The 144,179-nt window shown below is 37.8% G+C and overlaps 3 protein-coding genes and 2 long non-coding RNA genes across 9 annotated transcripts; 1 reads left to right on the top strand and 4 right to left on the bottom strand.

Moving 5' to 3' along the window:
* Positions 1 to 73,584: 73,584 nt before the first annotated feature.
* Positions 73,585 to 131,300, bottom strand: LOC6496701. Of its 5 annotated transcripts, none has more exons than XM_044716083.1 (5): positions 128,995 to 129,125; positions 127,074 to 127,471; positions 101,765 to 101,907; positions 84,371 to 86,304; positions 73,585 to 75,794 (listed from the first exon to the last, which is right to left on the bottom strand). In XM_044716083.1, the coding sequence occupies exons 4-5, from the start codon at positions 86,275 to 86,277 to the stop codon at positions 74,624 to 74,626; spliced, it is 3,078 nt and encodes a 1,025-aa protein (XP_044572018.1). In that variant the 5' UTR covers positions 86,278 to 86,304; positions 101,765 to 101,907; positions 127,074 to 127,471; positions 128,995 to 129,125; the 3' UTR covers positions 73,585 to 74,623. The 5 variants fall into 5 exon arrangements, with proteins under 5 accessions (XP_044572018.1, XP_044572019.1, XP_044572022.1 ...); XM_044716084.1 differs by having other exon boundaries at positions 127,074 to 127,466; XM_044716087.1 differs by lacking the exons at positions 101,765 to 101,907; positions 127,074 to 127,471; positions 128,995 to 129,125 and adding an exon at positions 131,191 to 131,300.
* LOC6496700 lies at positions 131,052 to 133,081 on the bottom strand. The gene is made up of 3 exons (XM_001967320.4): positions 132,816 to 133,081; positions 131,191 to 131,448; positions 131,052 to 131,134 (listed from the first exon to the last, which is right to left on the bottom strand). The coding sequence occupies exons 1-3, from the start codon at positions 132,977 to 132,979 to the stop codon at positions 131,110 to 131,112; spliced, it is 447 nt and encodes a 148-aa protein (XP_001967356.2). The 5' UTR covers positions 132,980 to 133,081; the 3' UTR covers positions 131,052 to 131,109.
* Positions 133,082 to 135,347: 2,266 nt separating this feature from the next.
* Positions 135,348 to 135,939, bottom strand: LOC26515486. Its single transcript, XM_014903793.2, has 2 exons — positions 135,787 to 135,939; positions 135,348 to 135,728 (listed from the first exon to the last, which is right to left on the bottom strand). Exons 1-2 carry the CDS (start codon positions 135,832 to 135,834, stop codon positions 135,384 to 135,386), a joined length of 393 nt encoding a protein of 130 aa, XP_014759279.1. The 5' UTR covers positions 135,835 to 135,939; the 3' UTR covers positions 135,348 to 135,383.
* Positions 135,940 to 136,501: 562 nt separating this feature from the next.
* On the bottom strand, positions 136,502 to 136,734 carry LOC116655434. The gene is made up of 2 exons (XR_004310521.2): positions 136,598 to 136,734; positions 136,502 to 136,538 (listed from the first exon to the last, which is right to left on the bottom strand). It is a non-coding gene; the product is annotated as an uncharacterized LOC116655434 (long non-coding RNA).
* Positions 136,735 to 137,234: 500 nt separating this feature from the next.
* Positions 137,235 to 137,467, top strand: LOC116655433. The gene is made up of 2 exons (XR_004310520.2): positions 137,235 to 137,371; positions 137,431 to 137,467. It is a non-coding gene; the product is annotated as an uncharacterized LOC116655433 (long non-coding RNA).
* The last annotated feature ends 6,712 nt before the right edge of the window (positions 137,468 to 144,179 follow it).

Here is a 144,179-nt window from a genome sequence, read left to right as displayed (position 1 = left end):
AATGTAATTAATTTATACGTAAATAAATAAATAATATAAAAAATAAATATATAATATAATGAATCCATCAAGAAGGTGCTGAGTAAAGATATAGTATCCACCCACAACGTGGATGGAGTAAGTGGAAAGGAAATGATGAAAAAATTATTAGATAATAGGATAATAATAATTAGAAATAATAATTAAGAAATAAATGAAATTATAATTAAGAAATACATTCCTTAAAAATAAAATAGAAAAAAAAATGAAATTAAAATGGGAATTATAGAAATCAAATTAAATTCAATGTAAAATAAGTGTGTTTTTAAATATATTTGGACGGTTCAAAAATTTGTTTGGGGATTTTTCCTTTTTTTTCTTAAGAAACCTCTTCAGGAGTTTCTCCAGAAATTCCTTAGGATTTACTTTAAAACTTTTGTAAAAAATTCTACAATGATCTCACAAACGATTTTTTTTTAAATTTCTTAAAGACCTTCTTTGGGATTTTTTTGCAAAATATGACCAAGGAGTTCTTTGAGTTCTTTGCTAAGAATACCAAACACCTTCCCTAGGATTTCTTTGCAGGAATTTCTGGGAAATTCCCTACCCAGTTAGGGAGAAAATTCCCCAGGTCACCGATGCATAGGACATCCCATACAAAAATTCTTTAACGAATTTCATATACCAGCACTGGGGAATTCCTCATGTATGGTGAGCAGGTATAGGGAGTTCCACAAGGAACTCCTCAACACTGGAACTGCAGGGTGGCTACAAAACGAAGTCTAACGCACACACATGAAACCGTGTTTGTGAATGTGTGAGCACGCATACATATAAAGATCAGTTTAACCGTGGAGCAACCTTCTTGATGATGGCCCTCTGAGCGACTGAACAACTAAAAACGTTCAGAGAGAATTTGAGCGTTAGAATGAGAGTAAGAATCTCTCTTGGGCCTCCGGGGGCCAGTCGCAAGGAATTTTTAAAAATTTTTAAGATATGTATTTAAAAAACGTTTTATTATCTTTCTTGATTATAAAGTTATAAATTTTTTAATTAACAAAGTTTTTTATTTTTAAACGTAAGCTTAAGTTATTTCAAAAAGTTGTAGAAAAATAGTTGCGTATATACAAACATCTCAAATTTTTTTTTCAGGATTTCCAAGAATAAAAATAGTGCAAACAGACAGCCAGACAAGCAGACCCACTGCACAGTGGTCCGGCTAGTGGGAAAAAGTGGTCATAAATCAGAAACTCAACTTAGAGAGTTCAAAATTTGTGCTCGGGGGTTTTGGGGGTCGCTGATTTCGAATATGAAGTCGAAATTTCAAAATTCAAAATGGCGCCTCCAATATGGCAGTTGTTACTTCCGTAATTAGCTGGTGAATATATTATCTCATTTTTCACGACCCCAGAGAGTACCACGTGGAGGTTTACGGTAAATTTAGACTCTCCTTTTTTTTTTTTTAATTTTTTTAAATTTTTTATAACTTTTTTTCAATTTTTTTAAAATTTGAAAAAAAAAATTTTTTTTTTTTAATTTTTTTTTTTTAATTTTTAAAGAAATTTTTTTTTTAACTAAAGAAATGTTAAAGAAAAATTTAACTGCAATAATTTGTAAAAATATTGGCTCACTAAGAATCACTATCTGAATCTGAGCAGACGTTCTGATCTAATGGCAGCCTCAAAAGTTCCATAACCTCTTTTGCTAGAGGCTTTGTTTGCTTTTGAGCGTATTTTGATTTTGAAAGTATTACTGGATCAGAAGAAATTAGCAAATTATGCATCAAATCCATCATGGTATCTTTTCTTGATATTTTTCGTGTATTATTTTCTCGAAATCTTTTTAAATCTTTATTACAGAATTAGCTTAGCAGTCTTAGCTTCAGAAGCCTTTAAGAAAAGGAATAAATCCCTCTTTGTGGGAGCAAAAGGCATGATTTTCGGAATTCCGTGTGCTATTCCATGTAAAATAATATAATCTTTCGAAAAAAGTAAAAAAAAATTATGTCAAATGCGTCTCGCATAAATAATTTAAAAACTCTGAAAAGGTGGTTTTGGAAAAAAAAATCTATTTTATTGTGGAAAAAATGCTCGCATTCGCATTTGCGCAACTTTGCGCAACAAATTTAAATTGGATATGGTAGTGCAGATGTATACTAATATTACCTATATAGTCTCTCGGTTGAAGTTGTTCGAAGGCTAAGAATATTCGATTTGGAAAAAATTATTTAAAAAAAAAAACGATTTTTCGCTAATTAAATGAGAATCCCATCAATAAAACAATACATATTGATAAAATTTTTTATTGATGATATAGTTTACAGTAATAATAAACTGTTACAAAAAAAATTTCATAGGAAAAATGTTCGTAAATAAAAAAAAAATTACATTATATTTTTATAGGATTTTCGCCACTTGTCACTTTTAAGGCTAAAAATTTGTATGTAAACGGAATTGAAACTAGGTAATACTTTGGGGAATTATAGTTCAAATATTCAAAAATTGATGTGCATTAGAAATTTTTAGATCCAGGACTATTGAAAAATTGGATTTATGGCAGGCATCCGGACCACTGTGCACTGGCTTCATTTTGAAAAAGCTGTAAAAATCGATTTAAAAATTTTTTTGAATAACTTCTGAAAGAAATTCCAAATACCAATTGACGCTTATTTAGGAGTAGAATGCAAAATTAGTGAATAATTTAAATGAATAGTAAAAATATTTTAGTGATTTAAAATTTTTTTACTTTCACCCTATTTTTTCCCAAACCAAACGGCTTAACATCAAATGAACGGGTACATAAATCCTCTCACTTCCTCTCTTTATCTCAAAACGGATTTTTTTTTGCGCACTGCGTTTTTATAAAATTTGCTTATTAGCTTTCCATAAACAATCAGTGTTTATTTCTATTCACATAAAAAAGAAAATAGACAAATTCCAATTTATAGATCCGTATCGCTTCGCTATCGCAACGAATCCGCCTTGGTATACAAGGCACCTTTTAAATTTAAAGAATAGTATGAGTAGACTTTTAAATAAACATAGATTATCTTGCAACACAGTTAGTTATTCAAGATGCTTAGTAGCTCGGTCCAATTTCACCGTGCATTATGCAGAATGTTATAGGAGTTATATTCGCCGCTGCAGGATTCAGTTTACTCAGGATCCGAAGCAGTTTTATAACTTTGTAAACACTAAGCATAAACAGCTACGAGAAGTTGGGTCGGGTAAAATGATATTTTTTGGAAAAAAAGGGTGCATTCGATTGTCCATCAAATGACCACAAATGACCATCAATATTTTGAAATGACCACCTCCCGTTTGGAAAATATTCAAAAATGAAAATTTTCGAAAAATTTTCGAAAATTTTAAAATTTGACTTTTTGATTTTTTTTTTTTTTTAATCGAAATAAACCAAAATGACCACCAATGGTCATCTTTTAGAATTTTGAAAAAACTTTTAGTTTTTGAAATATTTAAGTGTTCAGTTTATCTCATTTTTTTCACAGGTAAAACAAAATTTCAAAAAAAAAACTACTGAAATCGTTTTCCAATAGTGTGATAAACAATGACCATCAATATTTTCAAATGACCACCTACCGTTTTGAAATTATTTAAAATTGAACATAGTTAAAAATTTTTCAAAAATTTCAAAATCGACTTTTTGAATTTTTTTTTTTCAATATCGAAATAAACGCAATTGACCACAAATGGTCATCTTTTAGAATTTTGAAAAAACTTTCAGTTTTTAAAATATTTAAGTTTTTAGTTTTGGTCTTTTTTTGGCTAGGTAAAAAAAAAATTCAAAAACAAACTACTGAATTCGTTTTCCATTAGTGTGATAAACAATGACCATCTTTTAAAATTTTAAAATAACATTTACTTTTCGAGATACTTGATTCTCATAGTCTTAAAAATAAAGAAATTAAAAATCCAAAAGATGACCATCATGGCCCATAGCCTAAAACATATAAATTAAAAAAAAAAATTGATTTCCATCATTGCCCATCCCTTAAAACTTAAAAAATGAACAAAAAACTATATGCCCATCATGGCCCACATCTTAAAACTTAAAAATTTTACAAAAAAAACTATGCCCTTCATTGCCCATCCCTTAAAACTTACAAATTTTACATAAAAAACTATGCCCATCATTGCCTACATCTTAAAACTTACAAATTTTACATAAAAAATCATGCCCATCTTAGGGTAGCATGCCTGTAAAGCAGTGGTGGGCAAAACGCACACATTTATAACATTTGATTGTGTGCGTAAGCAGCGAAAAACAAAGAGAGCAACCCATTCACTGAGCGAAAAACTTTGTGTACTAATTCGTTCATCGGTAATTTTGTAAATATTGCACAAAATAATTCGAATTTCGCCTGAATCTTGACAATAATTCGAATGCGCACTATTATAGTGCCTTTCAATATTAAATAAAGCTTTCCTAGATAATATTCTTAAACAAATTAAGCATTGCGCTTCCCCATCCATATTTTCTATAAAGAAAAATTTTTCTTCCCAAATTTCAAGAAACATTTTTCTCAGTGATTTTTTTGTCGCAATGGTCGTGCTCCAGTGAGGTCCGATCATCGAATAAATTCATTTTCATTGGTAGAACAGAATATTTTTGGCGCTCAAATGAAATGAAATGAGAGAAAAATGCCAACTTTGGCCCTCTCACGAAAGCTAATGAGAGTGCTTCGGAGAGGAGCGAGCTCGCTCATACTGTGCGTGTGCCGGCAGCGCTGCAGCAGAATTTTTGGCCCTATGCTCGCGAGTTATGGGAAATGAGAGTTTGCCCACCACTGCTGTAAAGTTACAAAAATCAAAAATTTTAGCTGCAGCTAAAACCATGGTTTCAAAACGAAATCCAACGCACACATGAAACCGTGTGTGTGAATGTGTGAGCACGCATACATATAAAGATCGGTTTAACCGCAGAAGAACCTTCTTGATGATGCGCCTCTCTGCGACTGAACAAACAAAAAAATTAAATGATTACAAAAAAATGAACAAACAAAAAAATTAAAAATTAATCTTCTGATTAAGTCAGACACAAAAATTAAAACCAAGCTGTGCAGCATTTAAGGGTAGCTTTATATAATATATATGTAGCAGTTTATCTTGATCCGGTTGGGCTAATCAAAAAATTCAATTGCCATTAGCTTTTGGGTGCATCTTTGGAAAAGACGGTTTTTTTTCACAACTATTTTTAAATTTTCGCTTGTGGAAAAGTTTTTTGTTCGTACAGCTTCCTCGAAAAGTAATACCATAAAACGAAGGACAGTGGTATCGTCAGGCGAAATAAAAAGCGCCACATTAAGCAGGAGCTTTTTCTTCTTACGGAATCCCTTTTAATCCCATCACATCGAGGCCAATTTAAATATACCAAGTAAACGAGGTGTGATGAAAAAAAAAATAAAAATGAAGTTTCATTAGACCATTTTTACTAGAAGTGTCGGCCGTCAGCCAACGGGTACAACCGAGGGACCAACATGCGAGCATACGCGTACCGTAACTGTGCCCAACACTGGTAGTGCGATTAAGATCTAAGGTCATGTCTCTTCCGAAGAAGAAAATTCCCTGCCTCAAATCACTTCGATCCAAAGCGGAACAGCATATATGCCGAGATATGCGTGCCCAAGCGGTGCACAGTGGTTGATTCCATAGGCCAAAAATAAAAAAACGAAAGTCCGAAATTTTTCATTTTTTGCCTTAAAATTATTTCTTAACAGATCAATAAAACAAACGGTATTTTCATTTTCATGTCTCTTTCCCTCGCTGTATGAATAGCGGGAGAAGAGAGACAAACAAAACACGTGGTCGTTGCAGTGAACGCAGCTTAAAAATTAGCTCCTTCGAAAAAATTTAATTAAAATAGTAAAACGTGGTCAATCATAATCAAATAAAATGAATTATGAAAATAAAGGCATGTACTATAAAACGGAGTAATTTTTATGTCATTATGTGTCGTGTTATTGTTTTAAAGTTAGTGTTTCATTAGTGACCTGACGAGTGGCGAATTACACACAGTAATTCAGAGTGTATACATAGAATTAAGATAAAGAAAAAGTTGTGTTACCCGTCTCTCCCTTTAATGAAACTTATTTTTTAATAATAGTGAATGTTTTCTTAGTCTATGTTCTAAATTTGAGCTGCAACTTTTTGCAACCTTCTGACTTATTCCATTTTTTGTGTTCGAGCAAATTTTGTGTGTTTTGTTGTGTTCGTCTTATTCGTTTGTGCTTTGAAATCTTAATTGCGCAATTGTGATTTTTTAATTTAATTAACTTTGTTTTTATATACAGGCAATTCATATCAGTGCAAAATATCACGTTTAAATATTTTTGAGATGTGGTGCTCAGTAATAGGTTCATTTCCTGATAAAGCTAAAAAAGTATATGACGACCTACAACATAGATTTAATGGAAAACGATTCTTTCGAAGTGTTTTTGATTTGTTAGAATAATTTTATTGTTTATTTTATTTTGTATATTGATAATAAAATTTTTTGTTTTATATTTATTAAGTGAAGAATCTGTACATCAAATAAGTACCTTAACATCACATGAGGTGTATATACAATGTAAGCCTAACCAAAATATAATACATATATATGGATTTCTAATGTCTGATTTATGTTCTAATTAAGTGTCTTAGCAAAACCTAGACGTTTAAGACGCCTCAATGGTCTAGCTGGAAGTAAATTTCTAGCCAGTAGGCTGCGATGTCTTAGAAGTCTGTCGCTGTAACGGCTTGTGTGTCTATTTATCTGTTCTTCCACAGTATGTATGTTAAGGTCTCTATGAAGAGTGGAGCCACGCACGTACCAGGGACAGCCTGTTATGGTTCTCAGCATTCGGTTCTGCAACACCTGGATTCGCTTATAGTTCGATTTGGCGGCGATCCCCCAAATTTGTACACCATAAAGCCACATTGGCAGGATGCAATGAACATATACTGCCCTTTTGCACCTAAGCGGCATGGTACTTCTTTTGCTTATCATCCAACGCAGCTGCTGAACCCTCATATTACATTTTTTAGTTGTTGACTTCAGATGTGGCCCGAAAGTAAGTCGCTTGTCCAGAGTAATACCAAGATATTTTGCTTCGTTTTGCTGTTCTAGGGTAACTCCCTCAAGTTGGATTTGAGGGGTATTAATTATGAGCCTCTTCAGTGTAAAGCAGACGTTCGTTGTTTTCTACGGATTGATCTTCAGGTTCCATCTTTTGCACCAAGCTGCAAGAGTGAATAGGTACTCCTGTAATCCTTTGGAAGCTTCTCTGTGACATCTGTAGTTGTAAATGACTGCAATGTCATCTGCATAGGTCGCAATAAGTGCTTTAGAGGGGGCTACCATATGTTGGCTGCTCGGGATAGGTATATCTGCCGTATACAGTGAGTACAACAACGGTCCAAGCACACTTCCCTGTGGAACTCCTGCTCTCATCAAAAAGTTGTCCGAGTATGAATCTTTTACTTTCACCTTGAATTCTCGTCCTTCTAAATATGATCTAAACAGACCATAGTACGGCGCAGGTAAAAGATTTTTAATTTTGAGCAATAAGCCATCATGCCACACCTTATCAAAAGCTTGCTGCATATCGATAAAAACTGCGTTGGAATACTCCTGATCGTCAAAGGCCTGCAAGATATGTTGCACCAGTCTGTGAACCTGTTCCACGGTGCCGTGTCCTCCTCGAAAGCCAAATTGATGATCTGGCAAGATATTGTTTTCAGTCATAATCCTTTTAACTCGGTTTGCAATAAGTCTCTCCCACAGTTTAGACAAACAGGGTAGGAGACTAATTGGACGATATGACTCAGGATCAACCTCTGGTTTCCCTGGCTTATGGATCATCATAATCGCAGCCAATTTCCACTGTTTTGGGAACACTTGGATCCTAATTATTGCATGAAAAATTAATGCTATGAAAAGGATTGCTTTTGTAGGCAAGGCCTTTAACGTAGCGTGACAAACTCGATCAATACCCGGAGCTTTGTTTTTGGGCAAAGATTGTATGACATCAGATATTTCCTCGACTCTTATAGGCTTAATAGGCAGTGACATCTGCAATGGAGTCTCCAAACTCTGATAGGTCTCTCTAGTCTGTTCTACCGATGCAAAGTTAAAGGGAGTAAAGCGATCCTCTAGATGCTGGCCAAAAGCATTAGCCTGCTCCAATTCATTTTTTGCCAGTTCAGCATCAGGACATCGGACTGGAACTTGTCTAAAAGGTTGTCGTTTAAGCGATTTTGTGCACTTCCATAGTGAGTAGTTTGCGTCAACGGTATTGTCCATAGAGGATAACTTTTGCTCGAAACAATCGCTTCGGAGTTCATCTAAAACAGTTCGTAGTTGCCTCTCAGCCTGGTGCCATCTATTTCGGTCCAAAGGATCTTGAGAACGAATTGCTCTTCTTCGAAGGCGCCTTTTTCTCTTGATTAACTCTCTCGCCTCCCTTGTAAGAACAATGCCATAGCTTATAGGACGAAGAACAGGTTCTGGTGGCGTTGAAACAGTAGCAGCTCTATATATATTATCAGTAAGAATGTCAACTGCATTCTCGATGTCTTCTCTAGAGTTCAGAACAGAATTTAGTTGAAAGGAGGTCTCAAGATGTTGTTTGAAAGTATTGAGATCAGTTCGGCTTGTAATTAAACGAGGGCTTGGTCTGATCTGTACACCATTTGTTTGCAGATTAACAACGAGAGCTATGTGATCCGAGTCCAAATCCCAGTTTTGGCCTATACTTATTTGAGAATCCAGTATCCCATGGTATAATGCAAAGTCTATGCAAGAAGCTGTGTGGCCAGGTACATAAGGGTATCTAGTTGGTGAACCAGTGGCAAGAATTTTAGCCCCTGTTACTACAGTGGATTCAGCTAGCTCGCGTCCTCTTGGTGAATTGTAAGTGTCGCCCCACATCCAATGTCTAGCATTCCAGTCACCACCGACCAGATACCTCTGACCACAAGAAGCGAGTATGTCAGTGAAATGCCTTTCTTCAATTCTGTTTCTTGGAGGACAGTATATTGCGCATACTACCATGATACCCAAACCTGTGTCAACTTTGATAGAGGACATTTGAATGGTTTGTGTTTCAATAACACTTTGTGGAAAATGACTAAGAGAGCTCCTTACCAATACCGCCGCTCCTCCGGTGCCGTGATTGTGTCTTGCCGGTTTGTATGCTGGATAAAAGGAATATCCATAAATTTTGACAATTTCTCCTCGATTGAGCCTTAATTCACTTAGGAGTAGGATATCAACTTCGTTGGTGTGCGCGAAGAATTCAATTTCTCTGGCTTTACCTAAAATGCCATTGACGTTCCAAATAAGAATTTTGAGTGGGTTCATTGTGAGGCTGAAGCGTTGTTGGGAAGCTGAAGAAGTGATTTATCTCCAGTCCATTGCTTGATCGAGTTTGCCATTTCAAAAACCATATTTTAAAGACGTTCAAGTCGTTGACTGTTCAGCTTGTTTTGCATTTGTTGTTCTTGATGCTGCTGCCTTAGCCACATAAGGAATTGCTGCTGCTGCTTTTCTTGGAGTTGTTGTTGCCATTTCATAAATAGCTGTTGCTGTTGCTCTAAAATTGCCTGAACATCAGTCGCATATTGTTGTTGCACATTTTCCTTCGATTTGTGTACTTGTGACTTGGAGATCATGTAGACGGCGTTGAGCTGGTTCATTTCCATTTCTTACTATTGAAGCATAAGATAAACCTCCACTATTGGTTGCAGAAATATGTGGAGTATTTAGTTGTCGAGTTGACTGTTGTTGCTGATGACGTTGTTGTGGTTGTTGTCGCGTTGTTTGCTTCTTTGCAGAACCCATAGATCGCCTGAGGTAATTTTGATAGGACTGACAACCCTTGTAGCTTGCCGAATGATTGCCTCCACAGTGCATGCAGATTGGCGGTTGATCTTGGGGTCGAACACATGGTAAACACATGTAAAATGGTCTTCGCCACATCGAGCACAATTTGGGTGTCGACACAATGTTACTATATCATATATAGCATTAATTCTAGCGCAAGGCTTAATATTAATAAAAAATATGTTTAATTTTACATCATGGTTCGACCTTGATCTTGGGTTATGCACCTGAAGAGCATCGAAGCCAAATGTTTTAAAATTGGCAACAATTTCAGTAGTTAGTGTGCTATGATGAAGTCCTTTAACTACGATTCTGTGAGGCTTCTCTTCCTTCATTTGGTATGTATGGAATTCAATTTCCATTCTATCAAAATGGTCGACAATAGCTCTATAAGTTGTAGAGTCCTTGGGAAATATTCTAGCCGTAACTCCTTGATTGACTTTAACTGTTACGTTATCCAAGCTAGTGACCTCCGAAATGAGGTCAAATAGATCATTTAGGTTAGCAATGCTTAAAACTATTTGCGGTGGTTTTGCATTTTCTTTAGGATAATAATTTCTATTAGAATCATTCTGTTGGGATCTATTGCCTAAATCATCTGTGTCTACATTATCGTCAGATATATTTTCTTGAACAGCCATAGGAGATCTAGTAGGGCTTCCCTCTACATTGATTGTTCTTTCCTCAGCATGTGTGATACTGTTTAGGTCCACTTCCATGTCTAGTAAAGCAAATCTATTGCTGGAGCTTTCCTGGCTGATTGATACTGAGGGTGAATCAAACTTCAGTTCTCTATGCACCTTTTTAGAGTTCATAGTGGGTGATAGTGGTTTCTTCCTCTTTTTCAAAAGATTTCGTTGGCCAACCTTCAACTTGGTAGCAGCATCACTAAGTTATGTAGAAGAAATTGTGGCATACCCATCGAAAGTTGGAGAAGCAATCGACTCATGTCCATCGAAAGTTGGAGAAGCAATCGAGTCATGTCCACTGAATGTTGGAGAAGCAATGTCAGATGAGCATTGAATGGGATTATTATTATTTCCTATGGTCGCAGTAGGACGCACACTTCCCTGTGAGCGTTGAGCAATGATGATTTCTTCCCTGATCTCCGAGGGTGTTTTTCCAGCAACGTGGTACATCTTATCGTAATTAGTTTGCTTATTGCTAAGCTGAGAGTGAGAATAATGTCCATCCATTTACAATAGGCAAGAGTTTGCTTAGATCCTTTAAGGCTTCTTCTGCGCTGACTTTATTACCCCTCGTGTGCAGCCACGCGCCACGTGAGGGGTGATGTGTTGCCCAATGGGCAAGAATGCAGTTTTTTCGCACTGCAGTAAAGTGTTTTGTATTTTTCAGTTGCCGACACTGTGCAAGACAGCATCCAAACCAGTCAATGGTATTTTCGCAAGAGGATTGGTCTTGTTTTCCAAATAAATATAACACAAAAAATTATTTTGCTCACAATTCTTTGTGACAGGTTTGTCGGAGAGAAAACCCCAACTCGATCCCGATAATAAAATGAAATTAAAACATATTTAATAAATAAGGAATTTTCGAGCCTGAAAGTATGCAATTGAATTAAAGCTTTAAAATGTTATTTTGTATTTTTTTATGGCCTTAACGAATGGTTTTTGCCTTTGTTTAATAATGTTCTTCATAATATTGAGTCTATAAAGCAGCACAAAAATTTTGAGCTCCATATTCCAACTGGAACTATTTTTGGCCGCCTTCGCCATACATAATCAACCACTGTGCGGTGGGGATCGAGAGCGTAAGGTCGAACTCCAAACTAACCGACGGGGTCCCGTAGGAAAGCACCAGTCGGGTAGTGGCTCACTCGTGGATCAGTAGCCTTCATCCTCATGAGGGCGGTCACATCTGCGAAATTCTTCCTGGATCAAGCCGAGATTATAAGATGGGCAAGAGAGATCTCGCACAATGTGCAAAAGTTATTTTGCTACAGAGTGCAAAAGAGGTCAAGCAAAAAAGGTCAGACTTTGAGGAACCAACCGAAGAGGGACGCCACGAAGGAATGTCGTATGTAGAAGAGGACATCTTATAGTAGCAGGGTATACCTCAGAGGAATGTGTTTTGGCAAGGGCTCTGACAGGCGTCGGCATGGAGAAGAACTCGCTGCTGGGCTCTGATACCTAGGCGTATGTGACGGTGGTGGAGGATCACCAGGATATCCATGACATTCATGAAGATAAATCTCCACCACAGTATCAGGTGCCCTTCTTCTCAACCTCGCTGAGAGTGGAGCTGAAGTAGCCCTCATCCAGGAACCTAGGATCCATGAAGATAGGATTCTTGGTTTGGGGGTATCGGAGTTCAGGCTCTGTAAAGCTATTAAAGCAGGTACATTAAAAAAAAACCATTTCGTACTTAAACCAAGTACGAACACACTTCGACCAGGAACATACATACTTAGTTCACCTTACAATACGATTTTGAGACCAAAATTCTTGTTTTGAGCGTGAATCATCATTTTAGAAAACACTACTAGCGGCGAACTTTTATAGCGATCTTGATCTAACACTATTTAATTGAAATTTAAACTTACAGAATTTCGGTGTTTTTTTACAATGCACTTTTCACTTCTTCCTAAATATTACGCAGATACCTTAAGCTTGCATGGCTGTGGAAGCCTTTTATTTATTTATTTTTTTTTTTACACAGAATAGAGATTGACCTAATATATGATATAGGTTTCCGACCAGCAAAACATTACAACTTGATCTGTCAGCAACCAATCTCCGATTGAAATTCATAGAAACTGTTGAGCTTAGAGTTTTAAAGATCGTTTTTATTAAGGAAAGTTAATCTAGTTGGTCCAAGATTTATCAGTAAAGTGAGAGCTTAATTACAATCGATATGGATGAAGTCTAATTCACAATAACTTATTCTAATATTATATACTATACGGAATATCATATTGTAACGAACTGTTTTTGCTAACTTTTGCTCGCAACAGATGCCGCGGCTAGCTTCACAGAGTTTGGGGGATCGTTCCACCGAATTTATATATTCGACGTGATTGCCCGAGGCCAGAAATAACACACACAAATAACTTGCTCCTTGGAATCGACAAGGCGTACGCCAGGCCAATCCGTCGCTATTGCTATGACACCAGGATACCTGTCGTGTCCGGGAATAACCCATCGCGACTCGTTTTACCCTTGGGCTTCAGTTCCGCCGCGGATTCTTGATCCTTTTCCCACTTGCTCTTTGATTTCTACTCCTTGGCTGATTCGCGTACCGCCGCCGGACTTACCCACAGGGGGCCTTTAAGCTACTGAACGCTAAATCCCGCACTTAAGACTGTCGGACTTAGCCACGGGGGGTCCTTCAGCCTATACTCCTAATTTCTCCAAGGAAACTTTCCCGCTTGAATGTCAGACTTACCAACGGGGGTCTTTCACTCAACTCTTCCAGCTTCCCTAGAAGACTCGGCCTCGATTTGCTCCAGGGACCCTCTTTATATAGTGCCTGAGGCGCCCGTTAATCCTTGCAAATCTCGTTTCCTGTCGTTAATCCTTCGCTCCTCTGTTCTCGCCGTTAACTTTCTCCAATTCACGCCGCGTCCCAGTCGGACTTTTCGGTGCTAGCAGCGTTTCGGTGCATTCCGGCAGGCATCTTTCGTACCTTGTTCTCACCCACCCCGAGTTGAGAGAGGGAATTTGTTCTCTCAACATAGATTTTGCTCTCAAAAAACTGGACTTAGAAAATTTTCCTCTCGCTTGGGACTTAGAAAAATTTATGCGTGGGACTTTTAACTTAGAAAAAATTATTTCATGAAAAATTGAACGTATATTATTTAAGTTTACCAATTTATGTTCCATAATATTTTTATTGAAGTACAAAATTTGAACATAGCTCAATATTTAATGAAAAATATTATTTATATAAGGAATTTTTTTTTTACATTAAGTGATGGTAGCAAAAAAATAATCCCGCGTAATTAGTGTGCGTTTTGTGCAGCGTTTTTAAGCTAAATCAACCCAAATCGAAACGGTCACATAGGGTTGTTCATAGTGCGTCGCATTGGTTTATTATTGTGAAATGGTAAGTTTACTGCTCCGTTCATTCAATTATTTATATTTTATTGTGTTAATAATGATGAATAAACGTTATTTTATTAAACAAAAATTTTCAGTTCTGGCTGTACTAGAAATTTGGACGTCTCAATATTTTTATTTGTATGAATCTTAAATAATTTGTTTTTCTTTTTAATTTATTTTCAGCTTTTTGTTATTTTTTTTTTTAATCTTTTCAGTTTTATTTATTAAGATTAATAAATAATAAATATAATGAATAATAAATAAATATGACAAACAACGCACTTCGAATTTAGTAAAAATCAATGGGCATGGTTGGGAAAAACAAAAACAAAAATCAAAAGCAAAGCAAAAAGCAAGGGAAATTTTTTTTAAACAGAATTTCCCTGGGTGAGATTTCACGCCGATCTCCCCTAGCCGGTAAGCTTGCGGGTAGGGGAGAACAACCTTCTTTTTCCGATCGCCAAGCATATTGATACTCGCTCCGCTGGGTGAGAAAAGCGGCCACGCCAATGTAAATCGGAATGATGGTTTTCCGCAGATGGGAGTGCGCCGCGCACTCCTATTTCCTACCGCGGGATGCGCGTTTGGCGAGCGCCAGGCACGACTGGGAAGCGCATATGGTGAGAGAGGGACAGTGAACGGTGAGGGGGGTGGGGTACTCGCATTTTCGTGTCGATCCTGACTCGGTTTTACTCCGTCCCCGAAAATCCATTACGCGCCTAAAGAAGTTTCACTTCAAAAATCCGACGCTGCTAATTATAGAGGCATAACTCCGTGCCAGCATGGCTTCATGAAGCGCAGCTCCACCACTACCAACTTATTGGAGCTAACATATTTTATCACGGATGGCTTCCGGAATGGCTTACAAACAGACGTCATTTACACTGACTTCAGTAAAGCATTTGACTCTGTTAACCATTCGCTTCTTATAAGTAAACTCAGTCTTTTGGGATTCCCAACTGATCTTCTTATCTGGATTTCGAGCTACTTATCTGGGAGAACCCAACGTGTTTTCTTTAAAGATGTTACCTCGTGTTTAGTCCGCGCCACATCTGGGGTGCCTCAAGCAAGCCATCTTGGACCCCTACTTTTTACATTGTTTATTAACGACTTGCCCCTTGCCTTAACTAATTCACTTGTACTTATGTACGCTGATGACGTTAAGCTATGCCTTCAATATAAATTCACTAGCGCCCAGTCTAGACTTTAATCCGATTTGGACAAACTTCAAAATTGGTGTTTAGAAAATAACCTAAAGCTTAATGGATCGAAATGTAAACTCATGTCTTTTTACCGATCTAGTCCTCACCAGGGTATGTACTTATTCTATGGGAACGCCTTATAACGATTAACTCAGGTTAACGATCTAGGTGTCCTATTAGATTTGAGACTTAAATTTACCGACCATATACACTGCGTTTCATTTGAATAGCACACTTTTATATGAAATTTCAAATCTTGAAATCTTTTAACCAAAAAGAAAACTCTGATTTTTAAGTATCTATTAAAAGTGTAATCAATTTTAAATATAAGAAAAGTAACAAAACCTAAATTAAATTAACAATTAATAAATGTTAACAAAAAAACTTAAAAACTTAAAAAATTCCACAACAAATTGTTGTTTCACATAAATAGCACATCTTGTTTTTAAAGTATATTTAACGAACTTAAACATTAGGAAATGTGTTTTTATTTAATAGTGAGTATTCAAATATATATTTTTGTTATGGATTGAGCCCACCTTATTCAATATAACGTCGTAGATCCTGTTGGGCAGAGAATTGTATAGACTTTTTATATAGTCTAGGGATATTGTAGCCCAAGCCATCTGAATGGCTTCAATAAGATCTTCTTTGTTTTAAAATTGTTTGCCAGACTCATAAACCTTTCTGGCCAGCCATCCCCAAACATTTTCAATTATATTCAGATCCGGCGAGTATGGTGACCAATTCAGAGTATCAACATTTTTATCTTTTAAAAAAGATTTTACAACACGTGCAGTATAAATTGGGGCATTGTCGTGCTGGAATGTCTAGGGCAAATTATTAAAAACAAGAAAGGAAAGCTAACTTCGGGCAGAGCCGAAGTTGATATACCCTTGCAGTTGAGTCGCAGTCCGCTAGGTGGCGCCACGCATCTTACATTATTATTTATATAGCGGATCGTATATAGTCGGATGAAATTTCTTTATAGTCCTTATGAAATTTGGCATATTGAATTATTTTTCCCAAAGAGTAATCTGTACCAAGTCTCATCTTTCTAACTTTAAAAACACCAAAGTTCTGGCATTTCCGATCAATCAGTTATATGGCAGCTATAGGATATAGTCGACCGATCCCGGCCGTTCCGACTTATATACTACCTGCAAGAAAAAAAAGGCAAAGTTTCAACTCGATTGCTCCAAAACTGAGAGACTAGTTTGCGTAGAAACCGACAGACGGACAGACGAACATGCTCATATCGACTCAGGAGGTGATCCTGATCAAGAATATATATACTTCATAGGGTCGGAGATGTCTCCTTCACTGCGTTGCACACTTTTGACCAAAATTATAATACCCTCTGTAACGATATACAAATTTCCAATGGTGGAAAAGATTTTTCCAGGACGTTTAGGTACGCTTTTGCGTACATGTTTGAGGATAAGAATTGGAGTTCACAAATCCCATAGTAAGATATGGCTCCCCAAACCATAACTCCGCCTACTCGACTATGTAAAAGCTCCAATTGATGCGTCCCTTTCCTCAGATCATGAAAGTAATAATTGTAGCCATCTGGCCCCTCCAAATTGAACTTTTTTTCATCAGAAAAATCTACGCGCTTCCACTCGTTACACCATGACATATTGACGCGGCAAAAGGTCAACCGTGCTTCCTTTCGATTGCACAGTGGTCGCTGCCATAGGCCAAAAGAAAAAAAATGGATTTTGAGTTATTCTAGCGAAACGTGTTTTACTATCAGCTGATTGTTTGTCTGTCTACCAAATTTACGATGCAAAATAGTCTGCTTGGCATTTCTAACGGGACTTTCTAAAAATAGAATGACAAAAGCGAACTCATATTTATGCACTTTCAATTTGTCCGCAGTGGAGTGCACACGCAAATTTAAAAATTCTTAAATATATTATAAAACGATGTTAAACCAAAAACGATTGGAATGGATATTATAAATAATGGTATAAAGTTTATTTGTACAGATAAATATATAAATAATTTGTGCTGTGTTTCGTGTAAATCTTTGTTAAAAAAGTTCGTCTTTTTAGTTCGTATATGTACGTTGGGCGTTACAAGGTTTAAGTATTATAGGGTTTTAAGTATTTTCCCCCGGTTGCCCCCAAATGAAATATATAAGTTATTAATAGTATGTTGTTGGGGTGTAGTTTTTTATATTATTTAATTTATTGATTCATCTGTTTCACTCAAGCCCGTTAGGGTTAGTGCTACTGACAAAGAATATAACGCGAGCTAAGGCTGCGGAGTTCTGCTTAAAAACTAAATTAGAAACTACCCTGGCTGTACTTCGAAGCCTTCGTTGGGCTGCGGCGCAGTTGCCCAGTTGCAGTGTCAGCATTCCGTATCCGGCCAGCAACGATCACTTGTTGTGCAAGTGCCCGAGCCGGTCCGCGGACAGTTGCCCTTGGAATGCGTGGTCAGCACCTCTCTCCTCTTACGCGTGCAGGCCACCGTATCCGGTGTGCAATTTGGCACTTTTCCTAAATTCTGCCTGCGCGTGTTAACTTATATGCTGTTATTTACTAATATTTAAAGATTGCCATTACAAAATGAAACGTAACCTCATTTTGCAGTAGCTCTATCTTGGAGGGACAACCATTACTAGAGACAACCATTTCTTTACTAAATGAAACAATTTAACAATTACATATGTAGGAGTTTATGATTTTGTAATATTTTTCGTTTTCTACTTAAATATATTATTATTGTTTTGTTATCATAACTTTTTTGAGGAGGTTGGCGTGGGAGTGGAGTTGAGCAATCACTCCAATATTTTTGTATTATGTATACCTCTAAGTTTGTAAATAACTTACAGTAAAAATATAAGCCTGATCTGACAATTAGAAGTGCTTTTATAACTGCTCTCTCATGAAAACGTTACCACTGATGCAATCGTTCCTATGGAAGCTATTTTTTTTATAATATATTTATAATACTTTTCTAGATTTGTGGTGAAAGTTTCATAGCGATAGCACACCTAGAAGTATCTATGGCCGCGGTTCCATACAAGCCCGACCACTGTGGATTGGGGTTAATCGTTGGTTTTTTTTAGGTTTCAAACGCTTACGATGTTTAGGTCCGATGTTAGGATACATCACTGATCCGTCCGATTCGTCCGCAAAGGAAAGAAGGGTGTGTGCAAAGTTTCAACTCGATAGCTTTAAAACTGAGAGACTAGTTTGCGTAGAAACAGACAGACGGACAGACGGACATGCTCATATCGACTCAGGAGGTGATCCTGATCAAGAATATACATATATACTTTATAGGGTCGGAGATGTCTCCTTCACTGCGTTGCACACTTTTGACCAAAATTATAATACCCTCTGCAAGGGTATAAAAATTACAAAGAAATTACAATGACAATTTACCAATCATGTGCCATTTTCATTGTCAATTTCATGAATATCATTTCCTAATGTCGTGATAATTGGGTTATGGTAACTAAAGTGCGAGATATATACGTGAGCACTTAAATCCTTAATGAATCGTGCAAAAACTGCATCGATTGTTGTCCCGTGTCTAGTCGTGCTAGTGTTCCTATCATTAACAATATCCAAATTGAGTGTGTTTTTGAAAAAGTTCAATAACGCAGTTCGCTGGTGTCTGAGAGAGAGGAAAGAAGAGAAGAGAGACAACGTTCGTGAGCGGCTCTCCCACCTCAACAAGCGCATATGGTGAGAGAGGGACAGTGAACGGTGAGGGGGGTGGGGTACTCGCATTTTCGTGTCGATCCTGACTCGGTTTTACTCCGTCCCCGAAAATCCATTACGCGCCTAAAGAAGTTTCACTTCAAAAATCCGACGCTGCTAATTATAGAGGCATAACTCCGTGCCAGCATGGCTTCATGAAGCGCAGCTCCACCACTACCAACTTATTGGAGCTAACATATTTTATCACGGATGGCTTCCGGAATGGCTTACAAACAGACGTCATTTACACTGACTTCAGTAAAGCATTTGACTCTGTTAACCATTCGCTTCTTATAAGTAAACTCAGTCTTTTGGGATTCCCAACTGATCTTCTTATCTGGATTTCGAGCTACTTATCTGGGAGAACCCAACGTGTTTTCTTTAAAGATGTTACCTCGTGTTTAGTCCGCGCCACATCTGGGGTGCCTCAAGCAAGCCATCTTGGACCCCTACTTTTTACATTGTTTATTAACGACTTGCCCCTTGCCTTAACTAATTCACTTGTACTTATGTACGCTGATGACGTTAAGCTATGCCTTCAATATAAATTCACTAGCGCCCAGTCTAGACTTTAATCCGATTTGGACAAACTTCAAAATTGGTGTTTAGAAAATAACCTAAAGCTTAATGGATCGAAATGTAAACTCATGTCTTTTTACCGATCTAGTCCTCACCAGGGTATGTACTTATTCTATGGGAACGCCTTATAACGATTAACTCAGGTTAACGATCTAGGTGTCCTATTAGATTTGAGACTTAAATTTACCGACCATATACACTGCGTTTCATTTGAATAGCACACTTTTATATGAAATTTCAAATCTTGAAATCTTTTAACCAAAAAGAAAACTCTGATTTTTAAGTATCTATTAAAAGTGTAATCAATTTTAAATATAAGAAAAGTAACAAAACCTAAATTAAATTAACAATTAATAAATGTTAACAAAAAAACTTAAAAACTTAAAAAATTCCACAACAAATTGTTGTTTCACATAAATAGCACATCTTGTTTTTAAAGTATATTTAACGAACTTAAACATTAGGAAATGTGTTTTTATTTAATAGTGAGTATTCAAATATATATTTTTGTTATGGATTGAGCCCACCTTATTCAATATAACGTCGTAGATCCTGTTGGGCAGAGAATTGTATAGACTTTTTATATAGTCTAGGGATATTGTAGCCCAAGCCATCTGAATGGCTTCAATAAGATCTTCTTTGTTTTAAAATTGTTTGCCAGACTCATAAACCTTTCTGGCCAGCCATCCCCAAACATTTTCAATTATATTCAGATCCGGCGAGTATGGTGACCAATTCAGAGTATCAACATTTTTATCTTTTAAAAAAGATTTTACAACACGTGCAGTATAAATTGGGGCATTGTCGTGCTGGAATGTCTAGGGCAAATTATTAAAAACAAGAAAGGAAAGCTAACTTCGGGCAGAGCCGAAGTTGATATACCCTTGCAGTTGAGTCGCAGTCCGCTAGGTGGCGCCACGCATCTTACATTATTATTTATATAGCGGATCGTATATAGTCGGATGAAATTTCTTTATAGTCCTTATGAAATTTGGCATATTGAATTATTTTTCCCAAAGAGTAATCTGTACCAAGTCTCATCTTTCTAACTTTAAAAACACCAAAGTTCTGGCATTTCCGATCAATCAGTTATATGGCAGCTATAGGATATAGTCGACCGATCCCGGCCGTTCCGACTTATATACTACCTGCAAGAAAAAAAAGGCAAAGTTTCAACTCGATTGCTCCAAAACTGAGAGACTAGTTTGCGTAGAAACCGACAGACGGACAGACGAACATGCTCATATCGACTCAGGAGGTGATCCTGATCAAGAATATATATACTTCATAGGGTCGGAGATGTCTCCTTCACTGCGTTGCACACTTTTGACCAAAATTATAATACCCTCTGTAACGATATACAAATTTCCAATGGTGGAAAAGATTTTTCCAGGACGTTTAGGTACGCTTTTGCGTACATGTTTGAGGATAAGAATTGGAGTTCACAAATCCCATAGTAAGATATGGCTCCCCAAACCATAACTCCGCCTACTCGACTATGTAAAAGCTCCAATTGATGCGTCCCTTTCCTCAGATCATGAAAGTAATAATTGTAGCCATCTGGCCCCTCCAAATTGAACTTTTTTTCATCAGAAAAATCTACGCGCTTCCACTCGTTACACCATGACATATTGACGCGGCAAAAGGTCAACCGTGCTTCCTTTCGATTGCACAGTGGTCGCTGCCATAGGCCAAAAGAAAAAAAATGGATTTTGAGTTATTCTAGCGAAACGTGTTTTACTATCAGCTGATTGTTTGTCTGTCTACCAAATTTACGATGCAAAATAGTCTGCTTGGCATTTCTAACGGGACTTTCTAAAAATAGAATGACAAAAGCGAACTCATATTTATGCACTTTCAATTTGTCCGCAGTGGAGTGCACACGCAAATTTAAAAATTCTTAAATATATTATAAAACGATGTTAAACCAAAAACGATTGGAATGGATATTATAAATAATGGTATAAAGTTTATTTGTACAGATAAATATATAAATAATTTGTGCTGTGTTTCGTGTAAATCTTTGTTAAAAAAGTTCGTCTTTTTAGTTCGTATATGTACGTTGGGCGTTACAAGGTTTATGTATTATAGGGTTTTAAGTATTTTCCCCCGGTTGCCCCCAAATGAAATATATAAGTTATTAATAGTATGTTGTTGGGGTGTAGTTTTTTATATTATTTAATTTATTGATTCATCTGTTTCACTCAAGCCCGTTAGGGTTAGTGCTACTGACAAAGAATATAACGCGAGCTAAGGCTGCGGAGTTCTGCTTAAAAACTAAATTAGAAACTACCCTGGCTGTACTTCGAAGCCTTCGTTGGGCTGCGGCGCAGTTGCCCAGTTGCAGTGTCAGCATTCCGTATCCGGCCAGCAACGATCACTTGTTGTGCAAGTGCCCGAGCCGGTCCGCGGACAGTTGCCCTTGGAATGCGTGGTCAGCACCTCTCTCCTCTTACGCGTGCAGGCCACCGTATCCGGTGTGCAATTTGGCACTTTTCCTAAATTCTGCCTGCGCGTGTTAACTTATATGCTGTTATTTACTAATATTTAAAGATTGCCATTACAAAATGAAACGTAACCTCATTTTGCAGTAGCTCTATCTTGGAGGGACAACCATTACTAGAGACAACCATTTCTTTACTAAATGAAACAATTTAACAATTACATATGTAGGAGTTTATGATTTTGTAATATTTTTCGTTTTCTACTTAAATATATTATTATTGTTTTGTTATCATAACTTTTTTGAGGAGGTTGGCGTGGGAGTGGAGTTGAGCAATCACTCCAATATTTTTGTATTATAGCTCTAAGTTTGTAAATAACTTACAGTAAAAATATAAGCCTGATCTGACAATTAGAAGTGCTTTTATAACTGCTCTCTCATGAAAACGTTACCACTGATGCAATCGTTCCTATGGAAGCTATTTTTTTTATAATATATTTATAATACTTTTCTAGATTTGTGGTGAAAGTTTCATAGCGATAGCACACCTAGAAGTATCTATGGCCGCGGTTCCATACAAGCCCGACCACTGTGGATTGGGGTTAAGCGTTGGTTTTTTTTAGGTTTCAAACGCTTACGATGTTTAGGTCCGATGTTAGGATACATCACTGATCCGTCCGATTCTTGAGTATGGATCGTGTGTCTGGAGTCCTCAATATGGAGTACACCAAGATCACATTGAATTTGTACAAAAAACTTCCTTACTTTCGCTCTTAGGGGACTTAATTGGGATGCAAATCTTTACCTTCCCTCTTATCGTAGTAGACTTTTACTAATCAACTTACCATCATTAACAAACCGTAGAACGATGCTGGGTGTCATGTTTCTATATAATCTTATTTATAGAAATATAGACAGCCAGCATTTACTAACACGCGAAAATTTTAACGTTCCTAGTAGAAGGACTAGAAACGTTCGTCCTCTACTCCTCAGCCATTGTAGTTCGACATATCCCCAAAACGATGCGTTCAGGGTATTATGTTCGGACTACAATGGTCTCTACCACATCTTGGGACTTTGCTCTACTAACAATCTTAAATCGCTTATATTAACCGCCTTATCTGTGCAACACTCTTCCTCGTGATATCTTTCTCCTACTCTTCGCTTGACTATCTCGGATCTATTCCCGCGATTCGAGCCGTACGTTACGCGGCAGCGTCCCTCGGTCGGTTGGACGGGAGGTGGGCTGTACGTATGCAGTGGAAACCGCGCGATAATAATATAAGGATTGTGAAATTATAATATCTAAATTATAAATATTTTAATTTATTGTTTTGGCAAAACCTTACCGTTTGAGACGCCTCAATAGTCTGGCTGAAAGGATTTTTCTAGCAACTATTACGGATCATATTACGGATCAGGTAAAAGATTTTTAATTTTGAGCAATAAGCCATAATGCCACACACTATCAAAGGCTTGCCACAAATCAATAAAAACTGCGTTGGGATACTCCTGGTCGCAAGATATGTTGCACCAATCTCTGGAACTGTTCCACGGTGCCGTGTCCTCCTCGAAAGCCAAATTGTGGAACATCATAATCGCAGCCAATTTCCACTGCTTTGGGAATACTTGAATCCTCATAATAACATTAAAAATTAATGCTAAGAAAAAGATCGCTCTTGTAGGCAAGGCCTTTAACGTAACGTGACAAATTCTATCAATACCCCTTTGTTTTTGGGCAAAGATTGTATGACGTCAGATATTTCCTCAATTCTTATTGGCTTAATAAGCTTAAGTCCAAACTCTTATGGGTCTCTCTAGTTTGTTCTACCAAAGCAAAGTTTAGGGGAGTGAGGCGATCCAATGGTGTAGTCCATTGAGGACAATTTTTGCTCGAAAAAATCGCTTCAGAGTTCCTCTACAACAGTTCGTAGTTGTCTCACTGCATGGTGCCATCTATTTCGGTTCAAAAGATATTGAGAACGAAATGCTCTTCTTCGAAGGCGCCTTTTTCTCTTGATTAACTCTCTGTAATTCCTTTTTTATGGCGTTGAACCAGTAGCAGCTCTACATATATTATCAGTAAGAATGTCAACTGCATTCTCGTTGTCTTTTCTATAGTTCAGAACAGAATTTAGTTGGAAGGAGATCAAGGAGTTGTTTGATAGTATTGAGATCGGTACAACCTGTGATTAAGCTAGGGCTTGGTCTGTTTTGGACACCATTTGTTTGCAGATTGACAACGAGAGCTATGTGATCCGAGTCCAATATTTATTTGATACGTATCGATACGTATTATATTATACGTATGGGAATTGTAAGTGTCGCCCCACATCCAATGTCAAGCATTCCAGTTACCATCGACCAGATATTTCTGACCACAAAAAGCGAGTATGTCAGTGAAATGCCTTTTTTCGATTTTGTGCCTTGGAAAACCGTATTTTGCGCTTACTTCCATTAACCCAAATCCGTGGAAACTTTAATAGAGGACATTTAAATGGTTTGTGTTTCAATTTGTAGGAAATGACTGAGAGAGCTACAATACCAATACCGCTCCTCCATTTCCGTGACGTGCTGGTTTATTTGCTGGATAGAAGGAATATCCATAAATTTTGACAATTTCTCCTCTAATGAACCTTAATTCACTTAAGAGTAGGAATTCAATACCATTGATTTGCGCGAAGAGCTCAATTTCTCTGGCTTTACCTAAAATGCCATTGACATTCCAGATAAGAATTTTGAGTGTGTTCATTGTGAGGCTGAATCGTTGTTGTGAAGCTGGTGAAGTGATTTATCTCCAGTCCATTGCTTAATCGAGTTGGTCATTTCAAAAACCTCCGAAATGAGATAAAATAGATCATTAAGATTAGTAATGATTAAAACTATTTTCGGTGGTTTTGCAGTATCTTAAGGATTTTAATTGCTATTAGAATTATTCTGTTGAGATCTATTGCCTAAATTATTGTAATTTATATTATCGTCATATATATTTTCTTGAACAGCCATAGGAGAGCTAGAAGGGGCTTCCCTCTGCATTGTTTGTTCTTTCCAAAGCATGTATTTAGGTCCACTTTCATGTCTAGTAAGGCAAACCTATTGATGGAGCATTTCTGGCTGGTTGATTCTGAGGGTGATCCAAACTTCATTTCTCTGTGCACCTTTTACGAGTTGATAGTGGTTTCTTTCTCTTTTTAAAAAGATTTATTTGGCCACCCTTCAACTTGGTAGCCAGGCCCGGCGGATCATGCTCAGCCCGAGTGGGTAGTTGTAAAAAAAAAAAAAAAAAAAAAAAAGAAAAGGTTCACAGGAAAATATTCAAGTGGTTCTCTTCATTGTTTATTTCAGCTTATAAAAGATAATAAGTATATAAATATTATAAAAGATATAAGTATCATTTGCGCAACGCAAATACAGAGCTCCGTTTAGCATTTTTCGAAATGAATTCATTTAACAATTCATCCAAATCAAGTTTGTCGGTAGTTTCGCGATAAACATGTAAGATTGCTACGTTATTCAGTCGATATTGCGATATTGTTGATCTTAAATAAGTTTTCACCCTGCGAAGAACCGAAAAACTTCTTTCATTTGAACAGGATGACCCTGGTATTGTAATTAGCAGACGAACGAATCGCACAAACTCTGGAACAAGCCCTCTCATCCATTCGTATTTCTTCAAGAAATCTACAACTTCCCTCAGATTATTTGTGTTCATTCTGCCTTTTCACAAGTTGCAAAAACATATTTCTATCACTGAGTAACCTGTCCTTGTCAAAATCATTCTTATAATGCTTCACGATTTCATTGATATCTACTGGCTGACCTACTGCAAATCTTTCCAACATTTTAAAAAATCGCGCAGAATCATTTTCGAATCGATTATTTAGAGACGAAATCAATTGATCGAAAACTTCAAAGTAAGATTTTCTGAAAAACTCGATTGGTTTTTCTCGATTAGTCATAAAACCCTGACGCTTTTGCTGATACGGCGCTGTTGACTTCTTTATCCACTGAACGGTCATGGAAAAATTGCATCAATTGAGCGTAGTTTGCTTTGACAGTTTTCAAAGATTTTATTCTAACCACCCATCTATAAAATGAAAACAAACATGTATATAAACCTGAAAACATAATTGAATTAAGTTTTTTAAAGTATACCTGGTCGGGCAATAAGCTGCAAGAGAAGGTAAGTCGTTGCCTTGCTCTTTTCCCGCATCAATCTGCAAGTCCCTAAACTGTGCAACGCTACGTGTCGCTTTCTTACTAGCGCCTACTATTTGTATAAATTTACATGCCAGCTGATTTGCAAAACTTAAGCCACCGCGGCAGAAAAAAAAAATTTGGCGAGTGAGAAGGATTCCGAGTGGGTATTTTCCCCACTCGGAAATTTCCGAGTGGGTACAACTACCCACCATACCCATATTATCCGCCGGGCCTGTTGGTAGCAGCATCACTAAGTTGTTTAGAAGAAATTGTAGCATTTTTTCGTAATTAATTGCTTGTTTCTAAGCTGAGAGTTAAAATAATGATTTTCATCCCTTTACAATAAGCAACAGTTTTGCTTAGTTTCTTCATGGCTTCTTCTGCGCTGGATGTATTGCCAATCGTGTGCCGCTGCGCACAACGTGAGGGGATGAAATTGGGATGAAATGTCTTTATTTTGGTCATAACCGTAATTTTAAAGCGAGAAAGTTGAAACTTGGAGAAATTGACTCTTATATTATTTGTGAATTTTCAAGTTCGAATTTTCACATAATAGAACTGCAGTATACATAATTCATATTAAAGTTTTTATATTTTTTTCCTCAGATGCCTCAGATGCTTTTTCGGCCAAGAAATCAAAAAAAAGTACAGGTGATTTAATTATTTGTGGACCATGAACAAAAATTTTTTGGACCAAAGCTGTCATTGTATAACACGGATATTTATTAAAATGCAAAAGGAGCGTTTCTTCACAAAATTTCTTAAACTTATTTAAACAAACATCAAATTCGCATAATAGTTGTTGTCTTAATTATGAACTGTCAGGACTATTTATTGTTGTATTTCAAATGTGAGAAATATCTATAATTTTTGACTTTGTAGCAGAGAAGCAGCTGCTTCAATAAGCTTCGGAAGAAAATACTCTTTTATGCTGTAAACTTCCTTGGTCATAAGAGACCCAAGGTCGTCCACCACCAGATTTCGCTTAGAATCATCTTTTGAATAAAATATTAGCTCTGATGCAAGCCAGCTAGCACTTTTTTCTTTGAAGCGACGAATACTTCTGTGTGCTTTGTTCAGCAGTCTCTTAATTTGAACAATAAAGGTTTTTATTTTATTTTTAATCACGTTTATATAGATCACATACACTCATGGACAAAATAATAGGTGTGAATTTTTTTTTTTTGAGGATATCGATTTTAATTGATATAAACATAACATATTATGGGAAAACTATACTTTTTTATTATGATCACACTGTTACGATCAATTTTTGGTGAATTCCCGGAAGTCAGAAGCTCTCTAAAGAAAATTGTGGATATTTTATTGCTCAGACTGCAAATTCGCCTGGACAATAAAATAGGTGTGTCGAGCAAAACTTTATTCTAAAGCTAATTATGATAGTTGTTTGGTTGCAGAAGGTAAGGTATTACGATAATTTAACTAAATGGGGACTTAACAATAACTAAAATTGCATTAAATGGGCCGTGGGAGACATTGCAGTGCGGAAAAAAGGAAGCTCATTCGAGGACTCCGAGACGAAGGAAAAACATATAAATCGATTGCTGTTTTAATGAAACGATCTCAGAATTTTGTAACCAATGCGTTAAAACCGAAAAAAGTAGGTGAAACTCGGAGAACACCCAAAAAAACATTATCTAGGGCCGATGATCGCATGGTTCAGTTGGTTTTACGAAACCCGTTCAAGTCTTCCAGGACGATTTCCAACGAAATTGGAAATATTGTGTCATCACGGACCGTTCGGCGACGTTTGGCAATGTCAAACCTACCAGGTAGGATTGCCCGCAAAGTTTCTTTGCTTCGGCCGAAAAATAAAGAGATGAGGAAACAATTTGCTCTAGATCGTAAAGCCTGGTCAGGACCGGAGGGTGAGAAAAAATGGCATAACATTCTCTGAAGTGACGAAACCAAAATAAATTTATTTGGAAATGATGCTAAAAGGAATGTTCACCGTCCGAAAGGCAAAGAATTTGATCCAAAGTACACCTGTAAGACTGTAAAACATGGAGGTGGTAGCCTAATAGTATGGGGCTGCTTTTCATGCAATGGTGTTGGTCAGATTCATCGCATTGATGGAAAAATGGACAGATTCGTATACAGAGACTTATTGGAGGCAGTGATGCTGCCATATTCTAAGGATAATATGCCAATTTTATGGAAGTTCCAGCAGGATAACGACCCAAAACACGCCTCTCTACTAGTCAGGGAGTGGTTTCGTGAGCAAAATGTGGATGTTCTTGAATGGCCGAGTCAATCCCCTGACCTTAATCCCATCGAAAATCTCTGGGGTGAACTCAAAAGAGAGGTAGGAAAGTCTTCTTATCAAAATAAAAACCAACTTTGGGATATTGTCCAAAGAGCAGGGTACTCCATCCCAATTGGAACTTGTCGCAATCTGATATCATCCATGCCAAGACAAATGGAGAAAGTTCTCAAAAATAATGGCGAGTATACCGGCTACTAACTGCTACATACTCAACTTAATGTACAAAAAGATCAAAAATAGTGAAATATCCATTTTGCTTAAACGTTTAGTTCCTTACACCTATTATTGTGTCCAGCCAAAAATGTCCAATTTGGGAAAAAATCTACTTCTGTTGTTAATGAAAAGGTTTATAGTATTGTTTCTTTTTTTCTTTTAAAGACAATTAATATAAGTTTTAAAAAAACTTTGTTTCGAGCTGATTAGAGAAAGCATGACTTAGAAATAACAAGTTAAAAATGAAAAAATAAAAGGGTGTGTCAAGCCTACGCAAGACAGAAGTGAAACTTCTAGTATTCCTCTCTCTCTATTTTCATTTCATCATCTCTATTTTCTCTCTTAGGTTAGTTTGAAAATTAGAGGTTAAATAATTCAACGACGAAGCATGAATTTGCTTTTTCTAATATTTTCTTATAGATGAATGACGTTCGATTAATGTATAGTTCCAAAAATTTTCAATTTATTCACAAGTATACAATATTACATAAATAACAATATTACAATTAACAAGAAAGGAAAGCTAACTTCGGGCGGAGCCGAAGTTGATATACCCTTGCAGTTGAGTCGCAGTCCGCTAGGTGGCGCCACGCATCTTATATTATTAGATATATAGCGGATCGTATATAGTCGGCCGATCCTTATGAAATTTGGCATATCGAATTATTTTGCCAAAAGAGGAATCCATTGAAACTCCCATGCTTCTAACTTGAAAAACAACGTAGTTATAGCATTTCCGATCAATCAGTTATATGACAGCTATAGGATATAGTCGGCCGATCCTTTTGAAATTCGACAAATCAGATTGTTTTTCCCAAAATAGAATCTGTACCAAATCCCATCTTTCTAACTTAAAAAACAACAAAGTTATGCCAATTTCGATCGTTCTGTGACAGCTATAGGATATAGTCGGCCGATCCTTATGAAATTTTGTACACAAGATATTTTGGTCAAATATAACATGTGTGGAAAGTCCCAACCCTCTAACTTAAAAAACAACAAAGTTATGGCATTTCCGATCAATCAGTTATATGGCAGCTATAGGATATAGTCGACCGATCCCGGCTGTTCCGACTTATATACTGCCTGCAAAGGAAAGAAGGGTGTGTGCAAAGTTTCAACTCGATAGCTTTAAAACTGAGAGACTAGTTTGCGTAGAAACAGACAGACGGACAGACGGACATGCTCATATCGACTCAGGAGGTGATCCTGATCAAGAATATATATACTTTATAGGGTCGGAGATGTCTCCTTCACTGCGTTGCACACTTTTGACCAAAATTATAATACCCTCTGCAAGGGTATAAAAATTACAAAGAAATTACAATGACAATTTACCAATCATGTGCCATTTTCATTGTCAATTTCATGAATATCATTTCCTAATGTCGTGATAATTGGGTTATGGTAACTAAAGTGCGAGATATATACGTGAGCACTTAAATCCTTAATGAATCGTGCAAAAACTGCATCGATTGTTGTCCCGTGTCTAGTCGTGCTAGTGTTCCTATCATTAACAATATCCAAATTGAGTGTGTTTTTGAAAAAGTTCAATAACGCAGTTCGCTGGTGTCTGAGAGAGAGGAAAGAAGAGAAGAGAGACAACGTTCGTGAGCGGCTCTCCCACCTCAACAAGCGCATATGGTGAGAGAGGGACAGTGAACGGTGAGGGGGGTGGGGTACTCGCATTTTCGTGTCGATCCTGACTCGGTTTTACTCCGTCCCCGAAAATCCATTACGCGCCTAAAGAAGTTTCACTTCAAAAAAAACACACCTATTATTTTGTCCATGAGTGTAACTTTATCCAACACAACACATGGCTACATGACAACACCGGCTATTGCAACTATGAAAATCTACTTTTTCGGTTTTTTTTCAAATTTATTTTACCTGCCTCAATGAAACTTTCAACCTTCATCGATCGAAAATCCAATTTAAAATCAAATTTTCCTAGCCGACCGGCTATGGAGAGCTGAAGAAGTAAGAAAGAGCTCTCGACATAGCTTGAAGTGCAAATTAAATAAATTCGCAAAGTGGCAAGAAAAATGTAGTCCATGCACGTCACTAGATGCCCCCTTTAACAGCCCCTCTGCTACTTTTGGCCACTTAAGTTGCCTGGCGCTGATTGTCTGTGATTAATTTTAATCGTCTCAAGATTCACTAAACGATTCAACTTTAAAATTGGTTACCTTGCATTCTGTTTTTCGAATATACAAATTCCACGTTCACTGAGTGAATGTGTTGTTTTTATTTTTTTGTTGCCAAAACTTTTGGCATTGAGTGTTTGACTTTCGGCAGTTCGGGCTTATTCTATAAACAACATTTACAAGCTGTCCCGCAAGCTTAAAAGCTTAAGATACACATAATGGATTTCGGTTCGTCTACGGTTGCTTGTATTTGAAATTTTATTTAAAATTTTCAGATTTCCTAGAATAAATTCTTTACTCAATTTGAAGATTGAATTTTGAAAATACTTGAGTATTTAGTGTCTGTTAATTCTATCTTTATTGAGTGCCGTGTTTTCCTTTTTTTTAATAAAAATTTGTATTGATGTATGTAACCATTTTTTTTTATTTTCTTTTGTTCTTTAATTTTCCAATGTTAACCCTCTAGTGCCCAAGACCGCCTCTAGACGGGTAATGTTAAAAATACCGTTATTTTATTCTTTTCAATCCTTTTGACTCGGTTTTGCATTGTGTCTAATTTGGGAAAGTCCAAAAATTAAGTTTGTTGCCTTTGGAATACATACTAGAGCTTGCGCAAGCTGCTGTATTCATTTGAAGCAGAAAATTTGTGAAACTCGAATGAAGTAATTATTTTGTAAAAAGTGCAAAATGTAAATATTTTTTTTAAATATTATAAATAGTTTGCCGGTGAAATAAAAAATTGTACCGTGTTGTTGATAGTCTCAAGGACGCAAAATACGAAACCCACACTAAAAATAAGCTTTCGTTAGCTTTTTATTGCATTTATAAAATATCCCGTCTAGAGGCGGTCTTGGGACAATTCGGGAAAAAAAATTTATAAAGTGATTTTGAAAGGAAAGTAACTTATGACATATTTAAGTACGAATAACTGCTTGAATAATGAATTAATTGAATAATTTTAATAAGTTATCAGCTCTTTCCGACGTGGAGATTAAAAAATTATTAAATTCTATTGATTTTGGCATTGATACCATGACATTGGTTTATGTTGGGTGGAGAGATTTGTGTAACTTCAAGCGGAAGTCCTACTCCTTTTGCAAAATGGTTGTCACCCTCAAGTTCGATTGCGTCCAATTCACCTCAAGCATAGAAACGCAAACGTAAAGCGCCTGCTGATCATAATACTGCTCATGTTAAAGAAAGCACAATAGCTGAATGTGGATCTGTTTGGACTATGGATCCAAAAGCACCGCTTTTCAAAAAGATGTTGTGGTACCAAATGAACCTATTCATGGATATATCTGCAATATCCTTTAATGAGCCTGACCTCGGAGAACTTCAAAATCTGTATACGCCATTCAAGTGTTTTCAATTTTTATCCCCTTGCAGAGGGTATTATAATTTTGGTCAAAAGTGTGCAACGCAGTAAAGGAGACATCTCCGACCCTATAAAGTATATATATTCTTGATCAGAATCCCCCCCCTGATTCGATATAAGTATGTCCGTCTGTCTGTCGGTTTCTACGGAAACTAGTCCCTCAGTTTTAAAGCTATCCTTGAAACTTCGCACACATCCTTCTTTTCCTTGCAGGAAGTACATAAGTCCTATAGCTGCCATATAACTGAACGATCGAAAATGGCACAACTGCAAGGGTATATCAAGGGTTCGGCTCCGCCCGAAGTTAGCTTTCCTTTCTTTTTTTTTATTATACTATTATTGAACATATCACTTAGCAAACAAATTTGTATGCTGTCCAAAAGGATCCAATACTTCGTTTTCCACAAAAAATTTAGAAATTTGCATTTTAATGACAACAGTAAGTTGCCCTCCAAGGATTCTGCCGACCACGATCCTTTATACAAAATACGACCGCTCGCGACTCATTTCAATGACAAGTATCAATAAGTTCCGCTGCGCCAACGCTTATCTGTGGACGAACAAATGTGTGCAACAAAAGAATTGATTACCTAATTTTTTGTTGGCCTATCATCCCAAAGCCGCCTCTAGGCGGTCCAAGGATATAGTCATATAAAACTCGATCCGAGCAAAAATAAATTTTTTTTTAAAACAAACATTTAATTTTGATACATACTGAATCCAAAAATAATTTTTTTCTTGGAAAAGAAAATTTGGGCACTAGAGGGTTAATGCCCTTCAGTTGACACTTTTCAACGGGAAAGCATAAATTTAATTCGGGATTCTTAATTAAAGTGGACGATAGAAAATAAAGCTACCGCGAAGGTCCATCCAACCACAAAACGTCAAACAGAACCGAGATATGCAACTGAGTCGGGCTAATCCCTCAACAAAAAATGCCGAATGAGACAAAACCCGGCTCAAAAGTTGCGGGTCACAATTACTTTTTTTTTCTTTTTGAAGACGCAAACGAATCCAATACAATAAAGCGACACAAAACATGGGAAAACACGAGGAAAGCTAACTCCGAGCGGAGCCGAAGTTTATATACCCTTGCAGTTCAGTCGCAGTCCGCTAGGTGGCGCCACGCATCTTATATTATTAGATATGTAGCGGATCGTATATAGTCGGCCGATCCTTATGAAATTTAGCATATCGTATTATTTTGCCCAAAAAGTAATCTGTACCAAGTCCCATCTTTCTAACTTAAAAAACACCAAAGTTATGGCATTTCCGATCAATCAGTTATATGGCAGCTATAGGATATAGTCGACCGATCCCGGCCGTTCCGACTTATATACTGCCTGCAAAGGAAAGAAGGGTGTGTGCAAAGTTTCAACTCGATAGCTTTATAACTGAGAGACTAGTTTGCGTAGAAACGGACAGACGGACATGCTCATATCGACTCAGGAGGTGATCCCGATCAAGAATATATATACTTTATAGGGTCGGAGATGTCTCCTTCACTGCGTTGCACACTTTTGACCAAAATTATAATACCCTCTGCAAGGGTATAAAAATAGCTGGAAAAGATGCCCATTAGATTATCCTGTTTTTGCCAAACTAATTTTCAAGTGCACTGCAAGGCCATAATCCGCTCTTAATCTTTGGAAGCCAAAACCGCCGAAGCAACTAAAATTTTTCCCGCAAACCCAATCCCTTCGCTTCTTAAAAAAACCTGTACAGGCAAAACCGCTAAGCGCCCCTCCGAAGTTTTCATTAAAGTGGATCTCGGTTTTGGGCCTTTGTAATATGACGGCATTGAGGGATTGCCACTCTAAGAGCTTAGCATTTTTCGGCTTTCAAGAGGAGTGACAGTAAAAAAAAGGTGTGCCCTAAATTGGCGAAATGAAGAAGAAGCATATTAAAGGTCATCGTTGTGCGAATTGAATTGAAGTCAGTTTCGAGGTCTTTAGTTTCTATACTAAAATTATCTTTGACTTAAATTTAGATTAACACATTTTTCTTTACTTTCCTTTGGACCTCAGTTTTTCGGCACTTTGTTTTATGAATTACCAGTGCACTCATTACCAGCACTTAGTGGCAGTGACCCTGCAGCTTGAGCCAGTTCAATGTCGTCTTTGCTGGCCCATTCGCAGGCGCATTGAATTTCAAACGTACCGCCGTTCACCCGAAATTATTTTTCTTACTTCCTTAGTAATACCACTAACCATACAACATATAGACTTCTCATTTCATACAACGAAAATGGACGCAAAAATTTCTTGCGACAGGCCCCCGGAGGCCCCAGAGAGAATCTTACTCTCATTCTTACGCTCATTTTTACGCTCATAATCTCATTTAACTTTTTTGGTTGTTCAGTCGCAGAAAGGCGCATCATCAAGAAGGTTCTTCTGCGGTTAAACCGATCTTTATATGTATGCGTGCTCACACATTCACACACACGGTTTCATGTGTGCGTTGGATTTCGTTTTGAAACCAGCTAAAATTTTTGATTTTTGTAACTTTACAGGCATGCTACCCTAAGAAAATGGGAGTTGGGAGTGTGAAAAAATTTTATTATATTTTATATTATATATTTTTATATATCATACTTTTTATACATATTTAGGAATACGATTAGATGGCAGCAGTAAAATGCTTCACATATATATTTACGAAATTACGTATTTATATATTTACGAACAATTAAAAATCATTGTACTTAGATAGAAACAGGGTATCTTTCAGTCGCTTTTATTTAAAACCCAAATTTCACTGTTGTTATTTTCATGGTTCTTGCATACCCTACTGATGCCCACGGAAACAAAAAATCAGCTGTTTTTGTTTATTCTCACTCCACAAAAATCATCTATCAGAAGGGTATGGAACACCATCCGCTGGCAGAACTACAACAACTTAAAAGCAATCGACTGAAATATACCCTGTTTCTACCTTAATATATAAATTTTAATGCATTCGTTGACATATGCATATATATATGTGAAAAACATTTTACAGCTACCACTTAATCGCATTCCATAACAAATATAAAATATAGGTTGAAATATTAATATGTAAAACATATTTTTTTCATCATTAGCGTATAATGTTTATCCCAATTTTCTTAGGGTAGCATGCCTGTAAAGTTACAAAAATCAAAAATTTTAGCTGGTTTCAAAACGAAATCCAACGCACACATGAAACCGTGTGTGTGAATGTGTGAGCACGCATACATATAAAGATCGGTTTAACCGCAGAAGAACCTTCTTGATGATGCGCCTCTCTGCGACTGAACAACCAAAAAAGTTAAATGAGATTATGAGCGTAAAAATGAGCGTAAGAATGAGAGTAAGATTCTCTCTGGGGCCTCCGGGGGCCTGTCGCAAGAAATTTTTGCGTCCATTTTCGTTGTATGAAATGAGAAGTCTATATGTTGTATGGTTAGTGGTAATACGCAGTGATGCGTCGACTTGTTGAGTTTGTGGCCCAGAGGACACAAGGTCGCAATCTTCTGATTAAGTCAGACACAAAAATTAAAACCAAGCTGTGCAGCATTTAAGGGTAGCTTTATATAATATATATGTAGCAGTTTATCTTGATCCGGTTGGGCTAATCAAAAAATTCAATTGCCATTAGCTTTTGGGTGCATCTTTGGAAAAGACGGTTTTTTTTCACAACTATTTTTAAATTTTCGCTTGTGGAAAAGTTTTTTGTTCGTACAGCTTCCTCGAAAAGTAATACCATAAAACGAAGGACAGTGGTATCGTCAGGCGAAATAAAAAGCGCCACATTAAGCAGGAGCTTTTTCTTCTTACGGAATCCCTTTTAATCCCATCACATCGAGGCCAATTTAAATATACCAAGTAAACGAGGTGTGATGAAAAAAAAAATAAAAATGAAGTTTCATTAGACCATTTTTACTAGAAGTGTCGGCCGTCAGCCAACGGGTACAACCGAGGGACCAACATGCGAGCATACGCGTACCGTAACTGTGCCCAACACTGGTAGTGCGATTAAGATCTAAGGTCATGTCTCTTCCGAAGAAGAAAATTCCCTGCCTCAAATCACTTCGATCCAAAGCGGAACAGCATATATGCCGAGATATGCGTGCCCAAGCGGTGCACAGTGGTTGATTCCATAGGCCAAAAATAAAAAAACGAAAGTCCGAAATTTTTCATTTTTTGCCTTAAAATTATTTCTTAACAGATCAATAAAACAAACGGTATTTTCATTTTCATGTCTCTTTCCCTCGCTGTATGAATAGCGGGAGAAGAGAGACAAACAAAACACGTGGTCGTTGCAGTGAACGCAGCTTAAAAATTAGCTCCTTCGAAAAAATTTAATTAAAATAGTAAAACGTGGTCAATCATAATCAAATAAAATGAATTATGAAAATAAAGGCATGTACTATAAAACGGAGTAATTTTTATGTCATTATGTGTCGTGTTATTGTTTTAAAGTTAGTGTTTCATTAGTGACCTGACGAGTGGCGAATTACACACAGTAATTCAGAGTGTATACATAGAATTAAGATAAAGAAAAAGTTGTGTTACCCGTCTCTCCCTTTAATGAAACTTATTTTTTAATAATAGTGAATGTTTTCTTAGTCTATGTTCTAAATTTGAGCTGCAACTTTTTGCAACCTTCTGACTTATTCCATTTTTTGTGTTCGAGCAAATTTTGTGTGTTTTGTTGTGTTCGTCTTATTCGTTTGTGCTTTGAAATCTTAATTGCGCAATTGTGATTTTTTAATTTAATTAACTTTGTTTTTATATACAGGCAATTCATATCAGTGCAAAATATCACGTTTAAATATTTTTGAGATGTGGTGCTCAGTAATAGGTTCATTTCCTGATAAAGCTAAAAAAGTATATGACGACCTACAACATAGATTTAATGGAAAACGATTCTTTCGAAGTGTTTTTGATTTGTTAGAATAATTTTATTGTTTATTTTATTTTGTATATTGATAATAAAATTTTTTGTTTTATATTTATTAAGTGAAGAATCTGTACATCAAATAAGTACCTTAACATCACATGAGGTGTATATACAATGTAAGCCTAACCAAAATATAATACATATATATGGATTTCTAATGTCTGATTTATGTTCTAATTAAGTGTCTTAGCAAAACCTAGACGTTTAAGACGCCTCAATGGTCTAGCTGGAAGTAAATTTCTAGCCAGTAGGCTGCGATGTCTTAGAAGTCTGTCGCTGTAACGGCTTGTGTGTCTATTTATCTGTTCTTCCACAGTATGTATGTTAAGGTCTCTATGAAGAGTGGAGCCACGCACGTACCAGGGACAGCCTGTTATGGTTCTCAGCATTCGGTTCTGCAACACCTGGATTCGCTTATAGTTCGATTTGGCGGCGATCCCCCAAATTTGTACACCATAAAGCCACATTGGCAGGATGCAATGAACATATACTGCCCTTTTGCACCTAAGCGGCATGGTACTTCTTTTGCTTATCATCCAACGCAGCTGCTGAACCCTCATATTACATTTTTTAGTTGTTGACTTCAGATGTGGCCCGAAAGTAAGTCGCTTGTCCAGAGTAATACCAAGATATTTTGCTTCGTTTTGCTGTTCTAGGGTAACTCCCTCAAGTTGGATTTGAGGGGTATTAATTATGAGCCTCTTCAGTGTAAAGCAGACGTTCGTTGTTTTCTACGGATTGATCTTCAGGTTCCATCTTTTGCACCAAGCTGCAAGAGTGAATAGGTACTCCTGTAATCCTTTGGAAGCTTCTCTGTGACATCTGTAGTTGTAAATGACTGCAATGTCATCTGCATAGGTCGCAATAAGTGCTTTAGAGGGGGCTACCATATGTTGGCTGCTCGGGATAGGTATATCTGCCGTATACAGTGAGTACAACAACGGTCCAAGCACACTTCCCTGTGGAACTCCTGCTCTCATCAAAAAGTTGTCCGAGTATGAATCTTTTACTTTCACCTTGAATTCTCGTACTTCTAAATATGATCTAAACAGACCATAGTACGGCGCAGGTAAAAGATTTTTAATTTTGAGCAATAAGCCATCATGCCACACCTTATCAAAAGCTTGCTGCATATCGATAAAAACTGCGTTGGAATACTCCTGATCGTCAAAGGCCTGCAAGATATGTTGCACCAGTCTGTGAACCTGTTCCACGGTGCCGTGTCCTCCTCGAAAGCCAAATTGATGATCTGGCAAGATATTGTTTTCAGTCATAATCCTTTTAACTCGGTTTGCAATAAGTCTCTCCCACAGTTTAGACAAACAGGGTAGGAGACTAATTGGACGATATGACTCAGGATCAACCTCTGGTTCCCCTGGCTTATGGATCATCATAATCGCAGCCAATTTCCACTGTTTTGGGAACACTTGGATCCTAATTATTGCATGAAAAATTAATGCTATGAAAAGGATTGCTTTTGTAGGCAAGGCCTTTAACGTAGCGTGACAAACTCGATCAATACCCGGAGCTTTGTTTTTGGGCAAAGATTGTATGACATCAGATATTTCCTCGACTCTTATAGGCTTAATAGGCAGTGACATCTGCAATGGAGTCTCCAAACTCTGATAGGTCTCTCTAGTCTGTTCTACCGATGCAAAGTTAAAGGGAGTAAAGCGATCCTCTAGATGCTGGCCAAAAGCATTAGCCTGCTCCAATTCATTTTTTGCCAGTTCACCATCAGGACATCGGACTGGAACTTGTCTAAAAGGTTGTCGTTTAAGCGATTTTGTGCACTTCCATAGTGAGTAGTTTGCGTCAACGGTATTGTCCATAGAGGATAACTTTTGCTCGAAACAATCGCTTCGGAGTTCATCTAAAACAGTTCGTAGTTGCCTCTCAGCCTGGTGCCATCTATTTCGGTCCAAAGGATCTTGAGAACGAATTGCTCTTCTTCGAAGGCGCCTTTTTCTCTTGATTAACTCTCTCGCCTCCCTTGTAAGAACAATGCCATAGCTTATAGGACGAAGAACAGGTTCTGGTGGCGTTGAAACAGTAGCAGCTCTATATATATTATCAGTAAGAATGTCAACTGCATTCTCGATGTCTTCTCTAGAGTTCAGAACAGAATTTAGTTGAAAGGAGGTCTCAAGATGTTGTTTGAAAGTATTGAGATCAGTTCGGCTTGTAATTAAACGAGGGCTTGGTCTGATCTGTACACCATTTGTTTGCAGATTAACAACGAGAGCTATGTGATCCGAGTCCAAATCCCAGTTTTGGCCTATACTTATTTGAGAATCCAGTATCCCATGGTATAATGCAAAGTCTATGCAAGAAGCTGTGTGGCCAGGTACATAAGGGTATCTAGTTGGTGAACCAGTGGCAAGAATTTTAGCCCCTGTTACTACAGTGGATTCAGCTAGCTCGCGTCCTCTTGGTGAATTGTAAGTGTCGCCCCACATCCAATGTCTAGCATTCCAGTCACCACCGACCAGATACCTCTGACCACAAGAAGCGAGTATGTCAGTGAAATGCCTTTCTTCAATTCTGTTTCTTGGAGGACAGTATATTGCGCATACTACCATGATACCCAAACCTGTGTCAACTTTGATAGAGGACATTTGAATGGTTTGTGTTTCAATAACACTTTGTGGAAAATGACTAAGAGAGCTCCTTACCAATACCGCCGCTCCTCCGGTGCCGTGATTGTGTCTTGCCGGTTTGTATGCTGGATAAAAGGAATATCCATAAATTTTGACAATTTCTCCTCGATTGAGCCTTAATTCACTTAGGAGTAGGATATCAACTTCGTTGGTGTGCGCGAAGAATTCAATTTCTCTGGCTTTACCTAAAATGCCATTGACGTTCCAAATAAGAATTTTGAGTGGGTTCATTGTGAGGCTGAAGCGTTGTTGGGAAGCTGAAGAAGTGATTTATCTCCAGTCCATTGCTTGATCGAGTTTGCCATTTCAAAAACCATATTTTAAAGACGTTCAAGTCGTTGACTGTTCAGCTTGTTTTGCATTTGTTGTTCTTGATGCTGCTGCCTTAGCCACATAAGGAATTGCTGCTGCTGCTTTTCTTGGAGTTGTTGTTGCCATTTCATAAATAGCTGTTGCTGTTGCTCTAAAATTGCCTGAACATCAGTCGCATATTGTTGTTGCACATTTTCCTTCGATTTGTGTACTTGTGACTGCGCTTGGAGATCATGTAGACGGCGTTGAGCTGGTTCATTTCCATTTCTTACTATTGAAGCATAAGATAAACCTCCACTATTGGTTGCAGAAATATGTGGAGTATTTAGTTGTCGAGTTGACTGTTGTTGCTGATGACGTTGTTGTGGTTGTTGTCGCGTTGTTTGCTTCTTTGCAGAACCCATAGATCGCCTGAGGTAATTTTGATAGGACTGACAACCCTTGTAGCTTGCCGAATGATTGCCTCCACAGTGCATGCAGATTGGCGGTTGATCTTGGGGTCGAACACATGGTAAACACATGTAAAATGGTCTTCGCCACATCGAGCACAATTTGGGTGTCGACACAATGTTACTATATCATATATAGCATTAATTCTAGCGCAAGGCTTAATATTAATAAAAAATATGTTTAATTTTACATCATGGTTCGACCTTGATCTTGGGTTATGCACCTGAAGAGCATCGAAGCCAAATGTTTTAAAATTGGCAACAATTTCAGTAGTTAGTGTGCTATGATGAAGTCCTTTAACTACGATTCTGTGAGGCTTCTCTTCCTTCATTTGGTATGTATGGAATTCAATTTCCATTCTATCAAAATGGTCGACAATAGCTCTATAAGTTGTAGAGTCCTTGGGAAATATTCTAGCCGTAACTCCTTGATTGACTTTAACTGTTACGTTATCCAAGCTAGTGACCTCCGAAATGAGGTCAAATAGATCATTTAGGTTAGCAATGCTTAAAACTATTTGCGGTGGTTTTGCATTTTCTTTAGGATAATAATTTCTATTAGAATCATTCTGTTGGGATCTATTGCCTAAATCATCTGTGTCTACATTATCGTCAGATATATTTTCTTGAACAGCCATAGGAGATCTAGTAGGGCTTCCCTCTACATTGATTGTTCTTTCCTCAGCATGTGTGATACTGTTTAGGTCCACTTCCATGTCTAGTAAAGCAAATCTATTGCTGGAGCTTTCCTGGCTGATTGATACTGAGGGTGAATCAAACTTCAGTTCTCTATGCACCTTTTTAGAGTTCATAGTGGGTGATAGTGGTTTCTTCCTCTTTTTCAAAAGATTTCGTTGGCCAACCTTCAACTTGGTAGCAGCATCACTAAGTTATGTAGAAGAAATTGTGGCATACCCATCGAAAGTTGGAGAAGCAATCGACTCATGTCCATCGAAAGTTGGAGAAGCAATCGAGTCATGTCCACTGAATGTTGGAGAAGCAATGTCAGATGAGCATTGAATGGGATTATTATTATTTCCTATGGTCGCAGTAGGACGCACACTTCCCTGTGAGCGTTGAGCAATGATGATTTCTTCCCTGATCTCCGAGGGTGTTTTTCCAGCAACGTGGTACATCTTATCGTAATTAGTTTGCTTATTGCTAAGCTGAGAGTGAGAATAATGTCCATCCATTTACAATAGGCAAGAGTTTGCTTAGATCCTTTAAGGCTTCTTCTGCGCTGACTTTATTACCCCTCGTGTGCAGCCACGCGCCACGTGAGGGGTGATGTGTTGCCCAATGGGCAAGAATGCAGTTTTTTCGCACTGCAGTAAAGTGTTTTGTATTTTTCAGTTGCCGACACTGTGCAAGACAGCATCCAAACCAGTCAATGGTATTTTCGCAAGAGGATTGGTCTTGTTTTCCAAATAAATATAACACAAAAAATTATTTTGCTCACAATTCTTTGTGACAGGTTTGTCGGAGAGAAAACCCCAACTCGATCCCGATAATAAAATGAAATTAAAACATATTTAATAAATAAGGAATTTTCGAGCCTGAAAGTATGCAATTGAATTAAAGCTTTAAAATGTTATTTTGTATTTTTTTATGGCCTTAACGAATGGTTTTTGCCTTTGTTTAATAATGTTCTTCATAATATTGAGTCTATAAAGCAGCACAAAAATTTTGAGCTCCATATTCCAACTGGAACTATTTTTGGCCGCCTTCGCCATACATAATCAACCACTGTGCGGTGGGGATCGAGAGCGTAAGGTCGAACTCCAAACTAACCGACGGGGTCCCGTAGGAAAGCACCAGTCGGGTAGTGGCTCACTCGTGGATCAGTAGCCTTCATCCTCATGAGGGCGGTCACATCTGCGAAATTCTTCCTGGATCAAGCCGAGATTATAAGATGGGCAAGAGAGATCTCGCACAATGTGCAAAAGTTATTTTGCTACAGAGTGCAAAAGAGGTCAAGCAAAAAAGGTCAGACTTTGAGGAACCAACCGAAGAGGGACGCCACGAAGGAATGTCGTATGTAGAAGAGGACATCTTATAGTAGCAGGGTATACCTCAGAGGAATGTGTTTTGGCAAGGGCTCTGACAGGCGTCGGCATGGAGAAGAACTCGCTGCTGGGCTCTGATACCTAGGCGTATGTGACGGTGGTGGAGGATCACCAGGATATCCATGACATTCATGAAGATAAATCTCCACCACAGTATCAGGTGCCCTTCTTCTCAACCTCGCTGAGAGTGGAGCTGAAGTAGCCCTCATCCAGGAACCTAGGATCCATGAAGATAGGATTCTTGGTTTGGGGGTATCGGAGTTCAGGCTCTGTAAAGCTATTAAAGCAGGTACATTAAAAAAAAACCATTTCGTACTTAAACCAAGTACGAACACACTTCGACCAGGAACATACATACTTAGTTCACCGATTTTTTAGATACGATTTTGAGACCAAAATTCTTGTTTTGAGCGTGAATCATCATTTTAGAAAACACTACTAGCGGCGAACTTTTATAGCGATCTTGATCTAACACTATTTAATTGAAATTTAAACTTACAGAATTTCGGTGTTTTTTTACAATGCACTTTTCACTTCTTCCTAAATATTACGCAGATACCTTAAGCTTGCATGGCTGTGGAAGCCTTTTATTTATTTATTTTTTTTTTTACACAGAATAGAGATTGACCTAATATATGATATAGGTTTCCGACCAGCAAAACATTACAACTTGATCTGTCAGCAACCAATCTCCGATTGAAATTCATAGAAACTGTTGAGCTTAGAGTTTTAAAGATCGTTTTTATTAAGGAAAGTTAATCTAGTTGGTCCAAGATTTATCAGTAAAGTGAGAGCTTAATTACAATCGATATGGATGAAGTCTAATTCACAATAACTTATTCTAATATTATATACTATACGGAATATCATATTGTAACGAACTGTTTTTGCTAACTTTTGCTCGCAACAGATGCCGCGGCTAGCTTCACAGAGTTTGGGGGATCGTTCCACCGAATTTATATATTCGACGTGATTGCCCGAGGCCAGAAATAACACACACAAATAACTTGCTCCTTGGAATCGACAAGGCGTACGCCAGGCCAATCCGTCGCTATTGCTATGACACCAGGATACCTGTCGTGTCCGGGAATAACCCATCGCGACTCGTTTTACCCTTGGGCTTCAGTTCCGCCGCGGATTCTTGATCCTTTTCCCACTTGCTCTTTGATTTCTACTCCTTGGCTGATTCGCGTACCGCCGCCGGACTTACCCACAGGGGGCCTTTAAGCTACTGAACGCTAAATCCCGCACTTAAGACTGTCGGACTTAGCCACGGGGGGTCCTTCAGCCTATACTCCTAATTTCTCCAAGGAAACTTTCCCGCTTGAATGTCAGACTTACCAACGGGGGTCTTTCACTCAACTCTTCCAGCTTCCCTAGAAGACTCGGCCTCGATTTGCTCCAGGGACCCTCTTTATATAGTGCCTGAGGCGCCCGTTAATCCTTGCAAATCTCGTTTCCTGTCGTTAATCCTTCGCTCCTCTGTTCTCGCCGTTAACTTTCTCCAATTCACGCCGCGTCCCAGTCGGACTTTTCGGTGCTAGCAGCGTTTCGGTGCATTCCGGCAGGCATCTTTCGTACCTTGTTCTCACCCACCCCGAGTTGAGAGAGGGAATTTGTTCTCTCAACATAGATTTTGCTCTCAAAAAACTGGACTTAGAAAATTTTCCTCTCGCTTGGGACTTAGAAAAATTTATGCGTGGGACTTTTAACTTAGAAAAAATTATTTCATGAAAAATTGAACGTATATTATTTAAGTTTACCAATTTATGTTCCATAATATTTTTATTGAAGTACAAAATTTGAACATAGCTCAATATTTAATGAAAAATATTATTTATATAAGGAATTTTTTTTTTACATTAAGTGATGGTAGCAAAAAAATAATCCCGCGTAATTAGTGTGCGTTTTGTGCAGCGTTTTTAAGCTAAATCAACCCAAATCGAAACGGTCACATAGGGTTGTTCATAGTGCGTCGCATTGGTTTATTATTGTGAAATGGTAAGTTTACTGCTCCGTTCATTCAATTATTTATATTTTATTGTGTTAATAATGATGAATAAACGTTATTTTATTAAACAAAAATTTTCAGTTCTGGCTGTACTAGAAATTTGGACGTCTCAATATTTTTATTTGTATGAATCTTAAATAATTTGTTTTTCTTTTTAATTTATTTTCAGCTTTTTGTTATTTTTTTTTTTAATCTTTTCAGTTTTATTTATTAAGATTAATAAATAATAAATATAATGAATAATAAATAAATATGACAAACAACGCACTTCGAATTTAGTAAAAATCAATGGGCATGGTTGGGAAAAACAAAAACAAAAATCAAAAGCAAAGCAAAAAGCAAGGGAAATTTTTTTTAAACAGAATTTCCCTGGGTGAGATTTCACGCCGATCTCCCCTAGCCGGTAAGCTTGCGGGTAGGGGAGAACAACCTTCTTTTTCCGATCGCCAAGCATATTGATACTCGCTCCGCTGGGTGAGAAAAGCGGCCACGCCAATGTAAATCGGAATGATGGTTTTCCGCAGATGGGAGTGCGCCGCGCACTCCTATTTCCTACCGCGGGATGCGCGTTTGGCGAGCGCCAGGCACGACTGGGAAGTCCGACTGGCAGCCGTGCTAGCTTGCCTGTCCCCCCCCCGCTGTTGACCCCCTTGCCACCTGTCTTGGCGTGTGGGAGATCTAACCTTCTCACAATATTTACTCTAGCTTAAATATACATAAGTAACTCTCGATTATTATATTTATACAATTCAACACGCCTCCTTAAATTTATAAACTAGAATACTTTAATTACTTCATTTGTTAACCATTAACTTTTTTCAGTTTGACTTATAATATTTTACAAGTTGTTAGAATAATTTTACCGATTGTCTATTATTCAAAAATTTTATTTTACATAGGCTTTTTGTTATTATATCTACTAAATTTTTATCTGAATCTACATTTACAATATCGATTAAGCCTTTTTTATATATCTAATTTATGTAGTGATACTGAACTTCAATGTGTGAAGTTCCCGAATTTACCTGTAGCGATTGCTCCTGTATTATCTTCGTAAATTTTTATGGGTTGACTGAATTTTTCTTTAAATGAATCCGTTAATAAATTTCTAGTAAATAAGATTTCTGTTACAGCTTCTGACATAGCAGTGTATTCAGCAAAAGTTGAACATTTTACAATTGAGTTTTGTTTTTTTGACTTCCAAGAAAATTAGGTTTCCGTGGAACCTTACAACAAAACCCGTCGTTGTTTTTCTATCAACACAATCTCCTGCGAAATCCGAGTCTACCATTTCGCGCGGTTCCCACTGCATACGTACAGTCCACCTCCCGTCCAACCGACCGAGGGGCGCCTGCCGCATAAAGTACGGCTCGAATCGCGGGAATAAATTCGAGTTAGTAAATATAAGTTTAAATAGAAGGATTATAAAGAAAAAGAGGAAGAATTAGTGTGCTCTTGAAGGTAATTGAAAATGGAAGTTTTCATATTTGACAGGGATGAAAGAGAAATAATATGATACAGACCATTATAGTTCGAACATAAAAACCTAAGGGGATCATGCTGTGCATATGTCGATCTACAATGGCTTAAGAATAAAGGACTAAAGTTTCTGGTCCTTCTATTCGGAACTTTAAACTGTAAACGTGTTAGTAAGTACTGGCTATCTACATCACCATTAATAAGGTTGTGTAGGAAAACGACACCCAGCATTGTTCTACGATTTGTTAAGGAGGGTAAGTTTATTACTAGGAGTCTACTATTATACGAAGGTAGGTGAAGATTTGCGTCCCAGTTAAGTCCTCTAAGAGCAAATAATAAGAAGTTCTTTTGTACGGATTTCTATGCGGTCTTGATGAACACCGTATTGGGGACACCAGACACATGAACCGTACTCCAGTATCGGACGGACCAAGGATATAAATAAGCTTTTAGTAATATAAGGGTCGTTAAATTCTTTAGCCCATCTTTTAATAAAACCGAGAACACCTTTAGCCTTATTTACCATTGAAGAAATATGGTCGGAAAATTTAAGTTTTCTGTCTAAAAGGACACCAAGATCATTAACCTGAGTTAATTTTTCTAAGGCAATCCCAGAGAGATAGTACGAAACCGGGTGAGGGCTAGTACGATAAAAAGACATAAGTTTGCATTTTGATCCATTAAGTATTAAGTCATTAGCTAAACACCATTTTTGAAAATTATCGAGATCCGACTGGAGTCTGTTTTGGGCAGACGGGAACTTATATTGCAGACAAAGCTTAACATCGTCTGCGTACATTAGTACCAGCGCGTTCGTTAAGGATGTGGGCAAGTCATTTATAAAAAGAGTGAATAGTAATGGGCCAAGATGGCTTCCTTAAGGGACTCCAGATGTGGCACGGACTAAGCGGGAGTATTGATTTTTAAATAAGACTCTCTGTGTTCTTCCATTTAAATAGCTGGAGATCCACGTAATGAGGTCGGTTGAGAATCCCAAAAGATTTAGTTTACTCAACAAGAGTGAGTGATTAACTGAATCAAATGCTTTACTAAAGTCTGTGTAAATAACATCAGTTTGAAGTCCCTTTTGTAAGCCATCTTAAACAAAGGATGTCAACTCCAATAAATTAGTGGTGTTTAATCGACGCTTAATAAAACCATGCTGACTTGGAGAAATTATTGATGAGTATAGGTGTTGCAAATGAGGAGCTATTAATTTTTTGAATAAATTTGGAATCGCTGACAATTTTGAGATGCCTCTGTAGTTGGCAGCATCGGATTTTTTCCCCTTTTTGTGCAGAGGAATTATGAAAGATTCCTTCCATTTAAAGGGGAAAATCGAAGATTCCAAAGATAAGTTGAAAAGTTTTTGAAGAGGTTTGCACAAAGCCCTAGCACAGTATTTTAACACACAGCCTGGTACTCCGTCGGGGTCTGGCGAATAACCTGGCTTTACCTTTTGAAGATCCAATAATATATTGTTTTCAGAAAAAAATGGAACAAATATACGATTAGAGGGTTGAATGTTGTAAGCGTATGGCTGATCTGAAGTTTTAGGAGGTGAATACGTTGTTTGGAAAAATTTTGCTAATAAATCAGCAATGGCCTGATCTGAAGTCGCTGATAAATTTTTATACGTAAGTAGGGAAGGAAAAGATACACGTTTACGCTTCGTGTTTACAAAGTTATAAAACTGCTTTTGGATCGTGAGTGAACTGAATCCGACAGCGGCGAATATAATTTGTATAACATTCGGCGTTATGCACGGTGAAATTTAGCCGAGCTATTAAATATCTTGAGAAATCTATGCTGCTACATGTTCTTTTATATTTATTTAAAAGCCTGTCTTTGTCTGTTTTTAATTTTGTTAGGCACCTTGTAAACCAAGGAGGATTATTTGTAGCGGACGGATATTTCCACGGCACAGTTAAGTCAAAGAATGTATTTAATGTCAAATAAAATTTATCTAGGATGATATTTATATCAGTGCATGCCAGAATATCGGACCAGTCAAAAGTATCGATTAACAAATTAAGTTTACGAAAATCAGCCTTACGAAAACAACGAATCTTCTTTGCTATGCGGGAAGGCTTCTGATTGACACCAGAATTGGTTTCAATTCAAACTTCAAGCGTAGGGTGGTATGGATCTTTAGGGGTTGAGAGGGCAACGCTCTGGAAAGTGTGGTATCATCTGAATCAGATACAAAACATAAGTCAAGAAGCCGACCTAACGAATTTCTAACATGGTTGATATGGCCTAGGGACAAGTCAAAGATTCCCGCCGTGAAATCATGATGGGTGGAAAGTGATAAGAAAGTTAAATTTTCAGTATTTGACCAATTGAGTTCTGGTAAATTTAAGTCGCCAAGAACTACCAGAAGGTCAATATCTGACATAAGATTGGAAACAGGCTGTATAGCCGACAAGTGATACCAGTATGTAGGCGGCTCGGAAGATGGTGGGATGTAAGAACATGTAATAAACAAAGACTGAGCAGACAATATGAATTTAACGCAAATGAATTCGAAATCACCAAACTCTGGTAACTTTACCTTTTCAGAAACGAAATTGGAGTCAATAGAAATTAAGACTCCTCCTCCTCTTCGCAGAGGTCGGTCACGTCTAAAAGTGGTGTACCTACTTTGAAAAACTTCGGAGCAAAAGATCTCCGTCTTTAACCAGGTTTCAGTAAAGACTATAATATGAGACGCAAAGGAAAGACTATGCGCCTCGAGTAGGAGTATTTAAATTTTCTAATGTCTTCCTCTCTAATAACGGCCTTGGTTTTGGCTTTGATATAAGACGAGATATCAATCTCCGAGGTATCAGGGGCTCGCCGTGAGACAAATATTTGTCTAACAGGTGGGATTACCTGTAATGGTTTTGGTGCCACGGTCGGTAATACCGCGGCATCAGTCCGTTCCGGGGGTCCGGGCGGCGGGTTACCATTTCTAGTGGAAGCTATGGGGGTTAATTCTAGGATATTCCTAGGAATCACTTGGAGTGATGCCATTAAGGACAAAGAAGACAAGTTATGCTCTGCTACGGTAAATTCGGGTGCTGACTTTTCATTTACCGTCCCTGCTCTTGGAGTAGCAAGGGAAATGAGCGGCTGCATTATTGCGGGAGGATCCAGCTGTCAGGCGCTTCTTCTTTGGCTTGGAAACAAAACTGCATTGAGACTCCACCTTCACCGGCTGGACGAGCAACTCTGACTGCTCAGCTGCCATGAGGACCTTACAATCGTCAGGGCCTCCGCCTCCACCAACAATCCAACCGAGCCGAGTTTTTTGGATGGAGGGCAAACCAGGAAACAGATGAATTTGCCCCACACAAAGCAGCTCGTAAAATAATCCAGCTCCAATTAGCAAATCCACTGGCTGAGGCTGGTAAAAATGAGGATCCCACAATGAGGCTCTGCATTGGCGGGAATTTTCCAAGAGCTGACGTCCAATGAAAAATTGGGCTCAACGACAGTGATGTTGGAGGCTACGATCGCAGTTAATTGTGCAGAGTAGTCAGAGCATTAGGATTGCAAGCTGACTTGCACAGAAAACCCATCTGCAGAGAACCCTGCGCCTCCTATACCGGATACAGTCACCGGAGACCTTATCTCCGCAGCTACAGCTGGTCCGCCAGCCTTGAAGTGACTAGATGCACCGGCGAGCCAGAATCGAGCAGCGCTCGGCAGGGCAGTAGAACTCTGTAGCGGTTCCTAACCAGAATATTGGAAGTGGCTAGCAACTCCACATCACCAAAACGATCCTTAGCGACGAGAGAATTGACGGCGGCGGACGCTGAACCAGAAACAGCGTCGCTAGATGAGGAAACCTCGGGAAAGGGGTGTTGGCTTTGAGCTGGCGAATTGCCACCAAAATGCAGCAGATTATAGTGTCTGAATCTATGCATAAGTCCAATCGCCTAACTTCGCCTAAACGATCCTCAGGCGACCTTCTGCAACAGCACTTGGATTATGATGCTGCTAGCAATCTGCTTCGTTTTAAGCCTGCGATTACTAAACCTTTTGTTTAGCAGCTCCAATGCGACGTCAAAATTTTTTTCGTGAGTTCCAACGATCGAACAGTCTCCAAGGCAGATTCGCGAAGGCAGGACCGCAACCGTTGAAGATTCTCGACCCGACTTTTGAATGAGTTTGTGTCCACCATGGTCGAGAAAAGTGACCGAAATTCAAGCCACTCCGCATATCCTCCACTAAAAGTGGGAAGTGGCAGTGGCGGCAAAGCCTGGAAAGATCTGCCGAAAGACGCATCAAAATTGGTGGCACAAGTACCGTTGATCAGCGTCGAACTCGCCGGCAAACAAACTGGAGCGCGGCTTAATCTCCTGATCCAGGATGAATCGTGCCTTTCTCGCCGCATCGTTGAAGTTGACGCGCAGATCGATCCTGAGTTCTGAAACATTCAGCTCGGACAGCTCCTTGTGTGCGCTCTTGAAATCGAGCACAATCGAAAAACGGATTCATTTTCGCAACAAAAATACTGTTTTAGTTCGTTTATTTATTGTCAGCTCACGACCCACTGTGCAACTTCTATATAACACTCTGCAAACAGAGCATGTATGAATGTCAACAGATGTTAATATTGCGCGTAAAAATTAAAAAACCGAATTATGTTTTTTAATGTTTTAATTTGTTTATTTGTTTATGTGCATATATTTTAAGCTGCGCAGCTCAAATTTTCAATGGAAAATACTTTAACAAATTATTTTCCTAAGCACAATCACGTCGGGGTCCCCAATGTTCAGTCACCGAGCGTTTTTGGGAGCTTTATTTAATGTTCCAAATGCGCCAAAAAAAATTTTACCGAATACGAGGAGCGCCGGATAGTACGAAAAATTAAGCACCCAAAGTTATCCGCCCAAAAAATTGTGGCTAAAGTTGCCCAAGAAATGGGGGAAAAGTGCAGTGCTGATACGGTGCGCCGCGTGCTACACGATCACAACTTTTATGGTCGTGTAGCACGGAAGAAGCCCTTCATTAGTAAGAAGAATATAGCGGCTCGGTTAAAATTTTCGAATGAGCATTTCCTTCATTCCATTTCTTTTTGGGATGACGTTATATTCGCTGACGAATCCAGTTTTAATCTGTTTGGGTCGGATGGGAAACAATATGTTTGGCGGCGACCGAATACGGAGCTCAATAAGCACCTAAAAGCTACGGTGAAGCATGGCGGAGGTAATGTTCTGGTTTGGGCCCGTGCATTTGGATCTGCTGAAGGAAAATCTCCTTCAAATTGCTGATAAGTTTGACATTCCAGGAAAATGATCCGAAGCATTAACCACCATGGCTCGTCTGGAATTGTCCTCAAGTGGTTATAACACCAGCCCAATCCCCAGACTTAAACGTGATAGAGAATTTGTGGGAAATATTGGACGAGGCTACCGTAAAAGGAAGATTTCCAATGACTTGAAAACGGCGCTGTTGGAAGAATGGTGAAAAATGTCCGTGGAAATGACAAAAAAATTGGTTTCTTCAATGCGAACCCCACTGACGGCTGTCCAGAACCAGAAGGGAGGACACACTAAATATTAAGTTATAAAATAAGAGTTTTATGTTAAGTCTAATTGAATCCACGAAATAAGCTACAAAAACTAGTAGGTGAATTCGGTCCGTTTTTGCAATATCTATATATAAACAATAGTCGTACTTACTTCTTATAAAACCAAGACCTGTAAAGAATTCATTCATCGTATCATACCAAGCTCTTGGGCTTTCTCTGGGAGCGTACAGTGCCTTTTGTAATTTATATACTTTGTCTTCACTTATTTCATACCCTAGTGGCATGTTTATATACACTTCGGTTTTTACTTGGCCATTTATGAAAGTGCAAATGTCTTTGTTTAAATTCTCCTTTCCGTTATCACACTGTAATTTCTTCACAAATTTGTTAAATTTATTTTCTACGAAGTTAATACAATCTTTGAAACAATTTACCGTATGTGATTTATTTTTGATACAATATAGCCTAGTGCACTTACTATAATCTTCTACGAATGTTAGAATATATTTTTCTCCGCCATAGCCTGTAGTTTGGGGTCCATTCAAGTTTGTATGAATTGTTTGGAGAATTACTTTAGTTTTATCCTCATTTTTTTAAATGGTTTATTGGACATTTTAGATTTTAAGCAGTTTCCACACTTCATCTCAGTTTTTTCTAGTTCATCTGGCGAATCTTCTAATAATTTTTCCGAAACTAATTTATCTAAATATTTAAAGTTTATGTGGCCAAGTGCCGTATGCCATTTTTATTTATTTGTTAGTTTTAACACATTTGTATAGACTTCTTTAATACTACCAGTTTCTTTTGCAATACTTTTTATCACATACAAGTTGTTTACTTTATTAGCTACGACTACTAATTCATTATTTTGATCATATATTTTTGCATTACTGTTTTTTGCAACAATGATATTGTTTTTCGTTATTCTTGACACGCTTAATAAATTCTCCTGAATTCCATTTACATAGTTAACATTTTTAAACTCTACATTTTATTTTTATAATAGGTTTTAAAGGTTAGTTTGATATTACCAATTTTTGTAGCTTTTAAAGTTGTGCCATCTGGCAGCTTAACATCGACAGCAATTTTGAGATCTTGATAACTCACGAAATATTTGTCGCTTTTGATTATATTGTTCGTACAGTCGCTGTCCAAGATCAAAATTAGTTGATAACCATTTCCGCTTGAGTCCTTGAACTCACATCCACTTGGTCCATTAGCTGCAGGATGATGTAACTCGACAGACCATGCTGCGCTCGATTCGTTGCCTGAAGTCTCGTTCACGTATCCTCGGTGAGATCCCCTGCCTCTGATGTAGCCTCATGATCTGCCATGAAAATTTCCTCGTTTTTCTTTGCCCAGATTGTGATGAAATCTTCTGTTTTGTCCAGTTTGAATAGCATTTTGGCTTGCTTGATTTCCATGATTTAGATAGCAGTTTTTTTTCTGGTGTCCATATTTGCCACAACTGAAACAGACTCCTTTAACATTTGCGTTGAATTTACTCACGCTTGATCTTTTAGACGTATCGCTTTTATTAAAATATTTATCTTTGATTTTTCTTTTTACATATTCAACTATTCTTTGTTCTGGTACAATATCAATAAAATCACCAATATATGTAGCTGTAGTTCGGCGGCAATACTTTTATAAGATAACTCATTTTTTGAGCTTCTTCCGAAACTCCACCAGCTGCTCCAAAATCATTTATTGCCTTCTCAAAATCAATAAAGAAATCGTCCATTTTTGTATAATTGCTGGATTTTATTTCTTCTATTTTTCCCCTTTGTATGATCTGGAGCGCCGTTGATTTCGTTGTGTAATAATATCAAACTTTTTCATCATCTCAGGCTGATTTGCACGTATGTATGTATTCTAATTGTCTGTCAGTGATTGTACTCATGATCATCATCCTCGCTTTTAAGTCTCTCTTAGTCCAGTCCGCTTCAGCTTCCTTATCGGTCTTCATCCTTGATGCTTGTTGTTTGCATTCTTTGCACTCCAGCAGTACCATCAATCTCAGTTGCCAACTTTTTTGTTTCATCGAAGACGGGTATTAGGGTGTCTTCAATTCTTGCTTGAGCAGCCATTGTTATTGCAATTTTAATTTTTATATTATTTGCGTCTCTCTTTTTTAATTTTTATAGCTTAACCTTGCATTGACAAGTTTTTGTTTTTTTTTCGGTTTTATTTTTATTTTTGAAGTTTTTTACACATAAAGCACTTTTATTGCTGTTCTGTTTTCTTTTATTTTCTTCTATATTTCTTTAACTTTTAATTTTAGTTCTTCACTTGGTATTTGACACGTTTTTCTTTCCGTTTAAATTTTTAATCTTTTCGCATCCACGTGTTCCTTTGTATTATACAGGGTGGGCCAAGTAGCGGTCACTTTTTGAAATAATAGTTATTTCGAGAACGTCACCACATATGTCGCATATTGATAGTTGTTCAGTATATCAACTCCGGTTCACGAAATGGAACGCTTTTCGAACGAACAACGCTGGGAAATGGTAAAATTTTACTTCCAAAGACGTTGATGAAGGATTTGGACGAAAAATCATCTTCTCGGACGAGGCGCATTTCCATCTTGGCGGCTATGTTAATAAGCAAAACTGCCGTATCTGGGGAACGGAAAACCCTCATGTGATCGTGGAGAAACCAATGCATCCCGACCGAGTGGCTGTTTGGTGCGGATTATGGGCTGGTGGTATCATTGGGCCGTTTTTCTTCAAAGACAGTGCGGGAAGAGCCGTTACGATCAATGGCGAGCGCTACCGAGCCATGATAACCGATTTTTTGTGGCCTATTATCGAGCTACGAGAAGTTGGGTCGGGTAAAATTATATTTTTTGGAAAAAAAGGGTGCAATCGATTGCCCATCAAATGACCACAAATGACCATCAATATTTTGAAATGACCACCTCCCGTTTGGAAAATATTCAAAAATGAAAATTTTCGAAAAATTTTCGAAAATTTTAAAATTTGACTTTTTGATTTTTTTTTTTTTTAAATCGAAATAAACCAAAATGACCACCAATGGTCATCTTTTAGAATTTTGAAAAAACTTTTAGTTTTTGAAATATTTAAGTGTTCAGTTTATCTCATTTTTTTCACAGGTAAAACAAAATTTCAAAAAAAAAACTACTGAAATCGTTTTCCAATAGTGTGATAAACAATGACCATCAATATTTTCAAATGACCACCTACCGTTTTGAAATTATTTAAAATTGAACATAGTTAAAAATTTTTCAAAAATTTCAAAATCGACTTTTTGAATTTTTTTTTTTCAATATCGAAATAAACGCAATTGACCACAAATGGACATCTTTTAGAATTTTGAAAAAACTTTCAGTTTTTAAAATATTTAAGTTTTTAGTTTTGGTCATTTTTTGGCCAGGTAAAAAAAAAATTCAAAAACAAACTACTGAATTCGTTTTCCATTAGTGTGATAAACAATGACCATCTTTTAAAATTTTAAAATAACATTTACTTTTCGAGATACTTGATTCTCATAGTCTTAAAAATAAAGAAATTAAAAATCCAAAAGATGACCATCATGGCCCATAGCCTAAAACATATAAATTAAAAAAAAAAATTGATTTCCATCATTGCCCATCCCTTAAAACTTAAAAAATGAACAAAAAACTATATGCCCATCATGGCCCACATCTTAAAACTTAAAAATTTTACAAAAAAAACTATGCCCTTCATTGCCCATCCCTTAAAACTTACAAATTTTACATAAAAAACTATGCCCATCATTGCCTACATCTTAAAACTTACAAATTTTACATAAAAAACTATGCCCTTCATTGCCCATCCCTTAAAACTTACAAATTTTACATAAAAAACTATGCCCTTCATTGCCCATCCCTTAAAACTTAAAAATTTTACAAAAAAAATCATGCCCATCCTTTAAAAGTTAAAAATTTAACATATGTTCTTGTCAGTTTCGCTGTCTAATTGGTACTAAAGAAAATTTACATTTGTTTACATTGGAACTTTACACATTTACATTGGAACTTAAAGATATGTGTGTGTGAGTATACATGTTGTGGATTGTAAAGCTAGTTGGTATAGAAAATATAAGGATGACAATATGGGCTAACTTATAAACTAGGTTTCGATAGTTCCTAAACAGAATTATTTGTCTTTTCCGATGATCTATTGGTCATTCAGCCGTGCTGAGAACGACCAATTGAATCTTCCCCGTGAAAAGATTATAAGCTGTATATAATTTAACTGTTTTGAAACCTGGAATACACGAAGATGCCATCCAAGACCCACATTGATGTTTCTGAGATAGTGGATACTCTCTGCCTCTTTAATATTTTTGAAAATGAAACTGGTGCGTTAAAATCAAGGAATGACTCTGTTTGGAAAGAAGCTAGCGACCGACTAAAAACCAAAATCAGTGCCCCGACTTTAAATGTATACGTTCGGATAAATCGAAATAATATGTTGACCCTTATAAAGCGAAGATGTGGTATTACGGAGAACTCAATCAATGAAACTGTTAACTCAACGCTTCCCGAAGATGATCCAGAATTTCAGATCAGCGAAGTACATGGAAATGGACCTTTGCCCAATCTGTTTTTAACATTAGAATTGGATGAGGAAGTTTGGGGATCTATCGCTCCTATCAAAGGAAAAAATGAAGAAGTAAAGGATTTGCGACCAAAAAATTATTTACAACCAGGATGGACTGACATAATCGCAAAAGCCTTGCAGGAAAAGGTTCCCTTGCCTTGTGCTTTTAATTTTAAAAAAGCAAAGATAAGCGGAAAAGAGGAAAACATCTGGCTCAAAATTGAAGGTTACTGCAGTGAGTGCAGTTCACTGTTTAAAGGACACTGTCTTGTGGAACCTGATCCAAATTTGGGAATAAGTATTTCGGTTACAGTACCAGATACTCGTGGCATACCACATAACCAAAAACGGAGATGCACTGGATTAAAACGATTGGCAATTGGCCATGAGTTGCTGCATAAAAAAGCGTCGTTGTGGAGAAAGGAAGCCACGAAGGAAATGAAAGACGGCGATCCTGAGCCAAGTTATATTTCCAAGTTACCAACATTAAGAAAATTGCGCGAGGAAGCTATAAATCGAAGCCTTGGAATAAACAAAGGACACGATCCAATCTCTGCATTATATTTAAAAAAATATGAGGGCGAACTAGCTGGATGCATACTGGATATTGGTTTGGATGAGTTCTACTGCATTTACTGCACTCCGGCTCAAATTAAAACATATAATGCGCAAATTAAAAGAGTCCGGAAAATATCTGTGGATGCCACTGGAAGCGTTGTTCTGCCAATTGTGAAACCTCATGGCGATACCAGCTACGTGTTCCTATACCAGGTGGTTATGGAAGGGGAGGACGGAATATGTCCCGTATTTCAAATGCTATCGGCCAAGCATGATACGGCCAGCATCCAATTCTGGCTGAGTCGATTTATGTCAAAATCGGGCATATATCCACCTGAAGTTGTGTGCGACTTTTCTTTGGCTTTGTTGAACGCTGTGAGTTTAAGCTTCAACGATTGTCGCCTCCATACATATATGTCGTCCTGCTTCGAAGCTTTGTCCTGCGAGTCGAGTCGAATTCCAAGATCATATATTCGGCTCGACATCGCCCATCTTATAAAAATGATGTGCCGGAAAAATGTATTCAAAGGAAAATTGCCCAACGTCAAGGATTTTTACATAAGATGCATTGGAGTTACAACAACCTGCGAAACCAAAAAAAGTTTTAAAAAAATATTAAAATCGATCCTTATTGTGGCAACGAGCGAATCCTCAGGATTAAATAAGGAGGGAGAAAACTACGCCAGCCAGAATAACGAAAATTTTCTTCTTCAAAAAATTGCTACATTTACGGCACCGGAATATGATGAAGATTATGAAAATTCTATTACCAATACACCGGAGGAATTGGAGCCAGAAGGAGAAAATGAAGGAATTAATGAATTTATAAAAAACATTTTAAGATCCGCAGAAAAAAAAGCCAGTAAATGTAAATCATCCAGAAGTCGTCCAAACCCATATTTTCTTCCGGAATTGGTAAAGCCCCTCATCTATGATAAATTGCCTTGAATGCTTAGAGCTGGTAGATGCTGAAAAAATAAGCAGCCTGGGAGTTCATGATGGACTAATCGCCACTATTCTTGATTATTTTGCGCCAAAAAATGGTAGATGCAAAGATTGCGGTGTGAGTACGATTTCCCATGCACAGCCTGGACCACACGTCATCATAGACATGGAATTTGCGTTCGACAGCTTTCAACGAGAACTATATGCCAATGCGCCAGGATCAGCTACACTGCAGCAGCTTCCCGAAAAAATTAAATTACAACAAAAAACTTATATTTTAAGTGGAGCTGTTGAATATGTTCCGGTATCAGGATCAGGAATTGGACATTATATTGCTTACTGCCGCAGGATAACAGGATTATGGGAAGCGCACAATGATTTTACGAAGCAAGCGAAACATTTTACGGCAACAAATACGAGTATGAAGATACACATTGTTTTTTACACGGAGGCAGATGTTTAATTTGAATAAAAGCTAATCAAAAATTTTAAAAAAATTTATAATTATGTTTTTCTTGTATAAAAAGATCTTATATAATAATGGTTATACTCGTATATATAGGCTGGTTTATGATCTGCTAAAATATATTTTATGACGCTTTTTTTATTAGTTTATAAGGGCATAACATGGAAAATCTGGGAAATATCCTCATCTGGGAAATGTTTATTGGTTACCTGTTTGGGTTTTAAGTCCTTCCCAGTTAGGAAACCCCAAAAAATTTGCGGTAATATGCTTTTCCCAAACCGATCCCTTTTTTCCAAACCGCATAATTATGCAATTGAAACTTTATGGTGTACTGTAGGTAGTACATACATATTTCGTATGATTTTTTCCATTTCCTGTTTTAAGTGTTTTCCCCAACTACCGTAACTATCTTTTACGACCTGTGTGTGTATATATTCTGGATTTCCCCATGACAGGTATAAGTTGAACATTTTTCAAAAATGACGAGTAAGACTTTATAAGTAATAAAAATTAGATGATATATTTTTCTTAACAAAACCCTTCTTAATATTTTACTTCCAATGTTCAAATTGCAAGAACCTACACATTATTTAAATTTTTAAGTTATTAGCAATGGGCATAGATTTATTTGTAAAATTTTTAAGTTTTAAGCTGTTGGCCATGCTGAGCATAGATTTTTTTTGTAAAATTTTCAAGTTCTAAGAGATGGGCAATGGTGGGCATGATTTTTTATGTAAAATTTGTAAGTTTTAAGGGATGGGCAATGAAGGGCATAGTTTTTTATGTAAAATTTGTAAGTTTTACGATGTGGGCAATGATGGGCATAGTTTTTTATGTAAAATTTGTAAGTTTTAAGGGATAGGCAATGATGGGCATAGTTTTTTATGTAAAATTTGTAAGTTTTAAGGGATGGGCAATGAAGGGCATAGTTTTTTTTGTAAAATTTTTAAGTTTTAAGATGTGGGCCATGATGGGCATATAGTTTTTTGTTCATTTTTTAAGTTTTAAGGGATGGGCAATGATGGAAATCAATTTTTTTTTTTAATTTATATGTTTTAGGCTATGGGCCATGATGGTCATCTTTTGGATTTTTAATTTCTTTATTTTTAAGACTATGAGAATCAAGTATCTCGAAAAGTAAATGTTATTTTAAAATTTTAAAAGATGGTCATTGTTTATCACACTAATGGAAAACGAATTCAGTAGTTTGTTTTTGAATTTTTTTTTTTACCTAGCCAAAAAAAGACCAAAACTAAAAACTTAAATATTTTAAAAACTGAAAGTTTTTTCAAAATTCTAAAAGATGACCATTTGTGGTCAATTGCGTTTATTTCGATATTGAAAAAAAAAAATTCAAAAAGTCGATTTTGAAATTTTTGAAAAATTTTTAACTATGTTCAATTTTAAATAATTTCAAAACGGTAGGTGGTCATTTGAAAATATTGATGGTCATTGTTTATCACACTATTGGAAAACGATTTCAGTAGTTTTTTTTTTGAAATTTTGTTTTACCTGTGAAAAAAATGAGATAAACTGAACACTTAAATATTTCAAAAACTAAAAGTTTTTTCAAAATTCTAAAAGATGACCATTGGTGGTCATTTTGGTTTATTTCGATTAAAAAAAAAAAAAAATCAAAAAGTCAAATTTTAAAATTTTCGAAAATTTTTCGAAAATTTTCATTTTTGAATATTTTCCAAACGGGAGGTGGTCATTTCAAAATATTGATGGTCATTTGTGGTCATTTGATGGACAATCGAATGCACCCTTTTTTTCCAAAAAATATCATTTTACCCGACCCAACTTCTCGTAGCTCTATTATCGACCAAATGGACGTGGAAGACATTTGGTTTCAACAGGATGGCGCACCGTGCCACACAAGCAATGCCACAATCGATCTTCTGCGCGAGAAGTTTGGCGAACACGTTATTAGCCCACCCTGTATGTACATATGTAAGTATTTGCCTTTTTTGATGATCGATTGAGTTAAATACCTTCACACACGCTTCACTTTAATGCCGATGTTTTTGCTCACGCTTTCACTGAGTATAAGTTTTTTTTTTTAGTTTGAATCTGTTCGTTCCACGTGCTACTTTGCCGTAGATTTGTGTGGATGAGTTCGCAAGGTCTTCACTTGGACTAAGATTCTGCAAAACTTTTATTGGAACGCTTTTTTCCTTTATTTTATACCAAGTCTATTCACTTTTCCTTTTTTTGTTAAGTTTAGAGTTTTGAACATAGTTTTTATTAAGGAAAGTTAATCTAGTTGATCCAAGGTTTGTCAGTAACGTGAGAACCTAATTACAATCGATAACGATTAAGTCTAATTCACAATAGCTTAATCTAATATTATATACTATACGGAATATCATATTTACACTAGCTTAAATATAAGTAACTCTAGATTATTATATTTACATATACAATTCAACAGAAACAATGCTTTATTTTAATTTCTGATCCGACCTGATCAAGAATATATGTACTTTATAGGGTATGAGATGATTCCTGCAATGCGTTACAAAAATCTGGACGAAATTGAATTACCCTGCAAGGGCATAAAAAAATAAACAAACAAAAAATGGAAAGAAAAATGGGTTCTAAATTTGACAACACAAAATTAAAAAAAACAAGATTCAAGTGTTCTTGAATAAATACGAATGGGTTATCGATAACATTTTGTTGCCAAACGGGGGGAGGAAAAAAAATTACCCATCTATAAATTGAATTTTAAAGCAGCACAGAGCAATAACTGAAGTTTAGAAATTTTTTCGGCCGAAATCTCGCCTAGGATAACCAAACGGTAGAGTTCTCGGCTTTAAAGGTACCGGGTTCGAGCCAAGCTCAAGAATTTTCTGTTAATTTGTTTATTTACTTATTAATTTTCTTTTAAATATATTTTTGTTATAAAAACACATGGTATTCACGAAACAACAGGTATAATTTTCAAAGTGAGATTATGATTTGGACAATGGTTAAAACGTCGCATTAATAGGACCGGAACGAACGGCCGGGTTGGACTCTCCTAACACATTCTATAAAAATCAGTAAAATACAAAAAATTAAATTAAAAGTTCCAAATTAAATAATAAAATAAAAAAATATTACAAAATTAGGAGATATGAATAAAAAAATATTTTTTTTATAATTTATCAATTTTTTTAACGAGAAGAATTTTTTACGCTTACGAATTTTCGTTCTCAAAATCGAACTTCGGGGAAAAAAGTTCGTATTTAAAAAAAGTATGATCGTTCTTGGTCGACTTCGAAGTTTTTCTGAGTGTATTTATTGAATTCGTGTAAGTGTAGGGGTTTAAGTTTTAATTCCAAACTAAATATAGACGATTTTTAAAGAAGTAATGGACTTTTTGCCTGATTCCCTACTGGATTATTTATGTTATTTAGTCCAAAACATACTCAATTATGCAATATAATTTTGTTGTTTAAAAATCTGTATTTCGACTCCGTGTATCATGAATTTGGGAAACTCGACTATTGCCATCCTAATTTAGTTTAATTTGTTTTTGTTAAAGTTACGGCGACTTTTATGGTGACTCTATATCCGTTCACATTAAAAAATAAAATCCCAAATTTGAATTTTCTTAACTTGAATAAAGCTATAAATTACTTCTTAAATTAATTTAATTCAAGGAAAAATACCATGCATCAATAGAAAAAAATACCAAAAAGATGCTACGAAAAGTTAAAAAAAATGAAGTTTCCGGCATGCAAGAAACCAGGAGAGGAGGTAAAAACTGAAATTGAAACAGGTAGCAGCTGCCTGGTGCTAAAAGTGCTAACTTATTCCACGAAAATGCTTGAATATAATGGCCGTTGTGGGAGGCTTGAAGAATGGCATTGAGGGTGGATAGCGGCTAGTGATGGTGAGGTTGGCATTGGATGGCATTTTAAGGCGGTGGGGGGGCGCGGTAAGGTTGTGTGGTATGCAATTGTGCTATGCCACCACAAAGGCCGCCAAGATGACGAGAACGACGACACGCAAAAGTGGAACGAGAGCTTCCTATACTTCTGCCGCTGTTGCGTTGGCATTAAGTGGCATGTGGAAGCGGCTACAAGGACACCGATAATGACGGAAAAATTCCCCTGACACATACACATAACGTACATGGCTCTGCAAGCTCCGCTCAACGCACTATCAGGCCGAGCAATCAACTGCTTGGTACCATCATGTTTACTTTTGGTAATTTTAGAAAATCAGAATTAAGAATCAAGTTGAAAGAAAAATTATTTTGAATTTTGGTGCTAAAGAAATTATTTACTTATTCCTTCAGTGTAATTTTTCGGTCATCCAGTCACATACGTCCTATATAGGGCATATATGTAACAAGCGGGTCATGTATATTGCCCTAATACCCTGCGCTTACCACATATAAAAATTGCACAAGAAGCCGCAAGATAGTGACAAAAAAGCCCTTTCCGACCTTACACCTGTCCACCACCTGCACCCCCGCGCCTTAGTCCCTCTATCGTTGACAGGTAGGTTGCGGTGTGGTTGGATGGAAACGAAATCGACCTTGACTGACAGCTTGACACGAACTCGACTGCTTTCGACGTTGTTGCTCTTTACTCTGCTTTACTCCAAGATCCAACATCAGGCTCATTATTTTCGCTTTAGCCGGACAGCAGGCGGCCAGGTGGGTAGTCGCATAGTTGGCTGGTTGGAATGTAAATGGTTGTGCTCTTTAAGCCGACAAACCTCAAAAAGCTGGTGGAGGTTTTTTGGACTTTGGTCCAAAGTAAGTAACTTTAGCAAACCGAGTCGCCTTCAGGCATAAGCCTGCTTAAATGACCCACCTTTATCTGGTCCCATGCTTTTTGACACGTATGCATGCTTAAAATTCATAAGCCATTTGGGAGTTTTATCAGTCATGGGCGTAGCCTTATGACATGTTATTTTCAAATAAATAAAAACGAACGGAATAAAATTGAGAACAGCTAAGATAATTAAAAAATAAAATGCTAACACAAATAAAGCAGCAAAGATTTTAAGTAAACTAAAAATGTTAGAAATTGAATAGGTTTTTTTTTCTTATGTTACAACAACCACTTCGATTCTCTAATGCTATTGTTATTTTTTTAATATTATACTCCAACTATATTTTGAAAACCCTTTGAAAGGTGAAATGGAATTTAAAGGTTCAAATGTAATTAAATATTAATTTAGCATAAAAATTTATGAATTTTGTTCGAAACTATTTTTTAAGTCCTTTTATTATAATTTTGGTCAAAAGTGTGCGATGTTCCATATTTGATAAGGTCCGACCGACTATTATAGCTGCCATGAAAACTGCATTTAAATTCTTTTTTCACCTTTCAAAAGGAGTTTCAAAATAGTTGGAAGTATAATATTAAAAAAATAACAATAGCATTAGAGAATCGAAATTAATGATTGTAACATAAGAAAAAACCTATTCTAGCATTTTGATTTACTTAAAATCTTTGCTACTATTTGTGTTAGCATTTTTAATTATCTTAGCTGTTCTCAATTTTATTCCGTTCGTTTATTTATTTGAAATAACATCATAAACTTCGCCATATTCCCAAATGGCTATGAACATACGTGTCAAAAACATGGAATAAAAGATAGTCATTTAAGCGAGGCTTAAAATTCATAAGCCATTTGGGAGTTTTATCAGTCATGGGCGTAGCCTTATGACATGTTATTTTCAAATAAATAAAAACGAACGGAATAAAATTGAGAACAGCTAAGATAATTAAAAAATAAAATGCTAACACAAATAAAGCAGCAAAGATTTTAAGTAAACTAAAAATGTTAGAAATTGAATAGGTTTTTTTTTCTTATGTTACAACAACCACTTCGATTCTCTAATGCTATTGTTATTTTTTTAATATTATACTCCAACTATATTTTGAAAACCCTTTGAAAGGTGAAATGGAATTTAAAGGTTCAAATGTAATTAAATATTAATTTAGCATAAAAATTTATGAATTTTGTTCGAAACTATTTTTTAAGTCCTTTTATTATAATTTTGGTCAAAAGTGTGCGATGTTCCATATTTGATAAGGTCCGACCGACTATTATAGCTGCCATGAAACTGTATGATCAGAAACGACACAACTTTTAGATTTTTATACCCAGTACTCATAGAGTACAAGGGTGCATTTTTTTCGTTAATAAAATGTTTAAAAAAATCAATTTATTATTTGAAATTTTAATGTTTTAAAGGTTATGTATTTAGATATGTGAATGTAGAATAACTAGTTAAATTTTAAGCCAAATCGGTTGAATTGTTTTGAGTCAGTGCTTTCCCGAAATTTCAAAAACCTGATTTCGAGAAAAACGCGTTCAAAGTTTCGACAACAAATAATACTTACATACATTAATCAGCTATACTCACTACGGCGCGCTCTATTGTTTTGCCTATAACTTTGAAAATATTCTAAGTTTCAATCTGAAAATATAAGAGTATGTTTTTGAAATGTGGTTGTTTCAAAAAATGTAAAAAAAAACGAATTTTTGAACAAATCACATTGGTCTACTACCTTCAATTTGGCGTTCTCGTACTTTGACAATGTACATTGAGTTGTTAGTTTTGAACATATAAAATTATTGCATCATTTTGACATTGTTTGTACACACAAATTTGTATACACTTGCAGAGGGTATTATAATTTTGGTCAAAAGTGTGCAACGCAGTGAAGGAAAGCATGTCCGTCTGTCCGTCTGTCTGTATGTCTGTCTGTTTCTACGCAAACTAGTCTCTCAGTTTTAAAGCTATCGAGTTGAAACTTTGCACACACCCTTCTTTCTGTTGCGGGCAGTACATAAGTCGGAACGGCCGGGATCGGTCGACTATATCCTATAGCTGCCATATAACTGATTGATCGGAAATGTCATAACTTCGTTGCTTTTCAAGTTAGAAGGATGGGATTTTCAATGGATGCCTCTTTGGGCAAAATAATTCGATATGCCAAATTTCATAAGGATCGGCCGACTATATACGATCCGTTTTATATCTAATAATATAAGATGCGTGGCGCCACCTAGCGGACTGCGACTCAACTGCAAGGGTATATAAACTTCGGCTCCGCCCGAAGTTAGCTTTCCTTTCTTGTTTTTTAACTTATATTGTAACGTATAAATCAAGAAATTCTCCCAACCCGACGTAAGCAATAAGCTACAAAAAAAGTTGGAAGTAGAGAGTTTTACATTATGTAGTTTTATTTGTTAAAACCGGCAGTCTATAAAAAACTGGAATCTAAATATCCAAAAAAATTTAATTTATTTTTTACCGCGGGTTACGTTACTCTCTTATTTTCGAATCTTTAAATATTTAACCCTTATATACATTTAAGCCCCATATTATACGAGTATATTTATGATATTTTTCCGGGGCCCAAATGAGCCATTGAGGCAAGCGCCACGAAAGTATCGGCCCAGATTCACTTGACTGGGCTATTTCCATTTTATACAAAGTGTCAGAGTTGTTTCGCCTCAAAAAGTAGGCAATGTTTTTTATTCAAATGCTTAAGGCCCAAAAGACAATGTCAAGCTCTCTCCTGTGCGACATTGTGGTCGTGCGAAGGATATGGTTGGGGAGGGGTTTAAAACGGCTATCATGTCGACGTTGTCGTTGTCGGTGTCCCAGTACCGTGCCAAAGGTTCATAAATTCGTTTTAATCCTGCTTTATGGCGACATCACATCGAACATGAACTTTAACGCGCATGTGACTACGTCGACGGCTTCATTTGCATTTTACAACTTCATTTGGCAGCCGGAATGCGAGGCAAAAATAAAAGAATGTTTCTTCGAACCAATTGCTTCAGAAGGGAACGTACTACCTGCCGTCCCATGGGTACTACCTACCTGTGCCCCCATACATGGGTGGTATGAAATGATTATTTAATCTTGTGCAATGACCAGGGGCGATGCCAGTAAGTCCCGCGTATCGGGGTATATTATCGCACGACAAGCGATAATTAATATGCCCTTCACCTCAACCCTTAAGTGTTAATATGGGTTTTGCGGTTTCAAAAAATCAAACAATTTTTTTTTCCTTTTTGAATCCTATAACATCACTAGAATATTGCCTTAAAAAGGTGAACGCTCGAGGTCAGGTATAGACAAAGCGCAAACCTTTAAACGCGTTTTTCTTAAAACTATGTTTTCTAAGTCGGTTATCAATATTTCTCGCGAACTACTTAACCGATCTTAATGAAATTTCAAAATTCAAAATATCATTGACAAGGTATTTACCGAAGGATTTTTATACCCTTGCAGAGGGTATTATCTTTTTGGTCAAAAGTGTGCAACGCATTGAAGGAGACATCTCCGACCCTATAAAGTATATATATTCTTGATCAGGATCACCTCTTGAGTCGATATAAGCATGTCCGTCTGTTTGTCTGTCTGTCGGTTTCTACGCAAACTAGTCTCTCAGTTTTAGAGCTATCGAGTTGAAACTTTGCACACATCCTTCTTTTTCTTGCAGGTAGTATATAACTCGGAACGGCCGGGATCGGTCGCGTTATATGGATAGCTGTCATAGAACTGATTGATCGGAAATGCCATAACTTTGGTGTTTTTTAAGGTAGAATGATGGGAAATTTGTACGGATTCCATTTTGGGTCATATAATAATAATGGGCAAAATAATCCGATCTGCCAAATTTCATAAGGATCCACCGATTATATCCTATGGACGCCATATATCTGAACAATCGCAATTGGAACAACCTTAACTGCAAGGGTGTAACAACTTCGGCTTCGCCCGAAGTTAGCTTTCCTTTCTTGTTTTTTTTTAAAACGTTTACCAGAAATCCAATTTTCATTTTTTTTCCTTCGTTCAATACCTAGTTTATATAACAGACTAGCTTTATAAAACAGACATATTTATTTTTTATTTATGATGATCCTGAAAGAAGTTTTGCTGACAATGCGGAGGCACCTTTTTCCGAGGGACTGCCGGAAATAGCGTCAAATTGACCGTCATTTTGATATACACTTATACCCTTGCAGAGGGTATTATAATTTTGATCAAAAGTGTGCAACGCAGTGAAGGAGACATCTCCGACCCTATAAAGTATATATATTCTTGATCAGGATCACCTCCTGAGTCGATATGAGCATGCCCGTCTGTCCGTCTGTCTGTTTCTACGCAAACTAGTCTCTCAGTATTAGAGCTATCGAGTTGAAACTTTATAACTATATCCTATAGCTGTCATAGAACAAACGAAATTGGCATAACTTTGGTGTTTTTTAAGTTAGAAAGATGGGATTTGGTACAGATTCTATTTTGGGAAAAACAATCTGATCTGCTAATTTTGATAAGGATCGGCCGACTATATACGATCCACTATATATCTAATAATATAAGATGCGGGGCGCCACCTAGCGGACTGCGACTGAACTGCAAGGGTATATCAACTTCGGCTCCGCCCGAAGTTAGCTTTCCTTTCTTGTTTTTATGTTATTTTCACAATATTTTTTTTATTTTTTTTTTTTTTATATTTATTAAGTGAAGAATCTGTACATCAAATAAGTACCTTAACATCACATGAAGTGTATATACAATGTAAGCCTAACCAAAATATAATACATATATATGGATTTCTAATGTCTGATTTATGTTCTAATTAAGTGTCTTAGCAAAACCTAGACGTTTAAGACGCCTCAATGGTCTAGCTGGAAGTAAATTTCTAGCCAGTAGGCTGCGATGTCATAGAAGTCTGTCGCTGTAACGGCTTGTGTGTCTATTTATCTGTTCTTCCACAGTATGTATGTTAAGGTCTCTATGAAGAGTGAAGCCACGCACGTACCAGGGACAGCCTGTTATGGTTCTTAGCATTCGGTTCTGCAACACCTGGATTCGCTTATAGTTCGATTTGGCTGCGATCCCCCAAATTTGTACACCATAAAGCCACATTGGCAGGATGCAATGAACATATACTGCCCTTTTGCATCTAAGCGGCATGGTGCTTCTTTTGCTTATCATCCAACGCAGCTGCTGAACCCTCATATTACATTTTTTAGTAGTTGACTTCAGATGTGGCCCGAAAGTAAGTCGCTTGTCCAGAGTAATACCAAGATATTTTACTTCGTTTTGCTGTTCTAGTGTAACTCCCTCAAGTTGGATTTGAGGGGTATTAATTATGAGCCTCTTCAGTGTAAAGCAGACGTTCGTTGTTTTCTGCGGATTGATCTTCAGGTTCCATCTTTTGCACCAAGCTGCAAGAGTGAATAGGTACTCCTGTAATCCATTGGAAGCTTCTCTGTGACATCTGTAGTTGTAAATGACTGCAATGTCATCTGCATAGGTTGCAATAAGTGCTTTAGAGGGAGCTACCATATGTTGGCTGCTCGGGATAGGTATATCTGCCGTATACAGTGAGTACAGCAACGGTCCAGCAATGGGGGCCTCATAGCCTAGTGGTTAGTGTACTAGCTCGCTAAGCGTGAGATCGTGGGTTCGAGCCCCACTCGTGTCAAGTGCATGGCCCGGCAAGTTTTTCGGCGCTCGCGCATATGATGTAAGTAGCGAAAAGCTCTCGTTGGATTCTCGCTATTTATAATTATGTGCACGAGACCCGAAAAAAAACCAGCATTCCCAGATGTCGTTAGGTGGCAAGCCCACTTCTGAGATAGGTTGCACTCGGCTAATCACCGGATCGACTGAACAATAACGATTACAGAAACAACCACAAGATCAGAAAAAACACTCACACCCCCAGCCCGATGACGACCCGCCGCTTTTCGCAACGGACACGAATTGGACAATGGAATGTGAGGACCCTAATGGAGCCTTCCAGAATTGCGCAGTTTGAATAAGGAGATGGGCATAGTTAGGATGGAACCCGCAAGGAAGAAGAAGAGTGGGACGCCCCAAAGCTAACCTGGCGCCGATCTACAATACGCGAATTCGCAGACAATAATACATCACCTGGGGACTTGGCAGAACAGAGAACAGCGCAGAATAGGGTCCGGTGGAATACACTTGTGGATGCCCTAAGCTCCCAAGCGGAGTAATAGGAATAAAAAAAAAATAAAAAAAAAAAAAAAAACAGCAACGGTCCAAGCACACTTCCCTGTGGAACTCCTGCTCTCATCAAAAAGTTGTCCGAGTATGTATCTTTTACTTTCACCTTGAATTCTTGTCCTTCTAAATATAATCTAAACAGACCATAGTACGGCGCAGGTAAAAGATTTTTAATTTTGAGCAATAAGCCATCATGCCACACCTTATCAAAAGCTTGCTGCATATCGATAAAAACTGCGTTGGAATACTCCTGATCGTCAAAGGCCTGCAAGATATGTTGCACCAGTCTGTGGACCTGTTCCACGGTGCCGTGTCCTCCTCGAAAGCCAAATTGATGATCTGGCAAGATATTGTTTTCAGTCATAATCCTTTTAACTCGATTTGCAATAAGTCTCTCCCACAGTTTAGACAAACAGGGTAGGAGACTAATTGGACGATATGACTCAGGATCAACCTCTGGTTTCCCTGGCTTGTGGATCATCATAATCGCAGCCAATTTCCACTGTTTTGGGAACACTTGGATCCTAATTATTGCATTAAAAATTAATGCTATGAAAAGGATTGCTTTTGTAGGCAAGGCCTTTAACGTAGCGTGACAAACTCGATCAATACCCGGAGCTTTGTTTTTGGGCAAAGATTGTATGACATCAGATATTTCCTCGACTCTTATAGGCTTAATAGGCAGTGACATCTGCAATGGAGTCTCCAAACTCTGATAGGTCTCTCTAGTCTGTTCTACCGATGCAAAGTTAAAGGGAGTGAAGCGATCCTCTAGATGCTGGCCAAAAGCATTAGCCTGCTCCAATTCATTTTTTGCCAGTTCACCATCAGGACATCGGACTGGAACTTGTCTAAAAGGTTGTCGTTTAAGCGATTTTGTGCACTTCCATAGTGAGTAGTTTGCGTCAACGGTATTGTCCATAGAGGATAACTTTTGCTCGAAACAATCGCTTCGGAGTTCATCTAAAACAGTTCGTAGTTGCCTCTCAGCCTGGTGCCATCTATTTCGGTCCAAAGGATCTTGAGAACGAATTGCTTTTCTTCGAAGGCTCCTTTTTCTCTTGATTAGCTCTCTCGCCTCCCTTGTAAGAACAATGCCATAGCTTATAGGACGAAGAACAGGTTCTGGTGGCGTTGAAACAGTAGCAGCTCTATATATATTATCAGTAAGAATGTCAACTGCATTCTCGATGTCTTCTCTAGAGTTCAGAACAGAATTTAGTTGAAAGGAGGTCTCAAGATGTTATTTGAAAGTATTGAGATCAGTTCGGCTTGTAATTAAACGAGGGCTTGGTCTGATCTGTACACCATTTGTTTGCAGATTAACAACGAGAGCTATGTGATCCGAGTCCAAATCCCAGTTTTGGCCTATACTTATTTGAGAATCCAGTATCCCATGGTATAATGCAAAGTCTATGCAAGAAGCTGTGTGGCCAGGTACATAAGGGTATCTAGTTGGTGAACCAGTGGCAAGAATTTTAGCCCCTGTTTCTACAGTGGATTCAGCTAGCTCGCGTCCTCTTGGTGAATTGTAAGTGTCGCCCCACATCCAATGTCTAGCATTCCAGTCACCACCGACCAGATACCTCTGACCACAAGAAGCGAGTATGTCAGTGAAATGCCTTTCTTCAATTCTGTTTCTTGGAGGACAGTATATTGCGCATACTACCATGATACCCAAACCTGTGTCAACTTTGATAGAGGACATTTGAATGGTTTGTGTTTCAATAACACTTTGTGGAAAATGACTAAGAGAGCTCCTTACCAATACCGCCGCTCCTCCGGTGCCGTGATTGTGTCTTGCCGGTTTGTATGCTGGATAAAAGGAATATCCATAAATTTTGACAATTTCTCCTCGATTGAGCCTTAATTCACTTAAGAGTAGGCTATCAACATCGTTGGTGTGCGCGAAGAGTTCAATTTCTCTGGCTTTACCTAAAATGCCATTGACGTTCCAAATAAGAATTTTGAGTGTGTTCATTGTGAGGCTGAAGCGTTGTTGGGAAGCTGAAGAAGTGATTTATCTCCAGTCCATTGCTTGATCGAGTTTGCCATTTCAAAAACCATATTTTCAAGACGTTCAAGTCGTTGACTGTTTAGCTTGTTTTGCATTTGTTGTTTTTGCCACATAAGGAATTGCTGCTGCTGCTTTTCTTGGAGTTGTTGTTGCCATTTCATAAATAGCTGTTGCTGTTGCTCTAAAATTGCCTGAACATCAGTCGCATATTGTTGTTGCACATTTTCCTTCGATTTGTGTACTTGTGACTGCGCTTGGAGATCATGTAGACGGCGTTGAGCTTGTTCATTTCCATTTCTTACTATTGAAGCATAAGATAAACCTCCACTATTGGTTGCAGAAATATGTGGAGTATTTAGTTGTCGAGTTGACTGTTGTTGCTGATGACGTTGTTGTGGTTGTTGTCGCGTTGTTTGCTTCTTTGCAGAACCCATAGATCGCCTGAGGTAATTTTGATAGGACTGACAACCCTTGTAGCTTGCCGAATGATTGCCTCCACAGTGCATGCAGATTGGCGGTTGATCTTGGTCTTCGCCACATCGAGCACAATTTGGGTGTCGACGACAGTACTTAGCTGTGTGGCCAAATTCTTGGCATCGCATGCATTGAGCAATTTCTGATGATTTGCGCATCCTTTAAATTCTCACCCGTTGGCGACACAATGTTACTATATCATATATAGCATTAATTCCAGCGCAAGGCTTAATATTAATAAAAAATATGTTTAATTTTACATCATGGTTCGACCTTGATCTTGGGTTATGCACCTGAAGAGCATCGAAGCCAAATGTTTTAAAATTGGCAACAATTTCAGTAGATAGTGTGCTATGATGAAGTCCTTTAACTACGATTCTGAGAGGCTTCTCTTCCTTCATTTGGTATGTATGGAATTCAATTTAAATTCTATCAAAATGGTCGACAATAGCTCTATAAGTTGTAGAGTCCTTGGGAAATATTCTAGCCGTAACTCCTTGATTGACTTTAACTGTTACGTTATCCAAGCTAGTGACCTCCGAAATGAAGTCAAATAGATCATTTAGGTTAGCAATGCTTAAAACTATTTGCGGTGGTTTTGCATTTTCTTTAGGATTATAATTTCTATTAGAATCATTCTGTTGGGATCTATTGCCTAAAACATCTGTGTCTACATTATCGTCAGATATATTTTCTTGAACAGCCATAGGAGATCTAGTAGGGCTTCCCTCTGCATTGATTGTTCTTTCCTCAGCATGTGTGATACAGTTTAGGTCCACTTCCATGTTTAGTAAGGCAAATCTATTGCTGGAGCTTTCCTGGCTGGTTGATACTGAGGGTGAATCAAACTTCAGTTCTCTATGCACCTTTTTAGAGTTCATAGTGGGTGATAGTGGTTTCTTCCTCTTTTTCAAAAGATTTCGTTGGGCAACCTTCAACTTGGTAGCAGCATCACTAAGTTGTGTAGAAGAAATTGTGGCATACCCATCGAAAGTTGGAGAAGCAATCGACTCATGTCCATCGAAAGTTGGAGAAGCAATCGACTGAGAGTGATAATAATGTCCATCCATTTACAATAGGCAAGAGTTTGCTTAGATCCTTTAAGGCTTCTTCTGCGCTGACTTTATTACCCCTCGTGTGCAGCCACGCACCACGTGAGGTGTTTTTTATTTTTCAGTTGCCGACACTGTGCAAGACAGCATCCAAACCTGTCAATGGTATTTTCGCAAGAGGATTGGTCTTGTTTTCCAAATAAATATAACACAAAAAATTATTTTGCTCACAATTCTTTGGGTAGTGTGACCGGACTAAAATGTTTATTATCTTTTAAATAATAAAAAGTTTCATTAAAATAGTTCGTTTTTATATAAGAAAAAAAAATGTTGACAAAAAAAACTGTTTTTTGCCCGGAGAGGAAGTGAACATTTGAACGCTTTTATATTTCAGCAGCGTTCCGGCAATCATTGTATAGGCTTCCTGCATTTTTATTTAAATCACTGATCGGTACACAAAACGTTGATATGATTTCAAGGTATTCAAGGAAATTCATATAAGGTTAGCATTTCGAACGTACGAAAATATAGTACGAAATTACGAATATTCGATATTCGTTATTATAATAATGATATTACAAAAAAATTGAAGTAAACAAAAATCAACTCATAGTACAGATTTTTCTGCTTGGAATCGAACCCACGGCCTTAAGATTAACAGGCAGATATCTTAATCATCAAACCATGGGGTTATATTTTTCTGAGCAAAATATTTAGAATGATAATAAAATATTAGTGATTAAGAACGAATATCGAATATTCGTAATTTCCAACTCTATCAGCAGCAGCCGAGGGCCGGAAGAATTACTTTGCCAACTTTGTTTCGACGTTTAAAAGGCTCCCTGATCCGGAAAAAAGGTCCCTGTCGACCGCTGTTTTAAGTCCATTAATCATTTTATTAGTCCCATCTATGTTCCCGATTGATCCCATGAAAACTAAATATTTTTTTTTAATTTTCAACTAATTTATTTTTTTATTTTTTTGTTGGTTGGGTGAAAATTTTGTAAAATTTTTAGTTCAGAGACACCCTAAAATATGCTATACTTTTTGTTTTTATTGTAAGTCAACAATTTCGCAATCGATTGAACTCAGTGATTGGCTTACAATTTGTGATCATAAAGTAAAAGAAATGATAAACAATCAACCGATACTTCAGTCAATCCATCAATTCTCGCAGTCTGTGACAACTCAAACATATGATTTTATTAGATTATCTAATATTATCTTCTTGGTTTATGTGAGATTGCTTGTATTACATAAACACTTGTAGTTAAACTAACACGAGAGTTTTAAGGGTACTAGGATTCTACAGTCCAATAGGGTTTACTCTAGAAAGTGTCCTTTGCTTAAGGGGACTACTGACTATACACTTACAATGTTATTCTATAGCTTCTCCTTAACAATTTCGTTATGTGTTTTATATTTTTTTATAGCGAGTATAAAGAGTGAAAAAGTGTTTCTATAATACAATAGAGGGGCTGGGTATTTAACCAGTTGAGTGACCTCCAACTACCTAATCCTAACTAACTATCCAGACAAATGCATGTTCTTTTACCAGGCATGAGCTTTCAAAGCGAGTAAATATGGATAGAATTCAAATCAGTTGCAAAAATTTCAGTTTTAATGCTTGAACTAATGTTCAATCGATAATTATTATTACAATTATAATTGTAAGTATAAAAAGTAACTGTGACAGTATGGGCAGTATTTTGTAATCACTTGCAAATGATTATAAATATTCTTTGTCAGAATATATGTACATTCATAGATCGGAAAACAATTGACTATATCTGTCTTTAAGTCAAACATGAAAAATTACTTATATATATTTTTTTATTTAATGAAATAAGTATATTAACCAAAATGAATTAGATTGAATAAAATTAGTATATTTATTTCACATAAAGAAAGATCATGCCTTCTTCGGATGTCCGAAGAACCCTTATATACGTATTTTCGCTTAATTCCCCGGCTGTACATGTTTTCGATTAGCTTTTAAATATGTCCTGGCCTGACTGCTGTGAGGCGGGTGAGTCACCTGCCATGCCGGAACCCCCATTCGCACCACCATCCGCGTTCAGACGTTTGAGCATAGCGTTGCGGTGGAGCCAGTAGGGCGGCGGCTCTGGTGTTTGTCCTGGGAGCAGAGTCTTTGCTTTCAAGTTGCCCGTCATCGGCGGCTTCGGACTGTGCGTGGCCGCACTGTACATCACGGGGTCTGCCAACTGAGCCGCCGACTGGCCAACGGCCACTCGGAGCGGAGTCTCCTTTTTCCGGATCGTGTCGCAGGTTTCTTTCATTTTGCATAGCTGGTCCTGCAGGTTACGATACTCCTCCAGGAAACGTTCCAGCTGCGCAGCATGGTAGTCGTAGGCGGCCACTGAGGAGTTGGCTGCCCCGGCGGCCCTCGACGCCAGAGCGGTGAAGTCCAAAAGGGGCGTGGCCGCACTTGATAAGGATCTTTGATGCTGCACTGGGCTGGAGGGTAAGCTTGGCTTTTGCCCCAGGTGTCCCAGTAATAAGCCGCTTGGGCCCTTGTGAGCACCACTTTGGACCAGATTGAGAAAGCTGTTTGCCCTTTGACCTCCACCTGTGTAGGTCGCAGTACTTGAGTAATTCGCATAGCTGGACTCCGCTGAGTATCTACGACCCAGACCCATAGCTTCGTTCAGAAAAGTTCCGTCGCCAAGAATGCTGCTGCCGTATTTGCTTGAATTGTCAGCCAAAAGTGCTGACTGACTGTCCGAGGAATTACAGAAGTACTTTCCACTAGTCTTCAGTTTCCGGGGCAACGTGCAAAGGCTCCCGTTGGGCATGGGAGGGTTTTGGCCATGAGATTGTCCCTGACTTTGCTGCTGCGCCTGAGCCAACGCATACTTGGCAATGTCCAACAAGTCCGGGTAATTGCTATCGAAGAGATCACTTTCCTGGCCCTCGCTACAAAACACTGACGTGGCAATTCCGTCGTCGGCTGCTCTTCTTCCTCCGTAGTGTACGTAGGGTGTAGTCGAGACGGGGTTTGTTGTCGCCGGTTTGCTGTGCGGCGATTTGATCTTCGTGGTAGCAATGGCCGTAGTTTTCCATGAGTGTCCGGCAAAACTTGCCAAGCGAGCTGCGGCGTCGACCTGACTGGAGATGGAACTCGAGGCCGAATCGGTTCTAAGGGTGAAAATATACGGTTTGGTTAAAAATGCATTTGTCCAATATGTTGGTTGAATGGCTTTTTTTAATCTGAATTTTACATCTAACTTAACGAGGGACCGTAATCGTTTATTTTTTTAGAGATTATTTAGGAAATCATAAAATTTAGTATTAGTATTGGTTTGTAAATATTTTTGATCACAAAAATTGTTTAGTTTATGAGCAAAAAAGTTAAAATTATTGACTACAAGATTGACTTACTTTAAAATAAGATAAGAAAATAATCACTTAAAGATTCCGGGCTATTTATAAAATTATCTGTTTATTTTATTGTATGTCTCTTTAGACCAATTCTAGAAGTAAGGGTATAAACCTTGCACAGGGTATTATAATTTTGGTCAACAATGTGCAATGCAGTAAAAAAACATCTCAGCTAAGTTCAAAAGCTATCAACTTCAAACTTTTCACAAATACATACTTTTTTTCTTTTCACGGAGTATTAAAGTCGGATAGGTCGGGATCGGTCAACTATAGCCGCCATTGCTCCAACGATCGGAACAAAATTGGCACTTTTCTCCCATTTTTTAATATTTGAAATTAATTTTCAATAAAATGCATCGAAATAGACTGATAGACGGTTTATTAACCCGCAAGTTCGCCCAAGAATGATGAACTTTTGGTAATTAAGTTTATTTATTAAGTCTATTTATTGGTCTTGTAATACAGCCGCTCTGTGTGCTTGCTATTCCTCGACTCCCAAGTCGCTCTTGTCCGTCGATCCCTTTACACTCTTTTTGGCAGCATCTCCGCTCTCGTTTGTGACGTCACCGCCCGTTACCGGCTCCCACATCCCTCCTTTGTTAACGAGTTTTAGCTTCAAGGACTTGGTGGGCAAAGGGTCCAGTTTATCCGTGGACTGTCTACGCTGCTGGCCTTTCCGTTCATCGTCTCCATGGTTCTCCTGGGTTGATGTTATCCTGGGTTGAGTGTTGCCTATAGAAGAGTGTAAATGAGCCTCCAAATCGTTTGCATATATTGGTATCTTTTTGACGTGAGATACATTTCTTGTCAGAGTTCTGTCTCCTGACATAAGTTTGACTATGTTGTTATTGTTCTCGACAACCACATATTCGGTTTCCTGGAAACTTGGGGTTAACTTATGAGGAAAAACTACATTTTTCAAAAGCACCTTATCCCCTACATTAAATACGTTATCCTGTGCTCCCCTCTTTTTATCTGCTTCTTCTTTTCCTTTTTGTTTCAATATACAATCCCTGTCCCTTTCAGCAGAGTCTATACCCTTCTCTTGGATGTTATCTATGCATGGAACTTTGTCGCGGATAACCCTATTAAACATGAGTTGAGTCGGTGCTACACCAGTTATGCCATGTGGAGTGACGTTGTACATGAGCACAAATTTCTGGATTTCTTCCCTGCAGTTTTTTGAATTTGAATGAGCTATCTTTAAGCGTTTAACCAGAGATCTATTCCTATTTTCCACTCCATAAGCTAAGGCCAATAGGGTGGAGATTTGACTTGTTCTATACCGCAAGTTTTGCAGTACTCCTCGAATTCTTGACTTATGAACTGTCGTCCATTGTCAGTTCTTAAATGTTTCGGGTACTCCAGCCTACAGAAAATCTCCCTCATCACTTCAATCAGACTGGCTGACGTAATAGAGCGTAAGAATTTGAACTCCATATAGCGAGAGTAATAGTCAATAAATACTACTACGAATTCATTATTTGGTAAGGGCCCCAATATGTCTGAAGCTACCCAAATCCACGGACCAGTTGGGAATGGATTCCGTTCCATTGGTGCTGGCTTTGGATTTTGTGACACCAGAGGACAGTCTGTGCAATGGTTTACGTATTTTTCTGCGTCACGGTCAATCAGCGGCCACCATACCTTAGATCGCAGACGTCTTTTCTCAGCAGACTCTCCCGGATGCCCTTCGTGAGCCAGCTCAAGCACTCGGTTTCAAAGCGATGTCGGGATCACGATGCGGTTACCACGCAACAGAAGGGCTCCTATAGCTGAGAGCTCATAGCGAAATGGGTAAAGTTGTTTTAGGGATCCAGGTTTCCATGAGTCGCAGTCCAAACAGGACATTGCATCGATTATCTCCTCATCTTTTGTTGAATGGTTGGCAATTTCCGAAATGGTCATCGATTGGGGAATACTGTTTTCGACCACCCGTAGTATACTGTAATCCTTGTCTCCGACACAAGAATCGCTTGGAGATGTCTGGCAGAGTCGGGATAATGAGTCCGATATGTTTTCTTTTCCCGCCTTATAGATGTTTTTCAATTGGTAGGATTGAAGCCGTAGAGAGCCAGACTTTCTTTTTCTGTTTGAGAATAACGTTTCTCAATGTATGACAAAGCTCTGCTAGCGAATGAAATAATTAGGGGGTCACCATTACCTGAGAACTGCAGTAATACCGCTCCAAGCGCTATTGGACTGGCATCTGCTATTAGTCGAGTTCGATTTCGCGTGTTGAAATATGCGAGGTTTGGTACTTCCGTCAATCGATCTTTTAGATTCCGAAAGGCATCTCTTTCCACCTCTCCCCAGCTAAATTTTGAGTCCTTTAGAAATTGTCTTAGCGGTTCCGTGTAATGAGTCAACGTTTGTCACCAACCCTAGAAAACTTCGAGTTTCTTCCTTGTTAATTGGTTCCCGAAACCCTCGGATTAAATTGATTTTCTCCGGGTCCACTTCGATACCCTTATCCGAGATGACGTGACCCAGGAACTTGAGTCTGTTCGTTTTCCAGGTGCATTTTTGATCGTTCAGTAAGACACCGTTTCCATCGAATACTTTGAAGACCTCTCTTACTGTCTTGTCATGTTCTTCCTCGCTAGCTCCAAATATAATGACATCGTCAATGTAATTCATGACGTTGGTAAAGGGTGCCAGAAGCTGTTCGAGGTGACGTTGGAATATTTCCGGAGCCGAGTTGATTCCGAACATTAGCCGTTTGTACCTAAAGAGTCCTTTTGGGGTTATGAACGTCGTAATTTCCCTGCTGGCTTTGTCGAGTTCTAGTTGATGATAGGCGTCTTTTAGGTCGAGACGCGAAAAGAATTTTGCGTCTTTTAATTTGGTCATAAAAGACTCAAATGTCGGCATCGGGTAATTTTCCCGACGAATGGCCTTATTTGCTCTCCGCATATCAACACACAACCTAACATCACCGTTTTCCTTGAACGCCAGCGCAATGGGAGAGATCCATGCGCTGGGACCAGTAACCGCTTCGATAATGTCTCGACTTAAACCTTCTTCCAGCTTGGCAGCTACTTTCTCTTCGAGAGCAACGGGAATCCTTCGGACTGGCTGTTGAATAGGGATAACTTGGGGGTCAATCCATAGTTTAACTTTAATCCCTTTCCACTTAGCAAACGGTGTGGTCGTTTCCACTTGATTGATATCTAGGCCCAGACGAAGAACGTTGAGTTCAATGGCGGTTTCTCGGCCCAATAATGACAGACGTCCATTTTTAATGACAAAAAATGTAGCAATAACCTCCGCATTTGGCACAGCTGATATCGGTGCATCAAAAACGCAAATTACTTCCAGTAATTGTTCAGATGCGTATCCACGAAATTGTTTCTGTGAATGCGATCTAACGATAAAAAGGGTCGTATTGCCGTGGTTAAGCTTCACCCAGTCTGTGTGGCTAATCAGGTTAAATTTCGATCCCGAATCAATAATTAGAGGTACTTCATAACCTCCTATTAGGCAATTTATAAGTCCTTCTTCTCCTTCGCTGCATATCTTAAAACAACTCTCACATGTTTTCTTCCGTTTGCACCCAGCGTGCTCATCTTCCACGCATCGAACGTTATTCTGCCGCCTTTTAAGATTCCCGTTTCTTGATTAAGAATACAGTTTCGTTCTGCATTTCCGTGAAAAATGACCTATCTTGGAGCATTTGTTACATTTTGCAACTCGCGCCGGGCAGGAGAAATCGCTAGTCGCGTGACCCATTCGACCACATCTGGAACACTCAACATCCGCCTTAGCTTTCCCAGCCGTAACTTTTTTTATGGAGTCGGTGCTGGTGTTAGTAGTTTTTATCAGCATGGCTTCGGATTGTTTATTTATTTGTTCTTCAACCTGGCAAGCTTCTATGACCTAGTCCAAGGAATACTCCCTCTCTAATAGTTTCTTCTTCAAATCTACCGTCGCCCACGAATCTATTATCTTGTCTTTTAGACAAATCTCCTCGGTTTCCACCTTAGATTGGCCAAACGAACATTTGCAGATTTGCTGCCGCAACCGTAAAATAAACTTCGCAAAATTCTCATTCTCGAGCGGTGCTAACTTCCGAAACAAATGCCTTTCAAAAGTGGAGTTTTGTTTAGGCGAAAAGTAAGCATTTAGCTTCTCCACCAAAATCTCGAAGACATCATTTTCATCATCTGGGCTTCATCATAATCCACCAGTGCACCTGTTATCGAGAACGCGACAGTCTGCAGTTGTACGCCCCCCATGTAAAAGAGTTTAGTTCTCTTCATCTTGGGTGCCTCGATCTGTTCGGCCTCCAATGATATGGTGAATGCTCTAAACCACCTCTCCCATTCATTTCGAAGCACCGACTTCACAATGGTGTCGCATAGGAACGGTTTTAAACAATTTTCAGTCATCGTGAAACCAAACAGAAAACAAAAAAAAAAGTTTTTTTTTATTCCAATATTGGCTTGTTTGAACGCAGGCTCGAGTTATATACTTTTATTTCCTTTCCTTTTTTTTTACTTTTATCTCTACAGTGTGTAGTCTACACATTCATTTGGCTTATTTAGGGCGAAACTCTTACGCACGGCCTCTTCTTAATTCGTAATTTTTCTTTTTGGCTTGTTAGATTTTAACTCTTCCGCGCAGCCTCTTTTTGATTTACAATTAATTCCTTTTAATTCAATACAGTTTCGGCTTGTTTGAACGCAGCCTCTATTGCATTTATAAATCTCTTCAAATCAACTTTGGCTTGTTTTCTAACGCAGCCTCTCTTCGTGAAGCCATTTTTCCCTTTGAAAGAGAACACAAAGCCTCTCCTGCTTCGTTCACCAATTTATTGAGCTGGCAATGCCGTGTGACAAAGAAAAATGCTTTGTTATACCAATTATTTTATAATACCAATTATTTTATATAAAAAAAACTTCCAAAATAGAATATACTTCGTCGCCAATGTATTAGCCCGCAAGTTTCCCCAAGAATGATGAACTTTTGGTAATTAAGTTATTATTGGTCTATTATTATTTATTATTTATTTTTATTATATTATTAGTTATTATTTATTTAATTTATTGGTCTTGTAATACAGCCGCTCTGTGTGCTTGCTATTCCTCGACTCCCAAATCGCTCTTGTCCGTCGATCCCTGTACACTCTCTTTGGCAGCATCTCCGCTCTCATTTGTGACGTCACCGCCCGTTGCCGGCTCCCACAGACGGTTTAGACCAGTGGTGGGCAAACTCTCATTTCCCATAACTCGCGAGCATAGGGCCAAAAATTCTGCTGCAGCGCTGCCGGCACACGCACAGTATGAGCGAGCTCGCTCCTCTCCGAAGCACTCTCATTAGCTTTCGTGAGAGGGCCAAAGTTGGCATTTTTCTCTCATTTCATTTCATTTGAGCGCCAAAAATATTCTGTTCTACCAATGAAAATGAATTTATTCGATGATCGGACCTCACTGGAGCACGACCATTGCGACAAAAAAATCACTGAGAAAAATGTTTCTCAAAATTATTCAAAGTCGACAACGAAATAAAATATCTGACGTCCATATCGGGGACCTTTTGCGTATAAAAGAGTTTTCTGGTAAAATTAATATTGATGAAATAATAAAATAATTTTTATTATTTTTTTTTTTTTTATTTTAATTTTTTATTATTCGTTTTATATTTTCTTTTATATTCCTATTATTATTTTTTTTTATTATCTTTATTAATTTTATTATAGTTCGTATTTTTTCTTTTATTTTTGTATTATATTTTCATATTTTATTATTATAATTGTGTAAATTCATTATACAAGTCTGAAAAATACAAAAAGTACCTTATTTTGTGCAATATTTACAAAATTACCGATGAACGAATTAGTACACAAAGTTTTTCGCTCAGTGAATGGGTTGCTCTCTTTGTTTTTCGCTGCTTACGCACACAATCAAATGTTATAAATGTGTGCGTTTTGCCCACCACTGGTTTAGACTGTTAGATGAATAGACTGACTTATGGTTTATATGCTTTATTTTTAAGGTATGCTTAATTGTTATCTACTCGTTGTCCTGATGACCCTGTACAACACTAATATACCCTGCAAGGGGTCAGTTATGTGGCAGCTATAGCATTTAGTCGACTGATCCCGGCCGTTTATATATATCTTATATACTGCGTGAAAATAAAAGAAGGACGTATGCCATGTTTAGAGCCGATAGATATTAATCTAAGGGAGTAGTTCGCCTAGAACACCACCTTCGCCTGTACCCACAGACGTACATACATATGTATGTATATACTTAAGTCGACAGAATAGGGATAGGTTTTTGGGGTCGGAGATGGCTCCCTCACTGAGATTCAAAAATTTGACCAATATTATGACCCCGGTTGCTAGCGTCTAAAAATTTTGGTAAATATATTGTCAGGTTCGCACTCATATTAGACTCAAACGCAAGCATTTTGTAAGGCTTGGGGCTATTATTAAATAATTATTTAAGGGGGCAGGATGGTTTGAGACTTCAAAAAAATTTTTTTTTCAGAAATTTTTTATATAATAGAACATTATCTCAGTTGATCGGACTAAAACTTGCTGAGATACCGATTTTCTAGTTTCTTTCTATCCATATACTTTCAATTGATTTTAAAACTTTAGACGCATTTTTCTCAAAACAACTTTTTTAAGTCGGTGCGTAACGTAACTCAAAAAGTAATGCTCGGATCTAAATAAAATGTTTCACACATCTTTAATACAATAAATACTTGCGGATGAACGAACGCTTTTTATCTTTTAATTTTTTTTTTACATTTTTACGGGCAATAATGGGCTAATTTTTATGTAAAAATGGTACCTCCGACTTTACAACCGCGCCAAAAATTCAAAATCCCATATTTTTAAAAATGGTTTCGTTCACCCGCACAAGAAACTAATATTTTAAGGTAGTAGACCAATGTGACGGCCCAAATTTGGACGTTTTTTTGAAATTTTTTTTAACAAGAAAATAAAATGCAATCGTCTTGAAACTTTTACATGTTTATTTAAATAATTTCTAGGGTACAAAAAAATTTAGTTGACTCAATTATACTTTAAATTATTAACAGTATTTTCTGTTGAAGCAGAGGTCACGAAAGAATGGTGAGCTGTTTCGGGGAAGCACACAGCCTTCCGTAGTCATCAGAAATTAAAAAATCAAAGAAATTATTATTATGTAGACCCTATTCTAATGAACTAACCAATAATATACATAGAAAATGAGAAATTTTATAAATGTTGGAGTTTTGAAAAAAAGGTACTCAAAATCGAATTTATTCCGTATATTTATAATAATATAATATTATAATTTTTTGAAGCGACTCCGGCCGACTGCCCGTCACGGGATAAACAATAATTATTTCTTAACAAAAAAATTCCTAGATACTCTCCAAATATAGCCATGTATCGTGTAAAAAAATTGAATAATTATATTCACTCAGAAATGAAAAAAAAATCGCAAAAATCTGTTTTTTTTCAGCTTCTGAAACCATCCTGTCCCCTTAAGCATTGTTCGAAGGAAGCCAGGCTGGTCGAGCCCATTAGATTTTTTTACATAACCCACAATGGGTTTAAATAAACTTAACTCTCCTCCTTGAAATATATATGGGAATGTGGAAAATATATATGAATATAAAAAGAAAATGAAGCGCCTTTGTATTAGAATGGGCCTGGATTTTCCGTCCCCGTCAATGAAGATAACCAGCCCACCAAACAGATCCATTAACCCGCACTCGTATCCCTGGTATTTCCTTCACATGACAAGCGCCAATCAGGCTGAGTGAGGTCTCAGTGTGCCCAAAAATAAAGCACTTCTCCGTACTCATAGATGTTTGGGGATATGTGGTGGAAGTGGAGGTGCTCGCATATTTCGCGCGTCATTAGCACGCGCGCTTTTCCATTTGTGGGAAAGAGAGCGCGGCTGAGGCCAGAGGAGTGTTGCGGACTGAGGGCTGATGTGCAGCGAGAGCTCAAAGTGGAAGTGTCAAGTGTTGCCCATAATACGGACACAATACGGAGATCTGGGTGCGTTCTGCACTCGAGCGTGACATCTCTTTGACAGGGACACGGCCGGTCGGAGCACAATTGCCACTCGAAGTAACGAGAACCGCAAAAACAAAATGCATATGGGAGAGGTTAAGGTTTTTAGCACTGAGAAAAATTATTAGATAAGTCAAATTTTCAAGAACGCGTTGTTTTTTATAGCTTTTAATACCTTTTACAAGCGGGTTTAAGGCATTTTCAACCATTTTAATTTTCCTATTTTAATGTGTCTATTTTAAGTGGTATAATTAAAACTTTAGTCACATAATAACATTTTAGATTTTTTAAGAGTAGTTTGCCTCACCCGCTGATGTCGATGAGGCGCGGTATATGCAGATCTGTTTCCTCCAATAGTGGTGAATTATTCGCCCCAGCTGCGGAGACAACACGACCCTGGGAGCCTTTCCTCTGCTGATTTTTCTGCGGACTCGCAGTTGGCTGTGGGTGCTGTGAGTGGTGTTCGTGCAGGTGCTGTTGCTGTTCGTCCTCCTCGTCATCGCAGTGGGTGGACACGTTCAGGTAATCTCCGTTTCTTCTCTGAGCTCCTCCGGCTGCACTGGGATTCACTATTGCCGCCTGCCCCGCATCGGAATCGCTCAACGGAGTGTGGCCTGCTCTTAAATAGCTCTGCTCCTCTGGGTCAGGGAAGAGACCCGCTCCGGTGGCACTCCCGCCCCCGCAGCTGGCCCCGCCACCAAGATCCGGTCGCGTCCTACCCGTCATTTCAATTTTTTCGTAGCTTTCACTTCGTCTTACTGGCGGTACTGAGTTCCACAGTCTAAGTTTTCTTCGCCGTTGCAGAGAACAAAAGCAAATAGCTGCTAATGAAGAGCCACCGACGAAAAGAAGGGCAGCTATCACGCCTAGGAGAACAATCCTTACGCCCCAGGGTGCCTCTGGAGGTCTTCTGGATACAGCAAGCGTAACACTGGCCTCCACTTTGCCGGCCTTGTTTTCCGCAGCACAAGTGTAGATTCCCGCATCCTGCATATCAGCTGTAAGAATGGTCAGATTAGAGGCGTTTCGTAGCATATTCACTACATAGGTTTTTCGTCCTTGAGTGGCTGCCGCAGTTCTGGGTTCCGAATCGGTGTCACCTTCCCCGGCACTCAGATTGGCTATGAGCCGATTTTTTAGTAGCCATTTAACTGCTGGTTGGGGAACTCCTTCCACATAACAGCTCATAGTGATGTTTCGGCCCTCGACTCCATGTGCAGTGGTATCAGTAGCCACGATCTGTGGAACACAGGCGAAATCATCTACATCTAGCTTGTCCCAGGCTCTGCCAGACAACCGAGGTGGAGAAGCGCAGCTGGGGGGAATGCCACTTGGAATATTTTGTTGCAGCATCCAGGCTCTCAGAGGTCTTAGAGAGCAGCTGCAGTTCCAGTCATTTCCAGCCAGCTCCAAGCCATGTAGCGACGCCAAGGAAGTTATGGTGCCGCTCCGAACTTCACTCAACCGATTTCCGTCTAGTTTTAGCCACTCCAGGCTGCTTTCCAAGCCGGAAAATGCCCGGATGGCAATGTGTCCCAATCTGCAATCGCTCAGCTCCAGTTTGACCAATTGAGGCACGTGTCCAAACGCGTCATCTGGGACTAGCAGTATGGGGTTTCCGCTCAGCCGCAGTTCCCGCAGTTCCGAAACGTGAAACAAAGCCAACGAGGGTATAGCAGAGAGGAAATTTTGGCTAAGGTCCAATTCTACCAAATTAATAAGCTTACGGAACGCATGGCGTTCAATTAGCTTCAAATGACACCTGGCCAAGTAAACTTTTTGCAGATTCAACAATTGGGCAGAGGCGAAGCTGTCATCGGGTATGGACTGTATTTCATTACCACTCAAGTCCAGCAGCTGAGTGCCAGCGTCCAGGGGCTGGGGGATATGTGTGAGGTTGGCGTTAAGGCACAAGGCGGACTCCTTTCCGCTCTTCCACTTGCACTCGCACACCGCTGGACACTCTGCCTCCACTACGCTCTGGGCCAATTGGCAACAGCAGAACAAGAGCCAGAGGAGAAGGCGCAGGTGTTGGGTCAGTGTCAAGATCAGGCGAATGGGCTGCAGGAGGGGTGGGTGCAAACGTCTCTGAGGGCGTGGCCCTTTCCGGCGCACTTTGGTGGCCAACGTGCGGCACTGGGCACTATTGTCGCTGGCTATGTCTTGGCCAACTCCAGAGGTTGCACTAACAGCCAGGGCCCTCGCCACGGCCATAGCATACTAAATCGAACTGTCGTAGATCTGTAAGAAAAGAATGGAAGAAGTTAAGTTATGTTAAGACAAAAATATTATGAAAATTTATTTTAAGTGATAAAATTTGTACCTCGTAGAGTACAAGAACATATTGGTGGGAAAGTATATATATACTTAATCAGCATCTACAGTCGAGTCGATATATCCATGTCCGTCTGTCCGTATGAACGCGTGGATCACAAAGACTATGAGATAGAGCTATACGATTTCGCGCGAAGACTCCTGTGAATGAAGCGCAGATCAACTTTTTCTCAAATTCTTGCCCTACCAGCCTTAAAATAACATATTGCTGTAGCGCCTGTCCAGGAAACTATTCTGACACAGTTTTATTGCCAAAATATTTTTAAAGATAATTTATAACTAGCAAACAAATTTCAGCCAAATCGGTCAATTACACAGGACAACATGGGTTATATCACCCACAGTTTCCGCGGTACACTTAAGAGAAGAAAACTGTTTCTATGTTCAAAACGTATCTATTGCAGGTTCAGCTTGTTTAGTAAAGCTTTACAGATATTGTAGATAGCCATGACTTTTTGAAAATATGAGATTAGAAACTCCAATTTAGTTGAAAACATTGTTTAACCGCCTATAATAAATTCAATAAAATTATTTCGAGTTTTCCCTAAAATCCAAGTTAAAACATGGTATGATCTACTGATTTCAATAGGAAACTAAAAATCTTCCATAGGAAAATGTTTGGGAAAAAATCATAGAAGACCAAAAATTAAAGTAGAAAATCTGAGATTTCAACTTTGGATGAGTATTCCAAAGATATGGTAACTGCTAGATACCATTTTTTAATTTTAGTTGGTACACATACATTTCAAAAATGATATGTACTGGAAAAAATGATGGTCATAGCCATTACACGGCCTACATAATTCAATATATGGTAAAATTTGATCAATTTCTTCTCTTAGGTGTACCGCGGAAACGGTGGGTGATAGAACCTATGTTTGTTCTGGACTTTGGTTCAGGGGAGCCTAAAGGTTGTGGAGCAGGTAAAATTATGCGTGGAGGAAAAAGAAAGTTGGAAATTGTCGGCCTGTGTTATCAAACTATAACTTGTGTAAGCAGATTATCCCAGATATGTGCAATATTGGAAACAATTTTGGAAAAAAAAATATTTTTTGTGAATTTAGTTTTCTTGAAAGGTGAAAAATGTTATATTAGGGTTTGTCATGTTTAGATAGGTTTATTGGATGTAAATTTATGTATTTCTTTCCTTTAATAACTTTTAAAAAACATTTGCTTAATTTTATGTTCTTAAATCTTAATCTTAGATGTCTTAAATGTAAGTTATGTAAAAAATATATGTTTATTGTTGAGTCTACATGGTCCTAATAATTAGCGCTGGATTGGAAGGTCGTTGCGGTGTAGGCGGGAACTGCTAGAAACTCGCGTGAAGGCTCTCGCGAGATGATTTGGATGTACTGATAGCCTGTTGTAGTACTTTGTTGTGATTTGTGCTATCTCTTCTCTGACGAGTGGTATGTCAAGGTGCCTGTGAATGTTTGCATTCCGAACGTACCACGGTGCCCCGGTGATGGTTCTGAGAATTTTTGCATTATATCCACACTGCTGTTACTGGCATTCCCCCACAACTGAGAGCCGTACATCTAGATTGGTTTCAGAACTGTGTTGTATAGGAGTACCTTATAGTCCAGGCTAGGGGGCAGGCGGCTATTGATAAGCCAGTGGAGGTTGCTGGCTTTGAGCTTTAAATGAGTTCTTGTGGCTTCAATGTGGCTGCGCCAAGTAAGACGTCTATCGAGGTGTACGCCAAGATATGTCACTTCATTTGCTATCGGAACCACAGGGTTATTTATAATAAGTGGGGGGCAGTCTTGCCTGTTAAGTGTGAACGTTACGTGTTTGCATTTTTGTTCGTTAACTTTGATTCCCCAGTCGGTTAGCCATTTCTCCACTGCCACCAGGTATTTAGCAAGTTGCGCCGTTGCTTGCTTGGGGCATCTCGAGCGGCTTAGGATCGCTGTGTCATCAGAAAAAGTGGATGTGGTGAGTTGCATGCTCATTGGGATGTCCGCAGTGTAGATAAGGTAGAGTGTTGGTCCTAACACGCTGCCTTGAGGAACTCCGGCACTGATGAAGTAATCATCGGACATGGCAGCATTACATCTTACTGAGAATTTCCTGTTGTAAATGTATGACTTTTGTTCTCCCTTTGTTCGAATGCATTTCTGATTTCTGAAGTTATACGGTTGACTTGCTCGATGGTTCCATGTTTTTCTTGAAAACCGAATTGATGAGTCGGATGTGGGGTAATATGTGTCAAGAGGCATTTTTCGAAGAGTTTTGATAGACACGTTAGTAAACTAATTGGTCTATATGATGAAGCAATTGTGCGGTCTTTGCCAGGTTTTGGTATCATTATGATGATCGACTTTTTCCATCTCTCTGGGAAGTGTTCATGTCTCGTTATTGCATTGAAGAGTTGGCAAATAGCTCGAACTGCGCAGAGAAGAAGTTCGATAATCATTTTTGGTGATATTAGGTCGCATCCTGGGGATATTTTTGGGTTGAGTTGTTCATTTAAGATTTTGAGTAACTCGTGTGGTCGAATACAATTGGATCACACGTAGATGTGTCGATATCTGATGTTGCTGGCAGTGAGATCCCATTTGATGCTGTATTGGGCTGAAATAAATTTTGAAGATGTTCTGCAAATCTCTCGGCTCTTTCTCCGTCGCTGCGCGCCCAGTTGCCTGTGGATGTCCTAATTGGTATTGCAGGTTCTATTGGTGCCGTGAGTGATGAGTGTGCTCTCCAAAGTCGGAACTTGGAGCTCGTTGGGGATAACTTCTCTATGAAATGTTTTTGGGACCTTTCTTCTTCTTGACGGAGTGCAGCTGTGAGTCTTTGTGTAGCATCTTTTAACCTTTGTTTTGCAGATGGTGATCTGTTGGATTGCCAGTCTCGCCGTGAGCGTCGCTTTGCTTGAACAAGCTGTTCTATTGATTACGCACCAGGTGATTACCACCTATTTATGTCCATGGCGAACTTGCTTGGTAGTCGGAAGTTGTCCACAAGAGAGTCCTCGAGACCTTGAGAGACTCGTCATCGAACAAAACGGCGCATATTTGACTTAAATCGCATTATTATAACTGATTTTGTGAACAATTGAAAATTCAATAAAAATACAGCAAGACTTTTTAACAATCTTATAACTTGTGGGGTCCGAACCCTCTAACTTAAAAAGCCCCAAAGTTATGGCATTTCCGATCAGTCAGGCAGCTATAGGATATAGTCGACAGATCCCGGTCTTTCCGACTTATATACTGCCTGGAAACAAAAGAAGGATGGAGTGGATTTTAACTCGATAGCTTTAAAACTGAGAGACTGGTTTGCGTAGAACTCGATAATATAAAAAAAAAACATCTTGACGAGGTAAAATACCGGTGACGAACCTGCGAAACCCAAAATATCTAATATCAATTTTTGTGACGAAAATATGCTATATAGGTGTACAAAATTGCATATCAAAAATATTCTTGTTCGGCACGTGCAAGAAAAATAAAAAAAATCAGGCACGTGCCGAATAAGAATATTTTTTATATGTGGTTTTTTATCAGTGGTTCTGAAGTTATACATATTTTTAATTTACAAAGGTTTTTGAATTAGGTTAGTTTAAAAATTTTAATTAAAAATTTTTACCAAAATTCTATTTAAAATCCAAACTTTTTTCGTAGTTGTGGGAAACCAAATTGATTAAACAAATTAACAGATGAGAGGCCTATCCTTATGAGAGTTTCACTATATAATAAATTATCACAAAAAAAAACAAGAAAGGAAAGCTAACTTGGAGCGGAGCCGAATTTGATATACCCTCGGAGTTAAGCAGAAGCTTATTTTATTTTTATACTTATCGGATCGTTTATAGTGGTCCGCTCCTTATGAGAATTTTACGATCAACAAAATTTTTAATAAAAATATTGGCAACAGCCCCAAACATCTTTAAAAATAGTAAGATTGTGCCATTTCCGATCGTTCAGTTATATGGCAGGTATAGGATATAGTCGGCCGATCCTTATGAAACAAAGGATTAGATTGCCCAAAACGGAAACCGTAGATAGTACCATCATTTTAGCTTCAAAAACAACAAAGTTAAGCCAATTATCCCAATAAAATTTTGTATATCGGAAAAGATTGCCCAAAATGCAATCTGTACTACATAAGTCCCATCTTTCTAACTTAAAAATCATGCCACAGCATAAACATATGACAGCTATAGGATATAGTCGGACGATCCTTATGAATTTTGCCCATTAGATGTTTTGACCAAATGTAACATGTGTGGAAAGTCCCAACCGATAGACAAATAAAGTAAAAGTTGAAGGAATTTACTCTATATTTTTGAGTTTATTGCACACATACATGAACAAGCTCAAAAAACCCAGCAGTATTGAAATTCCTGTCAACGCCCAGCAGTACTGAAATTCCTGTCACCGCCTTGTCCGGCCGTAATGTCAAATTTCGTTCGAAAAACAAATCAATTCAATAAGGTTTGCCCTTCGAATGTCAAAACAAAGAAGGAGAAGTAATTCTGCCGGCCCTCTGCTGCTGCTAGAGTTCGAAATTACGCATATCACTGTGGACGGAAGTCCACGAGGTGACGACCTGCATGCCTAGGCGTGCGCGAGGAAACTCTATATATAGCCGAAGAATTAAAAATTTTCTGTAGGCAACCGATCTAAATGAATGATATACCAATCGAAAGGTATTGTTTCAATTAGATAATTTTTGTCGAAACATATTCCAAAAGTTATTTGGTTTGGGAGAAATTAGGGTGAAAGTAAACAATTTTTTTATCACTAAAGTGGGGCTGGTGGACACATTTTAGTCCCCAGATAGAATATTTTTATATATTCGCATTCTAAATACGCGTCGATTGGTACCTCAATCGACCCGATCCGACATTTCATTCAGAAGTTATTCGAAAAATTCGATTTTTTCTTCTTCTTCAAAATGAAGCCAGTTTGCGTCGGTTTGTCGGTTTGTCTGTTTGCACTATTTTTATCTTAAAAATCCTGAAAAAAATTGGAAAATGTTTGTTACTATCATATGAGCAACTATTGTTCTACAACTTTTTGAAATACCTTAAGCTACGTCAAAAAATTAAAAAAACTTTGTTAGTGAAAAAATTCATAACTTTATAATTAAGAAAGATATTAAAAAGAGCTTTACACCGTTGAAATGGTTTTTTAAATATCAATTTCACTTTCTTTGAGACTATATGATGTACTATATGAATTGGGCTTGAAAAGTAAAACGTTAACATTTGACTCAAGTTGGACTCGAACCCAGGCCCTCCGTGTTAGGAACCACGACGCTATCCACTCGGCTAGCCTCGAACTTTGTTGCTTGATGGCAACTTTTGATGTAATTCTACTTTGTGTTTCAGTGTCTCATGTCTTAATGAGAAGAATGCAAAATTTTATGAGTAGAACGCTTTATACATATGCATATGTCCCCACTGAGCATATAATGCATATAAATAAATGCAGCCACCACCGTTTTGGGCCAAATCATGGATTAAAAGCTAAAAAAAAACCAGGCAAACCAACTCCGCCAATACTTTTCTAATATTTATTATTTTATATCGCACACCCAAAATAAATTGTTACATTCAACAATTGGTTTAACTAGAAAAACTGGAAAAACGAAATTTCCAGTTTTTTTTTAATTTTTTATCTTTGCGCATTTATTTTAGATATAATACATGTTTATTATATGATTGATCGGATATGCCATAACTTTGTTTTCTTTTGTAAGTTAGAAGGATGGGACTTACTACAGACTGCATTTTGGGAAATCTTATCCGATTTGCAAAATTTTATTAGGATAATTGGCTTAACTTTGTTGTTTTTGAAGCTAGAATGATGGGACTATCTATGGTTTCCGTTTTGGGCAATCTAATCCTATGTTTCATAAGAATCGGCCAACTATATCCTATACTTGCCATATAACTGAACGATCGGAAACGGCACAACCTTTCTATTTTTAAAGATGCTTGGGGCTGTTTCCAATATTTTCATTAGAAATTTTGTTGATGGTGAAATTCTCATAAGGATCGGACAACTATATAGGATCCGATATATATAATAATAACATAAGCTTCTGCTTAACTGCAAGGGTATATCAACTTCGGCTCCGCTTGAAGTTAGCTTTCCTTTCTTGTTTTTTATACCCTTGCTGAGGGTATTATAATTTTGGTCAAAAGTGTGCAACGCAGTGAAGGACACATCTCCGACCCTATAAAGTATATATATTCTTGATCAGGATCACCTCCTGAGTCGATATAAGCATGTCCGTCTGTCTGTCTGTCTGTCGGTTTCGACGCAAACTAGTCTCTCAGTTTTGGAGCTATCGAGTTGAAACTTTGGACACATCCTTTTTTTCCTTGCAGGTATATAAGTCGGAACGGCCGGGATCGGTCGACTATATCCTATAGCTGCCATATAACTGATTAATCGGAAATGCCATAACTTTGGTGTTGTTTAAGTTAGAGGGTTGGGACTTTCCACACATGTTATGTTTGACCAAAATATCTTATGTACAAAATTTCATAAGGATCGGCCGACTATATCCTATAGCTGTCATAGAACGATCGGAATTGGCATAACTTTGGTGTTTTTTAAGTTAGAAAGATGGGACTTGGTACAGATTACTTTTTGGGCAAAATAATTCGATATGCCAAATTTCATAAGGATCGGCCGACTATATACGATCCGCTATATATCTAATAATATAAGATGCGTGGCGCCACCTAGCGGACTGCGACTGAACTGCAAGGGTATATCAACTTCGGCTCCGCCCGAAGTTAGCTTTCCTTTCTTGTTTTTTAATAATTTACTATATAGTGGAACTCTCATAAGGATAGGCCTCTCATCTGTTAATTTGTTAAAATAATTTGGTTTCCCACAACTACGAAACAATTTTGGATTTTAAATACATATTTGGGCAAATTTTTAATTAAAATTTTTAAACTAACCAAATTCCAAAACCTTTGTAAATTAAAAATTTTGGAAAGGTTTTTAATTATTCCACCTTCTTGAATGTCAAAATCTATAGAGTTAAAAAAAAATAGTTTTGATGTTTATCCTTACAATTAAAGTATTGCTAACTGTGTAAATCGCCTGTCCAGAGGTTACTTCCATATATGTATATATATTCTATATGTTATGCGTTCTATTTTAAATAATTGAAGATCAATATATACAAAAAAACAACTGATATCATATAAAAAAAACCTCTTGACGACCCAAAATATCTGATATCAATTTTAGTGACGAAAATATGCTATATAGGTGTACAAAATTGCATATAAAAAATATTCTTGTTCGGCACGTGCAAGAAAAAAAAAAAAAAAAAAATCAGTCACGTGCCGAACAAAAATATTTTTTATATGCAATTTTGTACACCTATATAGCATATTTTCGTCACTAAAATTGATATCAGATATTTTGGGTATCAGTAGTGGTTTCGCATGCAGGTTCGTCACCGGTACTTTACCTCGTCAAGAGGTTTTTTTTATATGATTCGGTATTAGTTATTAATCACTAATATTTTCTTGTCATTCTAATGTTTTGCGCGGAAAACTTAAACCCCATGGTTCAATGATTAGGGTATCTGCTTGTTAATCGTAAGGTCGTGGGTTTGATTAATTTTTTTTTTAATATCGCAGGCTCAAAATAAACTTTTATATTAAATATATTATATTAAATATTATATTAAATATTTTTTATTATCTAATTGAATACAATACAATTTAATACCTTTCGATTGGTATATAATTTGCTTAGATGGTTACCTACAGAAAATTTTTAATTCTTCGGCTATATATAGAGTTTCCTCGCGCACGCCAAGGCATGCAGGTCGTCACCTCGTGGACTGCCGTCCATAGGGATAGCTTTAAAACTGAGAGACTAGTTGGCGTAGAAACAGCTGTTTCCAAAATTTTTATGAAAAAATTGATTTGATGGTGAAATTCTGATAAGGATCAACCAACTATATACGATCCGATATGCATATTTATAATAATATAAGATGCTACCAAAGTGCAAGGGTATATCAGCTTCGGCTCCGCCCGAAGTTAGCTTTCCTTTCTTGTTCTACGTAAATTAATCTTCATCCATTGCACCAGTATTAACGACACCCTAGTTCACTAGCGAACTCATTTAGTTAGTTTGCCAAATTTGCAAGAAGTCAAAGATCTTATTGAAAAAACTCAAAATTCTAATCGGTTCTCGGATAAAAATCGAATTCTTTAATGCAATCGAAAAATCTTATTCTTGCAAATGCTCAATTAATGTCGCATGAAGCTTTTGCAAATAGAAAATTTTAATTAGACGCCGACCGTCAATCGAATCGATTCACTGCTTGTGTAGAATTAATGCGTCATATATGTACATGTTAAATTTAAACGGACGATTGAATAAATACTCAACGCTCTTGGCTATTCGTTAAGGTTCGTATTTTGTTCGTATTTAATAGGGAAAGCAGCTGAATTTCGTATAGAACATAAAAATAGAAGGAGGAGCTTTGGCAGAAACAAAACCGGAAGCCACAAAGCAAACAAAATGCTTGCAAAAACCGCGATGGTTTTAAGGGTAGGCAGAGAAAAGGGGCGGGGGAATGAGGGTAAAAGAATGGCTTTGTCACTAATATTGGTGTATGTGAGCTTGCAAGCGCAGAGGTCGTTTAGGGGTCAATATACTGGACGACTGCCACAGAAATGAAATGAAGTTTTTGCATGTTGCTGCTCAAAATACTCAGCTGCATTTTTGTCCAACCAGACAAAGACAAAACCAACAGGGAACTGAAAAAGGGAAATGCCGCAGACAGAGATTGTCTGTATGAGTGTGTATCTGTGGTTGTAGCATTGTCGTTGCAGTTTATCATATGTGCGCACGACGCCGTGAAGTATGCAACATGCAAATGTTACCGCCTGCTTTTTGTGTTGGCTTCTTCTGGTTTTTGCCTTCTTTCCCTTTACTGCCAAGCTGTATTTTCGTTCAGTGCCGCAGACACTAATCCTATTTATGTTGCAATGCAGCGGGGTTAATAATTTGATGTCCAACTGCAGAACTGCAACGTCATTTGTGTCTGCTGCGTCCGTTGCAGTCTCTCCCAAGCAGCTTTATTTTCACTGTCACTCTGCTTATGACATACGATACGTGCCCTAAGTTCGAGAAACTTTACGTGGAGTGGTCGCAAATACAAATAAGCATTCTCAAAATTCCGGTATTCGGAGTCGGAGAAGGAGCAGGGTGAAGAAATATGAAGAAAAGCTAGAGTGGAGTCTGTTTAAATGAACCTCATTTTATAGGGAGGTCATTCCTTACTCCCAACACACATACAACATATGTAAAATTTCGACCATCACAAATGATTTCCATAAAAGCTTTATCCATCCAACTAAAGCTTACGTTCGTATAAAAGTATATTCTTACGTATCTTTTTCCTTTAATATGTATTGTTGGGTATCCCGAATATAAACTACCCGTTCCGCCAATGTGGATTCATTTTTAGGAATTATTGCAACAATTTTTTAGAACCGAAACTGCCATAAATCAAATGACCTATGTATCGTAGATTTAACTAAAAGATTTTTACATTTTTCTATCACTCTACGAAAAATGATGATCCCATTATTTTAAGATTTAGTTTTTAGGATACCGCAGACACGAACTGTACAAAAGGGCGTTTTTATACCCTTGCAGAGGGTATTATAATTTTGGTCAAAAGTGTGCAACGCAGTGAAGGAGACATCTCCGACCCTATAAAGTATATATATTCTTGATCAGGATCACCTCCTGAGTCGATATGAGCATGTCCGTCTGTCCGTCTGTCCGTCGGTCCGTCTGTCCGTCTGTCCGTCTGTCTGTTTCTACGCAAACTAGTCTCTCAGTTTTAGAGCTATCGAGTTGAAACTTTGCACATACCCTTCTTTCTGTTGCAGGCAGTATATAAGTCGGAACGGCCGGGATCGGTCGACTATATCCTATAGCTGCCATATAACTGATTGATCGGAAATGCCATAACTTTGGTGTTTTTTAAGTTGGAGGGTTGAGACTTTCCACACATGTTATATTTGACCAAAATATCTTGTGTACGAAATTTCATAAATTCCGACGATCGGCCGACTATATCCTATAGCTGTCATAGAACGATCGAAATTGGCATAACTTTGTTGTTTTTTAAGTTAGAAAGATGGGATTTGGTACAGATTCAATTTTGGGAAACAAAATCTGATTTGTCGAATTTCATAAGGATCGGCCAACTATATCCTATAGCTGTCATATAACTGATTGATCGGAAATGCTATAACTTCGTTGTTTTTCAAGTTAGAAGCATGGGAGTTTCAATGGATTCCTCTTTTGGCAAAATAATTCGATATGCCAAATTTCATAAGGATCGGCCGACTATACACGATCCGCTATATATCTAATAATATAAGATGCGTGGCGCCACCTAGCGGACTGCGACTCAACTGCAAGGGTATATCAACTTCGGCTCCGCCCGAAGTTAGCTTTCCTTTCTTGTTTGGCTTCTTTTTATAGCACATAGCATTTATATAAAAGACTATAATAAAGATTTTTCAAAATTAAACATTTAGATTGGACGTAGAAAATAATGAGCTACACAAAAATCATTTATTTTGGGCAAACTGTACATCTTCTCAATAATATTAGGGGCTTCATAAAACCATCCATAATACCATAATTATTATAAACTACTTATTTTTGAGTTACTTAATAAAAATAAAAATAAAAATAACGAGAAAAAAAATTATATCATAAATGTTAATTGATAATTTTTTATTTTCGATTAATCTAAATCTGAATATCAATTTTTTGTATCCGAGTTACTGAGATTATTTTAAATCCCTAGAAAAGAAACAGAAAGGTCCTTGTAGAACAACAGTTTTTTTCCAAAGCTTTATAATTTTCGTAAAATTTATCAAAACGGTTATATATACAATATAATCATAAATATTATATAAATTATGATAAAACAATATTATTTAACTTAACAAATAGCAATTGAGCCAAAGATTTAACAAAAGAAGAGCCCTATCCCTTGAGGAAGGACCAATTTAAGCACGGAAAAAAAACTCAAAAATCTCCACGCATAATTTCCTGCTCCATAACCTTAAAGCTCGCCTGAGCCATGGCTTTTTGAAAATATGAGATTAAAAACTCCAATTTAATTGACGAAAATATTGTTGAACCACCTACAATAAATTCAAGAAAATTATTTCGAGTTTTCCCTTAAATCCAAAATTAAAACATGTTAGGATCTACTGATTTCAATAAGAAAATAAGAATCTTCCATAGGACCAAAAATGTAGAAATGTTAATGTAGAAAATCGGAGATTTCAACTTTTGATGAGTATTCCAAAGATATGGTATATGCTAGATACCATTTTTAAATTTTAGTTGGTACATATAAATTTCAAAAATGATATAAATGACAAAAAATGGTAAAATTATGCGTGGATGAAAAAAAAAGGTGGAAATTGTCGGCCTGTGTTAATAAAATGTGAGTTTTATTACAAAACTGATTATTCTAACCTTTCTTGATTCATTTAACTAGTATGTTTAGAAAGAAACAAGAACTAGGCAACTAAGTTCTAAGCCGAAGCTTGCTTATGTGGTTACCATCAGACGTTCATTGACTCCATGAGTCTCATTATTTATGCTTGCGGTATAAGGCATATAATACGACAGCTGCCAAATGTTAGCCGACTTTGTTTTTGGCACAAACATTTTTTCTAACTTTGGGCATTGCGCACACAAACTTATCTACGAGCTTTTTCTTTAACGTAAAAATAATGTCCTTCCAGGCCGCATTGATTGCAAATAAATTACACTAACAGGCGTTGAGATAGAAGGCCGTGAAACACTGGTAGTGAATGGTGGCAAGATGAGGGTAGGAGATGAGGAAAGAGATTAAGTGCCAGAACGAGTTCATAAAGCTCACACACACATACAAATCAGAGAATTGGGGAAAAAGGGAAAACTCGAGTTGGCCGAAAATGGCAGCGCCATTAATTTAACTTTGGCCCCGCGATTCGTTTGCAGAAACTTTAATTAGAAAATCCCGGCGCAGATTTTTTTGTAATTTTCTTTGCTTGAATGCTTCCACTAAGCCAGAGATTCCCGTCCAAGACTTGCTCCTGGGCGCTGATAATGAAGTTCTTTTCTTCCACTTTTCTTGTATTTTTTGCATTCACACTTCCGGCTTCATTATGCGAAAATTATTTTAGCTGCACTTTCCCGCTAACTTCCAGCTTCTGGACTCCAGAGGTCGAGGCAAATATTATGCCACCGCTGTTGCTTGAAGAGTTTAATGGTGATGTCGCCTCATATACCATAAACTTGTTCGGCGATTATCGCATAGCGTTTGCTGCAGGCAGATTTAAGAGTAAAAACAGCTGATAAAATGTGTCTGTCGAGCCATAAAAGCTTAAATAAAATATACTTTAAAAATAAAAAAAAAATTTAATATATTTATTTGGTGGTATATTGGCAATTACTAAGTAATACAAAAATTGATAAAACACTACGCTTAGGTTAAATAATCTTTGAAAAATACTTATAGAGTTAAAGTCCCCATCTGAAAAAAGCATTCAGATTCCTCTTTAGTACTACTTATAGGGAAACCGGTTTTACAATTTCTACAACATTCTCCCAGCTCGGTGTCATTATTCATTTTAGTGTGTATTCCGTTTTGTACTGTGTAACCTTTTTGCCGCATTGTTTTGCAGCTGTAAAGCAATTTTCGAAAGCATAATAGACTTTTCCGGTTAAAAAAGGACGATAAGAAGAGAGAATAAACTTCAAGTAAATGCCACAAAAAATATAAAAACGAAACAGTGGCCAGGAAAAAATGGACGTTAACAGTTATTTCTCAAGGGTTTTTAGCCAAGGCTCTTGGTAACCTGGTCCTCACAAACCCCCTTTTCCCAATTCGTGTGGCCAGTAGAGGGTTCAGGTAGGACCCTAGAAGCTATGCCTAAGCCTAGTTCTGACTTCTGCATTTTCCCGTGCCCCTTTGTATCCTTTCCCGCGAACCTTTTCTTGTTCCCATTTCTACCAAGTGCCACTTCAGCGACTGTTGATTGTTATTTGTTGCTGCCAGCCTTTGTCAACATTTATATTGACATTTGTTCTTGGTTTTAAGCGGAAAGTTCCAGGCAAGGGCCGCAAGGGACTGTATTAAAAAACTATTTTATAAAAACATAATTTTTTGCAAATAAAAAAGCCAAAATTTTTTTTAAGAAATGTATCTTTATATATTCACTTTGAAAGGCGCCTTAACTTTACAATTTGAAAGATCAAAAAATAAAAATATAAGACATATACTACATGCATAATATAAAAAACTCCAATATGTGCTTAACACAGGCCGAATATTTCCAACTTTTGTTTTTCCTCCCAGCATAATTTAACCCTCTCCATATCTCTTAGGGTCCCCTGAAACAAAGCCCAGAGCAAACTTGGGCTCCATCACCCACAGTTTCCGCGGTACACCTAAGAGAAGAAACTGAATAAATCTTACCATATATTGAATTATGTAGGCCGTGTAATGGCGATGACCATCATTGTTTCTAGTACATATCATTTTTGAAATGTATATGCACCAACTAAAATTAAAAAATGGTATCTAGCAGTTACCATATCTTTGGATTACTCATCCAAAGTTGAAATCTCCGATTTTCTACTTTAATTTTTGGTCTTCTATGATTTTTACCCAATCATTTTTCTATGGAAGATTTTTATTTTCTTATTGAAATCAGTAGATCATACCATGTTTTAATTTTGGATTTAAGATAAAACTCAAAATAATTTTATTGAATTTATTGTAGGTGGTTAAACAATATTTTCGTCAATTAAATTGGAGTTTTTAATCTCATATTTTCAAAAAGTCATGGCTATCTACAATTTCTGTAAAGCGTTACTAAACAAGATAAACCTGCAATAGATTCGGTTTAAAATATAGAAACAGTTTTAGATTCCTCTTTTTATCTTAAAGCGGACGGACGTTTTTATTTTGTGCGCACTGCGATTTTATAAAATTTTTAATAAGCTTACCATAATCAATTGGTGTTTATTTCTATACACATGAACAAAAAAAATAAATAAATAAATTGCAATTTTTAGATCCGTATCGCTTCGCGTGTGCACTAATATATTTGGAGGTAAAATAATAATTTGTTTAATTTTCCTTCCAACCATTGCCCTGCTTTCCTTCTTCATCTCTGACGGTGTTGCTTCTATTCTATTCTCGCTCAATAGAGATTCATATCTATATTCTTTGAATTTTACTAACTTTAACTAACTCTCTTTAATCTCCCCTTTTCGTTTTCCTGGTACAGTGGTTCAAGGTTCATTAATAGGAAAAACAAATAATATTAATAAATTAATAATAATTAATTATTTAAATAATAATTATTTAAAAAATAAATTAATAATAATTAAAACTCAATAGAGTTTGCTGACTTTGTGAAAACGTTTTACACGCTAAGTGTGCCGGGTTCACGGCCTCAGTTTCGGATGCTATTTCACTGGTCTCCACTTTTGCTGTGACGGTTGTAGTGCTGTTCAGGACGAAATAAGATCGTTCATGAGACAGACTAAAAGCGGATTCAAGGAGTTGATTAGTGGTTTTCGTAAAATTAATGACCAACTCTGTGCGCTCGATTCACAATTAAGAATTCTTCAACTACTAAATGAGTCTCCAAAGCTTAAGAAATCCTCTTTTAGTGAAGTGCTTGTGGCGAATAATCTTCAGCCTGCTCAGCCGATCACTATGCAGCCGCTTATATCTCTGGCCACTCCAAGGGCCGAGCCTGAGAAAAATTCGGCTTCCGAATATCTCATAATTAATGAGCAATTGTCCGATATGTCTTCTGTGGCATCGCTATAAGTAATCCCAGACACAATAATTCAAATCCCCGTAACAGTCACCAAACAGGGTAATCAACCATCCGGACCCCCGGTACGTACTGATGCCGCTGTACTAGTTACGGCGGCACCAAAACCCTTGCAGGTGATCCCCCCATCGAAACACGATTTTTTTTCCCGGCTTGCCCCTGACACTTCTGAGATTGATATCTCGGCTTACATCAAAGCTTTAACAAAAGTCGACATAAAGGTGGTGGATATTAAAAAATTTAAATATTCATACACCAGGCACACGTCGTCATTCAAAATACGTGTGCAGATGTTCAAGACGATTTGTTCCGCCAGCTTTTGGCCAGAGAACATTTTCGTCCAAGCACATCAACCAAGTACGGTGAACAAAAAAATAACCAAACCAAACGGTGTAAAACTCCCACATGTAACGGCCACTGACCAACCTTCCACCTCATCTTCCTCGGATTCAAAAAACTAATGTCTACTAATGTAACACTTACCTGTCAGGCTATCAGAAACTCATTTTATTGTGTTTACAAAAACTTGGTTAAAGCCGGAGATCTTAAGCTCCGAAGGCATGTGAGGATATAAACATCGCATTACAAAAACTCCAATTTAGTTGACGAAAATATTGTTTAACCACCTATAATAAATTCAATAAAATTATTTTGAGTTTTATCTTAAATCCAAAATTAAAACATGGTATGATCTACTGATTTCAGTAAGAAAATAAAAATCATCCATAGAAAAATGTTTGGGGAAAAATCATAGAAGACCAAAAATTTATGTAGAAAATCGGAGATTTCAACGGTGGATGAGTAATCCAAAGATGTGGTAACTACTAGATACCATTTTTTAATTTTAGTTGGTACACATACATTTCAAAAAATTATATGTATTAGAAACAATGCCATTACACGGTCTACATAATTCAATATATGGTAAAATTTGATCAATTTCTTCTCTTAGGTGTCCTGCGAAAACTGTGGGAGATAGAACCCAATCAATCAAAATAATTGTGTAATTAATCAAAATAAATAAAAAAAAATTCAATTTAAATTGATTAAAAAAATTAATAAAATACCTTACGAGGTAAAATAACGGTGGCAAGCCCGCATGCCACGTCTAAAAAGTCTGATATCAATTTTGGTGACGAAAAAATGCTATATACGTATGTATAAAAAATCATATCTAGAAAATATTCTTACCCGGCACGTTTTTATATGGTTTATTTTTATTGTCTCACGTGCTACAATTTTTTTTCAGTGTACAGAAAATTTATCTTAAAGTAAGCGAATAAAATATTTGAAAATCCTTTTTATCGAAGCATAGCATGTTAGGTTAGGAGCATAGATTGTAAAGTTACGCGTCTTTTATGTAAGTTTAAGAGTCTTTTTAACTTAAGTAGTCTCTCAGTTTTAAAGCTATCGATTTTAAACTTTGCACAAATCCTTCTTTTGTCTGCAGTCATATAAGTAGGAACGACCGGGATCGGTCGACTATATCTTATAGCTGCTATATAACTGGTTGATCGGAATTGCTATAACTTTGGTGTTTTTAAAGTTAGAAAGATGGGACTTCGTACAGATTTGGGAACAGAAATCCGGCCGACTATATCCTATAGACGCCTTATAACTAAATGATCGAAAATGGCACAAACCTTAACTGCAAGGGTATATCAACTTCGGATCCGCCCGAAGTTAGCTTTTCTTTCTTGTTTTATATTCAATTGGGTCAATCAAAAGTGTTTTATATTTACACAAATTTCTCCCAAGCAAAGGTTTAGATAAAATTGATTTTTTGAAAACAATACCTTTCATTTGGTATAACACTCGTTCAGATGGAACGCAGGCAAAAAAATTTCAATTCTTCGTCTATATGTGTCTTCAAGCGTTAGCTACAACCACTAACCATACAATATATGTTGTATGGTTAGTGCTACAACCTAGGGCATGCGTGTCGCCACCTAGCGGGTGATAAAATTTTTCTCGGTTAGCCAGAATAGAATGGAGTGAAAAATTACTTTAACGAGAAATTTTAATGCATTGTCTCGAACCATATCTTAACTTATTTAACTTATACGACGTCGTATTATGACGTATTATGGGGGTCGGGAGTAGTTTTTTCCCCAGACCCTCTGTTTTGACACCACAGAGAATGTTTCGTGTGTGGCAATTAAATAAACGTTTGTTTTGGCCAGGCCGTTAATTTTTTAGGCTCAAGTGGCGAATAAGCGTGCTCTACTTTGAGTGGCTGAACCCAAGAACGTCTGTCTTATTAAGCCATAAAAGAAATAAATGTTAAATTATAACACCAAATAGGCAACGCTGCGTACCTTTATGTCGAATTCTGATACGGATTTCGATTCGGGTCCCCGGCCCACCCACAGTAACTTATAATTCCAAAAGCCAATAAAATCAAACAACCCATCGGACCAACCAGCCAAACAACACAGAGCCCGAGGCAACCAGCATACATATTGACTATACGCACCATCGCTCGCATACATCCTTGCGGGAAAACACGGTTACAATATCCTAAGCATAAATATCCAAAATACTGTGGGTGCTTCAATTTTATGACGCTCTGGAGTCAGCCTGCCCTTTCCATCGTGCACCGTCTTCCACCGCCTAAACTCACAAACGTATTCAATTGCCACAATAAAACTTCTTTGATAATATGTGAAAATCATACAAAGCACAATATTAAATTAGACCACAACGAAAATGTGAATGGCATTGACAAGAACGCCGAAAAAGCACATGGAACATTAAATTGTGGCCATGGACCATAAAATGTGCCAAAGTCATCCCAAATAACGGGCGGCTAGTTGATCAGCATTCTTGGATTTTGGGCGGGGTCGTTCAACGGGACATAGTTACAACCCATTGCCGCAAATATGTATATGCTTAGATTTAAATAAGGGTGTGTTTGACTGACAACTACTCCTACACCGCTCTATTAGAATTTACGCTTTGAAGGGTTAAATAAGCATACGTATCCAGGAGACACTTTAAAGACACTTATACCCTTGCAGACGGTACTATAAATTTCATGCTGTACTATAACTTCTCCTCCTTTAAAGCAGTGAAGGAGGCATATATATAATATATATAACGGAAGAGCTGGGATAGGTCGACTATTCATATTCGCTGCCATATAACTGATCGATCAAAAATGGCCAATTTATACTATATACTATAGCAGCCATATAAACGAAATATCGGAAATAATACAGCATTGATATTTTTAACAGCGTTTATTTTTTTTAACAATTTTCCAAAATGTTTCTTTCACCTTTCACATACTGCGAAGATAATTTAAAAAAATGTGAATGGTTTCATTAAAATTGCTTTTCCATTTCTGGGCATTTTATTTAACAATATGCTAACCTTTATCAAATAAAATGAAAACAGCTCCTTAGCTAATTGTTTGACTGTAATTTGCCCCTGTTCGGGACTTTTGGCAGTCGAAAAATGTTAAGAACTGTTTTTTTTGTGACAGTTATTGATTATTTAGTCAGTGTCCTTGCCTACAGTAGGAAAATGGAATGAAATGGCAGCCGATGCTGTTGGGAAATCATCGAAATGGGAGCACTTTCGGAATGCGATTCGGATACCGAATTCAATTCCGGGAGTCCAACTAATTGCCGAGGCTTGTGCGACACGATAGAAGAATTCCATGGCAACACGTCGCCAAGGAGTCACAGATGCACTTTTAATGATGGGAAACTGGATTTTTCGCCAGGGTAGCAGGGAATTTGATTTGAACTTTCTGCCGAGCGGGACGACTTTTCTCTCCTACACGAGTCCCTTGACGTCAACATTTTTTATCCAAAAAATTTTATCCCACCAAATCAGCTGTCTTCTAAAATGCAAATCCTTGTTTTAGAAACGGTAACACACAAAAGCTCAATAATAACATAATATAAGCATCAAATAAAAAAAAACATCTTGACGAGGTAAAGTAACGGTAGCGAACCTGCATGCCAAAATATCTTATATCAATTTTGGTGACGAAAAAGTGCAATATATGTATAAACAAAAAAGGAAAGCTTATTTCGGGCGGATCCGAACTTGATATACCCTTGATATATAGTATTTTGGAGCAGAATCTGTGTATATAAAAATATTTTGTCTGGTGACACCAATGCATTGGTGTCATTGCAATGTCCCCACTATCTCCAATTTGGGGAATCAAATTTCTCCCAACCCAAACTAATTTTGGCAAATGTTTGTGTAAAATACATCTAATGAAAAGATCACCTTTCACTTGGTATATCATTGGTAAGAAAAGAAAGTTTTTAATCCTTTAGCATATATATAGTGTCTTCAAGTGCTAGCTACAAACTAGGGCATGCGTGCCGCCACCAAGCGGACTATTGTCCCCTGTGATATACATACATACTTATGTTTATATTTATATTTTGGATTTTTCATTTTTTCGGATTCGATTCCTTGACGCGTTTTCACCCCAGGTTAATTCAATTTACTCTCGAATCGGTGGTTGGTTTCGGCATTTTCTTTCAATTTTTTGCAGACGGCAGAGGTTGCAATATTTTCAACTGAATAACGATGCCAATGATTGACCAAATTCCTTTGCCATTTACTTTTATCCGATGTGCAAATATTTGGCATGACTAAATGAAACAATTTCACCAGCATTTTGGACAACTGTCATATTTGCGTATAACAAACATAACGATTTGTGATAGTGAGCTCTCTGGATTATCAGAGTTAAATTAAATTAGACTTTTTATTTAATAAGAGAATTTATTGCTGAGAGGATCTACTTAGAAATCTTTTTGTGTAGACTCAAAACTTAGTCTGTAAGAAACTTGATTGCATTTCCGTTGCTCTCCACCTGCCTGCCGTCTGCAATTCTATTTCCAATATCCCACCCATCACGCCACCTTTCAGCTAAAAGAGACAATATTGCCTTTGGCATTGAAGCCAGCCGTTGACTTTTCCAATTGCAGAATCAACATCAACAGCAACTGGAAAACCCTCGTCCTTCTTCCGCCGCTCAGTTGATTGGTTTGTGAAAACTTTGAAACAACATGTAGTATAAGCTTAACTAACAGATAAGAGATAACGGATAGCAGACAGCTCCTTATAGGGATCCTTGATGGCGGATTCGCGACTGGATCCCTTTCATTTTTTCGTTTTCACTTTGTCGCTGGCAGTCTTGTTTTCAGCTCAATGGCAATAATCAGCAAGGAGGCTTTGTTTATTAGCACTGGCATTCCTGGATAGGGATTTATTTCGAAATTGTAACACATTTCGGTGGCAAGGGTTTTTCATAAATCGTGTCAGTGAGACTACCCACTCAGATTCATATCTTTGCGATTGATAATTTATAAATTGCTCATTTATTTATTCTCTGCCTATTTTTTCCTTGAATTATTATTAGTCATAAAAAATGAACTACCAACATGAGGCGTTCAAAAAAATCGAATTCATTCCTACAAGCTTTAGTTTGTCTAGTTTCTAATTCATTTCTTTCTAGTTTAGTTTTTAATTTGTCAATGAAAATAAATAAAAATGCATTATAGAGTGTGAAAAGATTTTAATTGGAGCAAAACGCTCAATAGAAATGTTGGCGGCCAACTTTGCCGACTTAGCCCCCTCGGGAAGGTTGACAGAAAAAATAATAACCATTTATTATTGTCATCATCCAGGCAGCTCGTCGAAATGAAATACAAACACATCTCGGTCCATTTCTCATAATTGAAATTGTAACGGATCAGGGAATGCAAATAAATATAGTTGCCGAGCTCCGATCACTCCCTCCATTAAAAAATTTCAATGTATTTCCCACCAGACTATTGTGCCCGGTCATGAATTATAGCCCACACTCCTTCGATTGCATTGAACCCCTGTAATCCTTCCATGCCTCGCTTTTGTCTGTCGTTTTTTGTGTGTTTTGTTGTTGAAAACTCTCTGGTGACCCACATGGCTTTTTCAGTTGTTAGTTACAGTCAATTAAATGCAAGGGATTATATCAAAATCTTTCTTCTTTTTTTTTAATAAATAGTCAACCATTTACATAGAACACGGCTATAAAAAATCTAGTTACATACAAAATTGTATTGTTGCGTGATCAGAGATGGCAATTTATTATAAGCGGTCTCTTTTATGGCTTTAACGGCGACAATCGACAGCATAAAAACCATTTTCGGGCCAAGGGCTAAACCCTTTCAAAGCTCGCAGGCAAAATGGATGGGGAGCCCATTTCCTACTCTGGGAGTGGCATTAGCCAGGCATACACTTTTTAGCCCGTCCACTTCGATCTCCATATACTCGATATTTATGCAGAATAACAAAGTGACAGTTCGAACAGCATTTAAATATGCATGCGGTACGGGTCGCACTAGAGAAGTTAGCTGAGTACTGTGATGTGGCCCTACAAAAGACATTGGGATTGTTTTAATTATTGTTTTATTTCTTTTGTTTTAATTATTGTTCTACAAAATGAATCCCAAATTGGGCTAAAGCACAAAAATATTTCATATAGAATTTTTATATATCCAGTCCATTTTTTATTCAAGTTTTTAAAAATGAGTGGGTTTGATACATTTTTAAGGGGATCCAACATTAAAAAATGGTGTATATGCCAATTAGAAAACTTTTTGGGAACCACTCAGGCCCCACTTTTTCACACACATATCACCCTGCCTCAGACCCACAGCTTATGGCTTATTGTTGTTGGCTTCTGTACCATGGCTGCGGCCTGTCGTTGCAGCGGTTTTTTTTACTGTTATTGAAAAGCATTTGGTCGTCAAATATGTATACGAACTTTCCCACAATGGTATATTCAGCCTATTCGTATATCAATATACAAACGCTCAAAAATGTGGGCATGTGTGTGTGGATGGCTATTCGGGTCAGTAGATCAGAAATGCCAGAGACGACTCACAAAAGTAAAAACAGACTGGAATCTGGGTATATTTTTGGTTTATCGGTGCCCCACATTCGTGTTTAGTATTTGTGAGTTTATTCTGGTCCAACTTTGGTCAAATGGAAGACTTTTCCGAAAGGGCCTGAAAGGCGAAGGTCAACAGCTGTTCAATATGATGATATATTTTGGCTCACACTGGCTTCGCTTACGTTTTCCTATGTATTCACAGCCAAACTTCGAGAAGCGTTTAGATTCAATTTGTAAATAAATTTTTATGACGCTTAATAAAGTTTTAATGAGTTTATTCAAATGGGACGGATTTATTGCAGGTTTGAGCCCAGGGGGCTCTAATTGTCTTTTAGTCGTAATAATTTCAATCCAGTTCAATGTAGTAGAATTCAACAAATTCCTAAATCTCGTTGTCAGGCATTTGCTTCCAAACAAGCCAATAAAATAATATAAAAATCATATATAATTTCCAATGCCAGCTCCCAATCCGGTTTGTCAGTCACCCCAAACACTCAGGCCGTATCCTTGAATTACCATAAAAAAGCGAATGCAGTTCGGGGACAACAAACGTAATGCATTTGTATATACTTTTGCTTTTGGAAGCTAAGGTGAAAGTGTTGTTCCACCATATTCCTTTCCCTAATGGGGAAATAGTACTAGTGTGAGACTCTGGCGGGAGGCTTGGTCCATTAAGCAGTAGAGAGCGAGTACGGTTCTAAGTGCTTGTTCTTTGCTCATGATCTGGGGAAGTGGGGGTGCGACGCATTGTTTGCCCATTAAGGGGCAGTGCGGTGGGCAAAAGTGGTGCGGGTGGTACTGTTTCCGTTCGAGCGATCTGGGAATGCCACTTTCTCTGGAGGCTTAAGAATGGCTAACGCTCTCATTTGTTTATATTCTTTAGGGTTTCCGAACCACAACATTGAGATTTAAGGCGGATATTTACCCATTTGTGAAACTATAATTCAATTTAAAGAATTTAAAAAGGGATTTTTGAGCCCTTAATATATCAAATGAAAATTGGAAGTACTACAAGTAGTTATTTATGAAACTAGCTCAATCGAAATTTCTAGTTAATTCATTTAATTTTATTTAATCAAAAAAAAGAAAACGTAATTGTTTTCACTTAATATTCAAGTCTCCCACCAAAAAATTTTTTTGTGCAACTTTTTGGAAAATATCAATCTTAATTTCACGTCGCAGTCAGGTAATCCTTTAATTTTGAAACCTGTAGAGCATTGGGCAATCCTTCCCACGGCCCGCTGGGTGGCTTCAGCACAATAGAAGCCACTAAAAAGAGTAAACAATTTGCGCGGGTAAAAGCCAAAGAGCAAATAAACTCCTTCCACCAAATCCTGGCAGCCCGGAATAATGCAAATAAAACATAAGCAAAACGTAACGTAACGAAACGAAACGGAGCAGCCAAGCTTGCCTACTAATGCAAACAGGAGCAAAGCCGCACACGTAGACAAACACACATGCACTGTGGCAAATACGCCCACATATACACAGACACACTCACCGAGTTACATGCAAACAAGCACACATGTATTCTGGGCCGCAAGGTGCTTTGTAGAGTTGTTGTTGCGTTTGTGGCGATTGCGGGCTGGGTTCTTTAATTTGAACTACGGATAGGCATCAAACATTTTTTATACCCTTGCAGAGGGTATTATAATTTTTGTCAAAAGTGTGCAACGCAGTGAAAGAGACATCTCCGACCCTATAAAGTATATATATTCTTGATCATGATCAACTCCTGAGTCGATATAAGCATGTCCGTCTGTCTGTCTGTCTGTTTCTAAGCAAACTAGTCTCTCAGTTTTAAAGCTATCGAGTTAAAACTTTAAAACACACCCTTCTTTTCTTTGCAGGCAGTATATAAGTCGGAACGGCCGGGATCGGTCAACTATATCCTATAGCTGTCATATAACTGATTGATCGGAAATGCCATAACTTCGTTGTTTTTCAAGTTAGAAGGATGGGAGTTACAATTTATTGCTCTTTGGGCAAAATAATTCGATATGCCAGATTTCATAAGGATCGGCCAACTATATACGATCCGCTGTATATTTAATAATATAAGATGCGTGGCGCCACCTAGCGGACTGCGACTCAACTGCAAGGGTATATAAACTTCGGCTCCTCCCGAAGTTAGCTTTCCTTTCTTGTTTAATCATGTTTATGGCCAAGCAAATCCGCAGAGACAAACGCAAAAACAATCTCTTAAACGGGCCTCCAGGACACGATTCAGGAAAAACAAAAAAAATTAATTTACAAAGGTGCAGCCATTTGTATCAATAAGATCAAAAACAGATTAGCTGACAGCCCGTGTGAAAGCCGTCAAATAATTTATAATCTAAAATTTAATTTATTTTCCAAACACAATCAAAACGCAATATTTGCACTATTGGAGGGCAAAGCAACCGATGAATAATACACGAACTCATCCTTTTTTCATTCTTTAATCAAAAAGTGCCCCATCTCCCTACCACACCTATGCTGACTATGCTCTATTTAATTGTCTAAATCAATCCGCGCTCAAAATTTGAATTAAATATTTAAATTAAATGTTCAAACAAACAAGCACGAGCAAAGCAAATATACGAGCGGTGGAATAAATGTGAGGCTCTGCCCTTGGGCACCCCTCCCTGCTACCACTTGGGCTGCGATGAACATTAATTTTTTGCGCATAATAAATATTTTTTAGTATTTGTAGTCCGCCATTCCTTTACATTCATTAGGAATTTTGTTCGTGTGTGGAAATGTGAGTGAGTGTACGGGTGTATCCGTGTGTAAGAGTGGCAGCAATTAAGCCAAAACTACCCCTAGCAAGGAAGAAGGGGCAAAGTCAAGGGCGATTTTCGTTATTCACGTGCCACGCACACAGAATCAGTAGGGATTGACACAAATGCTAGGGAAGTGCCAGGAGCCCACAGTATTTTTAGCCAGGACAATCAAACAGTTTACCAAATCTCTGCTTGTGTGCGGGACCGGTAAATGGCACTTGGGGTGTGTGTTTGTGGGCGTGTTGTAAAATATGCATGACATTGCACAAAAGAGCGCAATGCATTTCCAACTGAGGCTGATTACACATAAGGCAAGTGAAATACTCTCACATCGAGTTGAATAAAAAGAAATAGTTTTTTATTTGAGATTTTAATTACGCTTTTAGGATTAAACATTAGCGATAATAGTATCTTAAATGGGCATAATGAGAAACTGCACATGATCCGCAAAAGCTTGTTATAAAAATAAAAAAAAAACGTAAATTTTCGTAATATCACATTAAAAGCAAACTACAATTTGAAGAGCATCAAAAATGCATTTTTCAATCATGAAGCTCTCATAATATTTAATTATATTTTCTGACAGCAACGATAAAATATTAAAATATTTAATTTGGATGTGAGCAAGGCAAATACCAGAAAGTCAGAAACGACATAACTTTGTGCCATTTTGAATGCAGGCCCAGGCTAACGAGATCTGGGTCCGGGGCTCAGTAATAGTTATGAAGCACAAAGGTCAAGTCCCAGATTGTCACGTAAGAAAAGAAGCAGGCCAGGCTCACCTGTCGGCCTAGTTTCGGTTCCCAGCAGCATTCATTTCTCCAGCAGCCGCCCGCATCTCGAAGCTCGTTTGCTCCATATTACGGCCTGACCATCTGACCTTTGGCCATAGTATCTAAAAAGCATGAAATGTTTCAGCGTCATGCAGAGGGAAACTTTAATATAGAAACGGCCGACGCAAACGTCGTGTCCGACCCAACAGCTGGCCAACGGTCACCATTGGACTTTCCGTCCCGTGTCCATGTTCCATGTACCATCCACCTCCCATCCATCCGTTTTTTTTACTTTTTCGCTCTTGCCGCACTCTTTTCGATTTTGCGGTCTTTTTCTCCAGGCAACCTTCAAACCGGGCCTCAAACTTTTGATTAATGTTTGTTAGTTTGTATCGGCGTGAAATGTATTTGTTTTAAAACAAAATGCAGTGCAGCAAAGTGTGAACGAGGGGCGTGATGGCTGAGAGGACGATAGCACTGTTTTTGCACTACGGACCGACCCCCCATCTATCTCCAAACCCTGGTTGGCCCGTGACGTTCCAGTTTGTGTTTCAAGCGACGACTTTTGCTTTTAATTCTCTCTGTGTTGTTTATGGGTTTGCTCCCCCGGCCTGCACAGGGTTTCCATTTTTGTTAGTTTTTGCTTTTACTTTTCCACTCCCTCTGCTTTTATCTTTGTGGTGTTCATTCATCTTCCAGCAAGCGGGGAGAAAAAATATTTTTTGATATATGTATTGACTGGCAAAATATTTGTCTTACACGTGTCTATGCACACAAAACAACACAGAGAAAACTTTCGGGAATGTTTGGGCACGAATGGATTCTCAGATACCTCTTCCGTATGATATTTGTCGAAGTCTTATTTAAGCTCAAAGTATTAGTCGATTACTGCTGAATTTCCATCAATTAAAACCAGCGCGTTTAACTTAGTGAGTGCCTACTGTTTTTGTGACTTTTGGCTATTTGCTGTTTGTTTTATGTACAATGTATTCATTTTTATGGACCGGCATCATTTGGGTCTGTGTATGGGAGGTAGTCAAGCGTGAACTAAAAGATTAGAATTTCAAACATTTTTTGCACTCAATTCTTTTTAACCAATTCCCAATTTATAGGGCCCGCACAGAGTCCTTTTAAAGGTCGTCCAATTTGCCGAGCAGCTGCCAAAAAACCAGAGAAGCGCATGACGGAGCGACCAAGACAAAGGAGACATTAATGTTGCCCCGAAAAGTAGGCAACGAAACGCGTTTAAAGTCCCGGATTAAGGACCAAAATGTAATAAAGGTTTCATGGTTGATTTGTTGCCTGCAAAAATATTCTTTGAACGCCTAATAGGCATACTCTTGCTGGGGTTGTATTTGTTTCTGCTGAAAACGTGCTGATTTCCGGTTCGGATAAACGATGCCCGCAGGAGTGTTTAATGAGTTGGCCACCCCCAGCCGGCCCTCGAAGTTGAAGCCCCGGATGAAGCGGGCATCACCAAGCTAAAAGGGGGCAGGTTGATAAGAATTAGTGGTTTTAGGAGCTAATATATTCCGGGCATGGTTCTTTTTCAATTAAATTAAAACCATCTTTAAAAGCTTCTTAAAAGATTCCCCCTTTTAAGAACACATAATAGTAGGTACCGTATTAATTTTTGTGTAAGTATTGTATTAGGGTATATATAGTATTCGTGCCGAATCATAACTGACCTAATGAGATATATACAATATCCTTTATCAGCTTCAATTTTCGACTCGATAAAGTTCATGAGGTGAACACCAAAGTTATAGCATTTCCGATCAATCAATTATATGGCAGCTATAGGATATAGCTTTAAAACTTAGAGACTAGTTTGCGTAAAAAAAGACAGACGGACATGCTTATGTCGACTCAGGACGTGATCCTGATCAGGATCGGAGATGTCTCCTTCTATCCTTCACTACTTTTGATCAAAACTAGAATACCCTTTGCAAGAGTATAAATATGGGTTGTGGTTGCTGGATTTTTGATTTCAGGTAAGTCTTTACTTTAAAAAACCAAATGTAATATTACATTTTCTTTGGTAATATATTAATTCGAGCAGTTTAAAAGAAAAACAAGAAAGGAAAGCTAACTTCGGGCGGAGCCGAAGTTGATAGAACCTTGTTTGGTTGTGCCATTTCCGATCGTTCAGTTATATGGCGGCTATGGGATATAGTCGGCCGATCCTTACGAAATTTGGCAGAACAGATAAGATTGCTCACAATGGAATCTTTAGAAAGTTCATCATTCTAGCTAAAAAGACACAATTCTGATCGTTCAGTTATATGGCAGCTATAGGATATCGTTGGCCCATCCCTTTAAAATTCGGCAAATCACATTATTTTGTCCAAAATAGAATCTGTACCAAGTCCCATCTTTTTAACTTAAAAAACAACAAAGTTATGCCAATTCCGATCGTTCTATGACAGCTATAGGATATAGTGGGCCGATCCTTATGAAATTTTGTAGATAATATATTTTGCCCAAATACATGTGTGTACAAACATAACAAGTCCCAACTCTCTAACTTAAAAAACATCAAAGTTAAGGCATTCCGATCAATCAGTTAGATGGAAGCTATAGTATATCCTCGACCGATCCCGGCCGTTCCGACTTATATACTGCAGGTAAACAGGATGAAGGATGTGTACAAAGTTTCAACTCAATAGCTCTAAAACTGAGAGATTATTTTGCGTAGAAACAGATAGACAGACAGACGGACATGCTCATATCGACTCATAAGGTGATCCTGATCAAGAATATATATACTCTATAGAGTCGAAGTAGATGTCTCCTTCACTGCGTTGCACACTCTTGACCAAAATTATAATACCCTCTTCAAGGGTACATAAATTAACAGTTTTTAATGGAGGTAATGTATTTTGCACGGTTTTAAAACAAATTTAGTCTGAACTAGATCCAAATTGGTGAGCAAAGGATAATAGTAAAAACCCGACTCGAAGGATAATAGTGGAAGAAATTCGACTCCCAAACATCAGTTGTACCTTTTTTTAGTATATACATTAAGTGTGTGAAATAAATTGAATAGCATTCTGTTACACACAAATGAAACAGAATGCACTGACAATCTATTTTAAAGTCAAGTTCATAGCTTCGTTTAATCCAAACTGATGGAGTTTAGTAATGTCGAATATTGGCGGAGGGAAAAATGAGTTCGGCACATACACACATGTACATATATGAGTGACTAATCTGGAGAAGGGATGCCTGCGGCATATCCAACATATTATTGCAGTACCATTGAACGATTCAACCATCATCGTCATCGTTGGCGGCGCATGTAAAACTATATTTCAGCTGTCACTTCATGCTTCAACTATTTCAAATCAAATCAATGCGAAATGATTTTCCCAAACCCTGTCCCGGCGACTGGCTGGCAATGATTTATGTTAAAAGGACTAGCACTTGAAAAAGTCGCAGGGAATGGATTTCGGGGAAGATAAAAGCGTTGCACCTTTTACCAACGCAATGAAATCAATTGAAAATCTGAAATCTGAAAATCGGCAAGTGAAAGTCAGATGAAGCGAATAAGTGGAGGGATGCCAGTACCCAAAATTTGGAGTTTGAAAGATTTTTATTTAAGTTAAAAATTGAATGAATTCTTCACATATTAAACATCATCTTAGACAAATAAAGTGTATTTATGGGACTAAGAATTTAAATAAGTTCTTTTGTACAATGATGAACGAATCTTAAAGAGTCCTAATTTAAGAAAAATGTTTCCCAATTCCTGAAAGAGTTAACTCAAAGACGGTTTTTTGGAGGGATTCGTTCGCCATTTTTTATTGCCGAGAGTTTTTCCACCATAACTTCGCAAAGTGAATCTACATTGCAAATGCAAGCAAATGTGTCAGTGTGATTCCGAATTCTTTGCATGTGTATCGGTGTGGTAAAATGGAAAACAAAGCATCAATGAACACTCAGAAAAAACCAAGATCTTCGTACTTAAACCAAGTAGGAACGCACTTCGAAGTCGACCAAAGAGGACTTTACTTAATTCAAGAAAAACAAGAAAGGAAAGCTAACTTCAGGCGGCGCCGAAGTAGATATACTCTTGCAGTTAAGTAGCAACTTATATTATTATTATATAAATAAAAAAAAAAAAAAAAAAAAAAAAATAACAAAAAAAGTGTAACTCTTCAACCACGCTCCAACCCGGTACCCTTTAAAAATCAGCGGAGAACTCTACCTTTGCATTATCCCTGAGAAGCCTTCAAAGCACTTTAAAGTTATATTTTTAGCTGCTTCATATTTTCTGCCATCCCCCGTGCCCACAAAGTGTTATCGATAACAAATTCGTTCTAATTTCAATTCCAAATTCCGGTATTGATTCAAGAACTCCTCAGTCTTTTTTAAAAAAATTTGTGTTGTCAAATGTAGTACCCGTTTTTCTAACAGTGTAGCTGTGCCCGCACACAAACGGAATAACGGGAAAGAAGAATGGAAACAGAGAACAGCGAACAGAAGCTAACGAAGCGTAAAGTTTGCCGAGCGGCTGCCCCTCGTCCTGCCCCTCCCCAATACCCATCCGCCACCACTATACCATCCTCCATATACCACCTCCGGCTGTCAGTGTTTGCCTTGTGGCGTTTTTATTAAATATTCCTAATAAATTATGCAAAATTCTTGTATTGCAAAGCAAGGCCAAAGGCAAAAAGGAGCAAAATCGGCCGCTAGACGGAGGGGCGGAGAGAGGAATGTGGAAAATGTGAATCTGGTCAAATCAAAAAGAGGGCGGCCATCTGTGCGTATGGGCGTGCCATAACTATCAATAGCTCGGCCCATAAGCCAGCCACAGAGCCTTGGCAATATGTATATGCAGCAGGCATGTGTCTGCGCTTTAGGCTGCTTGTGGGTGGAAAAATGCCTACCAAATGGTTTTAAGAATGAGATTTTCTGTATTTCTGGCCATCGGGGCTGCATTATAATACAATAAAAGTAAAGGATATCGCTGTATCCGCTCGGTACCGTTCTCAGCGATAATAAAATAAAATTGAAATATGGTTTGCAATTGAGCGAACGCATAAAGTGGAAAGCATGAAATCGCTTTTCCTGTGTGCAAGTGGTAGTGCGACAAGCGATTGTCGACCCTGTCGGCGAAAGCATCCTCGTATCTGATCCGCTTATCCTTGAAGGTTGTTACAAAAATCTCAAGTCACAGATGTGGCTTAATAAATCGATGATGAATATGCCTTGCAGAGAGGTGGCAGTGACTATTAGACTCTTCAAAACCTGGTAAATGGTATCGTAAATAAGTTTAACTATGGTTTAATTAATTTTGAAAATTCAATAAGCACATAAATAATGCATGAAAAAAAAGAAGCTAATCAAATTACAAAATCGACCAGCCTCTGAATTTAAAGAAGAATATTCCCCCTTCTCTTCTCGATGATTCTTTCCTGCTCGCATTTGCCTATCAGCGAAAAACACGGAATATATGAAAATTGTTGAACTAAGAAACAGAATTTATCATTAATAAGCCCACATAAGCTAAAACACATTCCTAAAACACAATTCCGTAAAGGCCACAGCGAAAGGCTTTATTCTTCGGGGAAGTGGCGGTTGCTGAAGTGAAAAATCTGAAGTGTGGAAATAAAAATAACGAATGAGAATAAACAATCGAATGTGCAGCAGTCGCAATAACAATAAATACAACAAATGTCTTATTTATTTTGAATTTCTTACCAGTAGCAGAAATGGGCTGAAATTAAGTTGCCGCCTGCAGCGATGTAACACCCGGAACGACTGCCACACCCACGGGCTACCATGGCCTACGCCCGAAAAACCCAACATACCCGCATAACAAAAAACAAGAATAACATAATAAGAGGAACAACAAACACAAAAGCGAAAACACAAAAAGCAGCATCCACACGAAGGGAATGAAAAGAATGTTTATCTGATTTAAACGTTGCCAACAGTTGGCAACATTTCCCCGCATTGCCACCCCCTTACCACCATTGCCGTTTTGCCTTGCCCCATCCTGGGGCAACCTTTTGCGTGTCTTTGACTTCCACCCGGTTTCTTGCGATCCCCGCAGAAACTTATGTTTTTCTACTTCCCTTGGCCAGGCTTAATTTTCACTTCTGGCAGAAACTTTAATATTAATCAACCGACCCGCATGCCCGACTGAAATGGACCAGATTACATGACAAGAAATATAACCAAAATGAAATTTTTTAAAATTGGGATTTTGTTAGTATAATCAAATTTATTAATTGAGATTTATGAAGTATATTTTTGAATTTATTATTAATAATCCCTAACCATAATTACATATTAAAAGGAAGAAATATCCTATATCAAAAAAGAAGACGGATCTAAAAATAATTCGCGTTAAATATATTCTTTTATAAACAGCCATATCATTCCAAAAGATTGACCTCACTCGCCATACGATTCGCATAGTGTAGGGTTGCTACGATGTCCTGTGGTGTTTGTCTAAGACCGTTCTATTGACTCGCCCCCTCGAGAGAAACTGTTTTGTGCGGTTGCAGTCGCCAAACGTCAAAAGTTCTTAGTTAAATTCGTTTGCGTTTTTCGCAAAACTTTCCCCAAGTGGCTCATTGTGGTTGCTGGTGCTGCGGAATGCTGACCCACCAACAGGAAGTCCTGGTGGGAAACTGGCAGGGTCGTTCGAGAAGAGATGGAAGATAACCAAAGCGACACTTGCTTACTTTTGACAAGGACACGCAGCCCGCTGGCAAATAACCAGCAAAACTAAAACTATATCCACGGCTAGGGCGGTTCCCAAGACATGCAAACTTTTCAAATGTGGTGGGCGAATCGCAAATGATTAAGTGCGTGGCACGATATAATTCAACAAGACAACATTTCAGCGAGAGAAGCCAAGGGGAGACCCATGCTGTCAGTAAGGACGTTTTTCCCGCAATGATGCAATTTCAAATGACATGGCCAATGGAGCGAGCACCGCCGCCGGTCTAGTGCGAATAAGATGGCGAATGGATTGTGGCAGGATAAGTTTTGATTGAGGCGAATTGAATTTGATGCGACAATCAACCAGACTCGAAAAACCTTCGGTACGGTCTAGGATTTTACGACCCTAGGGTCAAGATGTGGCTTTCACAAGATGTTGGTTTCCAAAATAATTCAACAATAGTCAACCTAACACCATAGCCCCATTTAAATGTATACAGTACGTGCATTATTTAATACATTAATTTTAATAGAATATAATATAGTTTGGCTTCTTTGTGAGCTGCATGTCTAGCAATTATTCGCCGAAGGGGCCAGTCCTTCAAACAATACAACAATACAACAAATTAAAAACAAGAAAGGAAAGCTAACTTCGGGCGGAGCCGAAGTTTATATACCCTTGCAGTTTAGTCACAGTCCGCTAGGTGGCGACACGCATATTATATTATTAGATATATAGCGGATCGTATATAGTCGGCCGATCCTTATGAAATTTGGCATATCGAATTATTTTGCTCAAAGAGGAATCCATTGAAACTCCCATCCTTGTAACTTGAAAAACAACGTAGTTATGGAATTTCCGATCAATCAGTTATATGGCAACTATAGGATATAGTCGACCGATCCGACTTATATACTGCCTGCAAACAAAACAAGGATGTGTGCAAAGTATGAACTCGATAGCTTCAAAACTGAGAGACTAGTTTGCGTAGAAACAGACAGACAGACGGACATGCTCCTATCGACTCAGGAGGTGATCCTGATCAAGAATATATATACTTTATAGGGTCGGAGATGTCTCCTTCACTGCGTTGCACACTTTTGACCAAAATTATAATACCCTCAACAAGGGTATAATGAAAAAAATTTTGGGACCCGGAAATGCATATATTTAACTAATAACTAACTAACTAATTTTTTTGTCATGAGATGAATTTTTGTAAACTTTTGATGTCTTGCCAATTTCCGTATTAAGTTAATATATAAGTCTTACATATAAACAGAGTAAATTGTGAGCATGCTTTTTCATACGGCGTTTTCCCCAAAGCGCTCGCTCTTGAACACAGAGCTTAACTAGTTAGCATTTCAACAGATAACCAGCCAGATGAAGTTGTTACAGCGTCTGTGGCAGAAGAGCAATTAATATATATCTGCTTCTTGGCACGCTTTATCACGTCACTCCACACAGCTTCTGCTTCGGAATTGAAATCTCTCTCTACGAAAATATTCTCTTATTTTGGCCACTTGTTTATTTAGCCTGGCTGCTTGCTGTTCTTTGGGCTTGGGTTTTGGTTGTCTGTTTTTTTTTTTAGAGAAAAACTTTGCACGTAGCTATCTTATTTGGTGCTGGGCGTTTGACACAGTTACACTTACATTTTCAGATATGATGCGAGTGGCATCCCAACCCTCAAAGTTAGACGCCCATCTCATAGAGAAGACCTCTATGCCTCTTTGGGCAGCCTCTTGACAAGTGATTTACGACAGGCTTTTCTAGTTGGCTAGAAACTACACGGCGTATATGTACTTCATATTTGCTTTTTCTAGGCACACAATTTTTTTCACAAACTTTAAAATAGGTCGTATAGCAGAGAGGGTAAATGTGCTTAGAAAGAAATTGCACGCGTTCGAGTTAAAAATTTAATTAAAATGCAAATTTATTTGTCCTTGACAGTGTTTTATATTTTTAACTTAATTGGGAGGACCAGCAGCAAAATGTAAGTGATGAGCACACAACACTTTGTAGGAATCAGGATGTACGACACCCCTTGAAACACACACGCACATTTATTCATGTGTCATTCGTTTAATTTTTTTAAGCACTTGCAACTGCGGTTAGATAGGGAAAGTAACGATGTAGCAACGACCTGAAACGTTGACACAGAAACTAAGGCACGCACGACAAACCTAAATTAGACGAGCAAGAAGTCGCACACCTCTCAATGTGACTCAGAATATGGTTTGTCAGGAAGATATTCTTGGCGCGCATCTCTATCCTTCGCTTGTTCATTTTGCAATTGAAACTGCGTGAAGCCAAGCAGAAGCTAACTCGTTTACGCAAGAGGGACGTGTCGTTGATACACTTGGGTGGGATTTAATAAAACTGGCGGGATTGGATCCGAAGTGAGACTGGCAAGCAAATGACAAAATGAGGGGCAGCTGTTGGTTAGGAAATCATTTTTATTTAATATTTATATAAACCAAGAAAATAATATAATCCTAATTTGTCTATGTTCCTTTTATTGTAATTTTAACACATTTTAAAATCCAAGAGACACGCGAACCAACCAATCTTCCAAATAATTATTAAATTATTAATCCTACATAAACTACCCGGTGGCCATCCATTAAGTTCTCAATTCGTTCAACTGTGCAAAAATTTCCGTTCGGCACTTGGACTTCCTATTTGTATTGCATGGCACAGACTTTGCATTTCAAATCAAGCCTCTGCTTGTGTAATATTTCTGGCGGAAATTGGTAGCAGCATTCACCGTAGGGTCCTTTGGTACGTGCCGTAAAATCTTCCGGGCAATTTTTCCCTGGCTTCTCATCCGATCCACACATCCCATCCGCATCTGTTTATGGGGAAGTAGACTGTACGCAATTATGGGAGATTTGCATTACCCAGACTGCCACAGGATCAGCCAAACTAATATCCATTTCTACTTGTCCCGTGCCCAACTGTCCAAAACAAAACGCATTAAAGCGGAAGTGCATTTCGAGTTTATTTTGCAGTTTGCATTTTGCATTTGTGAGTGGAGTCATGCACGTATTCATATTTACCTAAATAACTACTCTGAAAAAGAGCGAAGCTTGAGAGGAATAGCGGAGGACGTTTTCCTGTTGTCCTTTTTATGATGGGCATACAAATTTTGTGCCAAAAAGGATTTTACTTACAAACGAACGAGCAGGGGAAAAAGTGCAGAAGAATCGCATTGTCTCTATTGCAGGAGGACAAGAAAGGGCTAAAGATGAAGGGTGAAGGCGAAGGACGAAGGGCGACGGGGGTCAGAAGCCGGGGCATAGAAAAGCGTGCAAGGATGTGCGAGTATGGCATGTCCCTACTGTGGCACAAGGATTTGTTATGCCTGCTACAGATGATGAGGACGATGATGAGGATGATGAGCCTGCTTCTCCGTCTCTCAACTTATGTGCAGTCACGGTCTGTCTACTTTCCATGTCTGTCTCCCTTTTGCTTTTCCTGCCTCAGTCTGACTCCCTCAGTGTTGCCATCTCTGACACTATCGCATCTTGACGTGCCTCGACAAAAGGACATGGGGCATGCATAAGTGGCTGCCTCACAAAACTTGTTATTTGTATTTACTTTTGATTGTTGTAGTAGCATTTTGTTTTCCCTTTTTCTGAACAGACAAGTGTCAACACACAAATTGCACTTTACTTTAACTGTAATCTCAGACTCGGCCCTCAAAACAATTAAATGCCTCGTCTCCCTCCAACCAGCCAAATCTTTCTCGCAGGTCTGAACTACTCTCGGGATCCTGCATTTTTTATTGGCCAACTGTCAGCCATCTTGCCCTTTAAAATTTGCTTCGGTCTTCTTTTGGGCTTTTCGCTATTTATTTTCCATTGCCGTCACGCGCTGCAAAATGAATTGTCTGGCAAAATGAAATGAATGGAAAAATCAAAGCCTGCAAAACGAGGCTGTCACTTTCTGAATAAGGCTTTAATGGGATCCTTCCATTTTCATATCACACTATGTGTAATACGCTGATAAGAACGCTCGTAAAGGTGGAATTTGGCACGTTAGGATATGCTATACACCATCGGTTTAAGTTTCAAAAAGCACCTTACATTTTTAAAATAAACGGACTTTATTTGGATTGTAGAACGATGTCTTTTATTTTTATTGGACAATTTTATACCAATCCCTTTTACTTTATTCGGCCTTTCCTATTTACGTATTTGGTAATCGTTCGAAACTAAATTTTGCGAACTCAACTACAGCATATGACGCCATGAAATAGTCGGGCGTGTGATGGCATTTGCCAGGATATACCCATTTATTCCTTTCCCCCTCATGGGAGGGCTGAAGTACAAAATCTACCCCTGCTGTTCATTGGCCAGTTACCCACAAATAGCATTTTGTGTCTATTTTAGAGTAATTTTCCACTTAAACGAGTTTCCCTCTTGCAGTCCTGTGCTGGAAAAACCTTTGGAAAAAGCTCCGGCAAGAAGTCATCCGCTGGTTCTGCGTCTGGCAGCCGCCAAAAAATGGCAAGTTGAGATGAAAATTATTGGTTCTTCCTCCGATCTATTTTCGGCCGAAAATGGGTAACCAAAAGAAGGGGTAACGTGCTAACCTATCGACGGGCTCAAATTGAGTTTGAGCAGTTTTTCCAGAGTGCACCGTAGTTTTTTCCGATCCCCCTCTGCCGTTCATTTCGATTGTGCCGAGGCAACTGCCTACCCACTTCATTTACGCCCCCGACCTTTCTCACTCCCCTCCTTTTCGGCCAACTTCAAAGAGAAAGGCGTGCAATGAAATTGACACCCGCAGCGCCGACTCCATTGGAATGAAACTATGGATGGGTAAAAAATAAATGTGTAACGAAATGGAAGCACCCTCTCAGTATTTCCCTGCACCCTATTCCTTCTCGTCCATTTTCCTTAGCAATAAAACCATTTTAATGATATTGAGCTTTAAATTTCGTATAATTTCGCTTTATTTACGTGAGTGTTGCGTAGGTGAGGGAGGGAATAGAAAAATAAAACCCCTAGAAAAGGGGTAGCTTGATAAAACAAGAGTGCATAAGGTGTTTGAAGTTGATGGGTTTTTTAGATCTCGAAGAACATTATTTCTACCCAATTAATTTTTCCATTCATATTCTTGATTACAGAATTTTAATATTTATATCATATAAACCAATTCTTGTATACTTAGGCTGTAGGCCTTCCAAAATTACATCTACATATGATTCCATTTTTAATTTAATTGTTACGTATAAATTTAAATTAAGAGCATTAATTATTAACGTTTACTTTCTCCCTTAATTTTAGATGACTTCAAAATGTTTTGATTCTGATCCTCTCCTGAATAATAACATAAATTCATGAGCACTTTAGTTTCGCATTCAACTTCACAATTTATCTCGACGAAACACCAATTATCTGGACCTAATCAAGTCTGTTACAAAGTGAATTTTAGTCAAGACCACGCAGATGATTTAATTGATTTGCGTAAATAATGCATACGCCTTGTAGTCCAAGGCTCGCATACTAGGAGTAATTTTCCATTACCGACCAAGCAGCTTGTTAAGAAGGCCACTTAGAAGGACTTTGGCAAATATTTTAACAACTTTGTTATGGTGTTTTTAGGAAAATTGGGTGGCTAGCGTAAAAATAAGAGCCAGCTGCAAAGACGATGCTTCTGAGATAGAGGGTAAGGTTTACTCAGTTAATAATAAAAACCATTTACTACACAAATATTGGTTCAACTTTAGGGGGTCAGTTGGGGTGAGAGCAGATCTGAATTTTAAGACCCATCTCGAGCAATTTTTCACACAACACATTTTTAAATTTGGCAGCTGGACGTGAGCGACACGAGATGAAAGATGAGCGGACTGCAAAGTCGGATGCAAAGCCTGGCAACGAAGACCGAAGAAGGCGCCGAGATATGTATTTTCCATGAGTTGAAGACTTACACAATAAAGCATATGCGTATGCATTGTACGACACACACTCCAACTTTAGAGCCTTGCCGTCCCTGTTTGGTTTGACTTTGAGTGGGGCAGTCATGAAAAATTAAAAAGGGATTTCCATGCAGCAGCTGAAAAACATTTTCAATGCTCGGTGGAACAACTTTTTCCACTAGCTTGCCTGTCAGCATTTTCTTTTCGATTTTTCGCCAAACAGCAACGATGATACATTTGTACGTCGGATAAGTTCTAGAGATCCAGCAGAAAGCTGGAGAATCTGGTGGCGGATGCGGAATAGTCAGCCAAGCATGTGGCTTGCATTTAATTACGGGGATTTGTCCGTCTGCCAATCACTGACGGGCGGATGGAAAAGTTAATTGAGCTGAAAGAAAATGAATTTTTTTTTGGCCAATTCACTTTCTTTGACCACGCGTAGATGTGAACGCGTTACTAATATGATTAGTAAACTAATAAAAAGAATAGGCTGATAATTTTGTGACATTTTTTCGACTTTAAGAACACAGGCCGACAGCAAAGAATCTCTACGCATAATTTTACTTGCTCCATAACCTTTGATCTCCCCTGAACCAACGTCCAAAACAAACATAGGTTCCATCACTCACATTTTTGATCTGATTGATGAGAAAATTATTAATACAATCTACATGTGGGCTTTTCCAGAGTCGCGAACGTGTAAGTGAAAAACTGCTACATTTTTTTTTTGTACGATCACTTTACCAGTACTATTTTTATTTAAAATTGAAACCTTTGAGGACTTGTTGTTTTGATACGATTTGTAATAAATAATACATCGCAAACGGTAAAAAAAATAGAAGTCTTGTTTGACTTCAGAGTGAAAATTGGGAAAAATCTGTAATGTGGCGAGTAATGTGAAGGAAAAATGTTTAACGTCACAATAAAAATGTCATTTAAATTCCAATATATATAAACATTTTCAATTAGAACTAAGATATTATTTATTTTACATGCGATTTTTTTATTTGTGAGGGTACATCGCGAACGGTAGCAGAATTTTCATGAACTTATTCGTTCATTATCTCTAATTGAGCTTAAAGTATCTAAAAAGCATTTTTTTTAATTTTACTATGCACAGGCCATATTTCCTACAAATATCCAGTTATGTACTAAAAAACGATTATCTTATGGAAGTTTTAAACATTCCTTAACAAGAATACACAAAAAATTTTTTTGTGGTCCTGGTTGACCATTTTCTGAAAATGCCTATATGTGTAAGCTTTTTCCCGTTTGAAAGAGTTGTATGTTCCTCTCCACCTTTAAGTTCGAAGGACTATTCTTATATTACAGTGGATTTGAATGGATTGAAAAATTTCATTAAAGACAGGATTTTAGAACTAAAACATTATCTTGTTCATATTAATAGGTATTCTTAATTTTTTTTTTTTTTAAACAAATACATTTTTTTTGCCCGTTTAATATGAAGCATATGTACCATAATTTATAATCTTGTATCTTTTTATATTTAGCATAATCTTTTGAAATGTCTAAAAGCTTTTATTACAACAATTTCAGGACACCCAGCCATATTTTTGGCTTATTCTAAAGTTGAAACCGTTTCGATTTATTTTCTACGCCTCCACACAAGTTTTCTATGGCATTTAGATGGTTTAAACATTAATAATAGTCTATTTTTGGGTCCTTAAGCACTGGACTTAAACCGTCAAATGTTTTCTTTATATTCAAGAACTACTGAATAAATGAGAAATGAAAAGAGCCATGATTAAATTTTTTTGGCGCATAAATGGCACTATTCTTTCCCAGTGGGTTAGATTGTTGGTACGGTTTTCAAATTGTATTACCAATATCTGATTTCATAAATAGTGATTAAATAGACATAAAAGGATAAAATGTTAAAATTCTCTAGATAGATCTTCTCTTTTGCAACTAGAAAAATTTTTGAGGAGAAATCAAAGAAGCAGAAAAATAAATGTAGAAATTCGGATATTAAAAATTTTGATAAGTATTCCAAAGATACGGTAACTGCTAGATGCCACTTTTTAATTTGAGTAGGTACTTCAAAAATGATATGTACTCAAAACAGTGATGGTCAACGCAATTAAACGGTCTATATATTTCAATATATTGTAAAATTTGAACAATTTATTCTCTTAGGTTTACCGCGGAAACTTTGGTTCAGGGGAGACTAAAGATTATGGACCAGTTGAAATTTTTCAGGAGGAAAAAGAAAATTGGATATTCTTGGCCTGTGTAATTTGTTAAATTCAAAAGTGTGCCCATCAAAAAGTGGGATGACGGAGTATTAATGTAATAACTAGCAAAGTTTATTGACTGAAATGATTAACTTGAAAATGATGAAATGAAATTTTTGTTCTCACGAACATAGAATAAAGTTAGGTTTAAAAAGTTTGAGTTAAAAATTAATTAAGATTAACATATACATATGTGTTTTAGGTTTAATTATGCAGAACAGTGAATATTTTTCGGTTTAATGAATCCAAAAAAACACCGAGAATAGAATTTGAAATATAAAGTCCTAGTCCTTTTAAAATATTGTCAAAATTGTATTGCGAACCCAAGCAGCGGAGAGCAACGGAAATTGCAGCCTCCAATAAATGTTTCCGCTCGATTCAGCGGACATGGGTGAGATAGGACATCCATTTTGCGTCCGTTCCCCGATAGCAAGCCCAAAATAATATAAAATAACAAGTTTGTATATAAACAGCCAGGGCTTACCTAGTGCAGTAATAAAAATTCGTTGTACAAGGTAGTTGGCAACTCGTAAAAGTGCTGCCAATGTGGATGGGGATGTTGTATTTTCGTTTTTGTTGTTTTAGCATCAAATGCTTTGGCGAACTTTTGACTCAGTTTTTTTTGGCGATTTGTTGTTTGTTACTTTTGTATTAGCCATAGACCAGTGTTGCTGCCGCCGTGCTGATGGCCGAGTGACTGGACCGGCTGCCGTTGACGATGTTGATGATATTGGCGCTGATGGTTTTGTTCCAGCACTTTATACTGCTGCCACTGTCATTGTTTGCGTTTTAAGAGAGTTTTAAAACGTTTTAGGCTTATTGTTTCAGTCACTTGTCATGGAACGAGTTTGGAAACTTTTTCGTGTTCGGGTTTTTGCTACACTTTGTGGAAAATGTAAACAAATATATCGGTTAATATATTTGCATATCCTTGTTGCTCCTTTTTCTGATGAATTGTTTATGGGAATTTGGGTAACGATAAGGAAAAACAATAAAAAATGCATTTTTTCGCTTGCAGATTTCATTTCTTTCTAGCTATTGATGATGACGGGAATGGCAGCCCACATGTCGAAAGATTTATGACCTCATAAAATTTCAAGCGGGGCTCCTTTCCTTCTAGTTTCCATGTCCCACCTTCACTAATTCCCTGAGCTCCTTGAATTATGCTAGAAAATTAATTTAATTTTTGGCATGTCAGGGTAGGGATCCCATGAGCATTTTTTAAAACTGGCGAGGTCTTCTCTTCTCTTATTATTATAAATGGGAGTGAGATCAGTCCCTAATTTATGAAAAAAAAAAAAACAACTATGTCAGCAGAAAAAGATGGAAAAAATTAGCAAAGGCCCCGACGACACCTTACTACGACTACGACGATCGCAACGACTCCTACGAATCTCGTCCTTGTCTTTAGCTCCAGACTTTTTGCTTTGTCCTTTACCACTTTCGACGCCCGGCTTAGATTCCACTTGTTAGTCTGCGTTTTGCATATATTTGCATACGGAACACGTTTCAGTCATTCTTCTATGACTTGTTTCTTTTATTTATCTCAAATTATTATTATCAAGCATATATTCTCATTTTCTTCATTATTATGTTTTCCCGATTTGAGGACCTGTGTTTGTATTGTAAACGGGAGAAAGCATAATAAACCACGGAAAAAGAGCGGGAAAAACCTTTAATGGTTCACTAACAAAAGCATCATGTTAGGCAATCGTGTTAAGGGAAATTATCGAATCAATTTAATCAGCTACACTAAATTTCAATTGAAACGCCTGTTTATAGAGCCTAGTAGTAGGAAATACGCCACCGTCAGTTGATTGCCTGAACATCTCCAAAAACTTATCCCAAAGGCAATACACAATATTCACTTTATCCGCAGTGCCGAACACATTGCTTCCTATCAGACGAACGGATTTTGAGCTTCCGTCAAACGAATCAGTACAAAGGAGCTATCATAGGGACATTTAGCAGTCTTCCCATTTCTCATTTCCACTTTCGATTGCTGCCGTTTCTTTTTGTTTGTTTTTCTTGTTTTGTTGCTGGGTCTTTTTTCAGGCGTCACATCAATTTGTAATTTGTACATGGAATTGCCTTTGCCGGCTTTCTTTTATTTTCGCCTCGTATTTTTTGCGTCCACCAGAAAAATGTAAATTTGTCAAATTGATTTAAAGCCTTGACTTGATGTCGGGCCAATTTAAATGCCAAATATTAATTACACAAGCTCGCACACACGCCAGCTCGCATGGGAGTTTTTAGGCTGTTTGCTCTTGTGGATTTTTGTGCGGAGTTTTCACTTGACACAATTTTGGCGGTTTTGGTAGCACTGATAGCCCGAATTGACCACCGCCGCTGCCACAGTCCGTAGTGCTGTGACTCGCTCGCATTTTGCACTCGCTTCGCCTTACCGCCTAAGTTGTTAACATTCAGTTTCAGTTGGCAGCTTGGTCCATGTCGAGTATCCGCACCGTTGGCCCGCCGCAAAACGAACAACGCTGCGCTCCCGAGTGAACTAACTGGGAGTCGCCAGTTCCGCCAGCAATTGACCCGATCTGGTTTCGGTCGCAGGCCGAAGGCTAGACTAATAAAATCCGAAAGGCGACACGAAACATGAATTAAGAGAGTGGCTGAGAGAAAGCAACGCAGTCGCAGAACCGAACCGGCATTTGTTGGTGTATGGTGTGTTGGTGGTACTTTCACCAAGCAAGTACTTCACCACACATTTCTTATCAGTTAGATACCATGTGAGAGTGAGTGAGTTTACGGGTACACCGGACAGTTCCTATCGGCCTTCAGACTGTAGCTGTAGTACCACCCCCATGCCTCTCACCCCTGATGGAGTAGCTCTGCTGGCTGTCTGGTTTTTCGGCTGACGAATGTGGGCAGGCATCTGGCAGGAATGTGCCACAATTTCCAGCTAACAATGGGCCCAACGGTTTTTGTTGCCAACAAGCCAATAAGTTAAGCAAGGCCAAATCAGTCAAATGAATGGAAAGACCATATCTAGACAAGTCATTTTTATTTTATTATTATTTTAATAGCAATCTGCAATGAGTTAATTGCGATACACAAATATGTTAAGCCCTATTACCTCATTGCACCTTGACTGTTGAGAAGAACCAAGCTTCAATAGTTACCAAAAGTCCTCTTGCCACAAACCCTGTACATGTTCCTTAATTATCCAGAGGTATGCTTAACTATTTATTGCTTTCCTAAATACCGTACGATTTTAGCGATAAAGTCTATTTTATGCAACTTAGAGGTGTTCAAGAAATATGTTTTTTATACCACCTCAGAATCACAGTAATATTCGGTGCTGATTACTATTTCATAACTTTAACTAAGCTTTTAAATTGAAGAATTTTAAGTTTTTTGCTTGAATTACAAAGACAGACAGCAAAAAATCTCCACTCATAATTTCTCCTGCTCATAATTCATCTGACAATTTCTTTTTAAAGTTTATAATAAAATTCCCAAAAAATTGGATTTTGTAGGCCTGTTTTATTTGTGTTGAAGATTTTATAGATATAAAGTTGAGTTTAATTAAATATCATATCATTATAACAAAATTCTGCAGTCTTACGTAATTTTGTTTGTCGAGTCGAAAACAAATGGCAATTCAATCTGTCAAAGCTAATTTAATCCTATTGAATCAGGGAAAGGGAACTTTGGTGAAGATCTGTACAGTATCAAAACGTGTCCAAACCATGCTTGGTGGAGCAACAATAGCCCCATCAAGACTCCTCTTTATGCTCGGGCAGTCATTGCGTCTTTCAGGCTGCTGTCAGGCAAGTGTTTTGTTTTTGGTCACTCCATCGCAGCGGCGACAGCAATTGCAGAATGAAGGAAATCCATTTCATTCCTCGCTTTCCCCGAGCAACAGACAAATCAATGCAACGCCATGTCAGCCTGGTTTATTGGCTTCCATTTGGCCCGTTAAGGAGGCCAAACTAATTACCGTACATAATAAATCAGATCGCTGTCATAGTCTGCCATTAGTTTGACACCACCCCAGCCCTGCAGAACGGCAATTCCCAGCGAACGACTCCCGTCGAGCTCTTCTAGCATTTATGCAAATTGGCAGCACTGCCAGAGGAGAGTATCGGACTTGGCTCGGCACCCTCTGCATTATTAATTGCAGTTTGTTTGCCATTTTTCCAAGAAAAATTTCCCACAGCTTTAAAGCGAATAATAGTCATGCACATGCTCGACTTCGACGGGCAGGAGCTCATGCTTTGTTCTCCTCTGACCATTCCGGCAAGCTGGCAAGCGAGTTATTTATGCAAAATTAATTGATTTCTATTGAAAACGAAGAGCTAACAGAAAAGGCAATTGACACAATATCCTCGTGACAGCGACATAATGAAGGGTAATTTATAATTGTGGTCCACAATAGAACCACGTAGCGTGACTACTGATTAAGCCAAATTGCTACAAATTGTCTGGCAATTATACAGAGTAGGGATACTTTGCTGGATTGAACAAAGGTTTAATATTTTGTCATTGCAAATTCAAGTAACATGTTAATACTGAAGAAAAGATTGGTTTCTAAGGAAGCAAAAAAATTATACATATTGCAACACTCATTATTCCTGAAATGTTACCTTAACTGCCTGAAGAAGTTAACTTTTTTACGCGTATCAGAAATGTTATGCATGTGATCGTCCAGGAATTTAAAGGCCAATCCAGTCTCAAATTGGAAATCATTTTTCGGCCGCCGATTGAATAGGGGATCGGGTGAATCTGTTTTTGGTGATAATGGCTTGCATCTGGGGGGGTATGGTCGCGAATACTGTCGTGTGTAACTCGACAACATTGGGGTCTCAATATGATCATCCTCGCGTCCGCTGCTAAATCGGGAACTGAACAAAAGCATAAAAGGTAAAAAAAATCAGTAAATAAACAGAGGGTTGCCATCAAAATTAAGGTTGTCAAATATCTCCCTTCCGCCTTTTTGTCTTTTGAATTTCGCGGCTATGTACAAAGCGCTACAGAGCTCGTATCTGGCAATAGTATACATAATTTGAAAGGTCTTGACATAACCTACAAAACGACGCTATGCAACAGTTATAGACGTGTAAACATGGAGTTCACTAACGCCGAAATTTGCGATATTTTAAAGTTTTCCTTCGTTAAAGGCAAATCCGCTAGAGAAAAGTTCCGTGAGATTAATGGTGTTTTGGGGGATGGTACTCTATCACTTCAAACCGCGGAGGAATGGTTTCGACGATTCAGAGCCGGTGAAAACGACACCATGGATAAGCCAGCCGGCGGAAGACCTGTGACGACAAATACCGATCAAATCATGGAATACATCGAGTTAGACCGGCATTTGGCATCTCGTGACACCGCCCAGGAGATGGAAGTTAGTCACCAAACCATTTTAAACCATCTGCAGAAGGCTGGATACAAAAAAAAGCTTGATGTTTGGGTGCCGCATGATTTCACGCAAAAAAACCTTCTGGACCGAATCAACGCCTGCGATATGCTGCTGAAACGGAACGAACTCGACCCATTCTTGAAGCGGATGGTGACTGGCGACGAAAAATGGATCACATACGACAATATCAAGCGAAAGCGGTCGTGGTCGAAGGCCGGTGAATCGCCCCAAACAGTGGCCAAGCCGGGATTGTCGGCCAGGAAGGTTTTGCTGTGTGTTTGGTGTGATTGGAAGGGAATCATCCACTATGAGCTGCTCCCATATGGCCAGACGCTTAATTCTACCATCTACTGCGAACAACTGGACCGCTTGAAGCATGCGATCGACCAGAAGCGTCCAGAATTGGCCAACAGGAAGGGTGTAGTGTTCCACCAGGACAACGCCAGACCACACACTTCGTTGATGACTCGTCAGAAGCTACGGGAGCTCGGATGGGAGGTTTTATCGCATCCACCATATAGCCCGGACATAGCGCCAAGTGATTACCACCTGTTCCTGTCCATGGCGAACGCCCTTGGTGGTGTAAAGTTGAACTCAAAAGAGGCTTGTGAAAAGTGGCTGTCCGAGTTTTTCGCAAATAAGGAGGGGGGCTTCTACGAGGGAGGTATTATGAAGTTGCCGTCTAGATGGAAACAGATTATCGAACAAAACGGCGCATATTTGAACTAAATCCGATCACTGTAACACTTTTTATAAAGCATTGAATAAAGAGCAAAAAAGCGGAAGGGAGATATTTGACAACCTTAATATATACATACGTAAATTACATTCTAACTACATATTTCTTACTTATCCATGTTAAAAGACTGAAAGTTGACCAGCTTCTTTTCCTGGGTGGAAATCGTTCTCAAGCCCTTGGCTCCCTCTTCGTACATCCTTTGAGTAGTGGTCTTCATGTCGTCTCTTCCCATGGGCATGGGCTCCCACAACTTTGTCTTTTTTTTGCAGGCCATATTTTAACAAGCCCTGATAGAGACTTCGAGTGTATGGTTGGCAGGTTTGGCACTGCTAACTTTTCAAAATCTTTTTTTCAAATTGTTACATTTTATTATACCCTGCTCAAAACAAAACAGAGGATTATTAAAAAGCCACAGTTAATTCACAAATGGATTATAATGGATTCTAGGTCGACAGTGGCAAATGAAAATTCACAGTGGAGGAAGCGAAGGAGTTTTGGATTTATTGCAGCAGTTTGCAAGTCAAGCAGCGTAAGTTATACGACAGTTATAAGGGAATTCCTTAAGAGAATTTCTCTATCAAATCAATTTTCTATTAAGGGGTTAGGTGGGTTTGCAGGGCGAAAAAATGGCCTATTTAAAAAAAAAATTTTTTATATAAAGAATGAAATAGTTTCTTGGAACTTTTAAGTTTCTTAAATATACATATTTAAAGAAGAATTTCTGAAATTGAAGTCGGTTTTATTCAAATCGACTTGAAAATTTGGGAGAATATTCTTAAGATTCTGTAGAATTTTATAAAAAAAATAAGAAAAAACGATTTTTTTGCCGCCACCTAACCCCTTAAAAATGCAAGCAGGGTTGTGCAATTTCCGCTTCCGATTCCGAACTTAAAAACAACAAAGTGATGCCAATTCCGATCATTCAGTTGGCAATAGGATGCAATCGAACGATCCTTATAAAATTTTGTGGATAAGATTTGTTAGCCAAAAATAACATCTGTGGAAGGTCCCAACCCTCTAACTTAAAGTTAAAGTTACAGCATTTCCGATCAATCAGTTGAATGACAGCTATAGGATTTAGTCGATAAACCGTTCCTATTTATACAGCTTGCAAATAAAAGAAGGATGTGTGAACTGAGAGACTAGTTTGCGAAGAAACAGACAGACAGTCAGACGGACAGACGCACATGCTTATATCGACTCAGGTGGTGATCATGATTAAGAATATATATACTTAATTTGGTCGCAGATGTCTCCTTCAGTGCGTTGCACACTTTGACCAAAATTATAATACACTCTTCAAGGGTATAACAACCAACTTTTAGTTTTAATTATATGTCCGAATTATATGTCCGAAAAATTAATGTCGAAGGTTATTAGACGATTTTGTTTTTACGAATAATTATTATTTCATATTAGTTAATGTTTGTTGAAGTTATGCTCTCTTCCAAGGAAATTGCAATAACTTTTCCGCATTTCAAACGATGTACTATTAGAACTGTGGAATTCAAATATCAAGCTTACAAAACTTTTTAAGACACTAAATTTCAGAAAAACAGAGAAAACAGAGTATAAATGTATTTATCATAGAAGAAGGAATGTTGTGAATACTGAATGATTTAAATGCAAAGGCCAACTGTTGTCACTTTATTGAGACATACATTTTTTCGTCAAATACTTCTATAGAAACCCTAATTGAGTTAAAAGCCTTGACGCCTTGAGTCACGCACTTATCATAGCCCACTGATACGCACTTAAAGCTGTGTGTTTACATATCAGCCGCTTGATGTTCAACAAGCCAAATGTTCAACGCAGCCAAGCCAAATGTTCAACATAATAATGGGATGCCAGATGCCATCCATTCGGGAATTGGAAGTGGTGCAGAAAATAAAGAAGGGGTAAGGTGGCAGGATGCGTGAGATAAGGTGGCGGCCATGTGGTACATAAAAAAAAAAGATTACTTTTAAAAAATGATTTATATTTTAATCATTTTGCAAGACAATTAATTTTTAAAGTTTATAGTAGAATCCGTTAATTTAAATAGTATTAGTGAAAACGAATTACCAACTTGTAGCTTATTTGGCCCTAAAGTTTTGTTCGCCCACTACTTTTACGCTGCGGTTTTACTGAGTGTCCGATAAGAACGCAGATTCCGTAGCGCACTTAACAAATTAATGTCAAGCCACAATAAAAATCAACAGCTGGTTGCTGGCGTCGGAAAAGACAGAGACGCCAGAGAGTCCAAAGAAGAAGGAAGAGTTTGTGGGAGTCGACGAAAAGCCAAACAAAGTGCAATGTCATGCTGTGTCTTGAGTGAAGATGGAGGTGATGGCACGTGCAGCATAAGTTATACAAATATACGAGGCACTGGCACACTTGTGCAATGCAGATGCAGATACACAGCTGTTGGGATGCTATAAACTTTGTATTGAGGCTCCAATGCATCCTCACTGCTGAATCCAAATGTAATTTCCATTTGGCGGCTCAGATATTAAATAATCGAATTCCTTGCTTGCATATAATTTCATATGCACGCTCGCGCTTTCATCCAGTATTTTACATACGCAACTTGGATGAAACAGTTTACCAGAATCCTTGCAACTTAAAAGAACTTATTCGTGACGACACATAAAAATTAAAAATTTTTGGTTTTTCTTTTTATCTTTAGTCGTATCTCACTAAATAAAGTAGCTCAGAACTCTCGAAGGCAAGGGCATACATACATATTCTTTATAGAATTTGGATAAAAGATAGGGAACTTTCTGTAGGGCCAAGTCTAGGGGAATCAACTCGGGTTCATCCTTATTCTTAAATTTGATGAGGAGGAATGAATCGTGGCTTGTGTTTTGTACCATGTCCAGAATGGTTTCGACCTTAAGGCCTCCCCCCAAACTATTGACTTCAGGAAGTGGAGGAAGATTTTCCAGATAAGCGGAGAATTTTTTTAGAACCTTATCAGTTTTCAGCATTGAAAGTGGTGGAACTTGAGGCTCACCATAGAGAACCGTTTTTGCAGGGACATCCTGAGTGGCAACAGTTGAATAAATAGTGAAAACATAATTCTATGCCCTTTTTACGTACATCATCTGAGGAAAAATAGTCTGGATGTTGGCGTTCTCCGTGCTCCATTTGATTTGAGGTTGTATTTTATTGTTTGAGAAATTCATTTTATAAATACACTCAAGTGTATAGATGTGACTTGTCCCTGTACTAGAGAGTAGTGAAGTGAGGCATAAATACTAGGGTGGGTCGAATTCCAACAAGTCGTTCAAATCGAATTCTAATAGTGCGGAAAACTTGCTACGGAATACTACAAGCATTTTGCAAAAAAAAATTTTGAAATCGGTCAATATCTTCTGTTCGCGCATCGCACTTAAAGTTTCGAAAAATTTTCGAAAATACCGAATTTTCAAAACTTCTTAAAAGTACGATTTAGTCGCAATTTTCCAAAGTTTTACTTATTATTATATTTCTTTTGAATCATTTAAAAGGTTTTTTCGTAATTAGGTAAATCAATAGTGGTTTTAAGAATTTAAAATAAATAAGTTTTTAGTACAAATTTCATGCATTACCATTGTTTTTCACGCTCAGCTTTCCCCAGGATCAACGACGAGGACGTAGTGAAAAATCTGATCCCATTTTTTTTATTGCTATTTTTTTATTTGTTTTTAATGATTTTTTTTTATTTTTTTAATGATTTATAAATTTTTTTTTTATTTTTTTTAGATTTTTTAAAATTTTTTTTGTTGTTTTTTTTTAAATTTTCTTTTTGTTTTTCGATTTTGTTTTATTTGTCTTTTGTATACTGGGACTTGTTCTCAAATTTAGGCAAACTGCAACGAGAATATAAAGTTGAGCGTATGTAACCATCCCTATTGTGATAACCACATACCTTCTTCGACGCTTCAGTAATAAGCTTAACAGTTCGCTCTACTGCTTGAGTGTGGCATGGAAAGCTTAGCAAGTTGCTTTGACCGATTGATAGTTGGTTATCAATGGAAGATACCAAAACTGCATTTGACACATTCCTAAGTACTGGAGGAGGTGATACTACTATAGAAGACCAGTCGATCATTTCATAGTACTTAGTGGCATTAAAGTTTAGTTTTGGCAAAAGGAACGAGCGCACCGAAGTCTCCGCAGTAGGAGTCTTCTCTCTGGCTTTTAAAATTCTTTGCAACCCGATCTTACGTAAATTAAGGTTTTCATCTGTGAGCATAGACAAAAGCAAATTTTCAGGATGCGCGAAATAAGCATTGTGTTGAATTACAGGATCAACTACTTTTAAAAGACGTTTTGGCAAGTATCGAGAATTTTTAATCATAGTGAAGACATGTCTCGCACCATCTGTTATTGAATCACTCATTTTTATTTGAAACCAAGTAGGTAAATACACTTTCATTATAAATGTAACTATGTGAACTAAGTTTTCGGAGGGCTCTTCACTCGATATGTATAATCTAATGCCACTAAGTACTATGAAATGATCGACTGGTCTTCTACAGTAGTTTCACCTCCTCCAGTACTTAGGAATGTGTCAAATGCAGTTTTGGTATCTTCCATTGATAACCAACTATCAATCGGTCAAAGCAACTTGCTAAGCTTTCCATGCCACACTCAAGCAGTAGAGCGAACTGTTAAGCTTATTACTGAAGCGTCGAAGAAGGTATGTGGTTATCACAATAGGGATGGTTACATACGCTCAACTTTATATTCTCGTTGCAGTTTGCCTAAATTTGAGAACAAGTCCCAGTATACAAAAGACAAATAAAACAAAATCGAAAAACAAAAAGAAAATTTAAAAAAAAACAACAAAAAAAATTTTAAAAAATCTAAAAAAAATAAAAAAAAAATTTATAAATCATTAAAAAAATAAAAAAAAATCATTAAAAACAAATAAAAAAATAGCAATAAAAAAAATGGGATCAGATTTTTCACTACGTCCTCGTCGTTGATCCTGGGGAAAGCTGAGCGTGAAAAACAATGGTAATGCATGAAATTTGTACTAAAAACTTATTTATTTTAAATTCTTAAAACCACTATTGATTTACCTAATTACGAAAAAACCTTTTAAATGATTCAAAAGAAATATAATAATAAGTAAAACTTTGGAAAATTGCGACTAAATCGTACTTTTAAGAAGTTTTGAAAATTCGGTATTTTCGAAAATTTTTCGAAACTTTAAGTGCGATGCGCGAACAGAAGATATTGACCGATTTCAAAATTTTTTTTTGCAAAATGCTTGTAGTATTCCGTAGCAAGTTTTCCGCACTATTAGAATTCGATTTGAACAACTTGTTGGAATTCGACCCACCCTAATAAATACCCTTCAGCTTCAACTGGCATTCCATACGACCCGCCTGCTGTTCTCATTTTTGCTTCGGTTGCTATTTACCAAATGAACTTCCTGCGGCAAAAACAACTTCACGGCACTTTGTGCCGGCCCGGGGTTGCCACAAAGCAACCAAGGCTGGAAAGTGCAGCTAAATGAACGGAAAAATTAACTCGCCACGAAAGCGCAGAACAAACAAAGAAATGGATGTAAAAGTTGTACGAGTATATATAGCAAAAGGATTTCCTCCACATTCAGAGTCAAGTAAAACGAGGAGGATATGGTCAACGAGAAAGTCAAGAGACCTGGTACCAAAATAATATACTATAGCTGAATGGTACCACTTTGCAAAATTTAATGCAAATATGTAGCCTGCTGCAAATAGAAGTGGCCGGCGGTTTCACGGCTAGAATGTAACGAGTTAGTCATTTTGGAACTGATTGAGGACTTGCATTTTTTTCTAATTTTATTATTTAAAACTTGTATCTGTTGAGCTGTCAGCGTTTTGATAGCGGCCGAATGAACAAGACGAGGTTCAATTTTATAATTCAATTTATTATGGGTCAATTTAACCCCAAAACAAATTCCGCGGCCGATCCAAAACAATGTCGAATAACAAGTGCATAAAACCTAAGAGCTTGCGCAGAAGCTCCACCAAAGCTCCCAAAGTGCATGCGCTACAAAAGAACAACAAAGCGCATGCGAATCTGGGAAAAACAAAGAATATGGTACATTTGATAACGGGCCATTAGTGGACCGCTGCGGCTAGTTACACTGAGAGAGTTAAATAGAAATAATTATGTTATTTGATGCTGGCACAAGTCCCAACAGTATCGTTATTAACGCTCCCCTTAAATAAAATCGCCAAATTCAATTATATTCATTCCTCTTCCCCGTCCCAAAAACCACCGCTGGAAATATATTCCAACCATAAACCAAATATCCAAGCTCTCCCCAAAAATATACACACATCTATGCATTTCCCGATTCCCACGCTTTCCCACGATAATTTTATCGTCCACAAAAAATTCTGAGCTTGATAAATAGAACCGAGGCGTTTGAGAATTGTGCATAATTTATCTTTTCTGCAGCTTGGCTTGTTCTACGCAGGTCTGCTGTTAATTTTCTGCTATGAAAACGACGCACTTTTCTGCATTTGGTATTTAATTTTAGGGGCACTGTGGTAAAAAAGATAGAGTCCTTTGGCTGGCGTTTAAAATTAAACAGTCGGTCTTTGCCTCGCCATGAAAATGACAATAAAAATAGCATCAAATTTATGGCATACCGAAATAAAGAGGATAGGAATTGGGAATGGTAAAGCGAAAAGGAAAGCTCGTTGAGAGTATTTCTTTAAAATCTCCCTATCTTCTTGCCTTTTGTTCACTTGAAAAAATTTGGAAATCTTTTAAAATTATTTGTTAATATAATAATACCAATTTGTACTATAAAAGTTGTACATCCATTTTTAAGAATTCTTTTAAAAAAACATTTCTTGAAAACTATTTTCTTATATTTTGATACATTGAAGAATATTTTTTTATTATGTTGCTTGGCAAATGGCGTCTGTTAACTTGGCACTGACTTTGGCTTTTGGAGTCGCTCTGACTTTTCACAATTAATGGCCACCATCTCTCCCACCCCTCTACCGCACATGGCAATCCCAATTTTGCACAATTATTGCGACCATTGTGCGAGGTCCTTTTGCCAAGTGTCTTGGGTGTCATCGTCACCGCTAAATTTAACATAATCCTTGAATGCCTCGTTTCGGAGCGAAGGCTGCCCACTTCCCGGCTACCACCGTGCACTTCTAACATTTTTAGTCGCCAGGAAAATTGCTGGCAGCTGACGCGACTTGGCAGGGTGTTACTCGAGCCCTTTTCTTTCCATTTCTCCTTTGCAGCATCTCCCGCTCTTCTTTTCTCGCATAATTAATTTTACGTTCTTGCCAAAAAATTATGCTACAGGATTTGTTTGCCGCACATCCCCGAGAAGTCCCTTTGATTTCACTCTACTCGGCTCGTTGGCTTCGTTTGTTGAATTAGTCTTGCACTCTAAAAACAATTCGACTGCTGCCTGTGGAGCTTGGCCAAAGTCGTCTTGGCCAATTTTGTGTCCAAAGTAGCAGAATGAAAAGTTTCTGGAAATAATCAGAGTAAACGACTAAGCCGTATTTAATGCGGAAATTCTATTGATAAGGATATTGTCAAGAAAATAATTTTTCAAAATTTAAGATTTTTCAAATTTTAACTTGACTCATTGATTTTTTTTATTTAATAGATTATCTAATGAGTTAATGGGTTAAAAACAGTTAAATTAAAAAAAATAAATAAAAAAACTTTCGAAACTTGCAGATAATTTTTTAGTCAAGGCATGCGCTTTGTCACCCTGTGGGCTGTCGTACACAGTGATATTATTTTTTTCAATGAATACTTGAACCCAACCCAATTTAAATTATTCAATTGCGTTGGAGATTTTTCAATTGCCTGTTCTAATGCCAATTCAGACTTTCTTAATTTATATTTTTGTTAATATTTTTTTTAAATTTTTTTTCTATTTGGGAAAAATTTTTTAAAACTGCGTTTTTCTGGCTGCTAAGGTGTGGACCACGCGTCACACTTCGTCAAGTTCCTAAAGGAGACCCTAGTTTGATCCATGAATCATTTGAAATGTATACATTTTTTATACACAAATTATAGTTTTCGGTTCGGAATAACTTTAGAATCAAAATATATATACACTGTCTGTCTTTTACTTTCTCAACATCCTGTAAATTAAGTAAGTTAACGCGATGGCAGGCTATATAATCTAAATAACAAGAAATTCAGGGCTCTAGGAAAAATCTCAACTCTGTAGGTTTTGTAGTCAAACGAAAATGGGAAGGGTAGGGAAACTCGACTATAGTCACACGACTAGTTAAACTAGACTTACAAAACTTGTAAGTTGTTTTTGAAAAAAAATTTTTAAATACGTTAACACATCTTAATGAACCGTAATGTCTGACTTTTGGTGAGAAAAAATTGATGAAATCCTTTAGATTTGTATTAGAATTTCGTAACCTAATGAACAAAAGAGAAAAGCGATCTTCGGGCAGAGCCGAAGGTGATATACATTTGCAGTTAAGGAGCAGTTATATTAAAAGATATATATTGAAAATATCAGATATCGTTAGTCGATTCATAGTCGAATAGCTTAAAAATATAATATATCAGATAATTTTTGGCGTAGAATCCGACTAAGGAGGATCAAGAATATATATACTTTATATATACCGGGATGTCTCCTTCACTGCGTTGCACACTTCTGTAAGTGAATGTAATTATATGTGAAGATTTTCGTTGACTATAATTCTCCTTTGATATTTCAAAAACCAAAAACAGGGGAAACGAACTAAATGTACGAAAAGAATCCTTCCAGCACTAAAAACGCATCTTTCCACTCGCCCTTACTAACAAATTCATAATTGTTTCGCAGCTGCAATCGATAACAATTTAAATCCATTGCTGCCAATAAAAAATTATTGCAGCCACCATCGTCACAGAACTTCGAGAGGAATATCCTATGACTGTCGTCTGTCAAGCCACAGTCACAATTGTCGTCAATTGTCTCCACCACCCCGCACAATTCTCCATACTGGCAGGGCTTAAATGGAGCCTAGGCCATGAACCCCATTAGCCACAGGCGACAAGGCATGTAAGCCATCGTTCATTCAGCCAGACCCTCGATCCGCTGAGCTTTTTCTCTTCATAAAAACGCTAGCAGAGAAACACTCAGAGGGGCAGGAATCCCACCAGATGCCTAATGGCCGAGTAACCGAAAGAGACAAACTGTCTAAAATAGAAATTCATTGCCAAAATGTTCAAAAATTGGTGAACGAAAAATTGAGGGAAAATACTCGTTCGGCGGCGGAAAAAATATATAAAACATACGGGGATGTCCATCGGGGACCTCTAAGAAAAATTTGCTTTGAAAAACTATTACGGAGTCGATGAAAAAATATCACTCAGACGCGCAGGCAACAGACCACAAAAAACCAAACAAGGCCAGGCTATTGGCACCAGATATATTTGCAAATGTCGACGAGGGGCTGGGGAAGGAGAAAGGGTAAGCAAGCCAAAACAGGAAATTAAAATAGAATCGTGTGTGCGCTTTGAATTGTATGTTTTCTCCGAGCACGTGTATCCAATGTGTCTGTATCTGTGCATCTGCGAGAATGCTTTCTCGATAAATTGACGGCCGTGAACCACCCGCCCCTCTCCAGAGCACAAAAAGTGTTTTATTTAATAGGACCTCAGGGAGTTGAGGGCAGACAAAAAGTTTGTGACGTTACCTTGACTCCCAAAATTTATGTGGAAACTTTTTCCGCGTTTAAGTTTTTGTGTGCGTGGCCAAATTATGCAATTTTATCGCATAAATTTCATGAATCGCGACCGGCAGCCATTACAGGGAGGAAGTCCCTCTGCATCTTTCGTACTCCTTTCTTGGTCTTCTTCTGCCTGGCGATTTCGTGAGGAACTTTGGCCCGAAGTTCACACAACAGCCACTGTGTAATTAAAGCGTCCAGCTGCCGTCGGATCTTTCCTGCTCCAGCCACAAAGACTTCCTCCCACTCTCTCTGAAAATGCAATTTAAATGTTGCAATTGACTAATTCGCAACTTGGTCTTTTCATGGCCAGCATCGTGAGTTTTATCGGGACTGGCCAATGCTAAAAGCAAACCCTAATTTTTATTGACTGTATATATTCATGAAATAATAGATTTTAATTTAAGATCTTACGAAATTAAATCTAATTTAAAAATAATCTTTCAATTTAATTTAATTTAAAAATTTAAAAATAAATCTTAATTGCAAAAGTTGAAAAACTACAGTTTACTTCTGTGTCAACTGTATCATAAAAACGAGCAAATCTGCATAGATATTCAAACATTCCATCGGTGCATCGCTACATCTTCGTTCCGCCATATTGTCTTTGACCGGCAGCTTGGTGCCGGTTTCGACCATAAATATAAAAGTTGGCATCGCTCCCCGGAGACAAATCAGTTTGATTTTGATTGCGTCTTTTAGGGCCTTTGGCACCTTATAACTTTTTCCGACTCACCTGAAGGTTCTCCTGAGTTTTGAAGTAGGAAGTGGAGAAAGACGTCCAAGCTGAAGAAGCGAACCAGATGTCGGGTTGTTTCTATCATGACACTCGCCTTTTTTTGAATCGGATCCATCTGCACTGAGAGAAAAGTAAATTTAAAATTTTTTTTTAAGATTATCAGCAAATTGAAAGTGCTAATACATAAATATATTATTATTCTGGGGAAACCCATTACCATTTTTTCCTTCACCCATTTAATTTCCAGTGATTTATTTATCCCACTGAAGTTTTGCTTTCATCATGTTTTGTCGCTAGTACTTTGCCGTTTGCTGTCCCTGTTTGACTGCTTTTTCTTCGTGGATAATCTCGTAAAACTTTTCATAAGCCAACAGTCAAAGGAGCAGGGAGACAACAAAAAATGTACTTTCTTTATTTGTTGTTACAGTTTTTTTTTCCTTGTCGGAAGTTTTATGCGTGAGCCTCAAGGTTACCGAACATCATGAAGAACAAAGACAAATTAAGGGTTTTGTCCCAGCTTTAATGAATCGTTTGGGAGCGGTTGCGAAGCCTATAAAAAAAAGAAAAATAAACTGGCATAAAAAATATATTTCGCCCAAAGAGTCAGGCAAGAAAAATCAGACAACGATGAGGCACACGATGGCCGGCAAAAAATGTCACACACAAAATTCTTTTACAATTGAAATGTCAATAATGTTTTATGACATTGCAGCACAAAACCAACTGAAGGCCAGGGCTCGCTCCTTCCCATTGAAAATAACCCATGAAGGCACGCCCCAGGCCACCCCGCAAAGTATTTTCATTTGCCTGACAAATCTTGACATGCAACAGCAATCACAAGCAAGGGGCAGTCAGGGGAACTTCTGAGGGTGCACGGGGTCACCATCACTGAAACAGGACAACATTTTGTGGCCTGTCTTGCGGTGTTTTGCCCGAAATTGGCCAGAAACAAGAACAAGCCGTGTTGGCAAAAAACGAGGAGATTGGGAAACGACAGATGGAGGAAATCCAATTCAAAATGCCATCAGACATTCTAATTTCAT

This window comes from Drosophila ananassae, chromosome 3R (genome assembly GCF_017639315.1).
Source record: "Drosophila ananassae strain 14024-0371.13 chromosome 3R, ASM1763931v2, whole genome shotgun sequence".
NCBI lineage: Eukaryota > Metazoa > Arthropoda > Insecta > Diptera > Drosophilidae > Drosophila > Drosophila ananassae.
Note: the sequence above shows the minus strand (reverse complement) of the source record. Positions and strands in the feature narration are given on the sequence as shown.

What these genes read in the sequence shown, in the direction of transcription:
- LOC6496700 (XM_001967320.4), bottom strand. Translation starts at nt 132,979, where the DNA reads ATGGCCTGCAAAAAAAAGACAAAGTTGTGGGAGCCCATGCCCATGGGA. An exon ending in CAGTCTTTTAACATGGATAA is followed by an intron (nt 131,449 to 132,815) that starts GTAAGAAATATG and finishes GCTTTTGTTCAG; the next exon opens with TTCCCGATTTAGCAGCGGAC. An exon ending in AACTTCTTCAGGCAGTTAAG is followed by an intron (nt 131,135 to 131,190) that starts GTAACATTTCAG and finishes TTGCTTCCTTAG; the next exon opens with AAACCAATCTTTTCTTCAGT.
- LOC26515486 (XM_014903793.2), bottom strand. Translation starts at nt 135,834, where the DNA reads ATGGAGCACGGAGAACGCCAACATCCAGACTATTTTTCCTCAGATGAT. An exon ending in ACTATTTTTCCTCAGATGAT is followed by an intron (nt 135,729 to 135,786) that starts GTACGTAAAAAG and finishes GTTGCCACTCAG; the next exon opens with GATGTCCCTGCAAAAACGGT.
- LOC6496701 (XM_044716087.1), bottom strand. Translation starts at nt 86,277, where the DNA reads ATGGCCGTGGCGAGGGCCCTGGCTGTTAGTGCAACCTCTGGAGTTGGC. An exon ending in CGCCTCATCGACATCAGCGG is followed by an intron (nt 75,795 to 84,370) that starts GTGAGGCAAACT and finishes TTTCACCCTTAG; the next exon opens with AACCGATTCGGCCTCGAGTT.